The following is a 131,846-nucleotide window of genomic DNA, read 5'->3' as shown; positions in this document are numbered from 1 at the left end:
GGTCAGCGTGAGGGGAGACGTGAACTGAGGGAGGAGGTCAAGGTCAGTGTGCGGGGACAGATGTGAGCTGTGGGGTTCCAACTGCTCTCGACCCAGGCACTTCTGAGGGAGCCCTGATACAGATATTAACTCAACATAAACGATGCTAAAACCCTCCAACTCATCCTAGAACAGCACTGATAGTACAGTGCAGGATTATCCCAGAGCCTCTGGAATCTCCTCCCTGGGTGGGAACCCCCGATCCCCGTCCACAACTGCATCACTTCACCACACATCTCCGTTTCTTCAACGTCAACAAGGGATACACTATCCGCCTCCTGCGGTTGTTTTAATGGTTAAATGAGTTAACCACACGAATCTTACAGAGTTCCCGGTCCACAATAAGGGCCCAATAAATGTATATAATTATTATCACCACACACTGAGTTGACAGAACATTATCGTTTGCTCAATAGATGGATCCTGTAGAAACCAAATTCATAAGCACTCACACAAATCAGCAAATTACATGAAGTTCACGGGCTTTGGAAGATGAACACGGGAGGACCTGGGAAGGTCAGGTGAACGGGGACGAACACAGAGGAGCGCGCGAGGGGCCTGATGTGCCCGAGCCTCACCGGCCCATAGAACGCAGGGTCCAGAGCCAGGGCACCCACCAGGAAAAAGGCCCAGCAGGGCTGCAGCTGTGGGTGAGGACATGAGGTGCCAGGGCTGGCTGTCTGGGGCCTACGAAGCGCCATGAGGAGGGTGTGCAAGCACACACACGCCCTGCCCTCCCAGCCCCAAGACCCAGGCTGCCCCCCACTCCACCCTCACCCCATGTGACAGCACCGCCAGGCTTCTAAGCTAGAAAGGAGGGGTGCAGGTGGGAGGGCTGGAGAGGGATGGACATGGTCTGCAGGTGGGGGTCACACCAGAGTGGGCGTCACCTCCCAGAGCAGGGCAGGGTGTGAGCCATGTATGCTTCACGAAGAAGTCCCAGCTGCAGCATGGGGCAGAGTGCGCTGGGGGCCTGGGATACAGCACTGGGGCAAATGCAGGGGTACTCCAGACAGAGGTCACGAGAGGACGCAGTGAGGGGAGGATCCCAGACCTGGCTGCTCCTCTGTGCCAGAGGAGTGGCGAGAATGTGGTCAGAGCTGAGAACTCAGGCCAGGATGGGTGTGGGCTCGGGACAGGTTAGCTGAGGACACCAGGTGAGGGTTCAAGGACAGGGATGGGCTCTGGACAGGTGAGCTGAGGGCACCAGGTGAGGGTCCAGGGACCTTAAAAAACTAGGTCTGAGGTCAATCTTTTGGAAGCTTTTCTATTTCAGGTTCTCAAGGAGCAAGTCAATTGGCAAATGATTAACACAAAATTCTTATTCACAAGTTTCTGAGAAAAGACTGAGGTTGGACCTTTATCTCATGATATACAAAAATTAACTCAAAATGGATCAAAGACCTAAACATAAGAGATAAAACTACAAAACTCTTAGAAGAAAATATACGGGGAAAGTTTCATGACATTGGATTTGTCAACGATTTCTTAGATATGACACCAAAAGCACAGCCAACAAAGGGAAAAATAGATAAACTGGACTAGATCAAAACTTTAAACTTCTGTGTTTATAGGGAAAAAGCTCTTTGACATGGGTCATGGCAAAGATTTTTTGGATATGACACGAAAAGTACAAGCAACAAAAGCAAAAACAAACAAGTGGGGCTACATCAAACTAAAAGGCTTCTGCACAGCAATGAAAACAATCAGTAAACTGAAAAGGCAAACTACGAATGTGAGAAAATATGTGCAAACCACCTGTCTTGGTTATCTTATCTTACCTAGAGGTTAATATCCAAAATAAATTTAAAAACTTATACAACTCAATAACAAAAAAAAAATCCAATTAAAAAAATGGTTAGAGGACCTGAATTGACATTTTTCCAAAGAAAACATACAGACGGCCAACAGGGACATGAAAAGGTACTCAACATCACTAATCATCAGGGAAATGCAAATCAAAACCACAGTGAGACATCACCTCACACCTGTTAGGATGGCTATTATCAAAAAGACAAGAAATAACATGTTGGTGAGGATAAGGAGAAAAGGGAACCCTTGTGCGCTGTTGGTGGGAATGTAAATTGGTGCAGCCACTATGGAAAATAGTATGGAGATTCCTCAGAAAATTAAAAATAGAACTAACATATGATCCAGCTATCCCACTTCTGGGTATTTATCCAAAGAAAATGAAATCACTAACTGTGAGAGAATCTGCACCCCCATGTTCACTGCAACATGATTTACAGTAGCCAAGACACAGGAACAACCTAAGTGTCCACTGAAGGACGAAAGGATAAAGAAGAGGTGAACGTAGGCATACCTCACTTTCTTGTGCTTCGCAGATACTGCATTTTTTACAAGACCCCCTGCCAGCAAAAGATTATGACTTGCTGAAGGCTCAGATGATGGTTAGCAGTTTTTAGCAATAAAGTATTTTTAAATTAAGGTATGTACATTGTTATTTTAGACACAACGCTATTGCACACTTAACAGGCTACAGAACAGTGTAAACATAACTTTTATATGCACTGGGAAACCAAAAAATTCATGTGACTTGCTTTATTGTGGTATTTCCTTTATTGCAGCAGTATAGAACTGAACTGACAATATCTCTGAGGTACATACACACACACACACACACACACACCCCAGAATATTATTCAGCCACAAACAGAAGGAAATCTTGCCTTTTGTGACAACATGGATGGAGGTTGAGGACACTACGCTAAGTGAAATCAGTCAGACAGAGAAAGACCAGCACTGTATGTTCTCACTTACGTGAGTGAGAACCTACAATCTCAATCTAAAAAGGTCGAACTCATAGAAACAGAGAGCAGAACGGTGGTTTCCAGAGACTGAGGAGTGGGGGACCAGGGGAGACGCTGGTCAAAGGCACAAACTTACAGTTATAAGGTGAATAATTCTGGGATCTAATGTACAACATCATGACCACAGTTCACAATAATGTACTGCATACTTGAAAGTTGTTAAGAGCACATCTTAAATGGTACCACCACCAAAAAAATGGTAAGCCAATAGAGGTGTTAACTAACCTTATTGTGGTAATCGTTTCACAATATATGTGTTTCAAATCATAATATTGTATACCTTAAACTTTATGTTATATGTCAATAATAATAAATAAAGCTGAAAAAATTAAATTTAAAAAAATCCTCTATGTTTCAAAGGACACTATCAACAGAGTAAAAAGGCAATCCACAGAATGGGAGAAAATATTTGCAAATCATATATCAGATAAGGGATTTGGATCCAGAATACATAAAGAATACCTACAACTCAAAAACAAAAAGATAAACAACCCAATTCAAACAATGGGCAAAGGACTTGAATAGACATTTCTCCAAAGAAGATATACAGACGGCCAATAAGCACATGGAAAGATGCTCAACATCACTAATCATTAGAGAGATGCAAATCCAAACTATGAGATACCACCTCACACCCATCAGGATGGCTATTATCCCAGAACAGAAAACCAAGTGCTGGTGAGGACGTGAAGTCGGAGCCCTTGTGCACTGCTGGAGGGAATGTAAAATGGTGCGGCCGCTGTGGAAAACAGTACGGTGGCTCCTCAAAAAATTGAAAATAGAATTACTATATGATCCAGTAATTCCACTGCTGGGTAAGGACCCCAAAGAATTGAAAGCAGGGACTCGAACAGCTATTTGTACACCCATCTTCATAGCAGCCTGATTCACAATAATCAAAACGTGGATGCAACCCAAGTGCCCTCTGTCAGAGGAACGGATAAGCAAAATGTGGTCCATCCACGCAATGGAGTGTTACGCAGCCTTAAACAGGAAGGAGATTCTGACACCTGCTACAACATGAACGGACCTTGAGGACATTTTCCTGAGTAAAATGAGCCAGTCACAAAAGGACAAATTCTGTGTGACTCCACTTACACAAGGTACTTGGAGTCATCAAAATCACAGAGACAGAAAGTAGGTTGGTGGCTGCTTGAGACGGCTGACACAACTGGGGCCACCTGTGGGTGGATGGGCCGTGTCCACAGGACCAGGGTTATGAGGGGTCGAGCGGTGGGCAGCTTTTTGACAGGACTCCCACGTCCTCTCTGCTGGTGCTAACGAAGCCAAGGCCACTGGTTTGTCCACACAAGACCGTGCCAGCCACCCCAGCAGCCAGCTCACATCCTCACAGATGCCAGCAGGAGCCCATGTTCTGCCGATGGGAAGTCGTGTGTGACACCTCGGAGCAGAGCCAGAGAACTCCCACAGACATCCTGAGGCCACAGGAACTGCAGGCCTCTGCCACACGCTTGGACAGAGAATGGTACCCAGAGGGAGATGCAGTGGCATCACAGGGCCCAGGGTTTCACCCTGGCGCCGGAGGAGGCTGTCAGGAGCCCCCACGGCTGCCTCTGACCTCTTGCCAGCGGCGCCCTCCTGTTTCCTTAGAGCCATCGCAGGCCCAGGTCTGCTGGTCCACATGCTGACACCATGTATCACGAGCAGGTCTGCACAGCTGCTTTAGCCAAGCAAACCACGCACACACCGGCCAGAAACGGCACACGCTGAGGGTTAAAATAACCCTGGGAGAGCAGCTCGTCCCGAGACACACCACACCCAGAACAGGGCCCTCCTGACAGAGAAGCTGTGCGCACTGCCACGGGCTCAGGAGAAAACAAAACCCAGACGACCAACAGGGGGCCCGGAGCAATCCTCCATCTCACCCCCCAGACACAGCCCCCATGGCCTCCCTGGGCAAGACACAGGGTCACCGCCGTCCCAGGACCCACGGAGCCTCGAGGTTCTTCCAGAGCCAAGACACACACCCCAAAGGCCTAGCTCACATGGTTGCTCTTTGCCAAAAAACCTGACTCATTAAGTCTGTAAAGGATCACCTGTGAGAAATGGAAACCAAACTGATCTTGGTTTACACCAAAAGAACTCACAAAATTGAATATTGTGTAATTAAACTAATTTGTGGCAGAAAATACAGCCTCATAGGTATATTTTTAAAGAATTCCTTTTGAAAGCAAGGACTACATACAGACAGATAAAGCCTGTCCCACCGTCCCCTGCCCGCAGCATAACAAAGAACTCAGCCCTCCTTCCGTCAGCCCGGCACGGATGGAGGGACTCTCGGTAGGGGGGGCCGGAGCCCCCGAGTGTGCAAAGAAACCAGGACAGGGTGTGTCACGGCACGCATCAGTTTCCTAGGATTTAACATGCAAGAAACTGTCCCCCTGTTGAGGATTAAATCCAAATAATTCATTTTAAGGACCTAAGAGACATACATCTTTTTACCGTTACTCACTGCAACGACCTTCAGTAACAAACTTAACTCCTACGGTTCAGGTTTATAAAACTTCACCATCTGAGCCAGAGCCCAAACTCTAAGCAGAGCTCCAGCATCAGAGTTCTCAAGTTATCACTCAAGGGTCCACATCAAGCTGTTCACGTGATGATGACAACAATGACAGGAGTGCCGCCCACCATGACAACGGAATAGTTCAGAATGCGCGGGATAAACTCCCAAAGTGCTCCCATCCGTATTCTCAGGGAAATGCAACTCTAACATGAAACAAACGCCCGACGGCACGGAAGTCACAGTGTGTGAAGACACTACGCACTACAAAGAGCTGGTGGCCCAGGAAGGTGGGGCGAGTGAAGCCGCCTGCGGGAGCAGAGGCACTGCTGGGTGCAGACGTGGGCACGGCCCGAGCAACACAACCAGGCCGCCCACGTCCGAGCAGGGAACTTAGAAACAAGAAGTCACACAACTTGGTCTCTGTCCTACGGTTAGCGAAAGGTGGAATCAAATGAATACACCTTGAATGAATACAGCAATGAAGGGTGTTTTCTCAAAAGGTCCAATAACGGCACCGTCACCCATGAGCAGTGCATTATGAGTAAATTCTAGCACCGGCAATGAAGCGGCCTCATTCAATGTTCATTTGGCAAACAGCACTTTACTGCATCAGAGAACAAGGCCCAAGAGCTCACGGCCTCCCACGGACACCAGTGCATGGTGATCTGCAGCACTTCCTCTAGGAGGTGAAGACAAAACTCCCTGTGGGAATGAGGACGGGCATGAGGAGCACAACTGGGAGGAGGTGGGAACCAGAACGGGTCAGCAGGAGAGAGAGGACGGATCATAATCAATGCTCTTTCCAGAAGTCTGTTCCTGCCTGAATCACAGGCACCAAGACAGCCTCTCTTTTAGGAGTTGGGTCTACCACTGTATCTGAAATCCCAGAAAAACGTGCCAGCACCAGGGACAGCATCTGGCCCTTTCCAAGATGAAACATCAGTGAACTACAGAGGAAAAAGAGCCCTCATATGCCTTTTAACAACATTTATTACATATCTGAAAGGAAAGAGGAAGGCAAGAGTGCATTGAGGTCAAGAGGAATGAGAACCCATTGATGGCCAGCTTGTGTTTCCATGGTGATGGCCTGTCAATGGTGCTGCTTAATGCTCTCGGTCTTCAGATGCAGTCATCGGTCCCTATCTATGGCCTGTAACAACTGAATGAGCATATCGGGTTCCATCTCAGCCTGTTAATTCATTCAGGCTACAGTGCCATTTGTTGTCACTGAAAATCAAGACATAGAGTCTTCCTATAAACAGGCACTGCTGAGCTTAACACACACTAGGTAACCTCAGTTCGTGCATTTAACACTCACAGATCCATCTAAGGAGAGCTCCCAGGAGCATCAGAGGGACAACAGGTGTCTGCCTGGGGAGGGAGTAAGATGAGGGGAGAAGGAAGAGTGGTTTCCTATGCCACCCAGGGTGGCAACTCCAATCCAGAGCAAAGGACGCAAAAGGAAGCGCCCATCACAGTCGCCACCACTCCTGAGAAGACACGTCAATCATCTTGCCACTCTCGCAAGTTCTGGGCTGCAGGAGAGGAACAAAACCCCACACTAGATGGCTACTTACACTTGAGCAGCCCGGAGAGATGAGAAGAACATAAAGGCCAGAAAAATTAAAACTGAGCTGCCACGTCTCTTTCCTGCCGAGACGGAGGAACAGAGATCAGATGTACTCTCCTAAACAACCAAAAATGGTCAAAATATATGAAGCTTTAGACCAAAAAAAATGGGCAAAACATATGTTTGCAAGACACTGGACATCAGGCAATGAATGACAGTGATCTCAGATAGATGGGAAGGAAGTGAGGTGAGCCCAGAATTGTCCCAGGCTATGCCTTGAGAGAGTTCCCAGGACATGGACCAGGAAGTGGGAACCCAGATCACACCCAGCAGAAACCCTCAGTGAAGAAGATGAGCCAAGTCTGGGAAACAAGGCAGCTAGAGTTTGCAAGATGGAGCACCAGAAAGGAGAGCTGCATGGAGAGAGAACGCTGAAGATCTGCAGAGGGTCCCCTCAAGCATTCATTCTGCTGAGCACACATCAGCATGTGCACGTGAGAAAACCACACAAAACCAGGGAAAGAACCACCCAAAAGGATTAGCACTCACTGTGTTCAGCATTCACAAAGAGCCAGGAGCAGTGCCCTTCTACCAGCCAGACTGGGAAACCTCCAGATCCACAGGGCACTGGCTAGAGCACGCAGCGTGATCTTCCTCAGCAGCGGGGATCACTCAGCCAGACTAGGCACTGCCCTGGTCCCACCTAACTAATCACAAAAGCAAGTTCTAAAAAGATCAAACCATTTCCAAGTAACATAACCACATCCCAGAACAAAGCTCATGGATAATGATAGGAACACAAACATCCAGCACCCAGCAAGGTAAAATTCACACTGTCTAACAGCCAATAAAAAATTACCAGGCATGCAAAGAAACCGAAAAATATAACCCATAATGAGGAGACAAATCAGTCAACCAAAATAACCCAGAACTGACATGAATGTTAGAATTAGCCAACAAAGATGTTAAAAGTTATTATAACTTCATTCTACATGTTCAAAAAGTTCAGTAGAGACATGGAAAATTATGCATATCTTTAAAAGCCGCCCCTCCCCACCCGCCACCTCAAAAAACACTTAAGGATGAAAATTACAATGTCTGAGATGAAAAATATACTGGATGGGATTAACATCAGATTAAACAAAGCAGCAGGAAAGATTACTGAACCTGAGGATACAGGAAGAGAAACTATCCAAAATACAATAGAAAAGAGAATTTTAAAAATTGACAGAGCACCAGTGAGCTGCAAGACAACTTCAAGGGGTATACCATATGTGTGACTGGAGTCCCTGAATTGTGGGAGGGGAGGACAGAAAAACATGTTGAAGAAACAATAGCCAAAATTTCCCCAAATTTTATGAAAACTATAAATCACAAATCTAAGAAGCACAACAGATGCAGAAGAAACACAAAGAAAGCTACGCCAGGGCACATCCTAGTCAAACTTCTCAAAATGACTAAGAAAGAGAAAACTGTAAAAGCAGCAAGAAAAAGAAAAGACACATTACATGCAGAGGAACAAAGATAAGAATTACAGCAGATTTCTCATCAGAAACAATGCAAGATGACAGTGGAGCAACACCGTTAAAGCACTGGGAAAAACCTGTCAACCGAGAATTCTATACCTAGTGAAAATGTCTTTCAAAATGGAGGCAGGTAATAAAGACTTTTTTTACATTTAAAAGCTTAAAGAATTTATCACCAGTGATGCACACTACCAGAAATGCTAAAGGAAGTCCTTCAGACAGAAGACAGATACCAGAAGACAGATGATACCAGATAGAAATATAGACCTACACAAAGCAATGAAGAACACTGGAAATGGTAACTAAATGGATAAATATGTACAATTTTTTCTTATAATTTAAATCTCTTTGATATATAAGTGACTATTTAAACAAAAATAATAACAATGTAGTATGAGGTTTTAGCATATATAAACAAATGTACGACAACAATTACACAAAGGCAGGCAGGGGAAACAGAAGCATGCTATTGTGAGGTTCTTAATAGCTTACATAAAGTGGTATAATATCACTTGAAGGTAGACTAAGATAAGTTAAAGATGAAAAGCAAATGTCCATCGACAGATGAACGGATGAAGAAAATGTGGTACACACACAATGGAATACTACTCAGCCTTTACAGAGAAGGAAATTCTGACAAATGTGACAACATGGATACACCTCGAGGATATTATGCTAAGTGAAATGAGCCAGTCACACAAAGTATAATTGTTGCATAATTCCACTTATTTGAGTAAGGGAGATAGTCAAATTCACAGAATCAAAGAGTGGAATGGTGGTTTCCAGGGGCTGGGAAGGGGGGAAACGGCAAGTTACTAATTAACAGGCATAAAATTTCAGTTAGCAAGATGGATAAGCTCTAGAGACCTGCTATACAACATTGCACCTACAGTCAACAATAATGCATTGTACACTTAAAAATGTGTTACAAGGGTAGAGCTCATGTTAAGGGTTCTTACCAACATAAAATGAAACAAAAAAACAAATTAATAAAATCCTAAAGCAACCACTAAAATAACAAAATGAAGAGTCACAGCTACTAAACCAACAACAGGAGGTAAAACGGAACCAGAAAAACTACTCAATTCATCAAAAAGAAGTCAGAATAACAGGGAAAATGGAACAAAGAACAGAAAGTACAAGCAGAAAACAAGATGATAGATTTTAAACCTAACCTTATCAATAACCACATTAAATATAAATGGTCTAAATAACCCAATTACAAGGCAGAGATTGTCAGCAAGACTCAACTATATATTGCCTGCAAAACACACACTTGAACTACAAACACAAACACCTCGTCAAAAGTAAAAAGATAAACCACACCAGCGCCAACCAAAAGAAAGCTGGAGTGTACAGAACACTAGAGAAATATCAAAGTGTATTTCATAGTAAAGATTACCAGGGATAAAGGTGGTAATTTAATAACAATAAATAAGTCAATTAATCAAAAAGACATAAAAATCCTAAACACTTATGTACTAACAACAGAGTTTTGAAATACAGGAAGGAAAAACTGATAGAGCCGCAGGAGAAACAGACATGCCCGTGATCCACATCAGAGATTTCAATACCCTCTCTCGATGACCGAGAGCACAGATAGACAGAAAATCAGTGAGAACACAGATGTGAGCAATACCCTCAATTAACGTGACCTAATGGACGTGAATAGAACAATCCACCACAGACTCCTCGTTCTGGCAGGTGCAGCTGTAACATTCTCAATACAGACCCTACTTGGGCCACAGAATCATCCCAACACACGATTCCAACACAGGCTTCCAGTCATGCACGTAAACAAACTACATCACACACTTTAAATAACTCACGGGCCAAAGAGAAATGAGAATGTATTTTGAACTGAATGAAAATAAAAATGTAACATATAAAAATTTATGGGATGCTGTTAAAGTAGTACTTAGGGCAAAACGTGGAGCTGTAAATGCTCTAAATACCAGAAAACAACAAAGATCCCAAATCAATGACCTCGAGTCCTACCTCTTAAATTAGGGGGAAAAAAGAATAAATTAAACTCAAAGTAATTAGATAAAAGGAAATAATAAGGAGCAGAACAGAAACCAATATATAGAAAACAGAAAAATAGAGAAAAATCAATGAAACCAAAAGCTGGTTCTTTGAAAAGATCAATAAAATGGATCAACCTCTAGACAGAATGATCAGGGAAAAAAGAAATGATGCAAATTCACTGAAGACGAAATAGTTTATACGAATAACACTGTCTATTAAGAAGTTGAATTTTAATTAAAAATCTTCCCACAAAGATAACTCCAGGTACACGTGGCTTCACTAGTGAATTCTGTCAAATATTTGAAGAAGAAATAATAACAATTCTACACAAACTCCTCTAGAAAATTGAAAAGTAGGGAATAATTTGCAACTTGCTCTATGAGGCGAACATTGCTCTGATACCAAAACCAAACAAAAGCATTAATTACAATGAGACACCAACATCTCTCATGAACATAGACACAAAAACGCTAAACAAAATTTTAGCAAAGAAAATCCAACAGTATATAAAATGTTTAATACATCATGACCAAGCAGGGTTTATCCCAGGAATGCAAGCTTGTTCTAATATTTGTAAATCAATCAACTTAATTCACCATATCATATTAAACTAAAAAAGAAAAACATATGATCATGTCAATAGATGTAGGAAAAGCATTTGACAAAATTCAACATGCATTCCTGATAAAAATCCTCAACAACTGAATAAAGGGGAACTTCTCCCACCTGATAAAAAGCATCCAAAAAGCCAACAGCTAACATCATACTCCGCGTGAAACACTGAAAACTCTCCCCTAGGATCAGGAAGAAGGCAAGGATGCCCGCTCTCCCCACTGCTATTCGACACTCACTGGAGGGTCTCATCATGGCAATTAAGCAAGAAAAAGAAGGAAGAAAAACTACCTCTGTTCCCAAGTGACACGATCATGATCTTACCCATAAAATATCTAAGGAACCCGCCAAAAGCCATTAGAATTAATAAGTGAGTTCGGCAAGACTACAGGTTACAATCAATACACAAAAATACATTGCATTTCTACATACTAGCAATGAACGCTCAGAAACTGAAATTTTAAAAACAATACCATATATGGTACCATCAAAAAGTATGAAATACTTAGGGATAAATCTGATGATGTGCAAGACCCATACACTGAAAACTACAAAACACTGTGAGAGAAATTAAAGACCTAAAAGACTTCCACGTGTTGGGAGTTTCCTTATTATTGGGTGGGAGTCCTCCGACCGTCCCAAGTCCAATGATTTTTCTAGGACTCACACAGCACACAGTCAACTTCACAGCTGTGATTTATAACAGCACAGAGCATAAAGCAAAACCAACAAAGGGAAAGACTCACAGGGTGAAGTCCAGAGGAAACAGGGACGAGCGTCCAGGAGCCCTCTCCCACAGACTCCCGCAGGGTGAGCTAACTCCTCCAACAACGAGTCGTGACTCGTGGCTGCCAGAGGTTCTTTAGTGACTCGGCACCCAGGCTATCTGCTGGGCGCTGCTCATGCAGACACCCTCCACCTGGCACACACCAAACTTCCAGACCTCCAGAAGGAAAGCAGGTACTCAGCATCCCCTGCACCGTGCAAACAGTCCAGGCACAGAGAGCCACTCTTCCCAGCTCTGGGAATGATGGGAAGTCTCCCCAAATCCATGTTCCCAGATATCAGCCTGCAGCCAACTTGGCAAGTGGGCCTTTCCAAGGACAGCAGTCCCAGGCCTGCTGTGTTAACACTTTCTGCACTACCGTGAAGATGTCAATTCTCCCCAAATTAATCTGTAGATTCAAGATCACCCCAATCAAAATCCTAGAATGCTTTTTTGGAAAAATTGACAGATTGATTAGAAATTCATACAGAAATGCAAAGGATCTAAATAAAGCACCAAGTTGGAGGACTGACAACACCTAATTCCAAGACTTATAACCAAGCTGCAGTCACCACGACAGAGTAGCCCTGGCACAGGGCTGGAGAGAGAAACCAACGCATGGGACGCAGTCCAGAAACACAGACGGCTGACTCTAACAAAGATGCAACGGCAGTTTAATGGAGAAAAGGCATCCACATGCAAAAACAATGAAGTTGCATCCATACCTCACATCATGAACAAAAAACTCAAAATGGATCACAGATCTAAATGTAAAACCTAAAACTACAAAACTACCAGGGAGAAAACCTGTGTGACCTTGGGTTAGACACAGATTTCTTAGACGTGACATCAAAAGCACAATCCATAAAAGAACAAACTGATAACCTGGACTTCATAAAAACTAAAAACTTCTGCTTCTCAAAAGATAACATTAAAGAGAATGAACAGGCAAACCACAGACAGGGAGAAAATACTGCAAATCCTATATCTGATAAGGGACCTGCATCCAAAATACAAAAAACTCTCGAAACTCAATAAGAACAATTTTTAAATTGGCAGAAGATCTGGACACTTCACCAATGAAGATATAAGGATGACAAATAAGCACATGAAAAGATGTTCAACATCACTAGTGAAATGCAAATTAAAACTACAATGAGATGCCGCCACATAGCTATTTGAATGGCTAAAAATAAAAAAGGCCCACACGGTGTTGGCGAGGATGCAGAGCAGTGAACACACATGGCTGGGGGACACAGGGCGGCACAGCACGTGGGAAGACAGTTCAGCAGGTTCTTTAAAAGTTAAACACACACTTACCACACGATGCAGCCGGTCCACTCCTAGGTACACACGCAAGAGAAAAGAAAGCAGGTGTTCATAGAAGGACCTGTACCCAGAGGTTATAGCAGCTTTATTCCTAACAGCCAAAAACTGGAAACAACCCAAACGTCCGTCAGTCAGTGAATAAACAGAAAAACTGCAGAACCACCACATCACAGTCTATTCAACAGTAGAAAGGGATGAACTGCTGATACACGCTAGGACATGGACAAATCTCAAAATAATTATGCCGAGCGAAAGACGCCAGTCAACACAGAGCACACACCGAAAGATCCCACTGACATGGGATTCTGGTGAATGCGAATGAAGGGACAGTGGCAGAAAGCAGATTAGTGGTCGCCTTGGGGGGATGACAAAGGGGAGACTTTTGAGGGTGATGGACATGTTCATTGTCTTAACTGGGGTGAAGGTTTCATGGTTGTACATTTGTCAAAACTTACCAAAACTGCACACTTTAAATAAATACGTGTTCACTGTACGCCGATTATACCTCAATAAAGCCGCAGAAAGAGAACCAGGCTGCCTGAAAGGGGAGGGAGCCCAGAGGGGCTGAGGGGCTCCTGGACCACATGACTGGGAGAGCACAGCACTGAGTCCTGGGAGCCACCTCATAGCCGGGCCGCACCCTCAGACCCAAGTTCCCTGAGCCGCCTGCGTCTGGAGTTGATTAAAAACGGTGGCAGCTTCATCTGATGCTTCACTTGAGAGAGGAAGGGAGTTCGCTTGCCAGTCAAGACCAGGGCTCCTCCCCGGTTCCTGGGACCAACCTCTGCATCGTCATGTGTGCTTTCCTCAGACACACGGAGGGACACGCTCCAGTCCACAGGTTGCGTCAAAGACGTACCCTTCAAAGCACTCAGTGCACACGAGCTCACTCTCTCACCCTCTCTGCCAGCGAAACACCTCAAAGTGTAGACAGCTCCATCTAGGCTCCACCTAGTCTAGCTGCTGCTCCTGCTTCATCCACTGAGCCACAGGCGGCCACTCAAGTTCCTCCTCTCCTTCAGTAGGTGTCTGCTGAGCGTCTGGCAGGGGCTCAGCCCACCCTTCAGGTGTCGCTATGCACCTGTTCCAAGTGCAGGATGCGCTAGCTCATCTAATTCCCACCCAGGGGCTGACAGCTCACCCCAGGCCACACAGTCCACTGGGGGAGACAGGCTGCCGGAAGCCCGGCGTGGCACCACCCACACTGCCTCCACAGCCCAGGTGTTTCAAGTTTGAGGCCCTCCTGCCACCACAGGGCTCTCAGATGCCCCCAGTTCCCAGACCACAGGACAGGCAACCATTTCTAGGAGAAGTGACCCTTGTCAGCCCCTCACAGCTCACGTTCTCGTTTCCCCCGCATCCTGGGGCCCCCACCTTTTCTGTGGGGAGATGCAACTCCTCCGTTTCCTGAGTCTTTGGAGCCCAGGAACAGGCAGCTACAGGGGAAAGTGCCACGTCCCAACCACATCCCCCTCTGGTGAGGGGGAGCCCCTCCAGGGATCATGGGCCCCTTTGGAGCAGGAAATGCTGGGGGACACAACACGCCCCTGTTCCCAGGCCCAGCCTCTGTGCTCACGATGGGCCAGGAAGAGCTTGTCTGCAGAGCGCGCCAGCAGGGGTGCAGGAGAAGCCAGGTCTGACACGCGCTCCCATCACCACGGGGTGTGGGCACCCGTGAGGACAGCAGAGACCAGACTCCCTCCCACCTGCCTGGCCTGGCCCAGTGGCGCCATTCTTCCTCTTTCCCAACAGGAAATTCTGAAGGACGGGCCTCCACTGTGACTTCCTTGTCCTGTACCACAGCGCAGGAATGACCGTCCCCACGTAGGAGGGAAGCATCCACTCGCACAACCCACAGGGCACGTGGACCCAGGACCCTACAGGACAACCCACCCGGGGACACGTCTCTGCGGGGGGCACCCTGGCAGCACCGGGCTCAAATGCCAAACACTGTGGGTTCTTCCAGAGACGGACGTTCTTTAACAAGCACAGCACCCGGCACACAATGGCCCAGCAGCCTCCTGCCTGTGAAGGAGGGCTGGATTTTCCAGAGTCCCGATCCCAAACAGAGCTCAGCCCTGCAGGGTCTCGCAGGGTTTCAACCCATCCTCAGACCAAATTCTGAGTCTCAACCATGTCCTTAAATTCTCCGATTAATGTCCCCCCCAGACAGGAGCGTTCACTGTCCCGGGGGCAGTGGTCCCCGCGCTGGTGTCACCTGCTAAGGGGAGGGGGGACCAACCTCCCCCCCATGACAGAGCAACCCACAAAAGGAGGGTTTCCAAACCCACCGTAACCTTACCCAAGAACATGACAAATCTCTTCCCTTGTTCTGCTTCTGAGTGTCATTTAAAAGAAAAGCTCAAGCTGGAAGGAATCATGGCAACACCAGGCACACATCCAAACCACACCAGCGACAGCAGCCCACATGCCACCTGCTCTGCTCTGCGCTGACCCAGCGCTCTGGGCCTCAGCACAGTCCCGCCCAGGAGCTCCGCCACCTCCCAGGCTCCAGGCGCACAGTGGCAAAGAGCACCCCCGGTTCCCATCACAGCCTCGGCCCCTCCGCTGGAAACACAGACTCCAGGGCGCAGACCTGCTCTCCGGGGCTGGGGGCTCCATGCCATCTGAGACTCAGTCGCCAGCACACAGTGTGGTCCAGTGTGGGCACACGTGTCAGTCATGACACCTTGATGGCCAAACGACAGACGCCTCAACTCCACCCTGGGCAGAGAACATGGCGCCTGCCTCACTGTGCTCGAGCACCCGGTTCATCACCATGTGGCTGATCACTGTGCTCAAGCACCCGGTTCATCACCTTGCAGCTCATCACTGTGCTCAAGCACCTGGCTCATCACCATGCAGCTCATCACTGTGCTCGAGCACCCTACTCATCACTGTGCAGCTCATCACTGTGCTGGAGCACCCGGCTCATCACCGTGCGGCTCATCACTGTGCTGGAGCACCCTGCTCATCACCGTGCGGCTCATCACTGTGCTCAAGCACCCTGTTCATCACCATGTGGCTCATCACTGTGCTGGAGCACCCTGCTCATCACCGTGCAGCTCATCACTGTGCTGGAGCTTGTCATGTACAACATCACCAGGGAAATGCAAGTGAAAACCACAATGAAACGCCACCTCACAGCTACCATGATAGCAATAATACTGGGGGCCGGCCCTGTGGCTAAGTGGTTAGTTTGCGCTCTCTGCTTTGGTAGCCTGAAGCTGGCAGGTTTGGATCTTGGGTGCAGACCTACGCACCGCTCACCAAGTCACGCTGAGGTGGCATCCCACACAGAGGAACCAGAAGTACTCACAACTAGGATATACAGCTATGCACTGGGGCTTTGGGGAGAAAAAAAAGAAGATTGGCAACTGATGTTAGCTCAGGGCCAATCTTCCTCACCAAAAAAAAAACCATACCTCAAAAAAAATCACATTCTGTATAAAATAATAAAAATGAAAAATACAAGAAAAAGTTTTTTGATAAGAATGTGGAAACCTCACATACAGCTGGAGGGAAGGTAAAATGGTACAGCCACTGTGGAAAACAGCCTGGCAGCTCCTCAAACGATTAACATGGAGCTACCACAGGGCCCAGCAATTCCACTGCTAGGTATACACCCCAAAGAACTGAAAACATATGTCCAATAAAGATGTGCACACAAATGTTCACAGCAGTGTTATTCACAACAGGCAAAAGGTAGAAGAAACCCAAATGTCCATCAGTGGATGAATGCATAAACAAAATGTGGTCCATCCATCCAATGGAATGTCATTCAGCCTTAAAGAGGAATGAAGTACTGACGCCTGCTACAACATGGATAAAACCTGAACACAGGATGCTCAATGCAAGGAGCCAGTCACACAACAACACACACTCTATTACCCCTCACAGGAAATCTTCAGAAGAGGCAAATCTACAGAGATAGAAAGTAGATTAGCGGTTGCCAGGGGTTATGGTGGGGGGAAATTGGGAGATATGGGGTTACTTTTTGGGGTGATGGAAATGCTCTGTAATTAGACAGAGGTGATGGCTGCACAACACTGTGAATGTACCAGATACTGGATTGTACACTTTAAACTGGTTAAAATGCTAACTTTGTTATGTGAATTTTATCTCAATTTAAAAATTTTAAGGATAAATTTTATGGTATGTGATTTATATCTTAAAAATAATTGTTAACGTATAATAAAAAGTTTTGAATGCATATGATTTGTTTTATATGGAAAGATACAATACAAATATCCACTTTAGTGACTATATTTTCTAATGCTGAAGTTAAAAACAGTTCTTGTAAACTTCAGGGTTAAGGTGGTGGTGTTTGTGTCCTAGACAATTTAAAATGAATTTATCCATCAGCTGCAACTGAAACACTGCCCTGAATTAAATCAAGTGGTGTGGAGAGAAAAGCAGGAAACATCCAAGGGAAAATGACAGCTGAGTGTAATACTGGGTAGTTACAGAAAGCATGAAACGAGATTTACGATGTTTAGTCAGAGAGGTTAGAGGAACACACGAGATGCTTACAAACAGTGCCCACCCCTGACCTGTACCAGAAGGAGCCAAACACTTTTTACACTTCTGGGGGATTCCTATGTCGGAAGGCTTTTCATTAATAATTCTAAAAATGAGCCAAGAAAGAAGAGCTCTGACTTCCTCCTAGAAAAACTGGTATCCCCAGGTGCAGGGAAGGGGGATCCCACTTCTCAAGGAGCCCCTGGGCCCCCAGACCATGCCCCGCCCCAGAGATGAGCGGGAGAGCACGCCTGGGTGCAGAGCAAAGGGAAGACAGTCGGGAGGGAGCCCTGACCAGCCTGGAGGCACCAACAGACATGGTATCTCCTCAGCATCCTCACAACCCACACACCAAGCACAGATGGGACGCACTTCCTCAACACCCAGGGTGAGACTGGAAAACGGCATTGAGCGCTGAATGGATATTTCCAGGACTGGGGGCTGATGGATTTTTGTCTCAGGTGCATCCAGCTCCTCCTGCTCCTGGCTTTGCCCTCAGAGAACTACCGAATACGAGGAGTGCATCCCTCCAGCTGCCTGATACCTAAATGTGGAGAAACCATGGCTCACTGTCTGGAAGTAGCAGTGGCCCTGGACTCTGTGACTCCAGTCCTTGCCACCAGCCCTCACGCTGCCACGTTCAGCCCAATCGCTCCTGGACGAAGACGCAATTTTACCTTCTGGGGAATGTGCATGGAAACCGACACCAGGAGGTTGAGTCCTGGTGAGCAGGAGGACCCAATTCCCTATCGATCGTATTTTCATGCTCCAGATGAGGGCTGAGTCCTGGTGGGCAGGGGGACCCAACTCCCTATCAATCGTGTTTTCATGCTCCAGATGAGGGCTGAGTCCTGGTGGGCAGGGGGATCCAACTCCCTATCGATCGTGTTTTCATGCTCCAGATGAGGGCTGAGTCCTGGTGAGCAGGAGGATCCAGTTCCCTATCGATAGTGTTTTCATGCTCCAGATGAGGGCTGAGTCCTGGTGGGCAGGGGGATCCAACTCCCTATTGATCGTGTTTTCATGCTCCAGATGAGGGCTGAGTCCTGGTGGGCAGGAGGACCCAATTTTCTATCGATCACATTTTTATGCTCCAGATGAGCACAAAAAGCTTGGTCTCTCATGCATCTGGGGGGAATCAGTGTGAAGGGGCAAACTACGAATCCAGTCTATTTCTGCACGACTCCTCTCACTGAGGCACCAGCTCCACTCAGGCCCCCACAAGGTGTCTATCCTTCCTGGGGCGGGGGGGGGATACTCTCAGAGCCCCAGGTCTGAGGGCGCCTGCTGGCCTCCCTCCCTGAGGCAGGAGGGGTTTGATGGAGGGGCCTTCTTGGGACAGACTCTCATCAATGCTCATAAAACACATCAGAGAAGGTGTGACAGCTATTTCCTCTGGAGTCAGTCAGTTCCCCTCCGACCAGGCAGTGGGTCCCCTCAGCTCAGACAGTCATCCTGGTGGTGGAGCACAGCTGGCAGAGCTGACCACCACTGGTTCTGGAGTCAGCGCAGGAGGCTGCCCTGTGGGGGACTGCACCCACCGCGGACAAAACACGAGGCAGAAGGACACCCAGGCTCCTTCTTCCTGCTGCTGACTCCAAACCCGAGAAGCTTCCCCAGGAGCAAACGCTGGTCCCTCCTGCTGACCTCACCTCCCCCACCAGGAAGCCCTCTGTCACTCCGGGCCTTCCCCAGCCACAGCCCCGCAGACCTGGCTGTGGGTGGGTAGGCATCTACACTGACCATCCCTACAAGGACAGGCAGGGTCCCCCAAAACCAGCCCCTGCCTCAGCCACCCATGGTTAACAAGCAGTCTGCAGGCCATGGCTGGCCCCTCACTGGGCGCTGACCATGTGCCAGCATCCGGCACACAGCTCACACCCTGCCTCTCGTCCCCTCATGCCCCATGAGGTCACCCCCATTAACAGAGGGAGAGTGGGGCCCACGAGGTCAGGCAACAGAGCCCCGCACAGCCCATGGTGTCTTCTGAGGTCATCATCACCGACCACCTTCACTCTAACAGGACGGAGAGGCCATACAGCAGGGCTGGCCCTGCCTGACGCCCCTTGGGAAGCCGAGACCCAGGACAGTCCTAGGCCCACAAAGGTTCTTGATAATCCACCAGCTGACTGGGCTGCTGCCACCCCTGGAGACTGTGCATTCCTGCAGCCCCACCCCAACCCCAGCCTCTCCCAGTTGTAGCTGTCGATGTCTCTCCCTGTGACCAGCAGGCAAGTCTGCAGATGCTCACCTCCCCAGAGGGCTCCTTACATCAGCACCTTGAACTCCCCCAACAACCCAAATAAGGGGATACTGAGGCAGAGCCACTCAGCTGGAAGGGATACATAGGATTTGAACCCAGATCCTCGTGCCTTGCTGCCTCTGCAGATCCAGGATGAGAGAACAGGGCTTGGAGGCCAATGGATGGCACCTGCACCAGCTGTGTGACCTTGAGACAGACTGTGACCTTGAGACAAGAGCTCACCATCCCTGAGCCTCAGGGAGGCAGGGCCCACCTGCCCCCAGCAGCCCTGTGCAGGCCACACTGTCAGGTCACTCAGACAACGACGTGAAAACAAGGCTGTGGGAAGGGATGGGGACAGGAGCCACAGACCTGTCCTGGGGTGCATGCGGGGAACATGCACCGACCCCCCCTAAAAGAACAAGGCCCCTCCAGGCGCCCCCAGTGACTGTCCCAGAGTAGCATCCCACCCACAATGAAGCAGCGATGGCATGTAAATCACACGTCCACAGAGTGACCTCAAGAGGACTGACAACCCCGCGCCAACCTCCGTGTAATAACTTCCTCATTCTCTCAAACTGGTCACATTTCAAAGGAAAAGGAGGTTGTTGGGGCCTGAGTGCCCACTGACGGGCCTGGGGGGACGCAGGCGGTGGCTCCAGCGCCTGGCGGGGAGTGGAAGGCCTGGGAAGCAACGGACTGCCGAGGAGCCTTCCTCTGTTACCGGATCCTGGTGTCTCATCACGAGACCTCTGTCAGGGCTGTGGAAGCCAGCTTGCCGCCAACGCCGCCCGTGGGCTGGATGCCCAGCTTGCCAAGGCTCCTCCCACACACGCCTCGGGGCTCAAGGGGCCAGAGGGCCTGGGCCGAGCTGCCGCCCAGCTCAGCCCTGACCGCCTTCGTGGAACAACGCGCCCCAGCTCTGCAGGCCTGTCCCCTAGAACAGCAACTGCAGTCCATGCCGGTAAACCGAGGACCAGCCTCAAGGGGGCAAGAGTGACAGGGACCCCAGCCCGCCCGGAGGTCTGGGAGCAGAAAACCATGTACAAGCAGGAGGTGCTGGCCTGCACGGCCAGTTCCCGGCTGGTGCCTCCCGAGACCCTGCTAAGGACAGAGCAGTGACGTCAACTCTGGGGCTCCAGCTCCCACAGTTTAGGCTCAACTGCAGGCCGCGGAAGCCCGCGAGCACCCCCGTGTGGCCTGCCCCGTCTTTTCAGGCAAAGCCCCTCCTGCTCCTGAAGAAGCAGGGGGATAATGACAAACGGCAGCTGCCCCCTCTACCCGCCACCCGCCGCGGTCCAGGCCCTGGGGACCCTGCTGGCGGAGGACGGGGTGGCCCCCTCCCCAGCGGCAGCTTCACAGGCGCCATGACGATGACCAAAAGCCACTGGAGAAAGTGGTGTGAGCCCCATGGCCCACCACAGGCACGGCCGTGCGGGCTCTCTGCAGACTCCACTTCCAGGGACCACCCTCGGGACGGCCCGTTCTCAGAAGACCCCACATGCCCTGAGAGGCACGGAGAGCACTGAGGGCTCAGGCCTCGTGTCTCTCACGGAAGCTGCCAGTCCTGGACCCTGAGCTCCTGCCCTCTCCCAGGCCCCCCACCCCCCACCTCCAGCTGCCCAGAAACCAGGGAGAGCTGTGAATACTGAGGGGCCGTCTTGCAAAGGCCACTACTCAAGGTGGAGGGTGGGGTGCAGACCAGGGCCCACGGCGACGCAGGGCCCAGCAAGGAGCCCAGTTCCTGGGTGAGCTGGGCTGTCTCGGGATGGGGACCAATCTCTAGGACAGGACACCCTGATGACCATGGCGGCAGCTCCCTCTTAAGCAGGGTCACTCCCCAGGGAGGAGGACGGGTTCCGAAGGCCTTCCGGGGCTGTGGCAGCGACCACGTGCCTCGTGTGGTGGCCGTGACATGCCTGTGATGCACAACGGGGCCAGCAGGGCCCTGTTCCAGGGCGTGAGCCCAGCCTGCCTCCCCAACCCAACGTCTGGTCTGTCAGTCTGGGGATGTGGAGCTGCGTACAAAAAGCTACAGTCCATCCTGGCTACCTGGACCCACTGCCCCGAGGACCACAGAGGCAGGCCGCGGGAGGACCACAGCCCCCAGCGCGGGAGACTCCCAGGCCGGGGAGCCTGCCAGGCGCCGTCCAGCAGCAGCGGACCCGTCCGGGCGGGGACAGGGACATCAGAGCAGCAGCGGGTCCCCACGCGAGGCCTGTTAAACCGGAAACCGTCTCCACGGCAGCAGCCAGGAAGTGTCAGCCGTTAAAACCGACGGAAAACTACGCGTTTCCAACTCCAAGCGCCGACGCGGACGCAGCGGACCCCACGGTTCCTCCGCTCGGCCCGGGAGCAGCTCGTCCGCAGCGGCTGAGCGCCTGGAGGAGGCTGGGGGCACGCGCGCCGAGTGTGGACACACACCTCGCTCCAGGGCTTGACGCGAAGCAAGGACACAGCCTGTTAACCATCACGACAGAGGCCGCACGCGCGAGGGTCGTGCTCTGGGGAAGGCGCCCACGATGAACGGTGCCGCATCCCGGCTTTCTAACCGGCTCCTCGGAGACTTTACCCACGTGGCTCCCTTCCGGCGGGCGCCGCCCTGCACCGCAGCCAAGCGGCCGCCCGGCCGGGGGCGTGTGCCCAGGCCACCTGGGCTTCGGCACCACACCCTGTCGCCCCGGGGGGCGGGGTGGGGGGCCCTGGGAGGGACGCAGCCCCAGAGCAGAGGCCGCGGCCGCAGGGTCTCCCGGCGGACGTGACATCGCCGCATCGAGAGTGGGAATGAGGCGGCAGCAGAGGGGTCTTCCTCCCGTGAGGGCGGCCAGGCGTCGCCTCCGCCCCAGGGGCCCTCACGCCGCCCGTTCCCACGCGGGTCCCAGCGCCCCGCCTGCAGGGCAGAGGCGCCACGCTCCACCAGTTCCCAGGTGCGCGGGGCGGCGCGCACAGCAAGCACAGGAAGCCGGTGCACAGGTCCAGCCCCAGGCCCTGTGGCCAACGAGGCGGACGGGAGGCTCGACGTCGCCCTCGGACCCCTGGGAGAGCAGGGCACAGCAGGGCAGCACGGATGCCCAGGCCGAATGGGGGACACAGCCTGCGGCCCAGGGCACGCCCACCCCACAGAGGGGCCAGGCTCCCGACCGGACGGGGAGCAGACACGCAAGAGGCTCGCCCGTGGAGGCAGGCGACGCACAGGCCCGGCATTGAGGCAGGCTCTGCCGCTTACCACTGCATGGCCTCCGACCTAGTGACTCAACCTCTCTGTGCCTCAGATTCCCTATCTGTAAAAATGGTGTTAATCATGGTACCCTCTGTATAGGCCGCCATGAGAATTAAATTAGCAATTTCACATAAAAGACTTAAAACAGGGCCTGGCACATACGGACACTCAATGTCAGCCATGTTTAAAAACAAAGTCCATGTGGCTGGGGGCCACTTGGCCTCTTTCCCACGCCATGGCTGGACTCCACCCGCTGCAGCTCCATCGATGACAATGATGCTGCACCACTTCTCTGGGTCCCACAGGGCTGGCGGCGTATCTGCAGCATCACCAGTTTCTGGTGAAAAGAACCAAACCCAGGGAGGCCAGCCGGGGACCAAGCCAGGCACCTTCCCGCCATTCCGTCTCAGCTCACTCGGGCTCCACCCAATCCTCCACAGTGAGTTCTCCATCCTCACCTCACAACCTGCAAAAGTGCCCCCACCCCACTAGCAGGATCTAGGCAGCTCCCGGGCCAGGCAGAGGCTGCACCGACACACCTGGGCCACCTCGGGACGGCAGAACGTGAGGAGGCCCCAGGAATGACGGTGCCTCGGCAGGACGCGGGGACCCACCCGCAGGCCAAGCAGACAAGGGTCTATTCAGAGTCAAACAGGAAGCCACACATCCTTGCTGCTGTCATTAAACATGGGAATGCAATGAGTGTCTGCAGAGGAACCAGATCTGGACCCCCTTCAAGGTGCCTCCCCAGAAGCAGGTATTCGTCAAAGCGGAGCTGGGGCAGCACCAGGAACAGCCCCACACCACCCCCTGGTGGGAGGCACTGGGAAGATGAACGCAGCCTGGGGACCGTCAGACCAGCCAGCCGGGGGTCCCCAGAACAACCAGGGTGGAATTGATCCTCAGGAGCCACGGACCAGAGCCCCCAGGATGCAGGAGCCTGAAGACCACGAGACGTCTTAAGACGCAGGGCGATCCGACAGGGTCCTGTCCTGCGTCACTGGAACCTGGCGGGCCGGGGGGCATGGCCAGGACGGAAGGGCTCATCGGTCCAATGGGGACCGTGCAGGGTGCTCGCAGACCTGCCATTGAGCGCCCACTCAGCGACTTATTCTCAAATCGTTCAAGAACAAAACTGTCCTGAGTCCCACCTTAACTTTGTGATGGCTCCAAACTTTTTTAAAATACTTAAAAATCAACTTTCCATGAAGACAAAACAAATGTCCCATTCCTTCAAAAGCCTGCTTCAGACTAAAACGCAGCTGTCATCACTTAGCTTGTTTTGGGCCGCCCCAAGCATGCGGGCTTATTTGTCTGATTCTGCTAAGAGCCCACTGACCGTACTGGGACATGGCCCTGACCTCTGACCCCACATCAAACAAAGAAGGGGGGAAGCCAGCCCCACAGGTGTGGGCGATGTGGGGTCCATTGGAGTAAGCCCAGGGCAGGGGCTCCGTGGGGTCCAGGGGCTAGGGAGGGGCTGGCCTGGAGGAAGCTGTGTCCTGGGAGCCGGCAGACACCAACCAGGGGAGGGGCCGAAGGCCTGCACACACACCCACTGATGATCCTGACCATCTGGCTGCAGAATGAGCACACATGCCCTTCCCAGCCTCCACGGCCGGGGTTCACAGTACCGACCCACCTTCAATCCCAGCCACCCCCACCACCACACTCACCCAAGGCGGGCAGGCACAGCAGCACAAAGCCCACTGCTATGGCCAGAGATGCAGAGACCCAGACAAAGGCCCCCAGGACAGACCAGTGAGAAGGAGCATGAGCCCTCATTCAAAAACGCTGTCAGAGAGCTGAGCCCGTCACATCCCCGTAGCTGCCCCACGCAGAGAGCGAAGCCCGTCATGTCCCCATGAAAGCCCCACTCAGAGAACTGAGCGTATCACGTCCCCGTGGGTGCCCCATGCAGAGAGCTGAGCCCATCACGTCCCTGTGGCTGCCTCACACAGAGAGCTGAGTCCGTCACGTCCCCATGGATGCCCCACTCAGAGAGCTGAGTCCGTCACGTCCCCGTGGCTGCCCCACGCAGAGAGCTGAGCCTGTCACGTCCCCATGGATGCCCCATGCAAAGAGCTGAGCCCGTCATGTCCCCGTGGCTGCCCCATGCAGAGAGCTGAGCCCGTCACGTCCCCATGGCTGCCCCACTCAGCTGAGTCTGTCATGTCCCTGTGGCTGCCCAGGCAGAGGTGAGCTCCAGTCTATGTGTTATGGTCAGTCGGCCAGCCTTTCTGGCTTCCTGGAATTGCAGGAGCCTTTTTCTCTCCCTATCATATCTCAGTACTTTGCTGTTAGTTTCTGCTGAGTGGGGTGCCCCAAAACAGACACCGAGAGAGGCCTGCAGCCGGAGCCCTGTGCTCCCTGCTCTGCCGTCCTGCCCTGCAAGCTGGGTGACTTGAACAACTTCTGTGACCCACGACACAACCACACATGGTTGGACTCAGCAGAAAGTGCACCAGAAAGTCTGGGGCGCAGAGGGACTGAGGCTCAGGTGCAATGGAGCCCCAACCCAGGAGTGCCCCAAAATACAGGAAGCAAAATCTGACAGACGTCCATCATATCCCCATGGCTGCCCGCCCCCGTAGGATGAGGCTCACTCACCCTGCAGCAGGCGGAGGACACCGTTTCTGCCTTGGCTTGCTCCTAGGCTGGAGGCTCCACAGCGGGAGCAGCAAGCCAAGAAGACAGGGGCTGCAACCCCCTCGTGCCTGCACTCAGAGCCGTGGCCTCACCCGAGCGAGGCCACTGCCGCCCTGCTGCCAGCTCCGGAGCAGGGTTCAGAGGGTCTGTCCCGGAAGCAGGGGTGTGAGAACAGAGAGGGCCGAGAGGTTCCCAAAGGGGGAACTTAGCTTGCAACAGAGCATGGCGCCCACAAAGGCAGTGGGAACCTGGTGATGGAGCAGCTAAGAGGAAGCTGGAAGCTCCATGATCCCAACAAGCCCACAGCAGACCCCCTCAGTCCACCCGAGAGACAGCTGAGACGAGCCCTCCTGAAGACACGGCAACTGTCAGACCAGCCAGAGACGCCACTATCAGACCTTAACCAGATCAGACCTTGGAGCAGCACACGCCCAGGGCACTGCCAACACCAACAGAGCAACCAGCCGGCGACTAGCGGAGGCCCACGGGTGAGTATGATACTGCTGGTGGCAGACCCACCATCTTGACGGGGACTGAGGAGAGTCCAAGACAGCTAGACCCACAGCCCTACCGGGGAGGGCAGCCCGGAGACGGTGCTGGTCCAGCCAAGTCACCAGACACAAGCAAGCAGACAGGCCCTCCCACCAGGGTGGGGATCAGTATGCAGGGTTGCTACAATATGTTCACTAAAAAGATCCTGTTTTCAATAAAATATTTGGGAAGATGCAAAGAAACAGGAAAGTGGCCCACACACAGAAGAAAAAAATAAAGAAACAAATTGCTTTTGAAGGGGCACAGCCATTGGACTCAGCAGAAAAGACTTCAAAGAGCTATTATAAACATGCTCAAAAAACTAAAGGAAATGATACATAAAGAATTAAAGGAAGATATAATGACAATATCTCATCAAATAGAAAACACCAAGAAAAAGACAGAACTTATTAAAAAAAAAGAACAGGATGAAAATTCTGGAATTGCAAAGTACAGTTACTGAAATAAAAATTCACTACAAGGTCCAACAATAGATTGGAGCGAGCAGAAGAATCAGTGAACTTGCAGACAGATCAATAAAGACTATGCAATCTGAGGAACAACAAGAAAATAGAATTAAGAAAAATGAACAGAGCCTCAGAGAAATGTGGACAATATTGAGTCACCAACATCTGCACGGTGGTACACTGAAGGAGAGGAGAGAGAGGAAAAGTAGTCAAAGAAATAATGGCTGAAAACTGCCCAAATTCAATGAAAATATTAATCTACACACCAAGAGGCTCAACCAACTCCAAAAAGGATAAACACATAGTGACCACACCCTCACACATCATAGTATAAATGTTAAATGCCAAAGAAAAAGACAGAATCTTGAAGTTGCGAGAGAAAAATTACTAACATATGTGAAATGCTGAAAAGAAAATCAACTGTCAACCAAGATTCCTGCATCCAGCAAAACTTTTTTAAAACAAGGGCAAAATAAAGACATTCCCAGATAAACAAGAACTGGGAGAATTCATTCTTAGCAGTCCCATCTTATGAGAAATACTGACAATAAGTTCTTCATGGTGAACGCTGGGGACATCAGGCAGCAATTCTAATCCACACGAGAAACACAGAGAGTGTAGGTAGAGGTAGTTATGCAGGTAATTGCAAAAGACAAAATAAGTGCATATTTCTTCTCCTTTCCTCTCCCAACTGATTAAAAAATTAAGTTAGTATAAATCTGAAGTCGATTCTGACAAGATACATACTATAAGCTTTAGAGCAATTACTAAGAAAATAATAAAATACATATAGTTAAAAAGATCATTAAAGGAATCAAAATATTATACTAGCAAAGATTCGCTTAATACAAAAGAAAGCAGCAAAGGAGGAACAGCTGGGAAAGAAGATAAGACGACGTACAGAAAACAGGACGCCAGACGACCAACATAAACTGAACACCCTCATTTCATTAAACGTGAGCGAGCTAAAAATCCAATCAAAGGGAGGAATTGCCAGAATGAATTCTTTTTTCTTTTTTGAGGAAGACTGGCCCTGAGCTAACATCCGTGCCCATCGTCCTCTACTTTATATGTGGGACGCCTGCCACAGCATGGCTTGACAAGTGGTGCCACGTCTGCACCCAGGATCCAAACTGGTGAACCCTGGGCCGCCCAAGTGGAATGTGCAAATTTAACTGCTACACTACTAGGCCAGCCCTGGATTTTTTTTTAAAGAATCACTATATGCTGTCTACTGGAGACACACTTTAGATTCAAAAATACAAATAAGGTAGCGGCCAGCCTGGTGGTGCAGTGGTTAAGTTTGCACGCTCCACTTTGGGGGCCTGGGGTTTGGCGGTTCGGATCCTGGGTGCGGACATGGCACCGCTTGGCAAGCCATGCTGTGGCAGGCGTCCACATATAAAGAAGAGGAAGATGGGCATGATGTTAGCTCAGGGCCAGATTTCCTCAGAAAAAAGACGAGGATTGGTGGTGGATGTTAGGTTAGCTCAGGGCTAATCTTCCTAAAAAAAAAATGACAAGGTAAAAGTAAAACAATAGAAAAAGATATACCATAGAAACAGCAACCACAATGGATCTGCAGTAGCTATACTAACGGCAGAAAAAACAGACTTTAAAACAAAGACATGTTACTAGAAATACAGGGAAATTTTATAATGATAAGGCTCAATCTATCAGGAAGATAAAACTATAAAGACACACGTACCTAACAATAGTGCCCAAAACACAGAAAGCAAAGACTGACAGATGTGAAAAGAGAAACAAATAATTCAAAAGTAGTTGGAGATTTCAAAATATACTTTTAGTGATGGATATAACAACTAGACAGAGGAATAAGGAAAGAAAAGACGTGAACACTACGAAACCTAAGGGGCCTGCCTTGGCCTCTGCTCAACAGCAGCAGAGCACCCTCCAGGAGAGACCACCTGCTGGGCCATCACACAAGACACAATTTAAAATGACGGAAATAACAGAAATAATGTTCTCAAAACTACAATGGAATTAAATTAGATATCAGTAACAGAAGGAAATCTGGAGAATTCACAAATATGTGGAAATTAAGCAACACACTCGTAAATAACTAATGAGTCAAAGAAGAAATCTTGAAGGAAATTAGAAAATATTTTAAGAGCGATGGAAACAAAAACACACATACCAAAACTTAGAGGACGCAGCTAAAGCAGTCCTTAGAAGGCAATTATGGCTGTAAATGCCACATTAAAAAAGAAGAGAGGAAAAAATCTCAAATCAGTAACCTAAACTCCCATCTCAAGAAACCAGAAAAAGAGCAAACTAAACCCAAAATAAGCAGAAGGAAAGAAATAATAAATACTACACTAGAGAATAGAAAAAAGATCAATGAAACCAAAAGTTGGTTCTTTGGAAAACATCAGTAAAATTGACAAACCTTTAGCTAGAATGACCAAAAGATAAAGGAGAGAGAGACTCAAATTACTAAAATCAAGAATGAAAGAGGGAATATTACCACCAACCTCACAGAAATGAAAAGGGTTACAAGGGAGCCCTAAGAACAAGCGTATACCAACAAATTAGATAACTCAGATTAAACAGACAAATTCCAGGAAAGAAACTATGAAAACCAATTCAGGAAGAAATAGAAAACCTGCATAGACTCACAGAAGAGACTGAACTAGCAATTTTAAAACTTCCCACAAGGAAGAGCCCAGGCCCGGGTAGCCTCAACGGAGACCACTGAGCGTTTAAAGAGCTGACAGACCTGCAACCAGTAGTAACAAGTCCTCGAGATCTAATGCATAGGACAGTGCGTACAGACAGCAACACTGCATCACAATCACCCAACTCGCTAAGAGACTAAAACTAATTACTCCAACCACTAAAAAGAAATGATCCTCAGGGCTGGCCTGGTGGTGCAGTGATTAAGTTCACGTGCTCCACTTCAGCAGCGCAGGGTTCACAGGTTCAGATCCCAGGCTCAGACTTACACACCACTCATCAAGCCACACTGAGGCAGCATCCCACATACAAAATAGAGGAAGCCTGGCACAGATGATAGCTCAGGGCCAATCTTCCCCAGCAAATAAAGAAAGAAAAAGAAATGATAATTACGTGATATGACAGAGGTGCTCATTATGGCTACAATGGCCATCACATTACAATATACACAAATGTACCAAATTAACATGTTGTACATCTTAAATTTACACAATGTTGTATGTCAAATATATATCAAGTAAGTTTTTTAATTAATAAAGAATTTATACCAATCCTTTACAAACTCTTCAATAAAACAGAGGAGGAGGGAACACATGCCATTCTCAACTTATTTTAAGGTCAGTACTATGCTGATACTAAGACCAAAGTCATCACAAGAAAAAAAAAGACCACTATCTCTTATGAACATGGACACAAAAGTCCTCAGCATAATACTAGCCAACAGAACTCAGCAACTTCTCAAAAGTATTTCACATCGTGATCAAATAGGATTTATCCCAAGAATGCAAGGCTGGTTCAACATACAAAATCAATCAACGTAACAAACTGTGATAATAAAGGACAAAAACCACACAATCGTCTCAACAGATACAGAGAAGCATTTGACAGACGTCAACATCCTTCCACAATAAAAACCCTCAACAGGGTCTGGCCCCGCAGCTCCACTTCAGCAGCCTGGGTTCATGGGTTCCGACCCCAGGTGCAGACCTACTCCACTCACCAGCCATGATGTGGAGGAGTCTCACATACAAAATAGAGGAAAGACAGGCACAGATGTTAGCTCAGGGCCAATCTTCCTCAAGCAAAAAGAGGAAGTGATTCCTCACCAAAAAAGAAAAAAACACTCAACAAAGTCAGAAGAGAAGGACGCTGACTGTCTAATAAAGGGCACCATGTAAAGCCCACGCTGACATGACGCTAAGGGTGAAGACGAAACACATTCTCAGTGAGATCAGGAATGGGACAAGCATGTCCTCTCTCCACTTCTAGCCAAGAAAGAGAAATAAAGGCATCCGACTTGAAAGGAAGAAGTAAAACTCTCTTTATTTGCAGACGACGTCATCTTGCACATAGGAAACCCTCAAGCACCCACTACAGAGCTATCAGAACTAATGAACGAGTCAGCAAGGCTGCAGGATACAAGATCAATATGTGAAAACCAGTTTTATTTCTACAAAGTAGCAACGAACAATCCAAAATGAAATTAAGATGACAATCCCATTTACCATAGCATCAAAAAGAACAAAATACTTTGGGATAAATTCAACAAAAGAATCACAAAACTTACACAGTGATAATTTCTTTCTTCCCTTCTTTCTTTCTGCCCCCCTCTCTCTCTCTCTCATACACACACGCACGTGCACACACACACACGTGCACACGCATGGAGAACGGGCAGCCTTCTAGGAACTACTTCATGCTTGGAAACAGCAGGCTGAGGACTGGTTAGTTTGCTGGAGAGGCGGCCACGCTGGTGAAACGACTCATGCACTGTCGCGAGGAGGCACAGGCAGAAGTGATGTCAGTGGGAACAAAGCTGCAGAGAAGGCAGCGGGACGAGCGTTCTGGGGCGCCTTGTGCAGCGTGTACGTACCCAGATACGACCGCCTGGGGGGGGGCTCTGATCTCTTCATCCTTATTATCTGCAGCTACATTTGAGAGAGAAACAGAGAGGAAGGAGAGAAAAGACAAAAACAGACGGGTTTTAACTCTGGTAAGCAGCTGTGTCTCCCAGCCCTTTGTGCTTTTCTTTTAAAAAACCATTGGAACACAAAGACCACAAGATTTTGTTTTCTGTGCATTAAGAAATCCACTTCTGAACTATTTTTCTCCAAACCCAACTCTCTTCTAAAATAAGTGCTTGAGGCAGGGGGAGGAAATGTGGGGCCAAAAATGAAAAGTTACCCTGTTTCATTCAAATTCTAAGATCCGAGGTGGCACAAAGCCCACCACGCATCTGCTACGCTGAGAGAAAGTCAGACACGCTACTTCTTCCCCAGAAACTCCTCTGCACACAAGCTCGGCTGCCGTGGAGCTGTTCCAGGGTCAGAACTCCCCAGAAGGCTGCCTGATCGAGCTGCTTTCCGAGTGCACTGGACAAAGTGCCCACTGTAAAAGGGGAGCGGGTTCAACTCGGGAGCTGGACCAGCACGTGGCCCAGTGGCAACGCCTCATGACACTGAGTCAGGGAGCATGCTGGGCAGCGGCCCCCTCCATGGCCAGCCAGGAGCACAGACTCAGCAGGTGACAACTCAATTCTGAGGCACCTTGCTCCTGCCGCCAGCAGCCCACCCCCACTGAGACCCCCCAAGTCTGTCCACCCGGGACAGCAGCCGAGGCCCTGAAGGACACAGCCAGAGCACCTCAGGTGGGGCCCGGGATGGAAGGTGGCTAAACAGAACAGTGAGGCTGGAGTGAGTCACTGGGACCAGAAAGCAGAGGTGGGGTCAAAGGTTGTGGGTCGTACGCCCCAGGCAATGCAGACTCTACCTAAAAATGGAAATGATGCAGGTAAACAGCTAAAAGCAAATACCAGACCTTGTTGCCTGGACCTGGGGACAACAGATGCTCACAGATGCTCAGAAAGGAGTCCCAAGGGTTTTACAAACCAATAACATGGCACCACGCAACCTCCTCTCCTCACCCCAGCCTCCTCCCTAGCACCACCCACCTCCTGGATCTTCTGGGTTCTGATGACCCAGAGTTGGCCAGGTTTTCTCAGCTTTTTGCTCCTATTTCTTAGATTTAGACTAATTTCACCATTCACTGGCACCTCCTCTAAAGATCAAGGTCCCAAAACAGGGAGGGACGGAGGGGGAAGTGGGACGAGGAGGAGCAAGGATTCGGAAGACAGGGCTCAGTTTAGCTGCTTGTGCAGATCAGATGCTGTTTCACTTCTCATCTCCAGGCTTGATGATGCACAGCTGACAGACAGAGCTTTGCAGGGGCAGAGCAGGCCAGGACAGAGGCACAGGAGGGCGAGCGTGAGTGGTTGCAGGGTTACTGGGACATAAGCGATGGTGCAGCAGCAAGCAGCAGGTGGGGAGGGGAGCACGTCAGGGTGGGAAGAGTCACAGAGCACACCAGACTCTTCCCCATGCACAACGTCGAGCTGCCTAAGGCTTCCCGGCTGGAAAGCAACATGATCAGATCTAGTTTAGAAAACATCCTTGTGTAGGACGGACTGGAGAAGAGTGAGTCCTGAAGCTAAGAGACATGAGAAATATTTTCAACAATCACATTCCATAAATCTGTACTCAACACAAACTGCAGCCAGGCACAGAGGATCAAAAATGGCCCCTGCAACGTTTCTAGTCCCACACAGTCCGCAGACCCTCACCATGCCATCAGGAGGTGGTTCTACGTTCTCCCCTTGATTGTGAGCGGGCCTATGACCACTCCAGTCCACAGAGGCAACCCTGTGTGATGTCCAAGACTAGATCTTTAAAAAGATACAGCTTCCACGGTTCTCTCCAGCTGCCACGTTGTGAGGAAGCACAGGCCACATGGGGAGGCCACGTGTGGAGGGTCCAGCCGAGAGCCAGACACTTGAGTGAGGGCTGAGTGAGGACTGAGTGAGAGAGACAGACCAAGCAGCTGGCTGACAGGGCTGTCCCTACCAAGCTCTGCCGAACTGTAGATTCGTGAGCAAAAATGTCCTTTCGAGTCACCAAGTTTGGGACTAACTTGTTGAGCAGCCAGAGACCGGAATGAAAGACGATGAGGCAGAAGTCCCAGCGTGAGCTGAGACAGCCGAGCATTGGTTGTTCTGGACGGCCAGAGGCCAGGACGGGGCCAGCAGGGTGGAAGGCTGCTTGGATGACATGAGGCCAGACCATCAGCTGCTTCCCAGGGGCTTTAGGCCCTCGTGACAATGTGAAACCCACTGCGGTGGGCACAGGAAGAACCTGTGCGCTAGAGAGACTGCGGGCTGGAAGAGTGCACAAGGGTGGGGAGGGGTCGATGGTGGCAGGCAGGATGCAGGGTGATGGGGACCAGGAGGAGGTAAGATTGCAGTGATCCAGGCAAAACTCAGAAGAGTCCAGACGATACGGGTAGCCAAGCCTGCATCAGTGTAGGGGCAGTGGGCAGGACAATACAGGATTCCTGTGACCTGATGTCTAAGGACTGATAATCCCCCGAAAAACACAGAATGGTTTGTGGATCAACATTTTACCTTTGTGGGGAGGTCCCCAGCCTTCATTCTCAGAATAGTATGTGACCCTCCCCAATTTATTTATTTATTTATTTTTTTGGTGAGGAAGATTGTTGCTGAACTAACACCTGTGGCAATCTTTCTCTGTTTTGTATGTGGGACACTGCCACAGCATGGCTTGATGAGCAGTGTGCAAGTCCGCACCCAGGATCCAAACTCCCAATCCCCGGGCCACCAAAGCACAGCATGTGAACTTGACCACTATGCCACTAAGCCAGCTCCCCCCAACATTTTTTTTACAGCTTTACTGAGATATAATTACATGCCATAAAAAATTCACTCTTTTAAAGTATACAATTCAATAACTTTCAGTATATTCACAGAGTTGTGCAACCACCACCACTATCTAATTTTAGAACAATTTCATCACCCTATAAAGAAACTCTGTACCCACTGGCAGTCACTCCCCATCCTCCACCCAACTCCCCAGCCAATTCTGTTCTGGAACTCTGTGTGTTGAGATTTGAGGCAAATGTCAAATGAATTCAACCACCTGACTGTGAGCCACAGACAATTTTGCTTCTCAAATAAGATGGAACAGTGAACCGAGCTGTGTATCTGCTGGTGGCACACCCACGGAGGCACCATTCCTAACGACTGTGAAACGGTCATCTGACGGTCAGACCCGTGATCCTCAAGACCCGCTGACAAGAGACCTTCTCGGGAGCCTGGCTCTCAGCCTCGGCCTCGTTATGGAACTGCTGTGAGCAACAGGGAAGGCAGGTGTGCGATGACTCTGCAAGGTCCCATTGTTCTGAGATCCCAGAGCAGCGAGTGGAAGATCAGAGCTGCAATCCAGGGCTCTGTAGGGGTCAGCCTGGAAGGACCAGCGTGCACGCCTGCAGCGGTGCATCTACTGGACGACCTCCGAGCTGCGTCCCCTGAAGAAGCTAAAAGACAAACTCGATCCAGCCAGTGCCCAGCGCCCAGACTGTGATCTCCAGACACCACGTCCAGACGCCAGGGCTGCCGGAGCAATGGCTGACTCCAGGTCTGGGGCAGGAGCCATAGGGCTCCGTGGAGCAGGCCGACTGAAGAGGCTCCCACTGACCAGAGAGGGCCACAAGGAGAACAGCAGCCATCAAGAGAAAGGCGTCAAATATGTTTAAATCCATCACTCATAGCAACGTGAACACAAACGTGGTCACCACCACAAGACACCAGGAAACAATCTGAAGACCGGAGAACAAAGAGAAAGAGGCAGGCGTCGACCTACCCTCCCTTTACAAATCGTATGCTGGATGACTAAGTCACATCTGCAAGGAGCTCGCTCTTCAGAGAAGCACTCCAGCTGACAGGCGAGCAAAGTCTGACACCAACACCCGCAGCCCCCGTGACGCACAGCCACGCACTCAGCGCCCAGCACCACTGACACCCAAGAAGCCACCAGTCAAACACGCGCCTCTAGGAGAACACGATGGTCCTGCCAAAGCAAGAGAACCACTCCTGCTCTGGTCAGGCCTGTGGTCTGGTTTTCTTTGTAAAAACGTTCTTTCACAGGCAAACCAGAGACAGAGGCGGGGTCGACTACCACGGGGCATCAGCAGCAGCCAGGCAGGGTCCCCGCAGGGATCCGCAAAACGCAGCCTGCAGGGAGCCTCAGGAGTCTGTCAAAATGCAGATCTGGTTCCACAGTCCGGATGAGGTCGAGATTCTGCATTTCTAACAGGCTCCAGGACACTGCTGCCGGCCCACCATCCACCGACCACACGTGCAGAGCAAACGAGACCTCGTTTCAACAACAGATGCATTTCAAGGAGGAAAGGGAGTTGGGGGAACCTGCAGATTAAAAGACAAATCAAGAGCAACAACAAAAAGCTGGGAAACAACCACAGTGTGCAGCCCGACTCGAGGAAACAAGCCAGTTGACAGATCCAGAAATGGATGATGGGTGAGACAGCTGGAAATTCACACACAAATTCATATTTGATAAGGGATTATTAATTTTTATGGGTGACAATAGTATTGGAGTTATTTTTAAGTCCTTATCTTGTGGAGATGCATTATAAACTATCTACAAATAGGATGTGTCTGGGGGAGCCGGCCCCATGGCCGAGGGGTTAAGTTCTCGCGCTCGGCTTTGGTGGCCCAGGGTTTTGCCAGTTTGGATCCTGGGCGCAGACAGGGCACCACTCGTCAGGCCATGCTGAGGCGGCGTCCCACATGCCACAACTAGAAGGACTCACAACTAAAATATACAGCTATGTACTGGGGGGATTTGGGGAGAAAAAAAAAAAAACCAATATGTCTGGAATTTGCTTCAAAACCACAGGAAGAGGATGTAAACAGGGTCCAGGCTGGAGGTGGACGCGGTCATACAGTGCTCTCCCTGCTCTTGTGTATGTTTGAAATTCTCCACAAAAGGTTAAAGGTAAAAAGGAAAAGCACAGCACACACAAGACAGACCAGGCTCACTCCGAATGCACAGCTACACGGTGGGCACACACTAGCTGCTTCAGCCAGCTTGTCCCTGGAACACACAGCCGCGGTGGGGAGAGGCATCGTTGGTCCTGGGGATGTGACCCCACCTGGGCCCAGGCCGCCCTGGGAGGCTGGGTCCCCAGGACACCTCGAGCAGGGGTGGACCCCACACCCAGCCCTACCCGCTAGAGCAGGGGCAGGGAGAAAACTGCCAGTGGAACAGACGTAAAAAGCTTGATCCTAATTTTGAAAAGGATCCCCATTTTGTGACAGACTGACTGTAAAAGAAACAAAGAAAAACTGGGAAAGTGTGCCCAAAGGTTCAAAGTGGTCACCTCCGGGTGGTGGGACGGAAAGCATTTTATTTTCCTTGTCTTCCTCTGTCTTCCCAAATGTCTACAAGGAGCACAAATTGTTCTTTGTAACAAATTACATATTTAATTTTTTAAGTAACCTATTTTTTCTCCTTAATACTATTCATGTTTCTTTAATCTTAACTTTCAAGTTGAAGTTAATTCAAAATTAAAAACCGCCAAAAAAGTTAGCTGGAAAACATTTAAGCTTTTCTTTTTCAGGCTGTCCATCCTATGGGCACACACAAACATGGCTATTCAGAGGTTTCTTCGTTCCTCACTTCAGTGTGAGGCTGAGCCTGCGGGCCCTGTGACTCCACTCCAGAGCCTTTCGGCCTGAGCGGCTGGGTTTTCATGCCCCCACACTTCTGGCAGGTGAGCGGAAACAAACCCACCTGCTGCACTAAAAGCCTCCCGTAGGCGTACGCTGGACCTGCGCGTCCCACACGCAGCAGACACAGAAACAGGTGAATCTGACCTGGATTCAAGCATCTAAAGTGCTGACAATAAGACTCTCAAGAACCTCACGCACGTTCAGGGTGCCCCACAAGCGGAGTTTAAAAGTGGACTCTGTCTGGGGCCCAGCAGGCAGCCCAGGTCGTGAGGCTTGGCCCGCATCCTCCCCGAGAGCCGACTGAGAGGGGTATACGGCCGGGCGGCTCCACCTGCAGGCCCAGCACCACCTGGGAGCAGCCGAGGCCGCTCAGCCCCTGCTCACATGGACGCCTGCAAACTCCAGCCCTGACGGCACAGCCCGCAGAGCTTCCACAACCTCAGGGAAGAGGCCGTGTTCACTGCCCAAACGAGTTCCCACAGCATGGGCTCATCATCTCCCAGCCCGGGAGGCCAGGAGCCTCACACAGTGTCACAGGCTAAACTCAGGACACGGTCCTTCTGGAGGGTCCAGGCAAGAACTCAGTTCCCGCTCTTTCAATGTGTTGGCAGAATGCAGGTCCTCGTGGCTGGAGGACCGTGGTCCCGTGTCCTTACCGCTGCAAGATGAGGCCATCCCAGCTCCAGGGGCCCGAGCCCACGAGCCTCTGGCTCATGGCCCTGCACCTCCTTCAGAGCCAGCACGTCCACCTCTGACCGCTTGTCCTCCTCCTCCACTCGCAGGGCACGTGATGCCCTCAGGCCACCCAGGCTCCCCACTCTCAGCCCAGCTGGAAGCACCCCTGCACAGCCCTGTGCCAGGCGAGACGACATCAAAGTTCCCAGGCGTGGACCTGTGTGGGGCCGTTATCTGCTCACCAGAGAGGATTGCCTGTTAAAGTTCACAGTCCAGCCCCATCCCTGGAAACCAGGATTCACCGTTTTAACTCACCCCCAGTTAACCCAAAGAGAAATGCTCCTTTCGGGAGAATTTACACAGAACTCTAGAAGTCAAGAGAGAACAGGAGACCTCCAGCACCCCGCTCCCTTTCTTATCAAGAGCTTTCCCGGCAAGAGGCCTCGAGAGGAGGCACAGCTCCCGGCTCCACAGTCCCCCAGAGCCCCCGCCCTCAGCATGTGGCAGACCGCAGCAGGGAGCGCGTAGACGCGCTGCTGAAGGTGTTCTGTATTCATGAGGTCACGTAAAAGGCAAACTCTCAGTCTGCTCCGTGGGCTGGAGGCTCACACGCCGGCTGAATCTGCATCCTACATCACCAGAGCCCACACTGCTTCAAACCAGGTCACGAAACCCGGTCTCAGGTTCCAGAGCCCGAGTACAGGAGACTGAGCAACCCGGGGCACCGAGCATCCCCTCCAGGCCTTTCCTCCCTCCCGGGTGAGGACGAGGGCGCTGATAACCCTCCACTGCCCCTTCTGCGGTCGGCTACAAGACCCTGTGAGGGTCAGAGGGGCACAGGTCACAGAGCGAAGAGCAGAAGGCTTGTTTTCTAAGAGAAAGTGAAGAGCCAGGCTCCTCACCTCCAATGGCAGCAGGCGAGAGAAGCCTGCTTTCCAGGCAGGACCAGAAGTGAGTCCCAGGCCCCAGCAGGGAGGGCCGAGAACAGAGCCGGGAGGAGGAGGGAATACGGGGGAGAAAGCACAGAAACACACGGCTCATCTCTGCGGCGTGACAGGCACTATCTGGCCCAGGCTGCTCCCCAGGGCTGGAGGCCGACCTACTGGCTACAAGACTGAAGTCAGCACACGTGACCTCACTGAAAAGACAGATGCCACGCGAGGTGCCGGGACCACTCGAGCAGGGAGAAGAGCATCAGGAAAACGCACAGGGCAGGACCGCATGGCCGCAGGAATCCCGAAACTAGACAGCCCCTGGAGAAACGCCGCTCTGGGCCACCACTGAGACTGGACACACAGTTGGCAGGAAGTGAGAGAGCTGCCCAGATCTGTCACTGGAGGGAAACCAGCAGACAGACATCCGCTCCTGCACGCGAGAGGCCCGCCAGCCGCATGTTCACACAGAGCCCAGCTCGGAAGGAGCTTTTTCAGAGGAAAAGGCAAAACCAGGAAGAAGTCTTTTCTATTTTCTGAGCCACCAAAAATCCATGGGGTGTGCATGTGGCCCCACACGCCCCCTGAGTGACGATCCGCCCGGACCCACAGAGGCAGCCCTCTGGCTGTGGGCTTACAAGGGACGTGAGAACAACCCCAGGCAGCTCAGGTGCAGCTGGACGTAAACAAAGGGTGTGTTTCACGGACGAGCCAGGCACGAAGTCAGAGAGGAAACTCGCTCACAGGCGCTGTCCTCCTCTGACCGGATCCAGCCGGAAGAGAGACCACCAGAAATGCCCCAACTGTCCCAGTTCAGATCCATGTGTCAGGATGGTCACAGCAAAGATTGAAACGTTAAGATCAGTTAATGACTCGCTCAAATTCCAGTGACGAAACTGTCATCTTGAATTGTTTCACATCATAAACTGTCTGATTAGAGTCACTTAAGATAGTGAAAACACTCACACCAGTTACAGCAACAGCGCCGGTGGGTGAAAGAGAAGTGGCTCAGACAACGACGCACGAGAGCGACTTCTGTTTCGCCCGTGAGCGCAGGCAAGTTTTGCTTGCTGATTTGGGGGCTTCGTTCCCAAAGCGGCTGATCACCAACCTGCAAAGAACCGGCGCTTCACGCCAAGCTCGCCGGCCACGCGGACCTCGGTGCACAGCTTCAGCATCAGCAGCATGGTCAGGATCATGACCACGCTCTGCCAGAGGAGGGGCGACTCGAAACGCCTTCCGAACCTGCAGGTCAAGAAACCACGCGTCAGAGGAGCCGGTGCAGGGGGCGCCCGCCATCCCCCACAGCCGCACCCCAGCGGCCCGGGAGGCCTCTCACACATGGCGGCCCCAGCACTGGATGCTCAGACCTCCAGACTCCATGGGAGGAGGGAGCTGGGGGGGAACGACAGGGCCCCACAACACCCCTCAGCAGGGGAGACCCCATGGAGTCACACGTGGGGCTTCCCCAAATGTCGCACACGCCTCCCCAGGGACCAGGGGGCGTGAGTGTGTCCCCTGGTCCCCAGAGACGGCCAGTGTCCCAGTTCCACAGAGGCCTCAGCCGCCACCAGCAAGAAGCCCACAGCTTCTGGACCACCTGCTTCCCCAGTAAGACTCATCCAGGGTCCAGAGACCAAAGGGAGCTCTGCACGAAGGAGCAGCTGCCCTGCCTCCTGCCTCGGGGGCCTCTGCCCAGAGCACCCCAGGGCGTGAGCAGAGCAGTGGGGCCAGGATGCCAAACTCCACCCAGATCCCACTAGAGAGGAGCAGAAGCGGCCAAGGGCACAGCCCCCATGCCAACCTAAGGCCCTGATGCCCAACCCAGGCCTCCCTGACCCAGACCTTGCTGACCCCTGACCCAGGCCTCACTGACCCCTGACCCAGGCCTCTCTGACCCCCGACCCAGACCTCACTGACTCCTGACCCAGGCCTCATACCCACTCTCTTCTCCAAGTCCTCCACCCCATCTGGCTCACCTAGCCACAAGCCCCCAGGCCTTCCTGCTGACTCTTTTCCAGTGTGTTGACTGTCTCACCAACTTGGCCACAAGCTCCTGGAGGCCAGAAACACAGTCCAATGACAGGCAGCAGCTGGGCCCATTGGAAGACCCCGAACCCCAGGGGCTGAGAACAGCACACCCTTCACACACTCGCTGGGGTCTCAACCGTGGCCACCAGCATCACTGGAGCTATGACACCCATGCAGGCCCAGAGTGAGCCTGCAGAACCACAGTCTCCGAGGTGAGGCCTGGGCGTGGCACCTCCGAAGCCCTGGCCCCAGATCTAGCCTGCTGTTCTGGAGCAGGACTCCTGCTGGGACCTGCCTGCAGGGCGGCCTGAGGGGGTTTCCAAAACTTGGCTGGCAGTAATGATGAAAAAGTCAGGAAGTCCTGGGTCAGTTTGATTTCCCAGCTTCTCCTGAAACACAGAGACCCAGAGACAATGGCAGCCTCCCCACTGGGCCTGAGCCCACACCTGGCCCCTCCGAGGACAGAGGGTCACTGAGCTGGCGACTGAAGCCTGAACCACATACTTGGCAGGTGCCCCAAGGAGACCCCGTCCCAGTGCCCGCCAACCCAGCTGCTGTGAGAAGGAACTACACTAAATCACTTGAGAAACCAAAATAAAAACAGCATTTCACAAAACTCGGGCCGAGGCTTGTTGTGAAGGACAAGATTCGATGCAGCCTGGCCTCCGGCCCAAAGAGCAAGTCTTTGAAAGGTGTGCCTACACACTAAGAAAACCTCACCCATACAGTAAGGAAAAAATGGCATCCGCGATGTAGAGAAACAAGCCCCCGCATTCACTCCAGGGCCAGAGGCCAACCTCCCCAAGCCCCTGTCTGTGCACGCAGGGCACCACCAGAGTGGCTCCGATCAACCTGAGTGCCACTAAGGAGAGCTGGGCACATCCGCTGGACAGCAGCAACCGCCCTCTGCTGGGATGTGCCCTGACCATGAGAACCACCCAGGTAGGCTGACCCAGCAGGTGAGAAGGTGCTGCACAGAGGCAGCTGCGTCCAGGTGAGGCTCCCACAGCAGGTCGGGCCGCCTGGAAAAGCCAGATATTCCCTGGGGGGGCAGGGAGCTAAGATGGAATCTTTAGAGGGCGGCCACACAGTTCCAGGACTGGGGTCACAGAGGCCAAGGCCCACCCCATGTCCTCCGAGCAAAGGACAGAGCAGGCCTGAGTCTCAGACACTCAGGGAGCTGGCAGGAAGGCAGAGAAGAGAAGGGCCCATGAGACCTGGGCCCAAGGAGTGTGGAGGGACCAGGGCAGAGACAGCAGACAGTTCCGTGACCACTGCACTCCTCCTGCATCCCCAGGAAGCGTCACCTGGGCTCACCTGGGACGCAGATGCTTCATCCGAGCCCCTCCAGTGATGCCTCAGGAAGCACAAGGCAGAGGAGCCCAAATGCTGAGTGGTCAGAACAACAAAGGGTTGGCGAGCCAGGCCCGGGGAAGAGAAGTTGCTGCGGGGAAGGGGCGGCAGGCCCCGGGGCTTCCAGGCCAGAGGCACTGGCCGGCCCTGCTGCCACACTGCCCCCGAGTCCCTGCTCCCGTGACCCACCGCCTGCGAGCCTCATCTCTTCTGTAAAGTGTGGCTATAACCCCTAAGGCTGTTTGAGGACATTTCTAGTCATTTCTAGGAACTGGTCCCACTGTCTACCCTGTGGGCCCTGGGGATCGACTGATCCATATGCGAAGATCAGAGGAGGGGGGAGGGAAGGTTCTGGGTCAGGCTGAGGAGACCAGAGATGCTTCTCGCCAGCAGGCTGGCGTCTCAGTGAAGTGCATTACAGTAGGGAGTCTTGACCCCAAGCTCATGTCCGGTTATAAGGCTGAAGATGTGCAGTTTGGGCCATCACGTGAGGAAGGCCACTACCATTTTTTAAATGTTCAATGGAAACGAGTGACTGGAAAAACTGGGGGAAAAGAATCAAGGTTGGAGCTTCCCCTTATACCACAGACAAAAAGTCAAATCTAGATGAACTTGATATTTACAGTAAGAAATAAGACATTAAAGTGAGAGAGAATGGAGTGAATATTAACTGATTTTAGAGTGAAAGGCTGAGCAAGACACAAAATGTCAAAAAGCACAGCTTTTCACAAAAGATACAAAGGGATAAAATAACAACAAAGTTCAACATCATTAGCAATTTTTAAAGGCTAATTAAAATAGAAAGATACTATTTTTTACTTATTGAATTGGTTACACTTTTTCTTCCTTTGATGCTAAAAGTCTGCACTGGCAGTGGTGTCATGAGAGCACCTTTTCCTCTTCTGCCCTGAGAATATGGGCTGGCACAGCCTCTTCTAAGGGAAAACGATGGGACAGCCACCAGCAAGTGTGGGGCCTGCTGCTCAGAGAAGCCAGTCTGCAGGTTCTCTCTTGGTTGCAGGATACATGTGTCTTGCCCCCAGGGAGATACACACTGCAGAGGATGTGCAATCTTCGACCAAGTCTAAGCAAAAGTTTCTACAAGGAACACCTTCTCCTGGTCTTGAAAGTAACAGAGAAAAGCTCAGGGGAAGAGAAGTTATTATCTTCTCTGTGCTGCACTGACTGCTATCATCCTTAGTAGCAGACTGTTACTAGGTCTCTGATACAGCATTACCACATCACTGCTACAATGTTGGTATATCTCAGATACAGTGTTACTCCATCTCTGACACAGTGTTACCACATTCCTCTTAGTGACTACATCTCTGATACTGTATTTCTATCCCACAAGGATGGCACTTGAGCACCATCTCCATGAAAGCATGATGCTCTGGGTCAGAAGGCCCTACAGCACTGTTCACACACCCTGGCCCCCTCCATTCCCTTCTCTACAAAATCACAAGCCTGCAAATATTAGCTACAAGGCATCACTTAGCTCTCCTCCTGGCTTCTGACAACACAAAGGCCAAATGCTGTACATCAGCATTTTATGGAATATGATCTGCTCAATGCTAGTTTTGCAAAAGGATGATAGTGATTGTAAGAAATAAGGTCATTAGAATTCCCTTGGTTTCAGAAACCCTGAGTTTACAAGTTCGGCTGGCCCCTCCTGTGGGACCACAGAGCTGCTCACATGCCTCGCACCACAAATCTCCAAGGGGGATTCCCAGACAGACCGGGGCTCTGAGGACTGTGTCTGGTCAGCTTTGGGAGAGACACTCTTCAGTTCTTCTGATGCCACCACTATTCTAGTATAGACCCAGCTCCTGGCTCGCCTGGAGCCTGCCACAGCCGCTGACCCACGCTCTCCCCCCCCCCCCCCCCCCCACCCATCCCCCATATATGTGTGTATGATACATTCCATACACTGCTTCTGCTGAAACGCAGACCCTGCAGTGTCTGGCCCAGTGTCTGGCATATGGGAAACCCAAAAGCCTATTAAATCAAATGGGCTGCTAACCCATGAAGCCTGGAGGGGGACCCAGGAGTGGGGACTTAAGAGGCTCCAGGGAGGGGAATAAAAGGGAGCATCTGCACCACCCTCAGAAAGTGAGACCCTGGGACTAGGAGGCAGAGAGGTGCAAATCAGTCACACGTCAGGCAGGCCCAGCCTGCCTGCTGGCCTCACCAGGTGAACTGCAAGGGCTGCCACATGTGAAATGCAGGAAAGGGCACCCCCAGGCCAGGGAGGCCCTCAAGCAGCCTTCCCTTCATCCCACACATTTGCAGTTTCCAGAATGCTGGGTGAAGGCAGTCCTGTGTTCTGCACAAGGCAGTGTAGAAGCCCTGAAGTGGCCCAGGACGGCTCAGGAGGCTGACTCTACAGAAAGGCCAATGGCTATGCAGAACCAGGCTCACCAGTGGACCGAGCTCAGCATCCCAGAAAAGGTCGCCCCATGCTGCATCAGGAAAGAGCTTGAGACTCTCTCCAGGGCTCAGGCCCCGCAGGAAGGAGAGAGCCTCTGATCCAATGCCGGTCACACCCAAAGGCACTGACGGGACGGCACTCAAGAAAGTGGGGTAATTTCTGACTTCTCCAAACCAGACACTCAGAGGCAGATTAGACATTCTATGTTCTTTTTGCAATTTTGAATGGTGAGCATACTGGGGGGGAAATCTCTAAGTGGAACTTTTTCACCCATAAGGTGACCCAACCCCAGGCAGCTCTCCTCCAGTTTGGAGAAAACATTTTCCACGGCCTGGAGGAAATGCTGCTTCCCAACCTCACAGGGTGAGCCTGGGCCGGCCTGGGAGCACCCTGAGCACCTTCCCCCCGCCCCCCACACACCCAGTGTGCTCAGGGTTAACTACAGGTCAGACACAATTCTAGTGTGGGACCTACTTCTGTTCAACCTTAAACTTAATTAAGGCGTTTTTAGAAAAGGGAAGCCACTCATCACACTGCTGCAAATGATCTCTGCCCTTAGCCAAAGGGAAGGGAGGAGTCTTCAAACTGCAGTTTTTCAACATGTGCTAAACAAAAATAGCACCCGCTGACCCCTCCCTCGGAAGTAGCCTGGCCCAGACACACTCTCCAGAGGGGCAGCTGACTCACCAGCTCACCTTTTAAAAACCCCAGACAGGGGCAAGACTCAGCACAGGAAGTGAAGGGAGAGGCTTGCTGGACAGAGAAGTCTGTGCTCAGGAAACTCACATCTTGACAGCGATGGTGATGACAGAGGGGACATCCAACGGCACACGTAAGACATGCGACTTTATTTAAAGCAACTCATACCTCAGTCAGGTTGACTTAAAAACCAGTTTGCCAAAAAGCATGATTACTGAAACAGTGACCAAAATGTCAGATGAAGAGCACAGAAGCGGGGCTCTGGACCCGGCTGCTGGAGCCCGCGCCCACTCCACCCCCCCCCCCCCCCCAGGCCTTCCTCCAGAGCAACTTCCTCACTTTCTGTGCAGACAGAGGGGCCTGGAACCGTCCAGAAGCAAGGAAGGTTCCAATGCTTTTGGCCTGAGAAGGATGCCATGAGACCTCTTTTCATTTCCTCTGAAAACTCACCCTCCCAATTAAGTCTGGCTTTAGCAACTGTTGACGTTAACTTCGAGTTCCTATCACAACGCCAATAAAGATAAGAGGAAACTGGGCTGGAAGGAGCAAGAAAAAATAGTCTCAATTATCATCCAGAAAGTTGACTTCCTATTTAAAAGAAACAAAACCACACACACAACAGAGAAGGTGGAAGGCCCTTCGGAGGACAGCCAGAGCTCGCCTCCCTGTCAGGCTGAGGCCCCTTCTCGTGGGGCTTCACCCGGTAGGTCCTTCCCAACCCTCATCACTTTCAGTTACTCTGACACTCAGTCAGTCCGTTTGCTCTCCCCTCCCCCTTGCAAATTCGCCGAGGGCAGTGAACGAGTGACCGGTGAGTGCTAGGACCTAGGACCGAGTGCTAGGGCGGCGCCGGGAGAAGGCCCTGGGGAAGCATCCGATCCGGGGAAGTGTGAGCGAAGTGAGATGAAGACGCCGACCTCAGATTATATGTGAGTCTCCACTCCAATCCTACCATTTTCCCTGGGTAATAATCTCATCTGTTTCACCAACTTCTCGGGAAGTACAGACACTTTCACCTCCCGGCCCCACGCAGAAACCCCAAAAGGAGAAAGCCATCTCTCCAGAAGCACCCACACAGTAAGAAAGCTCCCAACTTACCAAAAGAGAATCCGTAAAATATTGGCCACCAGGAGCACCAGACACACGTAGGCAGAGAAACCCTCGGCGTTCTGAGTCCTCCGGATGTCCCTGTACTGCGGGATATACGGCACCACCCCTCCGAAGACCATGGCCCCAGCGGCCCCCCAGGACACCAGCTGGTGCAGCGGGACCAGAAGCCAATCCAAGCCTTCTGCTTCCATCCCGAACACCTGCGTCGCCTGCCGGCGGGCTGACGTCCGCTTGGCCCGAGGCCCCTCCGCTCTCACGGGATCCTGGAACGCGCGGGGACCGTCATCCCCGCACAGCCGCCGCCACCCCGTTCAATCCTGCACCATCGGAGCCTGGCGAGGGAGGAGAGCGGGTAAGAACTCGGGACACGGGCCTCGCGGCAGAGCGAGGGCCGCGCTCCGCAGGGACAGCCCAGAGGCCGAGGCCGCGCCCCGGGCGCAGCGCGGGCTCCACGGCTGGGGCACGAGGCCCTCCCCGGGCTCGGGCGGCTCAGGGAGCCCTCGGCGCGCGCACCGGCATGCGCGGGGGGAACGGAGGCGCGGGTCGCAGAGGGGCCGCGGGGCGCCGGCCCAGGGCTGAGGGCGCGGGGGGCGGACGCCGGCCCGGGGGGGCACAGTCCGGGGAGGGGCGGCTCGGTCCTGGGGCGGAGGGGTGGGGAGCGCACGGCCCTGGGGGGAGGGTGGGGGACACGGCCCTGGGGGGCCTTGGAGGGTGGGGAGCACTCTGTCCCCAGGACCCCCACCCCGCGCACGTACGCGCACCGACGCGCCGCCCTGGCCCTCACCCGCCGCGCCGCGCCCGCGCCCGCGCCCGCTCTGTCCTGCGTCCGTCTGTCGGTCCGCGCGCCGGAGCCCCGCCTCGGGGCGACGCCACAATGCCGGGGCCCCGCCCACAGGGCGGCGGGGCGGGCGCCGCTCGGTCCTAGAGCGCGCCGGTAGGTCCTGGAAGGATGGGGCGTACCCGGGACCCGGGCGGGAGACGGGGATCGCGGGAGGGGTGCTTGGCCCGCCCTGCGCGGGTTAGGAAATTCCTTTAGGGCCAGGTGCCCACGTGGAGCCGTCTCCACCTGTCCCCGGGCGAGGGGCGATGTAGAGGAGAGCCACACCGAGAGCTGAGGACAGGGTCTTGTCGCCGCCCCACGATCCGCGCAGGCCTGGGGACGCCCCCTCGCGGGGAGGTGGGAGAGTCCTGGTGGGGACCTCACCCCTCGTGGGGACGGGGAAGGGGCCGGGGGAGGGGCCGGGTGGGGACGTCACCCCTCGTGGGGACGGGCGAGGGCCCGGGTAGGGGGACATCACCCTCGTGAGGACAAGGGAGGGTCGGAGGGTGGGGCGTCACCCCTTGTGGGGACGGGGGAGGGGGGTGGAGAGGAGAGTCAGAGCCCATGGGGTCGTCAGGTGGTTCCAGGGGTCCCTCCACGCATTCGTTCCCTGAACGAGTGGGGCTCCCCATCCTGACCCAGGGGCAGACCTGAGGAGCAGGATTCACAAGTTTGCATAGTGTCTGGGGGAGTTTAACCTAGTGGGGGGCTCCTCTGGAGAAACAGAAAAGCACCCCGGCAGCCCGCAGCCCCTGAAGGCCCACGGTGTCTTCTCCACAGCGGCCGCCAGGACTTCGCCCTCGTGACACACAGGCATTAGGTGCATCGTTGCTGAAAGAAGTGCTGGTCACTCACTCTGTGACTTGCTAAGTGTTTCTCGGCTTTTCTCAACCGCACAGTCATGTGAGGTGAACCAAGAGAGTGCCCACTTGCAGATAAGAAATTAGGAATTCCTGAGTTTGTCGCCTGACAAATGGGAGCCCCCAGGGGCTCAGGGAGGGTGCTCAGGACATAGATGCTAATGGGCGGGAAATGCCTGGAGCCCAGGGCCCAGGTGCGGCAGGGGCAGCCAGGACCCTGTGAGAAGCCAGCCAGTCCTGCATGCCCAGGACCCTGTGCCGGTGGGCTCAGGGCAGAGAAGGCCCCGGGTTCTGCCTGCAGAGGAGCTCCCCTCAGGGCAGACTGAAGCAGCCCAAAAGGGAAGGCCTGGAGAATGAGAGGCGGCCGCAGGGGTGCACGCCTGGCTGGCCAGCCTCTGCCTCAGGGAGTCGCCTTCCCCTTCCCGAAGATCTGGCTCCCTGCTTCCTACCTGGTAGGTTTTGTGGGACACTTCAAGAACACTTACAGCATCACTAAAAGCAACTCCCAAACAAGCCTGGCATGGTAAGGAGAGCCACTAATACAACACAGGGTCTTCTGAGGCTGGCGTCAGGTGTTTCTGAGTCACCCCTGTTCACAGTATCCACGACAGAGAGCACAGCACCAGGAATGTATAGGGAAATGAACACAGGCACAGAAAAGGAAGCGTGGCTGGGCGGGGAGGGGAAAGTCGGTGTTCCTTCTTACCTACATCCTCCCTTGAGCTCTAAAGCCTCTAGAACGTTCCATTCTGTCTATTCTGGAGGTTGGAGTAAGGCTACAGGCTGCCCTTCTGACTCTCACTGGAGCATCTGGGGTCACAGCTGCTGGTCCTGTTTGTCCTGACATAGGTGGGCGAATTGGTGGCCGGCCCATAGCCACGTGCTGTTCTGGATCCATCAGGGTGTGCCAGGTGGAGCACCTGCACCAGGGAGCACCTTCAGAGCCCAGCTAAGTGGATACAATCTTGCATTCATGGTCCAGGACTCCGCCCCACAGAGGTCTCCCATAAGGTGAGCTGATGACTGGAGAAGTGGCCTGTAATCCTTTTGAACACCACCTGTTGGGAACCATCAGACAGTCAAGCAGAAGGGAAGACAGCTCATCTCAGATGCTGCACATGTCACATGGCTTTCACATTCCCACACCAAAGAAGCCAACCAGCTGTGCTAGGCTGAAAAACGATCCCCAAAGATACATCCCAATCCCCAAAATCTGTGAATGTTACCTGATATGAAAAGAAAAAGATGCGATTAAGTTCAGGATCTTGAGATGATTCTGATTATCCAAGTGGGCCTAAATGCCATCACATGTATGTTCATAAGAGGGAGACACGCAAAAGAGACGGCCATGTGAAGATGGAGCAGAGGGGTTTGAAGATGTGGCCTTGAACAGTGGAGTGATGCCACCACAGCTGAGGAATGCTGGCAGCCACCAGAGGCTGGATGAGGCACGGAACAGAGACCCCCCCAGGAGCCTCTGGAAGGAGCACAGCCCTGACAGCACCTCGATTTCAGCCCAGAAAAACTGACTTCAGACATCTGGCCTCCAGAACTGTGAGAGAATATATTTCCAAAGTTTTATGCCACTCAGTTTGTGGTAATTTGTTATGGCAGCCACTGGAAACTAAAATAGAACCCAAAATGAGTGACCAACAAGATTATCAGAACTATGACAGGCAGAGAGGAAGCAGAGCCTTGTTCCCACATTTCTTCTGGGAACTGAACTTTCCAGAAAGTGTGAACCACACCCACGACTGAACAGCAGAGTGTGTGTTAGTTTTTAAATATCGTCAGAGAAATATATGCAATTCTTAAAACTTGTTGGATGGTGACAGTCTCGTAACCGTGGGCCCTCCAGGACCAGTTCAGCTGACCTCATCTCTTGTCAACAGAGTGATTAAGGATTGCCTTTCAGAAAACCTGCAAAGTCCTATAGTGAGGGCACACACAAAAGAAGAAATTGTGACCTGAACTGACCTTGCATCCAAAGATCTTCCTCCGAATGGAACCCAAGGACCAGACAGGACCGGAACTTAAGACTCAGATTCTCATCAGAAGTGAGGGTCCCTCATTCGGAAGATCTAGCATTAAAATTCCTTCCCCACCTCATCAAAGATGTTTAGAACCCTGTAGACGCAAATAATCCATAACCAACCTACAAATAAAAATTGGGGTGAGATTATTCTGAGCCAAATGTGAGGACCATATAGCCCAGGGGAGTGCTCCCCAAGGAAGGATGAGCACCAAAGAAGTGGGGTATACAGAGTGATTATATACCCTCAAAGAGGATGTTGCACCTAGGATTGAAAGGTCCCTTTTACAATAGTCGCGAGACTGCTCTGTCGGCACAGCAAATGATGGAAATGGCAGGTAGGTCTGCTGTCTCGGTGGACACAGCAGGGTGGTAGGTCTGTTGTCTCGAGCTGGGTGGTCACAGGTGAGCACAGCAATCAGTTCCTAGCCTAGAGAGAGATGCTTATCCTTAAGGAAATGCCAATGTGGGGGGAAGTTGCACCTTTATCTTAAGGCCATTTGCTTGTCCTTGGGACATAGCAAATGCTTAAACCAGATGTAGAATACATGCTCAGTGGCCATGTCAGGCCCTTTTGGAAAAACAAGGTCAGGCTGAATTAGGTTTACACCAAATGGCTTCCTCATGTACTCCAATATATCCTATAGTTTGCCATTTCTATTTGTCAACCTCATCATAAATGTTTAGAACTCTATCATAAATGTTTAGAACCCCGTCATAAATGTTTAAAACCTCACCATAAATGTTTGAAGCCACCCATCAAAGCCTGTTCTGCCAGCATTTCCTCATGCCAGCCTGTTCTCCCGAACCTCTTAAATTTCACCCCAAATGCTGAATCAGGGAGACAGAAGTGAGGGCACACCCCCCGCCGTCCCCCTGCAGATGGATCTCAAAGAATAAAAGCTGATCTCTACCCCAAAGGCTGAGGCCATAATTAATCGGCTTGTTTATGCTCATCAGGCAGAGAACCCCGAATTTGTGCAGAAACAGTATCATGCACCAAAAATAAATAGATAGTGCCTGTGAAAACTGGTGGAATCCGAAGAAGGTCTGTGTCCAGCTCATGCATTGCACCAATGTCCATTTCTGGTGTTGATAACGCCTCTGGTTATGTAAAATGTGACTGGGGAGGCTGATGAAGGACACAGGAAGTGTGTGCAAAACAAGATACTCTGAAAAAGAGGCTGGCTTAAGGATAAAATTGCAATTTGAAGAAACTAAACGAATGCTAGTGGAAAATGCGCTTATAAGTTGAGGACAAGAGGAAAGCTAGAGGGTTATGGAACCATTAGAGGTTTTCAAGGAATTATTTTATAAAACATTCAGAGAGAAAAATAGCCCATTATGAAACTAAAGTGAGTAAAGATAAGATGAAGTCTGAATTTGGTCAAAAAAAGAAAACCCCAGAAGGAGCAGAGTCAAGACGTATGCAATGCTCAGAGCTCAGAGAGCTGACCAGGTTGCATGAGAAGTCTCCGAAGACCTAGAAAAAGGTTTTGCTTACTTTAAAGAAATGAAATGGAAGTTCTGTGTCATTGGCTTGTCCAGCTGAAGGGCTGGTGGGTCATCATCAGGGAGCGTGGTAGGTAAGAGAAGGCACAGGAGGCTGTCCCGTGATCGAAACTCTTTTAGTAACTGGAATAGAGACCATTTCAAATCCAAACCGAGTCACCAGACGTCAGCTACATGTGAGATGAAAAACACAGTGAAGAAGTTGGAGCATGACTCTCATTCACCGTTCACTGTCTTTGGTTAAAAGCCCACTGGAAAATGAATGCAAGATCTTTAGCAAAAAAAAAAAAAAAAGGTAGAGATTTGTAACAAAATCTATTAGCAAAGATATATGACTCTGCAAAGGGGACTGATTCAGGAAGAGTAAGAGAGAACAGAAGGAGCCGCAGGGTCAGCAACAAAGGAAATGAGAACTTAAGAGGAGAGAATTCAAGAAAAGGAGGAAGAATTGCCGAAGCCAGTGGTCTGGATAAATTCCAGATTGCTATTCATGAAAAGAAAGCTTCTGACAGCTGGGGTCACTGTTGGTCATTCAGCAAAACGAGCTCTTGCTGGAGAGAAGATCAGGCTGTGCACTCCAGGTGTAAATTAACACAGGCGGACCAGGGGCAGCAGGCTCACTGCCAGTTGGGGGTACACACAGACACACACAAGCACACAGACGTACACGCACATGCACACACATACACAGATGCACACAGACACACACGCACATGCACACACAGAGGCACAGACACACGCACATGCATACACAGATGCACATGCACACACAGACACAGACACTTGCACAGACACATGCACACAGGACACACAATAGTGCACATGCACATGCACACAGATGCACATGCACACACAGACACACAGGTGTGCACGCAGGGCTCCTTTTCTCCAGAGGTGCGCCTCTTTTTTTTTTTTAATTGAGGCAAAATTCATATAACACAAAATTAGCCAGTTAAAGTGAATGACTCAGTGGCATTTAGCACATTCAGTGTTTGCAAGCACCACTTCCACCTAGTTCCAGGACATTTGCATCCCCCCAGAATAAAACCTCAGGCCATTAGGCAGTTTCTCCCCAATCCCCTCCCTCTACCCCGTGGAAACCACCGCTCTGCTGTTTCCATGGATTTACCTGTTCTGGGTGTTCCATGTAAATGGAATCACCCACGTATGACCTTTTGTGTCTGGCTGCTCTGTTAGCATCTGTTAGCACTGGAACCTTAGGAAGCAGGGGCGCAGGGCATTCTTGCTGGCCCAGCAGCAGCTCAGCACTCAGGCCCACCCCAATCCCCCTTCCCACCACCTTCCTGGGGGGCCACCCTTTAAGCAATAATTAATGCTCCAGAATTGCTTCAGGTAACTTAAGTTCTCTGCTTTTCTTCTCATTTCTTCAAGCTAAGTTCATATGCTCCGGTTTGGTGGCCAGGGGTTTGCAGGTTCAGATCCCATCATGGACCTACACACAGCTCATCAAGCCACGCTGTGGCGGCATCCCACATACAAAATAGAGGAGGATGGGCATGGATGTCAGCTCAGGGCTGCAGGGGAGGAAGAGAAATCCTCCAACCTCTAGGTCCTTCTGACCAGGCTACAAAATGAATTCACATGAGACAGAATAACAGGAGAAAACCAAACAAAGCTTTATGACATGTATGCATGGGAGAGACCCAAGAACCTGGGTAACTCGCCAAAATGGCCGAGCTGCCAGCTGGAACACAATCTTCACCTAAAGACAAAGGAGGATGTTGGGGGTAGCTATTTGGGACTTCAAGGACGTGGAAGGCAATTCACACGGAGATGGAAATGTAAATGGGTCAACTACGAACAATGTGACCTGAGAGACATTTTACATTGCACTACAGTTAACTTATGTATTAGCTCCTTCCCAGAGCAGGCCTTCCATCTTAAATTCTTTTAGGCAGTTGAGGGGGAGGTCAAAATTTCTTTCAGGGTCTTTTGTTCTTAAAAATAATCAAGCCAAAGAGACACATTTTGGGATGGCCAATTCTGATCCCCTACAGGGCCAATCTTCCTCACCAAGAAAAGAAGTATTTTAAACCTTATCATTGTGACCTGAGCAGTAGCAAAAAGTAGCACAATTATTATATTTGAAAAACCATATGATAAAAGGAGAATAAATTATACATATAAATATATAATTATATGTTATATAAAAATAAATTATACAATAAAGTGTACATTAACTTACTACAAAGTCACCCAGAGGCTTTCTTCTTCATTCTTGCATGTTTCTTTCCCCTCCCTCCTCCCTCCCCCTCCTTTCTCCCTTATACCCACCTTGCTGGAAGCTTTCCTACGGTCCCCATGCTGTCACTGGAACAAGCACCCCCAGCCACCCCAGAGAGCTGAACACTTTTTTCCTCAGTTCCCTAAAGCACAAACAACTCTTTCCTTGACATCCCTGTTAAGATCCTGACTTGATAAATTGTTCACCTGGAAAAGAAGCAACTTTATGTCTCCTCAGATTTGGCGTCTCCTTCCCATGGCAATTGTGGGACACAGACACACCCTGAAGGCTCCAAGGCAGGTTCCTGTGATGACAGGAAGGGGGCTGGGGGTCACGAGCTCCCCCATGGCCACTCCAGAGTCCCTGCCTCCAGAGGCATCAGCGAGGCCCTATTTTCCTAAGCATTGCATTAGAGATGGGTGGAAAGACAGAGCTGACTTTATTTCTGCTCTGCACAGAATGCTGCTTTTTACTGTCTGTTCTTCTTGGGGTGGCTTGTGGGGCAGTTGGTGGAGTGGCGGGAATACCGCATCCCCATGCAGCCACCTGACACTGCCCCGTGCGGAGTGAAAACCAGAAATGAGGCTGGTCAGAGCGGAGGTGGGAACTGTCATCAGGGCCGTTTGGAGGCATGTACTAAAGCTTTTCAAGAAGTTTATGCCCTTGGTGGGGGATTCTGGGAGCACCAGGAGTCTCCCCACCTGGATGACAAGTGCAGGGGCAGAGTCTGTCCGATGGAACTATTTTGGAATCTGGGGCCTGCTGAAGGCTTGTCACTTCCAGGGGAAGGCTTGGATGGTAAATTCTAGTTAATTTTTGCTCTTAGCACAGTAGCAGGTACTTGTCCCCACCCCAAACCCCTGGCAGGCAGCTGTGCACGTGTTCCTGAAGCAGCCTGCACAAAGCGGGTGGGAGCCAAGGTGGGCAAAAAGGGTTCTGTGCCCTCAACACTGAGAGTCTGTGCTCTGACTGCTGCTTGCTGCTTCGGACCACAGAGGTGCAGACACAGAGGCGGGTGGCCACTGCGGCTGCACCTCTCCCAGTGTAGCAAGACCCCCGCCTTCTGCTCAAGTGACTTCCAGGAGAGTTAAAGGGTGTGTGTCCTTTCCCCTCTTCATTTTTCTCTTTTTCCCCTTTTTGGAGCCAGACATTAAAGACTAGAACATTCAAAAACAACTGCATACATGGAGAAAATTAGAAAGTAACTGTGCATGCCCAAGAAAAGGCTCAGGAAAAAACCTAAGAAGACACTGAGTTTACACCTCAGGCTGATCCTTGGCACAGATAGAGCCGCCAACAATCAAAAAAACAATAAACAAAAACCAGATGAAAAACCAGCAAACCCTGAGGAAGGGGTAAGTTTGACTTCTGGAGTTACCACATTATTATATCAAACGTCCAGTGTCAACAAAAAGTTACATGCCATAAAAAGAAACAGAAAAGCATAGTCCATTCAAAGAAAAAATACAAATCAACAGAAACTATCCCTGAAAAAGGCCTGATGGCAGATCTACGAGAAAAAGACTTTAGAACAACATGTGGAAGATGCTCAGAGACCTAAGGGAAGACACAAGAAAGTCAAGAAAACAATTTTTGAGCAAAATGGAAATATAAATAAAGAGATGGAAAACCTAAAAAGAAACCAAAGAGAAGTTCTGGAGCTGAAAAGTATAATAACTGAACTGAAGAATTCACTAGAGAAATTCAAAGGCAGATCTGAGCAGGCTGAAGAGAGGATATTTCCAAAATCTATCTTGTTTTGAATTCTAAACAACTCGCAGTAGCACGTGGGTCTGGATCCAGACTTGAGAAAATGAAGGCGGCCCTTCCTGCCTGTGGGGTCTGACAGCCCCCTTTCCTGCCTTCCCGTCTTCCTTCCTCCAAGCTGGGACCACTTGGTCACACAGTGAAACCTCGGGGGGCTTTGAAACCGCTCACAGGGCTCACAGACGTGACAGTGCTGAGCCGGGGCCACGCCCAGTGGCTCTAAGGCAGTCATGTTTGACAGCCACCGTCTGAAAATCCACACCCAATACAGGAAGTCCTCCTGACTCAGGATAGTTGCTTCCAGGAACGATCACTTACTATAAATAGGGCCAGAATTACATAGTAAATTATTAGTGGATTATAAAATAGTTGATAAGGTTGCATTAAGAAATGGATGCTAACATCATGAAAGTAATGCAACTATTTTAGAATAAATAAAAAGAAGCAAAAAATTCTATACTCAAATCTATCTGCCCAAGTCTATGCCCCAAAGGAACCCTTCTTTTTGTACAGTTTTTAAATGAGACTGGAAACATACCCAAAAGTAGAGATTGTAGCACAGAGAATCCACGAATCAAGGCCCAGCATCAGCGACTGTACAAGACTCTGAATGAAGATAAAATAAACACTGAGCACACAGTCTAATTAGCAGCATTCACCCCTTTCTGTGGGAACAGTGCCGTTCACGTGGGGTCCGGTGCTCCCACTGGCATTTACGCTTCACTGAATAGAACGTCCTCTCACGTTTGGTCGTGCTATGACATTCTCATCTATCAAAATCCAAATGCTAGTCTTCGAATTTAGTTAAAGTTTGGTTTTGTGTTTAGCTCTGCTCTTGTGGTCTGTGTCTTTGATTCCGTAAATATGTATTTCTTGCTCAGACTCTGCCTTCTTTTCCGGCCTATCCTCGCACCAGAAAACACCATCTCGTTTCTGCACGGCATCCTTTAATATCCTCATACTGTAGATTTCCAAAGTCAGTTGCATTAGAGGATTTTTCCCCCTAAACCTAGTTCCTGAAATTTGATATTTTTAACAAAATGTGTTTGTGTTGAGTGACTCTCACTTCCATATTAATGAGTTTGTCTCCCGTGGATGCAGGACTATGAATCTGATTCCTGACTAGGCAGCAGGGGTGGGAAGGCACCAGGTGCTGGGAGTAGAGAGACGACCCTGTTTCTCCAGTAGATTCTGGGTTCTTGGACTATTAGAGTTTCTGAGTAGGTTCCCATTGGACCAGAGAGATTACAGTTGAGAAGATAAAACATACATGAAAAAGTACCAAGGGGAGAGAAGAGAATCACAGGTGTCCTAGATCCTGGAACTCTTAGCCTAGGGTTGAAGCTGGGGAGATGGGTTTTTAAAAAAGTTATTGTGCTAAAATATACATGAGGTCAAATTTACCATTTTAATCATTTTTAAGTGTAAGTTTCGTGGCATTAAGCATATTCACATTGTTGTGCAGCCATCCTCACCATTCATCTCCAGAACTCATTCATCTTCCTAAACTGAACCTCTGCACCCATTAGACACCAAGTCCTCATTTCTCCCTCCCCAGCCCCTGACCCCCACCAAGGGGATGCTGGCTCCTCTAGGGCCCTCATATAAGCAGCATCACACAATACTGTTCCCTTTTGTGACTGGCTCATTTCACTCAGCATAGTGTCCTCCAGCTTCCTTCACGTTGTAGAAGGTGTCAGAATTTCTTTCCCTTTTAAGGCTGAATAATATTCTGTTGTATATATTACCACATTTTATTTATCCATTCATCCATCGATGGACACTTTTGGCTATTGTGAATAATGCTGCTATGAACATGGGTGTGCATATCTGTTCAAGTCCTTGTTTTCACTTCTTTTGGGTATATACCCAGAAGTGGAGTTGCTAATTCACATGGTAATTCTCTGTTTAATTTTTTGAGGAATTGCTGTACCATCCTCCACAGTGGCTGTACCATTCTACTTTCCCACCAGCAATACGCAGAGTTACAATTTCTCCACATCCTCGCCAGCACTTTTTGTTCCTGTTTTTTTGATGATAGCCGTCCTCCTGGCTGTGAGGTGGTACCTCATTGTGGTTTGATTTGCATTTCCCTGATGAGAATGATGTTGAGCATCTCATCATGTGCTTGTTGGCCATCTGTGTATCTTCTTTGGAGAGATGTTTATTCAAGGCCCTTTGCCCTTTCCGATCAGGTTGATTGTTTTTTGTCAAGTTTTAAGAGTTCTCTCTATATTCTGGATATCAATCCATATCAGACATACGATTTGCAAATATTTTCTCCCATTCTGTAGGTTGCCTTTTTGTTCTGTTGATAGTGTCCTTTGATGCACAAAAGTTTTTAATTTTGATGAAGTACAACTTACCTATTTTTTTCTTTTGTTGCCTGTGTCTTTGGTAGCATATCCCAGAAGTCAGTGCTAAATCCATCGTCATGAAATTTTCTATGCTTTCTCCTAAGAGTTTTATGGTTTTAGTCTTCCATTAAGTCTTGGATGCATTTTGAGTTAATTGTTGTAAATGGTGTGAGGTACGGGCCCAGCTTCTTTTTTTTGCACGTGGATATCCACTTTGGGGAAGACGTACTTATATGCCAAAGAAAACAAGTCACGCTTTACAAGCACCCACTCAGGGCCGCGTGCGTCGGTGACATCACCCGCTGGAGCCCCGACTCCTGGACTCGCACAGACAGGTCTGGATCTGCGGGCTCTGCCCCGCTCTGACCCCAAAGAATCCTGTTACCTTCACATGTAACACAGCACAGGGGAGGTGACTGGCAGAGCAGAGACAGGTGGGCAGCGGGTTCTGATCCCTTCCCTTCTCAGCTGGTTCACGGGACAGGCTGGAACAGGGGAGGCGTGGGGCTCCCTCAGCGATGCCCCCTGCTCCTGGTCCTGTCCTGTGGTCTCAAACAACTTAGCGAAGCCTGAGGCCCCATGTGTAAAATGGGTCACAATATTTGCCTCGCACAGGTCATTGTGCTGATGAACAAGCGAAGAGAAAAGGTAAGCACTAGTCCCTCTTCCAGCAATCGCATGTGGGTGTCTCCTTCCTGTGAAACTTCTCCTATTTCCCCAGGGAAACTGAGCACCTTTGTCTGTCTCCCAGTTGTGTCCTGTTGACACCCCCAGAGGACCTGGGAACTTTATAGGGCTTGGGGATCCCCCACGAGGCTGAGCTTTCCTTTCTTTCTGGGAGTCTCACCATCATTAAGCCCACTTCCGCCCTAGTGCAACGCTGTCGAGCATGATGGATGTGCATGAGTATTGCTTCACATGCTTGTGGAAATGCAGCTTCCTAGGCTCGGGAAGGGACCCAGGTGACTCAGTTGCTGCTTTGTTTTAACCACCTGGACCTTGACCACCCCACCTCTGGTGACTTTTGCTTCTATTCCAGGCTGACCACCTGATTCCACGGCCACATCAAGGACTTTGCCACCACCCCCCAACAGCTCCACTCCTGGAATCTTCCTTTCAAACATCTCGAGCGTGGCACCACGACCTCCTACACTGCTGGTTCTCCCTTGGTGACTGCATGGGTCCCCACCTCACACCATCTCTGCTTTCCCTCTGTTCCCAGCTCAGTGAGGGGACCTGTCCTGAGCCCCCTCCTTTCTTAGGAAGCCCGCCAGGCCTCAGACTGATGGCAGTTCTGAGGTTCTGCCTCCTGAAGAGTGATCCTGGGCTGTCTCTGCCAGACCCACCTGGGGAGACCACTCTCTGGGCCGGGGCCTGGGTCTCAGTTTGCACAGACAGCTCTCACTTCCCCAGAGGCCCATGTGCACATCAGATGCTAATCGCCGTGGTCAGGTTGTTCTGGAAGCTTGAACTGAAAGGCCACCTAAGGCTGGGCTGGAGGCCTCCGCAGAGGCCCCTTTAGAAAGAGAGAAGCACAGGCAGGTAAGAGGCCATCGGCCTTGGAGTAATGACGGCCCCTCCATCTTCTACATGTCCAGTTCCAGGCTCCCGTGGGCCAGGCCAAGCTCCCTGCCTGTCATGTCCTGTCTGTGATAAAAACAAGAAAGGCATAGCCCAGGTAGGGCAGTGTGTACACTGACATGAGCCTGCACCAGGGCTGGGCTGTTAACATCCAGAGGCCTCTACCAAGTCCAGCGACCTGGGACACTTGCGAGCTCTGTCATGTCCAACCCAAGTGGGCCTCTGCTGGCACAGGATGTCCAGTGTCCAGAGCTATGCGGCCCTGCCCTGCGTGAAGGGGTGAGACCCCAGCCCACAAGGCCCCCACCCCTGAACTCAGCAGGTGGAGGTGGGTCCTGCCAGGAGATGATGCAGGGCTGGCCCTGGGGGGAAACTGAGGCGCCGTGTTGAAGGAAGGGCGGAGGCTCCAGAGCTGACTGGCTTCATGCCTGTGGGATGTGGGGCACAGTGCCCAGCACCTCCCACCACCAGAGACTGGAACATTCTCCAAACCTGGCGGAGCTTCAGCCAGGTGGCTCTTTGAGATGACCCTTTGAATAACTCCCCCTGCTTTTTCCTTAAATTAGCTTGAGTGAGTTCTGGTCCCTGAAACCCATGTGTGTTTCTGCCGGAAACACCACCAGCTGTGACTCACAGCCCCTCTTGCTGAGCAGGCTTTCTCTGCGTCCTCAGCAGCCACCTCCCTGGGCACAGCCCCATCCGCCCCAGGCTGCCTCTGGCCAGCCGGTGTCCTCTGTGGGCCCCAGCCTGCTGGGGAGAGGATACAGTGACCACCCACCAGTGAGGCCTCCTGCCCACTCCCTCCCCCCACCCCCGCACCAGGCAGACGGCCTCCCCACCTCCTTCAAAGAGAAACCAGAAGCCGTCTGACGGGATTCCTCTCAAAGGAGGAGCCGAACCCCAACGCTGAGCCAGTGGCCCTCCCTGCCCAGCCCCTCTTTCCCTAAGTAGTCCAGACCCAATGTCCCCTCCCACACGCCCCACCCCGGAGTTCACACAGCTCTCCCTTCCATCGCAGCCCCTCTCGGAGGAAAAAAGAGACAGATGCTAAACAGACATGACAAGTGGCAAAATGGCCACAGTTTCAAAAAGTTATTTTAACAGCTTTATTGAGATATAATTCACACTCCATAAAATCCACCATTTAAAGTGTACAAGTCAATGATTTTTAGTATATTCACAGGGTTGTGTAACCATCACCACAATCTAATTTTAGAACATTTTTGTCCCCCTGAAAGAAAGCCCTGAACTATTGAGTTTCTATCCCCTTTGCCTCCTCCCACAACACTCAGCAACTCCCAATCTACTTCTGTTCCCAGGGATTCGCCAATTCTGGGAATTTCATACACATGGAGCTCTACAATATACGGCCTTGTGACTGCCTTCTCTCACTGAGCATGACGGCCCCAAGGCTCATCCCGTCGCGGCAGCTGTCAGTGTCACTCCTCTTGCGGCTGAGTAATATTCCACGGAATGGATGGACCACCTTGTGTGTGTCCATCGTCTGTTGATGGACATTTGGGTTGTTTCCACCTCTTGGCTACTGTTAACAGCATTGCTGTGAAAATGCATGTACACGTCTTTTGTGGATATGTGGTGTCATTTCTCTTGGGTGTATACCTAGAGGTAGAATCAAGGGTATATGGTAAATTTATGTTTAATTTTGTGTGTGTGTGTGAGGAAGATAGGCCCTGAGCCAACATCTGTTGCCAATCTTCCTCTTTTTCTTGAGGACGATTCTTGCTGAGCTAACATACATCTGTGCTCATCTTCCTCTAATTTATGTGGGATGCCTCCACAGCAGGTCTTGATGAGTGGTGCTAGGTCTGCGCCCGGGATGGAACCCATGAACCCTGGGCCACCGAAGTGGAGTGCGTGAACTTAACCACTATGCCACCTGACTGGCCCCTATGTTTAATTTTTTTGCAGAACTGCCAGACTGTTTTCCACAGGCTGCCCCAGTTTTCACTCCCACAAGCAGTGCATGCAGCCTCCCACTGCCACATCCTTGCCAACACTGGTTATTGTCTGTCTTTGATTCTGGCTGTGCAGTGGGTGTGAAGCCGGATCTCATTGTGCTTTGATTCGAATTCTCTGGGTGACTAACGAGGTGGGGTGTCCGGCATGTGGCCACGCTTCATGAAAACACTCAGCAACCTGGGTGTCCACATGCTGTTGCTCCACGAGGCCCCAGGGCCATCGGGGTGGCCGGGACAGACACAGACCTGCCCCAGGGAGCTTCAAGTCCAGAGGGGTGCAGAGACGTGCACAAAACAGGTACTTGCCACAACAGGTCCTGGGGGATCCCCCACAAGGTGACCCACGAGCCACAGTCCCGAAAGGCCCCAGGGCACTTGGCAGGAGGGAAGGGCTGTGACCTTCCTCCAGGTCTCCAATAAAATCAGAATCCAGATGAGACTGTTGGCGGTGCCGGAACTCGTCCCAGAACATAACCATTCTTTTTTTGTTGTTGCTAATTTTAATAATATAGTTTACTTAAGCCAATATATCCATATTACCATTTCAACATGTAATCAATATTTTTAAATTAATGAGGTGTTTTACATTCTTGTTTTCGTACTGTCTTTAAAATCTGGTATGTATGTTTTTTATTGAGTTCATCTAGTTTACATCATTGTGAAACTTCAGATATACATCATTTCTTGTCGTCACTGTATAGGTGCTCCCCTTCACTCTCTGTGCCCTCCCCGCAGAACACAACCGTTCTTCATTTTAAAGTTGACCGTAGAAACAGCAGAGATTCGGAGAGAGGACAAAGTCTCCAATGGAGGATTACAGGACTAGGAGCCAGGTGTGTATCTGGGCTGTGTGTGGGCAGCAGCCGGACCACCCACCATGCCCCATTAGAGAGATGACAACACTGTATAAAGACCAGTGGGGCATAAGACAGGAAGGGGCACGGTGGGTGCAGGGGCTGGGGAGGGGGTGGGGGTAGCTGTTTAACGGGGGCAGAGCTTCAGTTTGGGAAGTTCTGTGTGCGGGTGGATAGTGTGATGGCTGCACCACAATGTGTGTGTGCCTAACCCCGCTGAGCCGCACACTTAACAGATGGTTAAGATGGCAAATTCTACATTGTCTATGTTTTACCATAATAATAATGACAATAATCATAGTAAAGAGGTTGTGCTCGCTCTCTGGCTGGGTTTTTCATCTCTGACGCAACGAAAACAAAGCAAACAGGTGTGGGGCAGGGCAACCTGCGAAAGCCAAGGGGCCGCCTCGTCCCCGCGGAGGAGCCCAGCTCCCGCCCCAGGGACAATGACCATCGGACGCAGCGGCCACCCCCACCTGGCGCCGCCCAGCGTCCCCTCCCCGGACCTGCCGGCAGCGTTTCACGCGTCTCTGAGGGACTCACCTCCGGGCGCCTGAGTCGCCGGCCTGCCCGGCGCCGGGTCAGGGGCGCAGGGGCTTCGGAAGCCCCTCTGCAGCCCGAGCTCCGCCGGGGCCATCGCTGCCGGGCCAGCCGGCGAGGCGGCGCCGACCCCGCAGAGCCCCCGGCCCGCCCGGCGCGCGGGGCACATGGACGCGCGCGCACCCGAAGCCCCCCACGTGGACGCGCTGCGGGACGCGGTGAGTGGGAGCCCGCGCCCCTCCGGCCGCTCCCGGATCCTGCGTCCTCCCAGGGTCCGGGGCCCGGGGACGTGGGTCGGGACCAGGGGCTGGGCCGCCCCCGCCGAGGGGACAGAGGACACCCCCAACCTCTCCCTGCCCCGCGCTGGGCGAGGCCGCAGCGAACCCGTCCCGCTTCCCGTTCCCAGAGGGTTCCAGGGCCCAAACGGGACGACAGGAGGTCGGGGAGCAACGCTTAAAGGCGGCTCAGTTTGTCGGGTTGAACGGAATCTGTTGGATGAATCCCCGGCAGCGAAGGGAGGCAGCGGAGACCCGGGCCCCGCGTCCCAGAGGAGGGGGCTCGGACCGACCCTCCACGCGGCGGCGAGGCCGGCTGCCGGGGGCGGGAGCTCAGTCCGCAGACTCTGCGCCGGGACACGCGCGGCGGTATTTCCACGCGGCGGTGAACAATTTCTGCAGTCCCGATCCCAGCTAATAAAACCCAAAAGCGCAGGGGAGGCGAAGCCCACCTTGGGGTGCTCTGCGTGACTGTTTTAGCTCGACTTAAGAATTCCCAGAGGGACCCAAGATTTTCTGTTGTATCTTCTAGACATCGACAGTTTCAGTGCTTCCATTTGGGTGCAGGATCCTTTGAGTTAGTTTTTGCGTATGGTACGAGGTAAGGGTTGGGGCTGCAGGTTTCTTTAGTCATACCTTTGGCAACCTCATTGTTCCAGCACTATTTGTTGAGATTTTCCTTACCCTTTGAATGGAAAGGCCTGGGCATCTCGTCACAGCGCTGAACGTGTGCTGCGTCCAGAGGAAACATCATGTTCAGTTGTCTTACGGTTCACTTTTTCAGGCAGAAAATCTATTTCAGGACCTTCAAGAACATTTCCAAGCTCTGATTGCAACACTAAACCTCAGAAATATCCTTTCCTATCTTATAATAGTATAAGGCTTTGGATTGTTAAATTACCGTGGAATATCTTTCTGTCGTCTGCGATGAGTGGATAATTGTTGACCTGGGATTTCTGGTGTTTGCATTGTGCCTTTACTGGCACCTGATGTATTCATTACCACTCACGGGTGGTTACTTCCTGCTTGACCAGCAATGCAGGGTGTTCTGTATGGCAAGGATAAAACACGACGACACGATGTACAGTACTACCCAATGGGGCTTTCCCATCCGGCCCCACAGGAATCTGGATAGTCCGCTCAGTAACATTCATCCTCCACCAAGCACTCAGAAACCTGCGCGTCACACGCAAGGTCTCCAACACCGGACACCAGGTGCGGCTCTCCCGGCCTTTGTTTGGTTGGTAACTTCAGCAGCTTGTCTGTTAAGACAAGAATTCAAACAGACTTAGAATAGAAGGTGTTTCCAGGCTGAGCAAATCCAGCGAAGGGTCACATCTGCCTGAACACGTGCCCAACCTGAGCTGGCTTTACAGAACTAAATTCACTCCTTAAAAATTGTGTGCAAAGTATTTGCATATGGAACCATTTACTTGCAACTTTTGATTCTGTGGATGGGTTCCCACAGGGAAAAAAAGTTTCTTACACATGATAAAATTAAACTGCAAGAAAGACGGTTTTAAACAGAGTTAATTTCCATTTATTTACATACTCATCAGAGTTTGGTGAAAACATAAACATACCAGACAACCTCATATCCTTGAATCCATGTCCCCACAGGGGAGCCAGGTTTTCAGAACCGAGCTCAGTTTTAACCTTTCAACGTTAAAGACACACTACACAAACCTCAGGAAAGTGGTTAACGTGCACTGAGGACACTGCCGTCTTTGATCCCCTCATTTTGCAAGTTGCACTGCCAGGGTGTTTTTATCAGAACTGTGACGAGCAGGTGCAATTGGAAGCAGGGTCTTTGCGGGCTTTCTGGCTAGGTGCCCTGCCCCACGTGCAATTCTCCTTAACATTGTACTGGAAGAAATGGGAAGTCGCCTTGAGGACTTACAGAAGAACGTAAACGACTTAATGGTGCCAGCTGGGATTGAAGATTCTATTCAAGGACAAATGGTAAGGCCATTATTAGGAAACTGAATATGTCCACCTTTTGCATATCTTTTGATTGCTTTCATCTTGAAAAATACAATCCTATATCGTCCACTATGGGAATTACTGCCTCTGTACCACATGAAAAACCTTCAGAAATAAGACATTTACAAATGCTCTTTTCTAAATAGACCAACTGAAGCAGTCTTTCATAATTCCTTAAAAAGTGCACATTTTAAATGAAAAACTCTGTAATTTAAAAATTGGATTTTATTAAACCACTTTTCACCCCCACCTCTCAAAATAGTCTTCAGTCAAAACACAAGTCACGATGAAGTAAGAGCTTGGGGATTATAGCCAGTAGTTCCTGCTGAGACAATCTATTCGTGTCACCACTTACAGAAGACACAGCATTAAGCCCTCAAGTTGCTCCACGAGTGGTTCTGAGGACCCCACCTGGCCTCTCACAGTGCAAACCTTTCTTTTCCAGTGGAATTTTGCACTTAATCTTGAAGATGCAAATCAACGCTTAGCTTCAAGTCACAGGCTGGATTTCTGTCCACGTGACATATGAAGATATACAACTTTATTAAGATGCTCATGTGTATTTTACTGACATAATATTCTGATTTATGAGCATATTTTAACTGAACAATTAGATGCCTCTGTTTCCTTCTTTTTCCATTTCTCTGACAACTGTTATCCTGGGTCAGCTGGCAAATTATCCATACTTATCTGCTAAATCAGAGCTAGTTCACCTAACAGTGGTAACCTACGTCCCGCTAGCCATGGGCTGCAAAGCACTGAGGCAGGCAATCTAAAACTCTGTCCAGAGGGTGGGAAACACAGTTTCACCTCGTGAGGTTGCATCCCAGGTTCCCCCTGCCTGGAAGCCTCAGTCCTCCCTGGGCCCTGCAGGTGCACTAGATGGGGTCCTCCATCCTGAGGGCTGATCTGGTGACAAGCCAGTGCCTGAGGGCAGGGCCACTCGGCAGTTCCTCCCATCCCCAGAGTGTGGCACACTGCCAGGTGGGATGGGGTCCGGTAACTTAGTCCCTTCCCATCACCCAGACTCCAGCTGGCTCTTTTAAATTTGGTCAAACCCCACTAAATATTAGGCATCAAGTTAAATGGTTAAGCAGGTGTGAAAACTTCACTTTTTGACACACATACAGCCATTATTTAAAGCAGCATGAGAGAAGGTCAGATAAAGTTAGTTTAAAAGCTGTTGATGATTTTTAAGTTAAAAGACCTGAATAAATCCAGATAAATCTCTGTGCTAGGTCAGGGGTTCTTAACATGGGGCTCGTGTTGTAGGTTTCAGGGGATCCTGCAACCCCCCCTAAACTTGTGTCCCTGTTGTGGGGAGGGGTGAATGGGAGGAAAGTCCATGACCCCAAAATGCTAGAGCGCTGTTCTCAGTTCTGATGGATCTGGCACTTTGTCAGTCCCATAAACTTCGACACCTGTAACGCTTTCCTGCATCTGCTCAAGGGGCACACGCATTGAAGGAGTTGGCTTGAAACAGGGCCAGGATGCTGATACAGGAGGAGTCGGCTCCCTGGACGACGTTCTCGAAGGCTCATCACAGGGCCAGGACGCTGATACAGGAGGGGTCTGTTTGAAGGCACTTGCTGTTCGCTCACCTTGACTTGTTAATCCACGTTGACTCCATCTGACTAAAATGAAAATCATTTATGTGTTTTTACAAACTGAATTTTTCCTACACAAAATGTTTTAGCAATTACAGGAAATTAAGGCACTTTTATTGAAAGCTTTGGATTCCAGTTTATTTCCCTGTACATTAATTGGTATATAAATCAACCACTATCTCTTTCAAATTTTTTTCTTATAGACCTGAAGACAGTAGACCAGAAAATGTGATAGCTTTTTGAGTAAAACTCTACATGAGTTCTTATTTTTAGTATTTAATTTAAAAATTCACTTTAGTAAAATAAAAGATTAAAAGAACAAAGGCAATACAATCAGAATGTAATTTGGAAGGTGACTAACCACTTACCAAAGATGGTTATAAAATGGCAGAATGTTTGTAAATCACAGAAGAAAAGCATGCACTATATTAGGGAAAATTAATTTTTCCTGAATTAATTTCTATATAGATCTTTTGAATAAAATCATAAGCAGTTTTCTGATAGAAGTTGCTTTTTAAATAATCGAATTCCAACTCAACATTTCCAGTCACACTGTCTGTAAAGACTAATTTTAATCTGTCCAGTCCAAACAGATTCTGACAGCGATGTTCTCCAAACTAAATCAAACCAAAGGAAAACCAAGAAAACGGGTGATCCAGGGCTCCGGGTTTACTTCCTCAGTCACCCCCACACTCCACCCAGAGAGGGTATTGAGAGAAGCACAGCAAGCACACTCAGGCTTAGACAGAGACCCTTCCAAAGAATGTCCAACTCACCTCCTCCGAGCCAAAGTTACCCTCTCCCCAAATCTCCTTGCAGCTCCTCCCAGCTGGGGCGAGAAAGATCTTATCAGAACTAGAATTCAATCCTGTTATTCCTCCTTCCCAAGGCAAAGCCTCCCATGGCTGCCCACCGCCTGCCGGGCTCCCTCTGCAGCCCACCCACCCAACCACACTATCTCCTCAGACCTCAGACGGACCCAGCGCCCTCCCAGTGCCAAGGCCTCTGGATCCCCCCACCCAACCCTTGTTAGCTCCTTCTCTAGCTCAGCTTGAATTTCCTCACTTTCCTTGAGCCCATTTGGGTCAGATCTACTTCCTGGGTGACCTCATGGCGCTCCACCTGTTGGCTATGATAGTTGAACTTTCCTTTTAAGTGATGGTGTGATTGTCTTCTTCACAAGGCAGAACCAGATTGACCTTGCCCAACATTGTGTGCCCAATGCTGGCACCATCCCTTGGACCCAGGAGCTACTTAAACATTTTTTAAAATTAATGAATGAATCTCAAGAGTTCCAAAATACTTTGCAATCTTTTATACGATGCTTTTTGTCCATGGAAATGTGTGAGAGCTTGACTACTTTACTCAACAAGAAAACTGAAGGCTGGCAGGAGGACTTGGATTGAGCAGCGACTGGGGTAACAGGTGTGACAGACACAGAGACAGCACGGATCTCATTCGGACGCTGGAGGTGCTCGTTGTATAGCTTTTGATGATCAATGTAAAAATGTCACAAAAGAATGCTAGGATCAGATGCATTTCAAAAGCCACTAATAAAAATGATGTAGGCAAAGCATTCAAAATGGCTCCCACATAAGGCAAGTCCTCCCAACGGTCTCCATTCCGATTTTCAAGATCTCAATCTTTCCCAGTTAGCACCTGAACTTTCAGATAAGAAACCTGGTGAGGCCATGAATGCATCCTGCATTTTAAGGGAGCAACCTGAGAAACCAAACTTTGGGTGTGGCTGTGGAAACATCAGTGATGAGGGTTTTTGGGGGGGTTGTAGATGATAGATGCTTTGACTCTGCCCTGAGCTCCTCTCTCTTCCGTGTACCAGCTTAGCAGTCAGAAAAAGGCTACCCCACGGAGCCCACAAAACAGTCTACTGCAAACACACAAGGGTGCTGCTTGCCTTAAGATCTCAGATCCTTCTTTTGGATGTCCTAAAACTGCACGTAGATGGTATCACACCAGAGCACCCTTCAGCACCTCGCTCGTCTGTTCAGTAGTTTGAGATTCACCTACATTGACGTGTGTGACTCTAGTCCAGTCACTAACTGCTGTCTCATGGTCCTTTGAATTATCTATTTTCCATGTGGCTAATATTATCTCCAAATAATGCTGCAATAAGTTTCTCTAGGGCACTTGATTACTTACGATATTCCTGAATATATTCTGTACCTCCCAGGCTTGTTGGTTCTGTGTCAGCTGCCATGAACTAATTCTTAGAACTTTGCCTAAAAGCCATCCTGGGAACGATGGGAGACAGAAATCGCTCAATACTTAAGAGAACCAGGGATGTCAGCATACTATCTCCACCAGTTAATTTCAACTTGATTAAAACAACATGTTACAGCAATGAGACAAGGTCTGGGAGATCTGGGTTTTGAATTCATGTCCTCTGCAACCAGTGGTAACTTTGAGCAATTTAAACTTTAGTTCCCTCTCCAAACATCTACCTGGCAGGTGGTTGGAAAGATTTGAGAAAATGGAGTGTAAATCACTTAGTTCAGGGCAAGGCAGATAGCAAGTATATAATAATAAGATACAAACTTGGAATGAAGAAATCATATCATTACAAATTCAACTACATTGTAGTCACAAAGCACCAGCGAAGAGATAATTATTAAAATGTGAGTGAACAACTTATTACAACTTATAAATACACCAAATTTACAATAGAGTAAATTTACAAATGTGGAGTGTAATTTTTTTTTGCTTATTTCTTTTAATAGCTAATAAAACTTTATCAATAAGATATATAATTCACATGCCAATACAATTCAATGGTTTTTGATATGTTCACAGATAAGTATAAAGATCACCCCAATCAATTTTAGAAGATTTTCATCACTCAAGAAGAAACCTTGTACCAATAGCTATCACCACCTATTCCCCCTTCTCCGTCTTAAGCAACTATTAATCAACTTCCTCTCTATGGATTTGCCAATTCTCGGCATTTAATGTAAATGGAATCACAGATGAGGTAGTGACTGGCTCCTTTCACTTACCCTAATGTTTTCGAGGTTCATCCATGTTGTAGCCTACATCAGTTACTTCATTGCTTATGACTGGATAATATTCCATCGTACGGATGGACCACATATTGTTTATTCACTCAGCTGATGGACATTTGTTTCCCCATTTTGGCTGTTACGAATAATGCTGCCATAAATGTTCATGTCCGTTTCTATGTGGACATGCATGTTCACTTCTCTTGGGTGTACACCTAGGAGTGAGATTGCTAGGTCAGATGGTAATTTTGTGTTTTACTTTTTGGGGAAATGCCAAACTGTTTTCCAAAGTGGCTGCTACATTTTACCTTCCTACTAGCAGTGTGTTAAGAGTTCCAGTTTCTCCCTCTTTGCTAACACGAGCAATAATCTGACCTTTTGAATCTATTCACACCCATCCTAGTGGGCGTGAAAGTGGCATCTCCTGATTTGACCTGCATTTCCTTGGTGACTCATGACGGGGAGCATCTCTTCATGGGCTTGTTGGCTATTTGTTTTATCTTGGAGAAATGTCATAATACTGATGTCTATTATATGCCGGGTGCTTGGGGTCACATTTTTTCACTACAGTGTTATACTCCCTATTTTGTAACTGGGAAAATTAAGTCTGGAGAGATTGAACTGCACGTTTGCATTTGCACTTTAAATTCATGCACCCTCCTCTGTGTTTGGGCTTTATTCTTTGGTAAGCACCCACAGTTCAACAACAGTCGAGTCAATGTGACCCCGTGGCAGGCCCACCAGCACTAGTCCAAGTGGTCTGCAGGCATCGCATCAGACAGCAGACGTTATCATGCCTCCACACCACAGAAAACGCAGCTCCAGGAGGCCGCTTATCAAGGTCCTCAGTAAGCAGCAGAGGCTGCTGTGAAACCAGACAGGGGCTGCAGAGTTGGTCCCCACCCCCTGTGCTGCCTCCACGCTCCACACGAGCACTTTCTGTTTAGTATGCACTGGGAAGCGCCCTCCCATGTGCTGCTGGGACAGGAGATTCGGAAGAGAAACCTGAGACTGTGGATTCAGACTACGGATCCACACAGATCAAGGAGTCGTGGTTTCTACAGACTCCACAGAAAAAGACAATCTGAGTACATTAGATTACGACCTTTGGGAGAATAACAACAGCTCTTACTATTCACATTTAAAAGGAAGGCTCCAAAAATCATTATTTTACTGCATGGTTTGAATAACCAGAAGAATAAAAAAATACTTTTTCCTTTAAGTATGTATTCTTTCTGAACTCAAAGCTTTGGATTCTGTTGTGGGTTGAATTGTGCCCCCTGAAAACTCCTATATTGGGAGCCAACTGCCCAGGACCTCCAAATGTGATCCTACTTGGAGACAGGGCTGTTGCAGATTAATCAGTTAAGACGAGGTCATGCTGGAGTAGAGCCATCCTTATCCAATGACCGGTGTCCTCACAAACAGGGAAGTTTGGACGCAGAAGCACACATACGGAGAAGGTGTGTGAAGAAGGCCGGGTCAGGGTAGCAGACAGATCCTCCTGACTCCTGGCCTCCACCCAGTCTGTGGGCCCTCGTATAGCAGCCCCAGGAAACTCAGAGATACCACTGCCAAGTGCGCAAGACACCGCAGCCCAGAGGACATGCACCGCAACTTCACTTCAATGGTAAAGATGAAAATTAAGTTTTGACGACCAAACTCAGTGATCTATACATCAAGTTTCTCAAGAAATAACCGACTATGACTGCTCACCACCATGTATTTTATTTATCTCAGCTAGATATTTACAGATATTTGCTAACACAGAAAGGCGATGGCTGGGCAGAGGGAAAGCTGAGGCCGTGCTGCCCTCACAGCAAAGACGCTCCAGCAACTTGAGCTTCGCGTACTTTCCCCAAACGCTTCCTTTGTCAAAGGCTTTAGGTCATTTAATGTATTTCCACGTGAAAACGACCCTGTGACATTTACATACAGCAGTGGGACTGGGACGGGAGCTCAGTATCTGTACTTGGTGGAATAGTCCTTGGGAGACACAACCAGCCCACGACCTTTCCGGGCGCCTCGGTACACGGTCTCGATGATGTCAATCATCTCCTGCTTGTCCTCCATGGCCCAGTTGATCTTGTTGTTGTTGCCAGTGCCCAGGTCAATCATGATGTGCTTGTTCCTGCCAAGAGCAAAGGTGTCAACGCTCTCAAAAATCCTTCTAAAAAAGAACTCCATGAAAAACACCTTATGTTCCCCACTGTTACAATCCTTTTAAAACAGCACTGAAGACAAGGACACACACAATCAACCGGACACACCATGACTGGGGAGAAGACCGGAAACAGCCTTATTAAACAAAACACCACAATACAATGCCCACAGCTTTCTGTATGTTCGGTACTTCCTTAGGACCAATATCCTACAGAGCAATTGAAGGGTCAAAGGGCACAGTTTTAGTCACTTGGAAAGCCAAGTTGTTTTCCAGAGGGTTGTACTAATTTACCTGAAAAAAGCAGTGTCTGAGTTTTCACAGTGCTCTTGTGAGCACTTAGTGTAAATTTTTTTATGAGGAAGATTAGCTCTGAGATAACTGCTACCATTCCTCCTCTTTTTGTTGAGGAAGACTGGCCCTGAGCCAACATCCGTGCCCATCTTCCTCTACTTTATACGTGGGATGCCTGCCACAGCATGGCTTGCCAAGTGGTGCCATGTCCACACCTGGGATCCGAACTGGTGAACCCCAGGCCGCTGAAGCAGAACATGCGCACTTAACCGCTGTGCCACCTGGCCGGCCCTACTAAGTGTGAAATGAATATGATATTCTGCATTTCTATGATTAGGGAAGTAGATGGTTCTTTATAAATTCATCTTTCAAGAGGCTACTTTTTTAAATGAATTTATATGTGCACTTTATAAAATAAAAATATTAACCCTCTTGTACCTGCTGCACTTATTTTTCCTGTTTTGTTGCACATCGATTTTTATTAGTGTTTAACTTTTCACTTCTACAAGAGTGTACATTTGACTTCAATCCACTATTCCACAGAAAGCCCTTCATCCCAAAATCTCCAGTTTGGCCTCCTTTCAACCAGAGTGAGCTTCCAAAAGGCAAATTTCATGTTACTCTTCTGCTGCAAACATTCTCTTCAAGGATAACATTCCAAGTCCTCACACTGGCCCAGGAATCCGGGGATCTGGAGGCTGCCTCGCTCTCTCCCTCACCTTCTACCCCTCCCCCGCCCCACCTCTAGTCAGTCATTCACCTTCTTGCGGGTCCTGAAACATGATATGCTGTTGTGCATCTATGTCCTCGTCCACGTGTCTGCCCCTGGTGGAATGCACATGGCTCGTTCTGAACTTACCCCGGCCATCCTTTAAGCACTCCTGCCACCCTATTTGATTCAGTATTTCTGCCTCTACATACCTGTCCTCTTGCATGTCCCCTTCCCCTTTGCTAATTTACTGCGATAGCAGGAACCCTGTCTTCCTGGACTTAATGTCCCAGCACTAGACCACAAAACCTGGCAGGACTCAACAGATATACTTGGTGAATAAATTAACTAAGGCACTGATAGAAAAGACCTCGATTGCTTGAACAGCTGTGGACTTTACAAACACGGCTGGTGAGGGCTTGGAAGGAAGTGGGGAGTGCAGGAAGGGATCTCTGCCACACAGCGCCAGAACATCATGACAACATGCCCTGAGTGGAAGCAGAGGCGGTAACTGACGAACTTGGATGTGCAGCTGAAGAAACACCAGGCAGAGTCCTGATGGTGCTGCCTGGTTTCTTGCTGCCACTCACAGTGAAACAAAGAGAGACAAACTGGTGTAAGAACTGTCACAAAAAAAGAATTCTCAGCCTCTCCAGGTGGCAAAAGATGCTGAAATCAGAAATGGCTGCTGGAGGCCTGCCACAGAGAAAAGGAAGGGCCATGGGACCTTCTGCTGAAACTGAGGACAGATCTAACGGTTAGGAGACTCAGTCATAAGAGAGGAAAGATGTGCCTCACAGATCCTCCCCAGGAAGCTGCGGTCAGGCACAGGGCATCCCCAGCGCCCAGGAGAGAAGCACTGCCAGCTTGGGCTGAGAGGGCAGAGAACGCAGTAAAAGGAGCTGATGGGAGCCCAAGTGCTTCTGGCAGGAAGTAGGATGAAATACGACCTAGGTGCAGGTATTGTAGAGGCTGAGCAAAATGGTGGGGTGAGCTGACCCAGGACTCTCTCCCCTCCAAAATACAACCAAAGAAATGGAAAAACTGAATTCTCAACCAGTGACCCCTAATGCCGAGACTGTCAGAGACCTACAGGTAAGAAGACAGAAAACGGAGAGGCTGGAGCCGCCCTCAGAGGAGCTGGAGCGGGGTAGGAGAGAACTTGCTCCCTCCCCGAGAGACTGGGATCGCTGCGCGGGTGCGGGAAGGAGCGGGGGAGGGGCCGCGCGACTGGGGGATCATCCAGGACTCCCGCCACTGGTGCAGTGGAAACCCGCTGACGGGGGAAAGCTTCCGTGCGCGGGGACCCCATAAACCCAGGGCCCCGGGAGACCAGAGAACAGAACTGATCCAAATCCAGATCGGTGTGCCAGAGAAACCACCTCTCCCCTCGGGCAAACCGCGCTGGGCGCCGCCATCTTGCCCGAAGGCGGAGAGCTCAGAACGCCCGGCTCTCGACCCCCATCTAGTGGCGACAGGCTGTAACTGCAACCGAATTCTACCACCATGTGAAAAAACCGCTCCTCTACCATCCAGCAATTTATAAAAGCCCCAGACCAGAAGGAAAACAATAAAAACACAGAATTAAGTCCTGAGGACTTGGAAATAGGTAAACTAAGTGAAAATGAGTTCAGAGCAGCTGTAATAAAAAAAACCTCAATGAGGTAGAGAGAAAGAGAAACAAGCCAACGAGTTCTGGAGTTACTTCACAAAAGAGATTGAAATTATAAAGAAGAATCAAACAGAATTACTAGAGATGAAAAACACAATGGATCAGATAAAACAGAATACGGATTCCCTGAATGCCTGTGTAGACACCACAGAGGAGCAAATTAGCATAATCAAAGACAGACAGGCTGAACGGCTCCAGACAGAGGAAGAAAGAGAACTAAGAATTAAAAAGAATGAGAAAAATATCAGAGAGATAGCAGATTTAAGGAGGAGAAAGAATTTAATGATCACAGGAATTCCCAAGAATGTGGAAAAGGAAAATGGAGCAGAAAGTGTGCTTAATGAAATTACAGAAGAGAACTTCCCAAATCTACGGATTGAGGGAGAAATGTGTGTGGAGGAAGCTTTCAGATCTCCTAGATTTGTCAATGTACAAAGACCTACGGCAAGGCATACAGTAGTAAAAATGGCAAAAATGAAAGACAAAGAAAGAATACTCAGGGCAGCAAGACAAAAGAAAATAACCTACAAAGGAACTCCTACCAGACTTTCAGCGGATTTCTCTACAGAAACCTTACAAGCTAGGAGAGAATGGAGTGAGATATTCAAAACGTTAAAAGATAAAAATCTTCAGCCAAGAATACTCTATCCAGCAAGAATATCCTTCAGATATGAGGTAGAAATTAAATCTTTTCCAGACAAACAAAAGTTAAGGGAATTTGTAACCAAAAGTCCTCCACTATAAGAAATCCTCAAGGAGGCTCTCATACCTGAAAAAAGAAAAAAGGGAGAAAGAGGTCACAAACCACAGACTAGGGAGACAGATAGATAGAACCAGAATAGGACAGCAAATGTTCAACTATAGCATTAGGATAAAGGTAAGTAAACTACCAAAGCAAAGACAATCTTATCACTCTAACTACAAACTCATAACACGAGTTGGAATAAGAAATGAAAATAATAATTTAGGAGGGGAAGAGCAAAGGGACTAAATCAGTCTAAGCCAAGTAAGTAAGAGACGACCAGAGAATAGACTATATTATACACGAGATTCTAAATACAAACTTCAGGGTAGCCACTAAACTAAAAAACAGAACAGAGCCACAAAACATAAATAAGGAAAAAATCTAAGAAACCCAGCATAAGAAATTGCAGTAGTCAATGGGTAGGCTAAAACACACAGGACGAGAAACAAAGGTAATGCAGGAAAACCACATAACGAGTGACAGATTGACAGCATTAAGTCCACATGCATCAATAATCACCCTCAATGTAAACGGATTGAACTCTCCAATAAAAAGACACAGAGTGGAAAAATGGATTAAAGAACAAGATCTAACAATTTGTTGCCTCCAGGAAACAGACCTCAGGCCCAAGGACAAACACAGGCTCTGAGTGAAGGGGTGGAGGACAATACTTCAAGCTGATAGCAAGCAAAAGAAAGCAGGTGTTGCAATTGTTATATCAGACAAAACAGATTTCAAAATAAGTCAGGTAAAGAACGACACAGAGGGACAATATATAATTATCAAAGGGACACTTCATCAAGAAGAAATAACGCTTATAAATATCTATGCACCCAACACAGGAGCACCAAAGTTCATAAAGCAACTATTAACAGACCTAAAGGAAGATGTTAAAAACAACACAATAATAGTAGGGGACCTCAACACCCCACTCACATCAATGGACAGATCATGTAGACAGAAAATTAACGAGGAAATAATGGAGCTAAATGAAAAACTAAAACAATTGGACTTAACAGACATATATAGATCACTTCATCCTAAAAGAGCAGAATACGCATTCTTCTCAAGTGCACATGGAACATTCTCAAGGATAGACCATATGTTGGGAAACAAGGCAAGCCTCTACAAATTTTAAAAAATTGAAATAATAACAAGCATCTTCTCCAATCATAATGCTATAAGGCTAGAAATTAATTACAAGAAAAAAGCTGAGAAAGGCACAAAGATGTGGAGACTAAACAATACGCTACTGAACAAGCAATGGATCATTGAAGAAATTAAAGAAGAAATCAAAAAATACCTGGAAACAAATGAAAATGATAACATGCCATACCAACTCATATGGGATGCAGCAAAAGCTGTATTAAGAGGAAAATTCATCACAATACAGGCACATCTTAACAAACAAGAAAAATCCCAAATCAGCAATTTTAAACTACACCTAACTGAATTAGAGAAAGAAGAACAAACAAAGCCCAAAGTCAGCAGAAGGAGAGAAATAATAAAAAGCAGAGCAGAAATAAATGCTATTGAAACAAAAAAGGCAGTAGAAAGGATCAATGAAACGAAGAACTGGTTCTTTGAGAAGATAAATAAAATTGACAAACCCCTAGCCAGACTTACAAAGAAAAAAAGGGAGAAAGATCAAATAAACAAAATCAGAAATGAAAGAGGAGAAATAACAACAGACTCTGCAGAAATACAACGGATTATAAGAGAATACTACAAAAAACTATATGCCAGCAAAATGGATAACCTAGAGGAAATGGGTAAATTCTTGGACTCCTACAATCTCCCAAAGCTCACTCAAGAAGAAGCAGACAATTTGAACAGACCAATCACAAGGAAAGAGATTGAAACAGCAATCAAACACATCCCAAAGAACAAAACCCCAGGACCAGATGGCTTTCCTGGGGAATTCTACCAAACTTTCAGAGAGGATTTAATACCTATCTTTTTCAAGCTATTCCAAAAAATTAGGGAGGATGGAACACTTCCTAACACATTCTATGAGACCAACAACACGCTGATACCAAAGCCTGACAAGGACACCACGAAAAAAGAGAACTACAGGCCAATATCGCTGATGAACATAGATGCAAAAATTCTAAACAAAATTTTGGCAACTCAAATTCAGCAATTCATCAAAAGGATCATACATCATGATCAGGTGGGGTTCATACCAGGGACACAGGGATGGTTCAACATCTGCAAGTCAATCGATGTGTTACACCACATCAACAAACTGAGGAATAAAAACCACATGATCATCTCAATAGATGCAGAGAAAGCATTTGACAAGATCCAACAGCCATTTATGATAAAAACTCTGAACAAAATGGGCATAGAAGGGAACTACCTCCACATAATAAAGGCCATATATGACAAACCCACAGCCAACATCATTCTCAATGGGCAAAAACTGAGCGCCATCCCCCTGAAAACAGGAACAAGACAAGGATGCCCTCTATCACCACTCTTATTTAACATAGTACTGGAGGTCCTGGCCAGAGCAATCAGGCAAGAAAAAGGAATAAAAGGAATCCAAATAGGGAGGGAAGAAGTGAAACTCTTGCTGTTTGCAGATGACATGATCTTATATAGAAAACCCCAAAGAATCCATTGGAAAACTCTTAGAAATAATCAACAACTACAGCAAAGTTGCAGGGCATAAAATCAATTTGCATAAATCAGTAGTATTTCTATATTCTAATAACAAGCTAATAGAAAAAGAACTCAAGAACACAATACCATTCACAATCGCAACAAAAAGAATAAAATACCTTGGGGTAAATTTAACTAAGGAAGTGAAGGACCTATATAATGAAAATTACAAGGCCTTTCTGAGAGAATTGGATGATGACATAAGGAGATGGAAAGACATTCCATGTACATGGATTGGAAGAATAAACATAGTTAAAATGTCCATTCTACCTAAAGCAATCTACAGATTCAACGCTATCCCAATCAGAATCCCAATGACATTCTTTACAGAATTAGAACAAAGAATCCTAAAATTCATATGGGGCATCAAAAGACCCCGAATTGCTAAAGCAATCCTGAGAAAAAAGAACAAAACGGGAGGCATCACAATCCCTGACTTCAAAACATACTACAAAGCTACAGTAATCAAAACAGCATGGTACTGGTACAAAAACAGGTGCACGTATCAATGGAACAGAATTGAAAGCCCAGAAATAAAACCACACATCTATGGACAGCTTATCTTTGACAAAGGAGCTGAGGGCATACAATGGAGGAAAGAAAGTCTTTTCAACAAATGGTGCTGGGAAAACTGGAAAGCCACATGTAAAATAATGAAAATTGACCATTCTTTTTCACCATTCACCAAAATAAACTCAAAATGGATCAAAGACCTAAAGGTGAGACCTGAAACCATAAGACTTCTAGAAGAAAACGTAGGCAGTACACTCTTTGACATCAGTATTAAAAGGATCTTTTCGGATACCATGTGTTCTCAGAGAAGAGAAACAATAGAAAGAATAAACAAATGGGACTTCATCAGACTAAAGAGCTTCTTCAAGGCAAATGAAAACAGGAGTGAAACAAAAAAACAACCCACTAACTGGGAAAAAATATTTGCAAGTCATATATTGACATATATATCTGACAAAGGCTTAATATCCATAATACATAAAGAACTCTCACAACTTAACAACAAAAATCAAACAACCCGATCAAAAAATGGACTGGAGACATGAACAGACATTTCTCCAAAGAAGATATACGGATGGCCAATAGGCACATGAAAAGATGTTCATCATCGCTGATCATCAGGGAAATGCAAATCAAAACTACACTAAGATATCACCTTACACCCATTAGAATGGCAAAAATATCTAAAACTAATAGTAGTAAATGTTGGAGAGGTTGTGGAGAAAAAGGAACCCTCATACACTGCTGGTGGGAATGCAAACTGGTGCAGCCACTATGGAAAACAGTATGGAGAGTCCTCAAAAAATTAAAAATAGAACTACCATACGACCCAGCTATTCCACTACTGGATATCTATCCAAAGAGCTTGAAGTCAGCAATTCCAAAAGTCCTATGCACCCCACTGTTCATTGCAGCATTATTTACAATAGCCAAGACATGGAAGCAACCTAAGTGCCCATCGACAGATGAATGGATAAAGAAGATGTGGTATATATATATACAATGGAATACTACTCAGCTGTAAAACAGAACAAAATCATTCCATTTGCAATAACATGGATGGAACTTGAGGGAATTATGTTAAGTGAAATAAGCCAGTTAGAGAAGGATAATCTCTGTATGACTCCACTCATATGAGGAATTTAAAAATGTGGACAAAGAGAACAGATTAGTGGCTACCAGGGGAAAGGTGGGATGGGGGGTGGGCACAAAGGGTGAAGCGGTACACCTACAACACGACTGACAAACATTAATGTACAACTGAAATTTCACAAGATTGTAAACTATCATTAACTCAATTTAAAAAAAAAACACAAAAAAACGACCTAGGTGCAAACACCTTTCATGAACAAGGCAGGAACACAAGGGTGGAGCCCTCCTAGAGGTGGAGCATCAGGCCAGGAGGGTGAACCTACCTGCATCAGAGCCCCCATCCCCCTCACAGACCAGGGACCTGTTTCGGATGCCTGTCCCACACTGCATGCTGGGAGAGGTGGGGCTGCAGGTAAGGAGTGGTGTCCAGGAGCTGTGCTTAATGGCTTGTCCTAAGAGGCCTCACTCAAGCAAGTTTGCATATGGGAGGGATGGGAATCTTTGGGAGCCAGAAGGCAGACCATGGGAGGCAAAATCCTAAAATAACCCCATGATTTCCTGCCCTAATCTGTGGGACTGGGCTATGATGAGACATCATGCCTACAACCGGTTACATTATACTGCAGAAGAAACTTTGCAGATGTCCCTAATGTCACCGCCCCACTGCTTTTAAGATAAGGAGACAATCCCAGATTATTTGGGTGAGTCTCATCCAACGACAGGAGCCCTCTAGAAGCAGCACAGGAAGTTGGAGAGATCGTGTGCAAAGGACTCAACTCGCTGTTTCGGGCTTTGAAGATGGAAGGGCCTCTGGGAGCAGAAAGGGCCCAGCAGACAGCCAGCACAGAAATAGCCCTCAGACCCACAGCCACAAGGAACAGGATTCAGCCAACAATCCTTGAGTATGCCAAGTGGGTTCTTCCCTGACCAGCTGCCCAGACAGGAGCCAGCTGGCGACTCTGGCCTCCTGGGACCCTGAGAGAGCCCACTGGCCTTGCCTGGACTCTGACCCACAGGACCTCCAGCTCATAAATGGCGCTGTTTTCAGCCACTGAGTTTGTGCTACCTTGTTACCCAGAATATAAAGCTGGGACACACCCTACACAACCCACCCAGACCTTCCTCACCAACCGAGGAGCTCAGCTTCTGGAGTACGGCCTAACGCTGACACTGCTCTTTACCAACTTCTGTGGTAATGACAAACAGTAAGAAATTTTGACAAGTAAAAATAAGGTCAAATGGTGATTTCTTTCCAAATTAAGTCTCCACAACAGGATTTTTTTTTTACTCATGATGTCACTTAACTTTACTACATAAATACCATCAAACATGTTTGCTGTCTGCACCAGACACTTGTGTCCCTAACCAGCAGCCATTCCCACATTTTCCTCTGATGCAAAGCCTAAAAGTCATGGATACAAATTACTCTGAGGCAATTAGGGAAATTCTATTCCTCATGTCAATAATTGATTGACTAGGGTCCACAACAGAATTCTTTAGCTGATAAAATAATCTTGTATCTATAAGAAAGGTCATTAAGTACAGGTTTTCCTCTTGGGTATCACAGAAGGACACTAAATAAAGTCACTGATGTATTAAAATGGGAGTTATTTTAAAAGACATTTTTATCAACAGATTTATTTAAAAGTACCTTCAATGTCAATAAGAATGTCTTCCACTTAATTACACTTCACCCAGGTTTCTGGACAAAGTTGTTTCAAAGGGTAATTTGTTACTGAGTAAATGCTAGAACTGGAAGTGTTACTTAGAAAATTATTTAAAAGCCCACTTTGATTGCCTGGAGGCACAAACTGTGCTGTGATAGGGCTGCAGAACCCACTCCCTCCTAAACAGAAGAATCTGAAGACAGCTCGATCACATCAAACTCCAGACCAACAACATTCAATTCCAGTAACAACTTGAAGACAAGAGAACGTACCTGAAGAAAAACATGACAGTGCACGGATCGTATAGCTCATACATTTTGTTGAAGTCAGGAACTTCTGTAATATCCACAAGATAAATAACTGCAAAATTTTTAACCTAAAAGTAAAGGAGATTAAAAAAAAAGCCACCTAAAATAACAAACCAATTTTTTATTTGTAAAAACACATTAAAAAACAAAAACAAGAATATGTGTGTAACACAACAGTTTTCAGACTAACTCTCCAATATTTTTCCCAGTAGAGCTAACACACAGGAAAACAATTCAACACTATCAAGATCCTGAATTTGCCATTTACACCTCACTTGACCATTTTTCAGAAGAGCAAGTTATGAGAACCCTGCAGAAAATGTCTACAGAGATATTCATGCTGATCCACTAATAATCTATATCAACTTTCCCAAATTTGTACTTTTTCCAAATTCTTAATTACATGCATTAAACAATGGCTGTAAAACATGTCTTTAGAAATCAGCCACACATTTGTTTCCCCCACTGATTTAGGTCTGAACACTTGCAAATACTAACAGACTAGTACCCCAAACAATATTGTATACAATGAATTTTCTTTAATTGTTTTAATTACAAGTTTATCAGAGAAGATTTAGAAAACTATAAATAAAATCACCTCCAATTCCAACACCCAGAGTTAACTGCTGAGAATATATTTTTAGTACATTCTTTCTGATTTTTTTGGTGTATATATATATATATATACATATGTGTGTATATATATAAATCTGTTTATACTGTTATGTATATATATATATGTTGTGTGTGTGTGTGTATATATATATATATAAATCTGTTTATACTGTTATGTGCCGCATAACAACGTTTCAGTCAATGACGGACTGCATACACGATGGTGGTCCCATAAGATCAGTACTGGAGCCTGGGTGGGCTGCAGCCTCACCACCTGGGCTTGTGTAAGTGCACTCAATGATGTTCGAACAACGACAAAGTCACTTCTCAGAATGTATCCATGCCATTAAGCGATGCCTGACTCTACTGTGTTAACAAAATGTGGTCATATAGTGATCATACAACAATATTTTGTATCCTGCTTTAATTATGAACATTCTCTTCAATTATATGCTTCCCCAAAACACAGTTTTTATGGCAACATAATAGCTCATCAAATGGTTATGCCATGATTTCACGACTCTTCTCTTATTTTCTGATTTTTCATGATTAATTCAGATTTTTCATTAATATCAATTCTTCACCTGCGAACACTCTCACCCTTAATCTGTGTACATACTTCATTATTTCCTAAGGATAAATTCCTAAAACAGAATCTTGGAACAAAGGTCACGTCATTTTACAGGCTCCTTACAAATACTGTCTCCACGCCTTCTAGAAAGCTTATACCAATTTATATGTTATGAGTTGAATTGTGTCCCCCTCCAGAAAAAGACACATTGAAGTCCTAACCCCCAGGACTCAGGATGGGGCCCTATTCGGAAATAGAGTCCTTGCAGATGTAGTTTGTTAAGGGCAGATGACATCACACTGGAGTTGGGTGGGAATCCAATCTGAACAGTGTCCTGCAGGAAATGGCCCCGTGAGGGCCAACAGAGCAGGAGAAGCCACATGAGTGGAGGACTGGAGCGACACATCTTTAGGCCACAGAGCGAGCCCCACAGATTGCCGGCAGCAGCAGAGGCTGGAGGCAGCAAGGAAGTTCTCCCTGCAGGCCTCAGAGGGGCGCGGCCCACGATGCCTCGCCCTCGGACACAGCTCCAGACTGTGCGAGAACGCATTCCTGTCTTTTAATCCCCCTAGTCTGTGGTGCTTTGTTACCACAGCCCCAGAAAACTCATCCAAGATGAACATTTCTTCATATAAACTCAGTCTGAAAACCCGACTGTAATTTACAGATGACATAACATGGTACTGGGATTTGCTTTAAATACTACAGCATCAAAAATGCTTGAGGGGTGAGATGGCACAAGACTGACAGAAACTGGTAACTATCGAAACTGAGCGACAGGTAGAGAGGAGTTCACCATACTCTCCTGTCTACTGTTGAGAATATTAAAGAATACTTAATACGGAGATTTAAACCACCACCACCACAAAAAGGAAGGAAGGAAAGAAGTGTGCATTTAAGGTGGACTTCTCTTGCCCCACAGCTTTGGACAGGAGGAAACCTTAATCAAAGCCTCGCGCTCGGCTGTGTGTGAGGGCTCTGAGACCACCCCACGCCCCACTGTCTCCAGGCCATTTTTAAAAAGTCTTAATGCAGCGTCTGTGCATGTCCATGTCATGGGAACTCCTCCTGGTCTGATCTCGTGCCTGTGAACACACTTCTGAAACTCTGGTTTCCTGCGGTGCCCACTGTGAAAACGTGTTGGTCAGGTCAACAGAACCAGCTTTACTTTCATGGTAAACTCATACCACTGCATTCTGGTTTTGTCTAAAAGCAAAACAAAAACTGCACCACAGACGTTAAGACCATATGTGGTCACAGCCAGCAGGAAAGCAGGTCATACTTTGACTCATTTTTGTCCCTTCAATTCCTTGCTCAGTGGCAAATGTACAAAATAAATACCAATAATGATTATTATATTAAATAACTTATGGAATCACCATGAGAATATTCAGTTTTTCTAAAAGTCAAATGGACAGAGCTGTTAAGTTTGAACTATAGAAAAAAGTAGAATCAAGTTTTTATCATCTTTTTTCGTGTATGCGAAAAATAACCACTGAAGTTTAACAATCCCGAGACAACTGAATAAATGAAACCTGCTTGAAGATACAGACATCTATCTCCTTGTGCCTTCTGGTGTGTCTCCTTGTGCTGTGTCTGGCCCACAGCAGCTAACTTCTCATCTGAAGCTAATAGAGCAAAGGGCCAGGTCAGACTCGCTGACTGCAGGACGTGAACATGCTCCTCTTTCATGGACTGTCTCATGAACATTTGAGAATCCATCTATGCAAGGCACTTCTCACCCATTCCTCCTAATTCTTGCAACACCCCTAACAGAGACACTATTAATATTCTGCGTGTGATGCAAGGAAGGCTCAGAATGTGAAGTGACTCCAAGCCACAAGGGGATGCAAACAGCCAAGCTGAAGATCATCAACTCTGGCTCCTAAGCCCAATCTCTGGATGAGGTTTCCTACTGAAGTCAAGAAGGAACCAGCCCACCCAGAGCAGACAGGAGGCTGAGGGACGGTGGGGAGTTCATCAGGCTAAGAGCTGCAGCCTGATGTGTAAGACACAGACACAGGAGAGAACATGCCCAGTGCAGAGAGAGCACGTGGAACGGGGCCCAGAGCGGGGAGAAAGGGAGCCTGCAATGCAGGCAGGGACCCTGTGGGCTCAAGGAGCCTGGGTCAGTTATTTACCCGTAAGTAAGGAGGGCTGAAGAGCTATGGTACATACCGACTTGAGCAAACTAAGCAGCATCTAGAGACAAGTTCCTACAGGTGTGACCAGCAAGGCACTGGGCCAGACACCACTGCCATCCACACCCAACAGGGACCAAGCCAAGGCTCGGATGGCTGGGAGGCCCACTGTAGAGCCGAGGGCAGGAAAGGGATAGCCACAGAGGCACCCCGGGAAAGGCATCCTCAGAAAAGGAGATGAGGGATCCCTCCAGGGAGGGAGCTGGGTCGAGCACCAGAGAGGTCAAGTCCGGTGAGGCCTGAGAGGTGTCTGTGACTCTGGCCACTGGAAGGTCATCAGCAACAGCGCGAGACAGCACAGGGCTGAAGCCACATGGAGCTCTGACCAACAGAAGGCACTGACTACAGACACCTCTTGCAAGCAGCTTGGCTACGGAGAGAGGGAAGCAGCTGCGCAGCTCAGGTGTTGAGGCAGGAGAGGAAACGACGTCTCTCCCAGCCACCCCACTTCCCCCTTTTCCTGGTGAAAGAGGACGAGGCGTCTTCGGAAAGGAGAAAAGTCAGGTGAAGGAACTCGAGCTGAGCACCACATGTTCAAACAGCCTCTGCGGAAAGTACTTCATGGTCACTGCAGCCACTCAGACGATGGGGCCCTGGGTAAAAGCAGCCACCTGCCCCTCTGCACAACTGTCGCCTGGAAAAAGTCACCCTGCCGGTTTTTGGGTTCTGCCCTCATATAAATTTCACAAAGAAGAGACACTTTGTTTCATTACGTATAAAAGACATTATAATTTCAAATGATAGATATTAACATTATAGCACAACCCAAAACACACACACACACCTGCCTCCTGAACCATAAACTCCAGTCCAATGAAAGCCCAAGATGCCTTTCAGACTCAAGAGGATTATTCAGCTGAGTGGTGCTGGCTCCTAGAACCTCCAATCTCCCAGGCTAAAGCAGAAGTTGACATGAGAAACCACATCCTCCTAAAAGGAACTAAAATACATCTCACCTACTTCATACAAGGATATTCAACTATGCCAACTCAATCATGTCATCTGATTTTCACACTATAAATGCTGGTTTTTATAGTGAGACTTTAAAAGAAGGGCCTATTTCTCTTTACCTTCAGTGCTAAGTAAGAAACTGCAGCTTGTTCAGAAGTAAAATAACTAAGCGGCAGCACAGACTTCCGCCCTCCGCCTCTACGTAGAACTGCACCACGGCTCTGCAGACAGACGAAGCTGCACAAGGCCTGGAAGCACATCTGTGTCTTCACTGAGGTGTCAGGTGTCCTCAGAGCAGAGAGCACCAAACACACAGATACTAGTAAATATTCATTGAGCGAATGAACGTTAACAATACACTTAAATTTCAAAACTCGAGAGACATATTCTTGTCACTAAACGTGGTTTTGGACAGTACGGGCTGAATCTCATAATCCTGGGTTCTAATCCGTCTCCTTCAGAGGCAGTGACAGGAGGGTCTCAACTGCTGCAGCTGTAACTCTGGCAGGAAGGGGGCGCCCACTGCCTCCAACATCATTCACCCGTCTGCGCGGTGTGCCAGTGGGGCCCAATACAGCACGGCTCAGCCTTCCTCTACTCTGAGCCCTCCCGCCTTCTCCTCTGGAAAAGCTCCTGTCGGTCAGTTTCTCCTAACATGGGCTGCATGGATTCTGTCGTGATGCCTTCCACGTGGTCTCAAGTTTTACTCCTGAACATTTCACATCCATTAATGAATCTGCAGTTAACTAAAATCTCTATTTTTCATATAAAACCGAAATAAGCTAGCTGTCTACTCTCTTCCCTCCATTTTAAAAACCTTCATTTTGAAGATATAAAAATGGAACGGAAAAACCACTGCTTTTATCCAGCCCTGCATTTTTTAAACAAGTTATATAATTCAAACAATGTACCTCAGTCAAATAAGTCAACAGAACACGAGCATTTAAAGTGAAAAGTAAACGTCTCCCCTCACCAGATGTATGTGCTCGCTCGTGAGGAGAGCACAGACATTCTCTCTCCCCCACCAACATCACAACAAATGTGTCCCCATGTTATTAAATAATGCTCCGACACAACAATTTTCAACGGCCAAACGATACTCTATTAGGTGGAATAGGACATTCCCAGTTTAAAACCCCAGTTTCTCCACTTCTAAGGTTGGACAAATTACGTGGTGGCCTCAGGGAGCTGTCACAAGGACCACAGAAGGGCAGCTCCCGCCTGGCACTGTGCCTGACCCAAGTCCTCGAGAACCAGAGGGGAGGACAGTCACCACCAGGCTCTCCTATCACTGGACACTGTGGTTGTTTCCAATTTTGCTGTAAATCACAAGAAAGGTCTCATGCAGTGTAAAACACTGCCTATCAAAGAGGCATGAGGTACGACCACACTTAAGGCTTTCCACACAATGCCAAGCTGCTTCCCAAAAGACGCTGTCAGCTTTACTGCTCCCCAAACACTGCATGGACTTCCACCACACCCCAACAATTCCATACCTTTTTATCTCCAATATATCTAAAAACAACAGTGCACTGTTCTGTTTTGTTTTTTAAAGACCGGCACCTGAGCTAACAACTGTTGCCAATCTTTTTTTTTTTCCTGCTTTTTTTCCTCCCCAAATCCCCCCAGTACACGGTTGTATATTTTAGTTGTGGGTCCTTCTAGCTGTGGCATGTGGGACGCCACCTCAGCGTGGCCTGATGAGTGGTGCCATGTCTGCGCCCAGGATCCGAACCGGCGAAACTCTGGGCCGCCACAGCAGAGCGCACGAATTTAACCACTTGGCCACAGGGCCAGCCCCGACAGTGTGCTGTTTTAACATGCGTTTCTTAGAAGTGTACTTAACCACTGGAATTTCCTCTTTTTTCAAGTTCTTCTTCCATTTACCCACAGGAGTCTTATCTTTCTAAATGGCACTTTAAACTTATTTGCATAAGTCTACTATTTCTAAAATAATATTTTGCCTGTGTTTGCAGTAATCAACTGGTTGTTGATTACTATTGTTTTAAACGAAGAACCATGTGTACAAACTTCATTTCTCTTATCAAGTTGTTTTTATTACACATATCTTTTTGTTCACCTACCACAGTAAACACCCACCCAACCCTGCTGCCTCATGTTTTATAGGCACACTTTCTTTTTCTTCAGTAAGCTGGTGATTCAGCTGCTGAGCAGTCCTCCTGCACGCCACTAAATCCATCTCCAAGTTAAAGTACCTCCTGCAAATCACTGAGACTGAAGGCCGGGATGCCCACTGCCATTCTACCCTTTTGTGTAGAGCTCCTCCACCAGCTAAGAATCCACCTAAAATTCCAGAAAAAAATGTTCTGGACCGTCAGTTGGCACAATGTAGTTTTGAAGTGTCAATTTTCACATTTTTGGGTAATTCATTTCAAAGCCACCAAAAAACTGCCTGATAACTGTATTTTCTAAAACTACTATTTTCCCTGATCAGCTCTACTCAAAATAACTCTTGCAAATTCTGTGATGAGAGAGAGAAGGATAATAATAGTGGCTAATGACTACTGCACATACCACTTGCTGTTCAGTATGTGGACAAGAAATGTTCCAGAAGCGTTTTATATTAACAATCCTCACAACCACTCCATGAGTCAGGCACTGTTACCTCTGTCTACAGGTGAGTAAAACGAGGCACAGAGACAAGTTATTGAAGATCACAGGCCATGAGTGGCAGACTCTAGCTCGGTCTGTATCCCTAACCTGTGCTCATACTGCCACTCACAGCTTGCAGCTAGCTACAAGGCTGTTATATCCAGAGACACAAATTCACGGTGAATGCAAAAAAATACACGTGTCTGTTGGTTCCTATGAGATTCCTCATTTGACCAAGCATCAAGTTCCACTGGCTCAACTTACTTTACATGATACTTAAACATAATCCCCTAAAATCATTTCTAAAAAGTTCCATAAATATATTTGCCTTATACACAATTTTATTAGAACATACAATCGTGAGGCAATATCACTGAGTTTTTCATATTTTAAACTCTATTTGTACAGGCTTACACAATTAAATGTCCCATTTATTCTTACCTATCATGGGATTTAGATAAGAGCAGCTGTGACAAACTGTGTTCCTACAAAATGGGAAGATGGCTCAAGCTACTTGAAATAGTCTCTCTTTGAAGCTGTGCATAAAATCAGCTGCTAAACAGGAAACTTTGTTCTTACCACTCTACCAAACTCCAGACATCTGTAAAATCTTTAAACATATCTCTGTGTTTTCAATACAGCTCAAAACTAAGCCAGCATGAGGTGGGGATGGCACTGTCCAAGCATCAAGTCAACACACCACATTCCAGGAGCAATAGTATAACCAAGTCCAGCCTCAACAGTGGAAATTTTACTCACTTTAAAACAGCGGGAATATCCAAACAGGGCTCGTAACAAGATGAGGAAGATCCCCCATTATCTGCCATTTCTGCAGAGGGAGATTTTTAAATAGAGAGTTAAATTGCTCTTTATACTAAAACCTTAAATTTTAAAAATTCCTGTTGAGCTTCCCCAGAATTATAAATTCATATTTTCCCCTTATACTAAGAAGAAAATAAAATATCAATAGTCTTAAAATGCATTTCAAGTTTGCATTTTGATAACTATAATACAGCATTAAAACTTTATTAAGAGAGAAATCCAAATTTTTGGACAAAGAAAAAAGAGTAACTTAAAAAATACTCAAAGTGAGCCCAATTAAACTGTTCTTATCAACAGGTTCAATACCAAAGAGCACTGAAGACTGGTCTATACATAAAAGGATCAGAAAAGGACTCTGTTTTTGTAAAAGTTCCTAAAAACTTACGGTAATACACAAACTCTGTCTCCTAGCTAAGAGCATCGTGCTGAGTTTTGCTCAGACATGAAGAGCCAAATGACCCTCACATCTCTAGCATCCTAGCCGTGCGCTGAGGCCAGCAGGATCTGGACATGACTTGGTGTTTACGCCGCCACCTGCAAGGCAGAATCCAGAACACACACCCAAGTTATTTCAAAGTCAACACAGCAACAATTTGCTTCTCGGAAAAGTGCTCTTAGTCGCTTCTCCACTGAATTCAGTGGCACCTGCCCTTGACCACCACACCTAAGCAATGCACACACGAGTCCCTGACACCAGCTCACCCATGACCTCCGACCCCACTGGGAGGACCCCACTGTGAGAGAACTGCTGCTCCCTGGAGCTCCCCAGGCACCTGTGCAAGCTCCTCAAGGTGAGGTGTCCAAAAGGAAGAGGAAGGGAAGTGGCTCTGACCTCGACCTCTGTGCAGGGGCCTCCAAAAGTCACGTGAGAATCCCCAGGGGTGCTTCTTAAAAACACCATTTCTGGACCTCAGCCCAAATGTAGAGAATCAGAATCTGAGATGCCCTTGAGAAGCATTCCAAGTGACACTTACGGCAAATGACATATAAGGACAGTCCCTAATGCTTGCAATGCCACCACCCCTGTCTCACTCCGCCTCTCCTACCAAACAAGAGACAGTAAAAATTAGCCATGCTTGCCCTCTCCTAAATACAAAATACATCCTTACATCCGTTACTGTTTACTCCAAGGAGTTAACCCAGCCTGTATCAGCATCTCCTATTCCTGTAAAGGAAACATGGCTTCAATGTTTCCATTAGTTTTACTCTTCATTAAAATGAATAACCGCTCAAATTATCAATGGAATATTCATAAGTTACATATTTTACTAACACTCTAATATATTTGCCTTTTGCCCTATTGCTACAACTGCAAAACCTCAAATCGAAGTCACCATGAGGAAGTTAATTACAGAAAAGAATTAAGCCCCCAGTCATATAAGAGTGCCCTGCAGCTGCACTTTCACTGGGAGCAAACAAATGTCACAGACAACCCAGTGTGCTAATATCAAAAACTAGGATAAACCAGCTCTCACCAGCTCTAACTAGCTCTAACCAAGTACAACTCTGTGTCCTTCTGATGCTTCCTACACCTGAATCACTCTAAGCTACAAACCAAGTGACTTAGAAAGAGCACGGTGGGGTAAAGGAAAAAAACACCAAAATAAAAAGGACAGAATATACTTTGCCATCAACATAAACGTTGTTTTATAAATAAAACAAATGAACGTAGTACCAAAAAAAGGACAATTCTTTTAAACTAACGTTAGAAAGTAAGGCATCGACAAAGAAATTAAACACGCCCAAACGACCCGGCTGACAACGGAGAGTAGCGGGGCTGCGTTACCTTCTCGGCGATGCTGTAGAGAACCTCGTCCATCTTCATACAGGTGGGGTCCCAGTCGTGTCCGAACCGAATGACGACCACTCGGTCCTCCTCCGAGAGGATGGCCTGATCCACCTGCCAGCCGTTGTGCAAGTGCGGGAGCATGTACGACATCCTGAGCGCGACGGCACCTGCGAGGGAGGACTTGCACGTCGCAGCCCTGGCGCCGTCACGGACACCTCGCCGGGGGCTCGCCCGCCACAGGGGCGGCCCCACGCCCCACGCCCGCCCGCGGGCCCAGCTCGGCGCCACCCCACAGGAACCCACGGCCGGCCCGCAGCCCCGCCCTCTCAGCCGCGGCCCACGGGCCCGCACCCCGGCCCTCTGACCCCCCCCCCCCCCCCCCAGCTCCCCGCCCGCACGCACGCACCTCACCAGCACACCGGTCTCCGGAACGGCGGTCCTGCCGGCGTGGGTGTGCGTGTGTGCGCATGCGTGCGCGCCGACGTTACGTGCGCGCGCGCGCATCCGCAGTCGGAACGTGCACTCTGCCCGCCCCGCCACGGGCAGCTGGTCTCCGGGTGGGCTGCGGGGCACCGTGGGAGGGTGACACAGCGGTCGGGAGGGCCGGGCTCTACCGGGCCTGCTGTCTCGTCAGTCAGGGCGGCAGAGAGACCGAGCTGCCCGCGGCGCCACCGTGACCCCGGGATGTGGACAGAGAGGATCACCGTGACCCCAGGCGGGGGCTTGACCCGAGGACCACTGTGACCCCGGGGGACTGGACCCGAGAAGACACCGTGACCACGAGGGGTTGGGGGCGGTGGACCGAGGACCACGTGTTGGGGGGGGGGGCTGGACCGAGAGGAAGGGCTTGTCCCGTGCACTCCCAGAGTCCCTAAAATTAATCACTTTGGCAGTCATGCTTTCCAGATATAAACACAGTTGCTTTCCTTGTCAAAAGCAGTTTTTAACAGAAGAGTACTCCAAGCTAAGGCATTAGACTCAAATGCCCCCAAATAATTTGCTGAAACTAGTATTTTTAAACATTTTCATCGTGGTCCCATTTAACCATAGAGTTCAGTGGTACTAAGTGCATTCTCATCATTGTGCAACCATCACTGCTACCCTCTCCAGATACCTCTTTTTGTTAAAAAGCTTTGTTGAGATATCATTTACATGCTATAAGATTCACCCATTTAAGGTAGTTTTTCACAGAGTTGTGGAATCAACACTACACTCTAACTTTAGAAAATTTTCATCACCCCCAAAAATCCTGTACACATTAGCAGTTATTCCCATTTCCCTCTCACCCCTTCAGCCTCTGGCAACGCCTAATCTATTTTCTGTCCCTGTAGATTTGCCTATTCTAGACGTTTCATATAAATGGAAACATAATATGTAGTCTTTTACAGCTGATTTTTATTTAACGTAATGTTCTCAAGGTTCATGCATATTGTAGCAGGCATCAGTATTTAGTTCCTCTTTATTGCTGATTAATAGTCCGCTGTATGGATATACTGCATTTTATTTATCCACCAGTTGACATTTGGACTGTTTCCACTTTTTGGCTATTAGGAATAATGCTGCTATGAACACTTGTGTACAAGTTTCTGTATGGATTTAAGTTTTCATTTCTCTTGGTATATATGAGTGGAATGGCTGGATCATATGGTAACTGTGTTTAACATTTTGAGGAATTGCCAAACTGCTTTCAAAAGTGTCTGGACCATTTTATATTCCCAATAGCAATATATGAGGGGTTTGATTTCTCTACATCTTTGCCTATATTTGTTATTTGTGTATCTTTTATTATGGCATCCGGGTAGGTGTGAAGTGATGTCTTATTGAGCTTTTGACTTGCATTTCCCTAATGGTTAGTGATATACAGCATCTTTTTCATGTACTTATTGGGCATTTGGAGAAATACCTGTTCATATCCTTTTCCCATTTAAAAAAGCGGATTAGTTATCTTTTTATTATTGGGTTATAAGAGTTCTTTATATATTCTAAATAGAAATTCCTCATCGGATACATGATTTGAAAATATTTCCTCCCATTCTGTGGATTGACTTTTCACTTTTTATTGGTAGCATTTGCAGCACAAAAAGTCTTAAATTTGATCAAGTCCAATTTATCTATTTTCCCTTTTGTTGCTTATGCTTTTGGTGTCATATCTAAGAAACTATTGCCTAACTCAAGGTCATGAATACTTACTCCTGTTTGAATAGTTTTATAATTTTAACTCTTACATTTAGGTCTGTGATCATTTTGAGTTAATTTTTTTTTTTTTAAAGATTGGCACCTGAGCTAACAACTGTTGCCAATCTTTTTTTTTTTTTTTCTGCTTTATCTCCCCAAACCCCTCCCTGCCGTACATAGTTGTATATCTTAGTTGCAGGTCCTAGTTGTGGTATGTGGGATGCCGCCTCAGCATGGCCTGATGAGTGGTGCCATGTCCATGCCCAGGATCCGAACTGGCAAAATCCTGGGCCGCTGAAGCGGAGCGCACAAACTTAACCACTCGGCCATGGGGCTGGCCCCAGAGTTAATTTTTGTATATGGTGTTAGGTAGGTGTCTAAGTTCATTCTTTTGCATGTGGATATCCAGTGGTCCCAGCATCATTTGTTGGAAAGGTGATTCCTTCCCCATCAAATTGCCTTGGCACTCTTGTAGAAAGTCAGTTGACTTTAAACTCTGTATTCCTGTAGTCTCAATTCTAGCCCACTGGTCTGCATGTCCAGCCTTATGTCAGTACCACACTATCTCGATTAGTGTACCTTTGTGGTAAGTCTTAAAATCAGGAAGCGTGAGTCTTCTTTGTTCCTTTTCAAAATTGGTTTGGCTATTCTGGGTCCCTTGCATTTCCACATGAACTTTAGGGTTAGCTTGTCAATTTCTGCAAAAAGGCAGCTGGGATTTTTATAGGGATTGTGTTGAACTGTAGACCGACTTAGAGGCACTGCCATCTTAACAATATGAAGTCTTCCAGTCCATGGATATGGGATGTCTCTCCATTTATTTCGATTTTCTTTACTTTCTAGGACTTTAACATTTCCCAGTGTTCACATCTTGCCTTTTTTTTGCTGAGGAAGATTTGCCCTAACATCTGTCGCCAATCTGCCTCTTTTTTTTGCACGTGGGACACCTCCACAGGCTGGTTGGTGAGTGGAGTAGGTCCACACCTGGGATCCGAACCCAGGAACCCAGGCTGCTGAAGCCCAGCACACGGAACTTTAACCAGTCAGCCATGGGGCTGGGCCCTTGCAGGGTTTTTTTGTTAAATTTATTCCTAAGTATTTTATTCCTTCTGATGCTATTTAAATGGGATTATTTTAAATATATTCAGATTATTCATAACTAGTGTATAGAAATACAATTGATTTTTGTATACTGATTTTGCATTCGTCAAACTTGCTGAACTCTTTACTACTTGGAATAGTAATAATTAGGGGGCCGGCCCTGTGGTCAAGTGGTTGGGTTTGTGTGCTCTGCTTCAGTGGCCACCGGTTTGGAACCTGGCTGTGGACCTGCACCCTACTCATCAGGCCATGCTGTGGCAGCATCCCACATAGAGAACTAGAATGACCTACAACTGGGATATACAACTATGTACTGGGACTTTGGGGAGAAAAAAAAGAGCAAGTCTGGCAACAGATGTTAGCTCAGGGCCAATCCTCCTCACCAAGAAAAGAAAAAGAAAAAAAAATAGTAATAATTAGTGGATTTAGTGGATTCCTTAGGATTTTCTATATACAAGATCATGTCATGTGGAAATAGAGACAGTTTTACTTCTTACTTTCCAATCTGGATGTTTTTTGTTTTTTGTTGCCTGACTGCTCTGACTAAAAAAACATCCAGTACCGTAATGCTCCTTTATCCTCAGGGGATATGTTCCAAGACCCCCAGTAGGTGCCTGAAACCACGGACAGTATCGAACCCTATACATACTGTGGTCTTTCCTGTACATACATACTTAAAATAAAGTTTAATTTATAAACTAGGCACAGTAAGAGATTAACAACTAATAAAACAATTATAACAAGACATTGTAATAAAGTTACTGTAGAGCTTAGCAACCTCAGCATATGATTTTTTATCTTTCATTAAGTCAAGAACTTTCACCTTTTCACTTAAAGGAAGCACTTCATGGCTTCATTTTGGCATATCGGAATTTCCAGCACCACTGCTCTTGCACTTTGGGGCCATCATTAAGAAAAATAAGGGTGACTTCAATATAAGCACTGCAATATTCCACAGGTGATCTGATAACCGGAGGGCTACTAAGTGACTCATGAGTAGTGTAGACAGCATGGATCCGATAGACAAAGGGATGATTCACATCCCAGACAGGATGGAACAGGATGGTGCAAGATTTTATCATGCTACTCAGAATGGCGTGCAATTTAAAACTTATAAGTTGTTTATTTCTGGAATTTTCCATGTAACATTTTTTGACTGTGCTTGACCACAGGTAATTACAACTGCAGAAGGCAAAACCGTGGATAAAGGGGAAGTACTGTACAATGTTGAATGGAAGTAGCAAGAGCAGACATCTTGTCTTCTTCCTGATCTTAGGGGAAAGCACTCAGACTTTGACTGTTAAGTATAATGTTTGCTGTGAGCTTTTCACAAATGCCCTCTATGAGGTTGAGGAAATTTTCTTCTGTTCCTAGTTTATCATGAAACGGTGTTGGGTTTTGTCAAATGCTTTTTCTACTTCTATGGAGATGATCATGTGGGTTTTTTTTCTATTCCCTTAATATGGTGTGCTACATTGGTTTTTGTATGATAAACCAACCTTGCATTCCTAGGATAAACGCTACCTGGTGTTGGAAATTTTTTAAATATGCTGGATTTGGTGTGCTAGTATTTTATTGAAGATTATATATTATTCATAGGAGATATTGTTCTGCAGTTTTCTTGTGGTATCTTTGTCTGATTTGGGTAATAATGGCCTCATAAAATGAACTGAAAAGCTGCCAAAATAGCCAAAGAAAACTGATTATTTGGCCAAGCTCCTCATCCCTCCTTCCATTCCCTCAAAAAGTATCTGATCATCCAGAAAAAGGATGGACTAATTCATCTCTGGGTGAATCAAACTGCTTGAATTACATTTTTTCTTTAGAAACGGAATTCTTCATTTAAAAATATGACTAAACATCAGCATTAAATAACACAGTCTAGAAGTCTCAAGTAAGAGCAAGCCAGATGTTTGGTGGGAGGTGTCCCTGTGTGGCCTGACTGGGAGAAGACACACATGTCCACACAGAGTGCCCATTCCTTCAGAGCAATGTGCTTGAGTTAAGTGAAGGAAGAAAGCAACTTGTCTAAACTAACTGTTACTAATGAAAAACAGAGAGCCTTATAACTCTTCCTGAGGAATCTGCATTTTTAACAGAAGAAATGTTTTAAGTCAAATGTAAGACAATGTTAAAGTGAGACTTTCCTTTCTTCAACTTCAGCAGAGACTCCAAGTTGAAAATAAATTATTTAAAATGCCTACATGTTCCAAAGAAAGAAGACAGACCAGCTTTCTCCAGATTTTGCAGAGAAAAGAATAGTTTACGCTCTCTGTCTACCACTCTTGAGGATATCAAAAGGAGGTGAGAAAATACTTTGGGGAAAAATTGTGATATCCTTTCTTTGGAGGAAGTTGTAGAGTGATACATACTCCCATTCTCATTCTCATTCTCTTCCCTTTGGGGAAGAAAGGGGGTGCTTCCATACCACCTCAAGCCAAGCAAAGGAGTTCCAAAAGAACCCCTCACTTTGGGTGGGGTATGGTCAGGAGGGAAAGACCCTGTCACCCACAACTGTATGTTGCTTAGCTGTAGAAATCCCTATGTCCAGACCTGCTAAAGGGACCAGAGTTGAGTTCTTGGGAGAAACCCTCAAATGTACAGAGTATGTTCATTCTGGAAGTGGCCAATGCTCAACCTTACTTACACTAAGAGAAATGCAAATATCCAACTGTAGAAAATGGATAAGCTGAGGCGCACTTATTAACACTATATAGCTGTTGAGACGAATGCCTATGCCTCCATGTATAAACAGGGATGAGCCTCACATTCTGGAAAGCTTAGAAAAACGCAGGTCATCAAAGACTATACAAGGTCTAACTCCATTGACATAACATTCAAAAATATGCCAAACCAAACAATATTTAGGCAAATTTTCTTCTATGTATCTCATAAAATTCAAGATAGGGCTTACCTTTGGAGCAGCAGGCAGTGGCACAGGGAACTTCAAAAGTAATGGTAATGTTATATTTCTTAAGCGTGGTGGTGTATAACAGGAGCTCATTTTATTGCTATTTTTGTAACTTACATGTTACAAATATTCTTTCGTGTGCAATTAATAAAAAACTTAAAGCCAGTTTTATCAAATTCTTATTTTTTCAATATATTGACTTCCAACTGAACACAGCAGGGAATCTGGTGATCTGTCGATTCTTCTTGCTGGACTGAATTCAGTAGAGCCCTCTGGGGAGGTAGCTGGACAGTAATAAAACTTCCAATCATCTTTTGTGACTACTGGGGATACTCTCTGTTAGCAAAGCAACACTTGCTCAAGAGGTTTTCTATGATCTTGAGATAGAAGTGGTAAAGCTCTATGTCCTCTTCCAGACACTTTCCAGACAGTTGTTTTGGGACGCTCTCCTCCCGTTGTTTGCATTTCTTTCATTCTTCACTCAACAGATACATACCGAGCACGTGTATGTGCCGGACGGATATCAAGTGCTGGAGATGGGGCAATAAACGAGACCAAGTCCCTGCCCCACGGCGTATGGTCTAGCACAAGGCCTGACATTCCTCAGAAAATCGCGCACGACGTGGACTCTTGACGAAGCCCTAGGGACTGCGGGGGAGTTCAGGGGACACACACAGTCCGAGGAACTCAGGAAAGGCTTCCCTGAGGCGTGATACCTGCGTGGGGCCCCGCAGGATGAATGAGAACGGGGGAGGGCTGGGGGCACCTGGCGGAAAGGCGCAGCTGCAAGGACGGGAGCGCACGGGGTCTGCAGGGCAGGCCAGGTAAGGGCTCCGAGGCTACGCTCCGGATTGTGGGCTCTGCAGGACGAGCAGGGCTGCTGCCAGGGGCGGGAAGCGCGGGCCGGCAGGGCGGGCGGTGTAGTGCTGTCGCCCAGGCTGCCACGTGCGGGGGACGGACCGCGGAAGCAGTGGAGCAGCGCCAGGAGGCCGCGGCGCGGGCGAGGAGGGACCCCGGGGAACACTGCGCTCAAGAGGGACTTCACGTGGCCGGCGACCTGTCCTTCCTAGTACCCCTGGGCCTATTAGAAACAGTCATTCCCAAGATAAGTGTTCATGTTTAACTTAGAAGGAAGTACAGGCAGCAACAGGACAGCTGACAAGCGCCTGCGCTCGTGACTCTGACCGACAACTATGGAGACGAGACGGCGAGCGACCCGCGGAGGCTCAGCAAGGCCGGGCAGCGCCGAGCCCGCCGGCCGCTCTCCGAGGAGGAAGGCGGCCCCGAGGGGCTGGGGGCCGGCTCCGCCCCAGGCCCCGCCCACCACCGCCACGGGGGGGCGGGGCCAAGCCACACCCACGACGGTCTCCAGGCCCCGCCCACCGCCGCCCCGGACCCCCCAAGCCACCCCCCCGACGGTCCCCCAGCCCCGCCCACCGCCGCCCCGGGCCCTCCAAGCCACACCCCCGACGGTCTCCACAGCTCCGCCCACCGCCGCCCCGGGCCCTCCAAGCCACACCCTCGACGGTCTCCACGGCCCCGCCCACCGCCGCCCCGGGCCCTCCAAGCCACACCCTCGACGGTCTCCACAGCTCCGCCCACCGCCGCCCCGGACCCTCCAAGCCACACCCTCGACGGTCTCCACGGCCCCGCCTACCGCCGCCCCGGTACAGACCCGCAATCTTCCCCGCCGCACAGGCCTCACACACCGACGACCCCACTGCGGCCCAGGGGCTTCCTGAATGTTCCGAAGTGGGGTGCACCTCTGACTGCCTCACCGCCCTGTGTCGCCGCCACCACCGCAACCAACCTCTTCCAGGCCGCCACACGCAAGCGCACTCCCGCCGCGACTTCCGCTGTCTGCGTCGGCCACCAAGGCGCTAACGTGGGGGGCGTGAGCGGGTCCATGTGGCACGGGAGAGGGCGTGGCCTAGTCGGGGGCGGGGTGAGGGTGTGGGCGTGGCCGGCGGAGTCAGGCGCAGGCTCGGCGGGTGAGAGGTTGCTGTGCTTTTTGGCCCTGGCGTTTGCTGCCAGGGCTGTGCCCGAGAGGTCGCGGTCTACTACAGCGTCCCTTAAATCTGGGGTCCTTTTAAAAGGTCAGTGTACCCCTATGATGTCGCGGCGTGGGCCGGAGACTGGGCGGTGTGTGATGTGGCTGTGACTCGGACCTCACCTGGGACAGGTGGGCCGCATTAGAATCCCGGGACCCACGCGGACCCACATTGGACGATCCTAAAAGATTTAACAAGGCCAACTCAACGTCGGTGTTTATACGTGCCTCGTGCGAGAAGGGCTTAAGGCGGCTCCAGGGACTCTGCCCGAACCTACGCGTCAATTTGGACAGGTATTTGTTTTCCTAAGCTCTAGGCAATAGCAGATTAAGCTTTAAATGGGTAAGATCCAAGCTCCCACATCAGATTTTAGTTCATAGTTTACTTTCTTACAGGAATCCGTTTTTTGTCTTTCTTTTCTTTGATTTTAGCAAGCTGCGACCGTCCATTTCTTAGGTGAGCAGCACCTGGTTTTGCTGAGACACATTGTAATAGTACTGATTTTAAATTATGCTGGATTTGTTGATTCCTGGTGACTGGGGAAACCTCACATAAAAGGTGCCAACAGACCTTTGGACTCTGTCAGCCCTTTGGCATTTCTTAATCTTTGAGGTCCCCTTATCCAGTCATGTGCTGATTAGATAATTTTCTGTCAAATCCAGAAGGTCATGCTAAGGATGATAAGGCAGAGGGGCTAACCATGGCATCACCTACCCCTCATTATGGAGAATTCTTTTTTCCAGCCTGTTTTCTGAGCCTCTTGTGCAGAATCTGGGCGGGGGGTCTATGTGGAGGACAGAGAACAAACAACTTTGATTTTATACTCATGGAGGGCAGAGAACTACTGGTAGGTGAGACAGGACTTATGAAAGGTTTGGAGAAAGAGGAGGACAGATTTGGCAGAAGGGAAGATAAAAGCCAGCTGGTGCTGGTTTGAGGCAACTCTTGGCACGTTGGGGAAGTGAGGATGATTTTGGGGGATGTTGAACTCACCTGTCAAATATTAAGAGAGGAAGAGCATGATGAAAGAGGATTTTAAGAAATTTTACTTTGTTTTATGAATCCAGTCTCCTTCTTTGGTGTAGTTTCTTCATTTTTTTTTTTAGAGACTTGGGTAAATATCTAAATTGTTCAGATTTAAACATTAGTAACTCCCATTCCTTGAAAGCTTAGAGTTGGTTCTCCGAGCTCTGCATGTTATCTCACTGCATGTTATCAGGGCCACCGTGCAAGGCTGTCTGTTACCCTCATTTTGGGTTGGATGAAAGTGAGTTTCAGAGAGAAGCACAGCCAAGCAGAGCAGTGGGCCTGAACCCACAGCCCAGCTTCCTCGTCCGCACTTTCTCCTGCTCTGTTCTCATACGTCTGTACTGCCCTCACTCCATCTTTGTTGTTTTTCTTTCTGTCTCAAAAACTAAAACATGTTTTTAGTGGTTGCATTTGGTTTTTATGTTTCTCGGGGTTTTTTTTTGTTTTTTATTTTTAAAGATTGGCGCCTGAGCTAAAATCTGTTGTCAATCTTTTTTTTTCCTTCTTCTTCTCCCCAAAGTCCCCCAGTACGTAGTTGAATATTCTAGTTGTAGGTCCTTCTAGCTTTACTATGTGGGGTGCTGCCTCAGCATGGCTTGATGAGTGGTGCTAGGTCTGTGCCCAGGATCTGAACTGATGAAACTCTGGGCTGCTGAAGTGGAGTGTGCGAACTTAACCACTCAGGCATGGGCCTGGCCGCTTGTTTTTGCTTTTTAAATTAAAAATATATTCTTTACTCCGACCCCCTCCCTCTTCTGCCAATTGAACTAGTTCTCTGTATAGTCATGCACCGCATAACGACTTTTTGGTCAGTGACGGGCTATATGTTCGACGGTGGTCCCATGAGATTAGTACCATATAACTGTCAGGGAGGAGAAATTTTCTTCTACCTTTTTAAAGTTCTGGCTGGTCTAAGAAGTTGACATGAGGCAGATTAACAGGGGAAAATCAAACAAAAAGTTAATAACATGTGTACCTCCTATATACATGGGAGAGACCCATAACTTAGCAAGATGGCAGAAACCATCACCCTGTACCATCTTCAGCGAAAGATAAAAGATGATGTTGAGGTGGAGAGTCAGTTATGGGAGCTGACCAGGGAAAGCACAGTAAACAAGGGTAGGATTGTTATGCAGATTTTAGTCCTTGCCTTATCCATTGATGACGAGAGTTTCTAGAGATTTAGAGCCATCCCCCTCTTACTGGTACAAGGAGGGAGACACGCTTACACGTGGAGGTTTCCCTTACAAATGCACATGTCTCTTACAAAAGGGTAACTTCTACTTGGTTTTCAGAGCTTCTCCCATCTCTACTGTTTCTTAAAAAAATAACCAGCCTAAACCAATTTTTATGCCAAAGGGACATATTTTGGGGTGGCAATTTCTGCTTCCCCACATAGCCTAGGTGTGTAGTAGGCCACACCATCTAGGTTTGTGCAAGTGCAGTAGTGTTCACATGGCAACACAATTGCCTAATGACACAGTTCTCAGAACCCCTCCATTAAGTGTGTCTGTTGTAAGGCGACATGTGCCTGGAATTGTGTAACCCGTGCTCCTCCCGGCTCCATCCTTCTCTGTACCCAGGCTCTAGCACAGCAGTCACAAGGGAGCACCGGTTGCTTCAGGACCAGTGAACCTGCGTGCCTCCCTCTGCACCTTTCTCTCCTGAGTACTATATGAACATCATCTTACTTTTCTTTGAAAGAAGCTGTTGGAAGTTCATTCTACTTTATTTTTCTTTCTGGGTCTCAATTTTATAGGGACTTTACAAGAAGAAAATCTTGAATTTAGAGCCTTGGGTTTGTTGAAGGCAATTTCAACAAAAGTAAGATTCTTTTCTCTCTCTTTTTTAAAATTAATTATTTCAAAATGAGGTTATGATAGTTTACAACATTGTGATATTTCAGTTGTACATTATTATTGGTCAGTCACCATATAGGTGCGCCCCTTCACCCTTTATGCCCACCCCCCACCTCCCTTCCTCCTGGTAACCACTAAATAGTTCTCTTTTTCCATGCATTTGTTTATCTTCCACATATGAGTGAAATCAGATGGTGTTGTCTTATTCTGTCTGACTTATTTTGCTTAACATAATATCCTCAAGGTCCATCCTTGTTGTTGCAAATGGGACGATTTTCTCTTTTTTATGGCTGAGTAGTATTCCATTTATATATATGCCAACTCTTCTTTATCTGATGATCAGTCCATGGGCACTTGGGCAGCTTCCATGTCTTGGCTATTGTGAATAGTGCTGCTATGAACATAGGGATGCATAGCTCTCTTTGTATTGTTGATTTCAAGTTCTCTGGATAGTTATCTAGTAGTGGGATAGCTGGGTCATAGGGTATTTCTATTTTTAGTTTTTTGAGAAAGCTCCATACTGTTTTCCATAGTGGCTGCACCAGTTTGCATTCCCACCAGCAGTGTAGGAGGGTTCCCTTTTCTCCACACCCTCCTCAACATTTGTTATTTTTTGTCTTGGTTATTATAACCATTCTATCTTTTCTCTTTTAAATTAAGCAATCATTTTGCAAGAAGAAAATAACTAATTTTTAATGTTTTACCAGTTCAAATTGAATAACATAAGGAAAATGCACATGGCATTTGGAAAATGTATGTGTCTGAGCTATCATTCTGTTAGCCAAAAACAAAGTGTAAAATTTTTGATTTTTCCAAATTTCTTTTGACTTGGACAAAATGCAGTTGCCTAATAATACGCTAGTTGGTCGAGTGTTCCTTCATTGTCGGAATGTTCCCAGCCTCTCCGTCATGTTAATACTGTCCCTTTAGGACACCTCCCTGAGGCATGTCCACTTAGCCCTGTCCCTGCAGAAATTAGGGGAAGAGAAAGAAATGTGATCTTAGGGTGCAACTGGAAATCACTCCTTGCTGTTGGTACCCCAGTTTCCCCAGGAACTCAGGAAGGCTGGGAGACCTTTGACCAGCCACAGAGCTATGCCTGAACCCAAGCCCACCCCCTGAGCACAGGGCTCAGCACCAGCAGCAAAGAGTGCTTCTGCTCCTTCTCAGGAAGCTGTTGCTGGGGGTCTGGCTCCCTGTCTCGAGCTGCTTTGCTGGACTCCTGGCCTGTGACTGCAGATGGTGAAGTTTGGTGTTTGTGAAGAGAGACAGACAGAGAAAGGAGTAAGCTCAAATCCGCCCAGCGCTCCCATCGCTGTTACTGCATCTCTCCTGACTGGGAATCTTGCTCCCTTGTAACATTTGGAGTAGCCACGAGTCACCTGGAGAATCTCCAGTCTTTTCCATATACAACCACTGACAATAATGAGGGGATGGGCATGTACCATTGCTCCATAACCGGGGATGTCAATGATAGAGCTGTCAGGAATTGAGCCTCCTCTCTGTGGACATAAACTAAGTCTTCTTATCTTGATAAAGCTCTTTTTTTTAAAAATTGCTTTTTCTCCCCAAATCCCCCCAGTACATAGTTGTATATTTTAGTCTAGTTGTTTCATGTGGGATGCCGCCTCAGCATGGCCTAAGGAGCAGTGCCATGTCCACACCCAGGATCTGAACCTAGGAAACCCTGGGCCATCAAAGCAGAGCCCGTGAACTTAACCGCTCAGCCATGGGGCCGATCCCCATTGAAAAAAATCTTTTACTCAAAGTCCAAAAAGTAAATGGAAGGATTTTTTACACGAGTTACACCCTGTGCTTTGAATAAATTTTAAACATTTTTTGCTAAGTTCATGACCCAAAGATAAAATGCATTCATTGGCCTCAACTCCTGAAAAACAACAGGAGTGTTTTTCTTTTGATATATTTCTTTTTGGAGGAAAGCTATAAAATGTTAAAAATACCTTATTTTTAATTAGGAACAAGGAACATAAAACTTTATTTAATTCATTTGACAGATAATAACAAATATCTTTTACTTTCACAATAAAAAATGGTCAGTTTTATTCATTATTTATTGCTGCATATGTAGCAAATTACCCTAAATTTTGGTGGCTGGGGAAAATAAACATCTATTATCTCCCAGGTCTTAGGGTCAGGAACCCAAGAGCGGCTTACCCAGGTGATTCTGGCTTAGGCTCTCACAAAACTGTCATCAAGGTGTGGGCCAGGGCGCTGTCTCGAGGCTCACTGGGTGTCGGCTCCCTGACTCCCTCACCTGGGCCTCTGCATGGCGCCGCCTCCAGCGTGACCCCTGGCTTCCTCCAGGAAAGAGGGGGAGAGCGCGAGCAAGAGCAGTGACGTCCTGTTGCTTCTGCCGTGTTTCGGGTCACTAGAAGCGCACTCCAGGGTTGAGGTCACCCAAAGGTGAGATTACTGGGAGGGGGTCATTGGAGACCAGCTCACAGGCTGCCAGTCACAGGCTGCCAGCACAGCTGAAGGGCGGAAGTGAAGCCCCAGGTTAGAGAGAGGGGAAAGCGGGTGTGATGGAGACATTGGTACCTTCAGGCTCTGGGTCTGTTGCTTTTCAGGTTTTATAGGAATTTGTCCAGGAAATAAAATGAATTACAGTCCTGTTGTAGTTCAGAAAACCTGAAGAGTAGCAGAAGCGCATCTGAGTTGGGCTCTTAGGGGCGCTCTTCAGAAACCACGTTTGTCTTTCTGCAGGCCATGGGAAATCAGGACCTACCTGGAGTTCTGGTGTCTGGGTTTGAAGGACCATGTTGTATATGTGAGGATCATGTTGGAGATCTAAAGAAACACTTTAATCTCATTACCATGCAAGAATTTTTAGAAAATAAAACACAGTTTGGTCCAAAGATCCAAGCTGTCTATATCTGGGGTGGAAAGCCAGCTGTTGACCTGGAGCTCCTGCAGAGCCTGCCCTCCTTGAAGATCATTGCCAGTTCAGGAGCAGGCCTGGATCACCTGGACCAGAAGCTCATTGCCAGCTTTGGTGTGAAGGTGGCCAACACACCACACGCTGTTTCCAGCCCCACGGCAGACCTGGGGATGGCCTTGCTGCTGGCGGCAGCTCGGAGACTAGTGGAAGGTAAGTGGCCATTGGAGACGCTGGTTTTCCAAAGAGTCAGGTGACAGATATTTAATAACACACGTGATAAAATCATCTCATCTTCAAACCACAGGTCTTTTTCTGGCCCTGATTTCTTCCCACCGAGTCAAGGACTTTGTAGTACTTGGGACCTGGAGCCACTCTTGGTCATTTGCCACCTATTTCATGCCCAAGCCTGGTGCCCAGGCACATGTGGTCCCACAGTCTGTCTGATGGCAGCCCTGTTCTCCCCCACCAGATTCCGCCCATCATGGAACAGGCAGTAATCGTGTGCTGTGAAGTGACTTCAGCACCACTATAGACATGCCCTTGGGGTCATTCTTTGGCCGGTCAGCATACTACCCTGGGGTGTAGGCCTACAAGTGGGTAGGTGGATTCCCACCTCTCTACACACAGGACGTCTCTGGGCACACCCCCAGAAAAGGCAGTGTTGCAGTTCCAGACTCGGCCCCCACTCCTGATGGAGTTTTGTTGTGGAGGGGCTTGAGGAAAGAGAAGCAAGAAACAGGTTCTGTCTGTGTCTGCATGCTGGTTCACACGCATACACACTTACGTGACACACGCATATATATGTACAGATGGTCACATTTCATACACAGATGGTCACGCATGCACACACCAAAACCAACAAATTTTAACCAGAAATCCTTTCTTAATGTGAAAGGATTTGCTGTTTTAAAGCATTCTACCAGGAGGCTGGTTTAGTTATGAGGAGACTGCCATTTGTTCTTGTCATTCACCCGTTTCAGAAACGTTGGCTTGCTGTCAGATAGCAATGCGTGAGTGCCCACGGTCCCCGCAGGCATCCTCTCCCCTCATCTCTTTGTCAGAAGGTCCTAGTCAGGCTTGTGGGGTTTCTGTGTATGGTGCCATCCCTGCTGCCCACTTTGTACCTTGTATGTTCTAGGTTACCGGTTGGCTATTTCACCAGATACAGAGAACTTTCCTACGAACTTTATGGGTCAAGAAGTGACGGGGGCCACTCTAGGAATCATTGGCATGGGCAACATTGGCTATAAGATTGCTCAGAGAGCCAAAGCATTTGAAATGAAGATTCTGTATCACAATCGGAAATGCAGGTAAAATTCAGAAAATGGACTTGAAATTAACTAAGCAGAACTTATACCATCACTGCCTTAAATAAGGTTTGGGTATGTTATCCCTCCATTTTTCAGAAGACTCCCCTACTCTTTCTCTCCAAAAAGTAGGGTTGATGGTCAAGAAAGACATGGTAGTATTTTTATTGTTACCTAGAAATGTGAATATGACTTTTTTTCAAAACTTCACCAGAAAGAAAAGAGATTTTTAACTCACGATTGTGTTTTTATTTCTAAAGTGATTTTTTTGATCTTGGGATGTGCTGTCCACACCCAATGGTTTCTTAAGTACTGAGGTATACGCTCATGGAGTCAGTCATTCAGTCTGAAACCCACCTCCTTTCATATGCAATTTCTCTGTCCACCTCTAGCAGCATTCAGCCTGACACCCAGTCCTGTTGATTCTGTGTCTAAAACAACCCTCAAAGCTGCCTGTTCGTTCTGTCTTCATCAATGCCACCAGGCTCCAGCCACATCCTTTCTCACCTGAAATACACGTCCTCCTAAGGGGCTGCTCATGTCCACTCTTGAACTTTGTTCACAACCATTTAGCGGCTTTGCATTGCACATGGAGTAGATTCTGGCTGATGAGAGATTCCTGGAGGCATGGTGAGCTGGAAAGGTTTTAGATCAAAGCTGTTCCCCTTTCTCAGTCCCTGTGTGTGCACGGTGGACAGCGGAGAGACTTAGGTAGGTGTCACGACTTTCAGTGCGAAGAGAGGGCAAATGCAGAGGCCAGGGCTCTTCCAGGACAAGGTATGCAGTGTGGGCATGGTGCTCAGGAGGGAGCTGGTGTGCTGGTCGTTCCATTCATCTTTCTTCCAGGCCACCCCCGGGGGAGACACGTATTAGGAAAGAACTTGTATAATTTTGTATCCCGTATTTGTGTGGCAGTGGTGGCTACCAGATAGGCTGTGACCTCCTGGAGCTTGGAATTTCAGTTGAATAATCGGCTGTCTGGGGTGGCTGGAGCAGGCGTTGAGATTAGACCAAAACCAAAACAAAGTCCTGCCTGCTCAGCCCCTTGGGTCCTTGCTTTCTATTCAGGAGATGGCACTCCTAGGCACTCTCCTGGCTTGTCTTTTTTCTGGAAACTTTGATGTGCTTACCCACACTCAGCAATGCTCTGACGCCGCTAAAAGCTTGTTTGACACACGATCCGGCTTGCACCAGGTTCTGGCAGTTCTAAGATGAGTGAGAGGAAGCTCCTGGCCTCAAGGAGCTTCCAATCTGTCTGGAAATCCTGCAGACACTGAGGTCTCGCCTCAGAGAACCCGGAGGCACCCACGGGGTTTCCATGGGTGAGTCCTGGCCTCCTGGGCCCAGGGGAGGACAGACCGACTCCCTGACTCCCCTGAGAAATTCCTTCCTGTGGCAACCTGATGAATTTCTGACTAGAGAACGTGATTTTTCTTCCTTGTTCCCTTCATAGGAAATTGGAAGAGGAGAAAGCTGTTGGGGCCACTTACTGTGAAAGGCTGGATGACCTGCTTCAGCAATCAGACTTTGTCATGTTGGCCGTGAGCCTGACGCCCCAGACTCAGAGGTTGATCGGGAGGAGGGAGCTAAGACTGATGAAGCCCACGGCGATTCTCGTCAACATTGGCAGAGGTACCTGCTCCACTGTCTGTGTGTGGGATGGTGTGGCTGGAAAGTCATGTGGGAGAAACCCCTCTGGCTGCTCTCTCGGCATGTCTAGTCAACTTTTTTCCTGAATGGCTGCGTGGTCTGAAACATCCACTCAGCCTGGTGGGGTGGTGAGTTAATGAGATTTTACTTTCTGTTTAGAAATATTTCTGATTTTTGTCTTCATATCATTTTGAACCTCAAATTAGTAACAAAAAGAATGAGAATGCTACAATATTGAGGTTTTCAAATCCAACTTTGGGCCCCTCCTTGGGGTAGGGGCATCACAGTTTAATCTTCTAGGTGTAATTAAGCAAGATTTGTGGGGATGAGTTTTCTGAGCCTTCACTTTAAAAAATACCTTAGTGTTAGTTTGGTTATTTGACGTTACGTGGTGCTTTGTGTACAGAGGTAGTGGTGGGTTGCTGTGGGCTTTATAAGAGAGAGAGTCCCTCTGGACACTGCGAGTGACAGCACACGTGAGGATCTGTGCTGCCAAACTTCCAGATGGCTCACCTTTGCGGGGTTGGGGGCCAGAGGACAGGTGAGGCCCGGCACTACCAACAGCCACACGTGTCTCTTGTCTGTAAAACAAGGAAAACAGTGCTTGCCATGAAACCTCACAGGGCCGAGTAATGCCTGAGCGTCCTCTGAAAGTTCAGACCCTCCAGATGAGCAGGAAGGACAGTGCACTATGTGCTCTCACTAATATCAGAGGCTAGTGGACGTGGCGAAGATTCTGGAAAAACAAACACCCCAGGAAGGACCTGGGACGAGGCTTCTCCAACAGTGGCACAGACAAGCCACGGGTGCTCTGTGTCCTGGCTGGCAGGGTGGTCACTCACAGCCAGTCAGCAGAAAGAAGACACCCTCATTGCTGGGCTCCTTGCCAGCCTCTGCTAGAAGGAAAGGGTTTCTCTCAGCTTCTGCTGCTCAAATGTGGCCTGCTATTTTGTATTTGAAATGGCCGTTATGGATCATGTCTGTGATTGTTCAGTTTTTAATGTGCATATAAAACTGGGGGGGGGGCTCAGCTTGAACCCTACAGTGGTTTTGGGAGATGGTGTGAAGTGAGACCGGCCCAGGCTCAGGCAGACCTGGGCTCAGATCCCAGGTTGTCAGCATGCTAGCCGCTGTGTGACCTTGGGTGAGTTTATAACCTAGGAGCCTGTTTCCTCATCTGTGAAATGAATATTGGCTTTGCTGGTCACTGGGGGACTCAGTGAGACAGCATCTGTGAGGCTTAGTGCACTGCCTGGCACACGGAAGGCTCACAACGTCTAACAATGAATCGGCAGAACGGAGTTCACTGCTGTTTGTCAGACTTCTGACAAAATCAGGATGTGTTTGGAATCGTAGCTAATGTGACCAAAGTGTCTTTCCCGTGTGCTGCCTAACTGATGGCTGCAGAGCAACTGTCTCATCAACTCAGGTCTGTTGGTCGATCAAGATGCACTGATGGAAGCTCTTGAGACTGGGGTTATTAAAGCAGCAGCGCTGGACGTGACGTACCCAGAGCCCCTGCCCAGGTAATGAAGCCGGACGGAACCGCAGTTCTCTCGATGCGGGAGGGGCGGGGCAGTCCGCAGACACCCGCCGCGTTTGGCGTCTGCGGCCGCGGTGAGTCTCAGAGCTGCTGGGCCTTGGCCGTGGCGGGCTGAGCAGGCCTCTGGTGACCTGTCCAGTTTGGCAGACGATCGGGCCTCTGCTTCAGCACCTCCACGAACAGAGCTTGGGGCGCTCGGGCGGCAGACCCGTGGACGGAGACTGCACCAGGCAGGCTTCCTCACGTCGAGCCGGAATAGTGCCCCCTGACCCGTTGGCCCTGTTTGCCCTCTGGAGCATCAGGGGGTAACTTCAATCGTTCTTCTGTTTTACAAACTTTCATGTGTTTTAAGACAACCACTACGTTTTCAAATTAGTCTTTTTTTGAGGCTAAATAGCTCCATATCCTTCAAGTGTAGCCTAAATGATGGCATTTCCAGACAACTTGTCATATTACTGTCTTCCAGCACTTTAGTTTTTAAGGTCCTTTGAAAATGTGCTCTTAAGAATTGAACACAATATCACGCTGTGGCTTGACCACCGTAGGAAATTACACAAAGGTCATGTTCGTGGCACATGTTTCCTGGAAGCCTCCTTGCACCCTTAGCTCAGTGAGTTTTTAGTCCACTAAAATTGAAATTGTTATTCCCTTAATTATTTTTTTAGTACACGTGGAATTCTACATTTATTTCTATTTAATTTCATTTGCTTGTGTGTTTTGACCCAATGTTCCAGCCTGTTAGGACTGCAGCCTAGATTGTCATTTATTTTGCATCTTGATGCTGTTGTTCAATAAACTAGCTATTTCTAGCTTTGGCTCCTCTAGCTTTGATTTCTACCCGGTAAGCAAATTACTGTCAGCTAAATGTTTGACGTTACAATCAGATTTAATATGTAAAATCATCAAGATTGACCATAGAACTTACAGACATTTCTGAGAAAAACAATTTACTTAGAACAGTGTCTCAAAATGTAGTCTGGAGACCCTTTCAGAGGGTCTGTGAAGTCATTACTATTTTCATAATAATGTAAGATGTTATTTACCTTTCCACTCATGTTTTCTCACAAGTGTACAGTGGAGTTTTCCGGAGACTAATGACATGTGATTATGTCATCACTGTGACAGCTAATGAAATGTGTGCTTCTGTATTATGAATTTTTTTTCAGTTTTAATTTCTAATAGAGTAAATGTTGATAGATAAAACCCACATAAACAAATGATCTTTGCAGTTCTTAATTTTTAAGAGTGTAAAGAAGTCCTGAGACTAAATGTTTGAGAACCACTAATCCAGATCAAAAAATAATTTCAATACAAATTAAGCATGAACATTTTAGTTGTCAACTTACTTGGAAACCTAGAAGTCACGTGATCATCCCTGTTGCCTATTCTGCAAAAATGAACTTTTTATTAGACTCACTAACAAGTCAAGGGGCAAATACCAGGGTTGTATCCCAAAGTTTCCTTTATCCCAATAGGTGGTGCACTCCCACTGTCCCATGTGAAGTCATTTTTGTGGCCAAGAGATTTAGCACTTATTTTATGAATAACTTAATCTTTAGATATTCATATTAACTTGTAACCTGTATATTATCTTTCTCAGATGTGTTTGAGTTTTCATCTTGATTTTTGGGGGAGACATTTTGTTGTCTCTTACTGTGAAAAAAATTGAAAAAGTAGGAAATTTGGGATTATTTAGTCATACTACATAAGCATTCTTTGCTTTATAAAAAGATTTACTACAAGATTATTTTTAAAAGAAAAAATTCATTTGCCAATAGTGCCAGGAGTCCCCAAGATCACCTTCATGCTTAATGATTTGCTAGAAAGACTCACAGAACTCAGAAAAGCTTTTATAATCACAGTTATAGTTTATTACAGTGAAAGGATACAGATTAAAATCAGCAAAGGCAAAAAGTGCTTAGGGTAGAGTCCAGGAGAAAGCAGGCACAAGTTTCCAGTTGTCCTCTCCCAGTGGATTGTATGGATAGTATTTACTGCTTCCAGCAATGATGTGTGACAACATATCTGAGGTATTTCTAACCACCTAAGCCTTGGTGTCAAGGGGACAGTTACATAGGCATGGAGGGCCCACAAGTCTGACATTAGCTATTTAGTTTCCAGCCCCTCCAGAGGTTAAACTGATACGGAGTAGCCCAGGTCCCCAGGCTAACAAAAACAGGCATTCACCACAAATCACATTGTTAGCATAAACTGTCTTTGCCCAGACCTCAAGTATAAGAAGACACTCTTATCAGGATATCTCAAGGCCTCAGAGGTTATCTGCCAGAGGCCAGTCAAGGGCCAGTTCTGTCTCTGGAATGTCAGGGTTTGAGCACTCCAAGCCTGCCTGCTGAGTTAATCCTTTACTACACAGGCCACCCCTTGGCCCTTGGCCTGTGCTATCTGACAGCAAAACATATTTATTGGAGCATCCACATTTATTACAGTATCTATGTGACAGATACAGTAGTAGTATTGGTATGACTATGCCTGACATTTGGAGGAGCCACTGTGGGGCAGGGATAAATTTAAAGAAACAACTAATCCATCCTATAAAGCCATTACAAAAGTTTTTGTATTTTTGTACTAGTTTGATTACTTGTTTCTCCCTTGATCTACCACTGTTTGTACCTTGTTATGACCTTGTGCAGCACTATTTAGTATATAAATTAGCTGATATTTTGCTAAATCCAGTTTTTCCTCAGGCCAGTCATTTCTCACTGGTATTACCCCCTGAGGAAGCTTTAACTCCATCTCCCAATACAATTGATCATCAGTACCAGTATTATCATATGACTTATTTACATGAGGCAGCTAAATCTTACCAACAATGTCAGTGTTACACCATAGCACAATATGGTCCCCGTACAATTCAGTTTCATTACATGACAAATCAATAACAATTACAGAGATATTTGCTATGTCTTCTCAACAGATTGGCTCTTGCCTATACACCAGTTATTATGGACAGGTATTGTTGGCCATGACTCAGTTATTTCTGGGTTCCAAGTCAGTTGGAAGGAAGCCAGTCACCCTGTCTCAGGTCATAGCCTCATACTGAGACTGGTCTCAGATATGTGCTATTATATAGTAGGGCCCACCTCCTTCCTATGAGGAGGACATGAGTGTTTTTCAGAATAGTTCCTAACCCTGCTAACTGTGTTACAGGGTGTGCCTTACTTCCATCAGTCCTAGGGGTTGGGGCAGTCATAGTGCATTGATAGAAGTTACAAGTACCCCCAGAGAACTTCCATAGGTTTGGGGGTCCATAAGTTTCCCAAAAGCATGCCCCTTGAGCCTGAGGAAGGAGGGTCATTGCACATGACTACTTTGGCCTCTGTCTGTATTAAAATAGTCAAGAGGCCCTGTTGGGTCAGGTTACAGCCCTTTCCCAATGCAGCATTTTAGTGTTATCCATCATTATGGTTGAGTCTACCTGACCCACTTCACTAAAACCTCATTTTCTTTCAGGCTGACTCCCATCATTTGCCTTCTTCCTGGAAGAGAACTCCTTCTAATCTGCTAATTCTAGTTAATGAATCTTTCCTCTCTGAATGTCACTCCCCATTAAAGGCACACTAAGGGGCCAGCCCTGTGGCCAAGTGGTTAAGTTTGTGAGCTGCTTTGGCGGCCTGGGGTTTCGCCAGTTCGAATCCTGGGCACGGACACGGCACCGCTCATCAAGCCATGCTGAGGTGGCATCCCACATGCCACAACTAGAAGGACCCACAACTAAAAATACACCACTATCTACTGGGGGGGCTTTTGGAGAAAAAGGAAAAATAAAAAAAATGAAAAAAAAAAAAAAGACATGCTCAGCTTGTCCCATGATGCCTAGACCAGCACCTATTTACCCTAAAGCCTTTTTGTGTCTTGTGGGTCAGTGTTGTTCAATCCACCATGCACGTTGTACCATTGTGTAGTTATGGCCTTGGTGGTTAGAACACGTGTTTTGCACCCAAAAATGTTGGGTCCCCCATACTAGGGTTAGATGAGTGTGATCATACCTAGGTGTAATTTAGAGTATACCATAAGGCCTTCCATAGCCTTGTCCAACTCAAGGTGGGGATATGAAACAAGAATATGAAGTTAAAGAGACCAAACAAAGGGCTGGCCTGTGGCCGAGTGGCTAAGTTTGTGCACTCCACTTTGGCGGCCTGAGGTTTTGCTGGTTTGGGTCCTGGGCACAGACATGGCACTGCTCATCAGGCCATGCTGAGGCAACATCCTACATAGCACAACCAAAAGGACCCACAACTAAAATATACAACTATGTACTGGGGGGCTTTGGGGAGAAGAAGGTAAAGTAAAAAATTAAAAAAAAAAACAAACCAAACAACTCTGAATAGCTTTCCTCGATTAATCTGTATTTCAGAGATCATCCTTTGTTGAAGTTAAAGAACATCATTCTGACACCTCACATTGGAAGTGCAACTCATCAAGCCAGAAGACAGACAATGGAAAATATGGTTGAAAGTATCCTGGCTTCTCTCAATGGCCTTCCCATTCCAAATGAAGTGCTACTTAAGTGATTTATGTGGACTGAGAATTCAGCGGGATAAAAATATGGCAGATTAAATGTGAAAAAAAAATCTTATTTTATGTACTTTATGTTGGAGTCCATTATATAGATTGGTTTAATATTATTTTGGCTGAAAAACTTTAGTAATAATAGTTACCATTTGTTGAGAGCTTGGTCAGTGCTTTACTTCCATTCTCATTTCATCCCCAAGGCATCTCCATGAGGGAAGTTCTGTTGTTATCATTCATAATGAAACCGAGAACAGAGGATTACTTGTCTAAAGTCCCACAGCCTGCAAATATTTGAATTTGGATTAAAACCCTGGGCTAGGTCTGGATTTCCCAGTGGGCTATGTTGCTTTCCATCCTGTTGAGGTCTGCTAGTGTTACCAAACCCACACACAGGTTCCATTTATTGACTACATAGTAGGGCCAATAAAGAAAAAAAAAAACCCTGAAACACCAGGCTGTGGCAAGGAAAGAGGTTTACTATTATTGAAAGGCAGCCAGATGAGGAGATGGGAGTTAGAACTCAGATCCACCTCCTCCAAGGAAAAAAGGTAGGGATTTTTATCTGGGGTTTTAGGTAGGGGAGGGAGAGCTTGTGCTGGGGTTTTAGGTAGGGGATGGGGCGATGTGGCCTTGCCAGTTGGCACCTTTCCACCAACCTGTGTTTGGCCTTGAAGGTTGAATTTATTTTTCCTTGACTGTCTGGACTTTTCCGGTTGGTTTTTATCTTCAGCCTGCATTTGACATTGTGAGGCTGAATCTTGATGTCTGGACCTTGACTTCCTGTTAAAGACGGATCCCTCATATACGAAGGAGGGATAGAAGACCTGGTTAAACGGTTGATTATGCTAAAGATGCACAGCCGCAGTTAGCAAAGCTTACCTCAAAGGTCTTCACTCTAGGGGAAGTTTTTTTAATCTCTTCATGCTCGGCTAGCTACACTAGCTTTTTGGATTACATAGCCTCCCTGATACTCTAATCACTGTTCATTTGTTTCTTTCAGTCATTTAAAAAATGATTATCGAGCACCTTCTACGTGCCAAGTCTAATTCCCACAAGCGCTGGGACTATGTGGGAAACAAAGTCCCCGCTGTCAGGGGCTTGCTTACTAGTGGGGAGCAGACCAAATAGTGCTGGTCTCTGTGAGAGCCGGTGACGAGTGTGTAGGGGGAACAGGTGGGGAGAGTGCCTGGCGCCAGGGTCCACTGCAGGGATGGCGATGATACGGGGTTTGGATGAGTACGCCTCCCTTCTGGAGTGGTTTTGGATGTGTGGTCCTTCTCCAGAACGCTGGTGAGGAGGTGTTACAGTAAGAAAAGGTTCTAGCATGAGCAAACGAATCCGCAGTGTGACCAGGAGACCCCTGAGTCCTTCGTAGTTGTGTAGACAGCAGGGGCTTTGCTCCAGGCACCTCCCCCCCCATTTCACTGAACCACTCAGCGAAGAGCTGTCGTCTGCCTGCTTTCTTCATTTGCTACTTTGTGGGAGGGGAGTTGCAAGGCACGCCTCTTAGCTTCCTGCGTATAAACTGTATCCCTTGTTCTGCATTCACAGCAACACCAGCAAGTCTCACCACCCTTGCGGCTCAGCCGCCTCTGGTGGAGCCCTGCCCGGGCGGGTGAGCGGCGTGGCGTGGTCCGGCCGGCCCCGCCCACAGGCGCCCGCCCCGCCCCTGCGCCGTCCAGCCCCGCGCCCCGCCCACAGGCGCCCGCCCCGCCCACAGTTTTTCCGCGTGGCACCGCCCCGCACGCACGTCTCACGTCGCCCCGCGTCCCCTGCGTCGCACCGCCCCGCACGTCGCCCCGGCCCTTGCTCGGCAGCCATGTGGGCGGCGGCCCCGGGGCTGTGGGTGCTGTACGCGGGGCGTTGGGCGCTGCTCGGCGGTCGCCAAGCGGGGCTCCTTCGCGGCGGCGCCCGAGGCCTGCACGGCTCTCCGGTTCCCTGCGGCAAGAACCTCCTCAAGAAGTTTGCCTCGAAGACTAAGTGAGGACCCGGTGGGGGAGCGGCCCGCCGCCGCAGGGCCGGTGTCGGCGGGGCGGGGGTCCACGCGGCGGGGCGGGGCTCTCACGGGGGCGGGGCTCTCACGGGGGGCGGGGGGCGGGGGGCGGGGGGCTGGCGTGGTGGCGGGGCCCCGCGGGGAGCCCCTCCTCTCACTGCTGGTTGTTGAGGTCTTTCTGCCCGATGTCTGCCGTTGTCTACGCAGTCGAGGTAGTACAGTTTTACGTCTTCTAAAAACTAACAGTGCATCCTGAACGTGTGAAGCGATGTGTACATTTATCTTGTTTCCTGTTACCCGAAGCATTTTCCAGGAGAATAGTTTCATCAAATGAAGAGAAAGAAGAAAAATATATGAGAATTTTCTTTCGGCATTAATGCTTTCTACGTGGGCTTACTTTGAGGAATAAAGAAAGCTTGTCAGGATAATTTCTTTTAGCGGTCAGAGACAATTATGTTGATTTCCATACCACTTTCAAAAACGTACTTATTTTTGTTTCAATATATTTTTCTTTTTGTTTCAATAGACTTTTTTCAATATGTTTTTGTTTCAATAGGCTTTTTAAAAACAGTTTTAGATTTACAGAAAAATAGGCAAATAGAGTACAGAGTTCCCATAGAACCACACTCAGTTTCTGCCATATTGACACCTTACCTTAGTGTAGCACGTTTGTTACAATGAATGAACCAATATTGATTCATTCTTGCTGATTGAAATCCGTGCCTTATTCACATTTCCTTAGTTTTTACCTGATGTCCTTTTTCTGTCCCAGGATTCTCTGCAGGCACCACATTCCACTTAGTGGTCACCTTGTTAGGCTCCTGTTGACTGTGGCAGTTTGTGGAACTGTCTCTGTTTTTGATGACCTTGACAGTGTTGAAGAGCACTGGGTGGATATTTTATAGGATTCCTCTCTGTTGGGATTTGTGTGATATTTTTCTCATGATAATACTGGAGTTAAGGGTTTTTGGGAGGAAGACCACAGAGGTAAAGTGCCAATTGCATCGCATCATTTCTAGGGCACTTGCTATCAACATGGTTTATCACTGTTGCTGTTGGCCTGGATGGCTGCTGAGGTCGTGTCTGTCAGGTTTATCCACATAAAGCTGCAGCCCCTCCCCTTTCATACTGTCGTCTTTGTGGGGAGTCACCACGTGCAGCCTGCACCTCAGGAGGGGGGAGTTATGCTCGTGAATTATTGGAGTCATGCATGGGAGATGTGTGTCTTCGCCTCCATTTTTTAATCAACTCATGTCAGTATGACTCGTGAGTTATAATCCAGTCCTGGTTTATTTTGCTCAGATTGCTCCAGCTTTGAACACTGGGAACTGCTTTAGTTGGCTTCTGTATCCCTTTGACATACCATGTTATTGTGTGATTTTGTGGTAATTTTAAATTGTTTTGACCACCTTCTTACATTCTGCCACTACAAGATGCCCCAGCCCTAGAATCAGCTATTTCTTCAAGGAGTTCTGGTTCCTTTTATTGGAGAGTGGCTTCAGAAACCACGATCTGAGAGCTGGGCATGTTCGTTGCTACTGGAGTGTCTGTCTTTTTGGGCCTTCCAGCTGACAAAGCGAAACGTCATGTGTTTATATTAACCCCTGTATATACGCTTATTGAATAACATCTCTATGTCACCGTCTGTACCTATATTAAGTGAAGCTTGAATTTATGCTGATCCCCAATCTGATCCACTACCACACAGATCGTTCTAGCTTCTTTTCCTTGTACGTCTGTGACCTCCTGGTAACAGTGAGAAGCCTGGCCCTCCGTCCTCTACCCACTTAGTTGTTCAGTCCTGGTGTACGTGTGTGGCAGTAAGTCGCTAACCCACACCCGCGGGGAAACTCCTGTATCAAGTAGGAGACAGTGCTCCTGTGCAAATTGGTGGGTATATTTTTTAGATTGTCTCTATCTTTGGGACTGGAAGTAGACTTTAAGTAACAATTATGAGGCTGAATTAAACCATGCCTGTCTCTTCCTCACTGCTCATGTTGTTGTCAACTAGATATCTAAGTCTTTAGATCTCCAGTAACATCATTTCTATGTCCAAGTTTAGCCCCTTAGAAACACTTGTGGTATCCTAACCTCAAGTTAGCTTATGTAATTTTTCTTCAATTCACCATCAATATCCAACATAGTTCTTATTTTCTTCCCATAGAAAAAAGTTTTGGTATGAAGGTCCTTCCTTGAGCTCTCACTTGGTAAGTATAAAGTAGCAGCGATGAGCCACTTATGATTCAGATCGGCGTGAGATTTGAAAACCGGCAAAGGCAGTCCTTCTGTTTCCCTCTTGGAGGGGACAGTGTCTGTATGGGTGGGACTAGATGCATTGGTAACATGGTATTTTGACCTTTTAAAAAAACTAAAGTTTTCCAGAATGTCATATATGTTATCAAATTCCAATGTGGTAATGTCCATTTAGTTTTTAGTGTATGTACAACATATGCATATATATAGATATACTTTAAAAGTTTATATAACAGGGGCCGGCTCCGTGGCTGAGTGGTTAAGTTCCTGTGCTCCGCTTCAGCAGCCTAGGGTGTTGCCGGTTTGAATCCTGGGCGTGGACATGGCACTGCTTGGCAGGCCATGCTGAGGTGGCATCCCACATGCCACAATTAGAAGGACCCACAACTAAAAATACACAACTATGTACCAGGGACTTTGGGAGAAAAAGGAAAAATAAAATCTTCAAAAAAATTTTAAAAAGTTTATATAGAAAAAAATACACCGTGTACTAAAAATCACTGAGCTTTCCGTTTTTAGAAGGAGAATTTGATGGTATGTGGATTATATTTCACTAAAATTTTTTGGAAAAAAAATATATACTGGCAGTGCTTTTTTTTTTTCTGCTTTTTCTCCCCAAATCCCCCCAGTACATAGTTATATATTTTAGTTGTGGGTCCTTCTAGTTGTAGCGTGTGGGATGCTGCCTCACCGTGCCTGATGAGGGTGCCATGTCCGCACCCAGAATCCAAACCAGTGAAACCCTGGGCTGCCGCAGTGGCGTGCGCAGACTTAACCACTCGGCCACGGGGCCAGCCCCATACTGGCAGTACTTTTAATCTTGGAAGGATGTTGGGTAAAATCTAGGAGGATCCAGGTCTATAAAATAAACTGTATCTTAATAAAAGCTAAGGCGGCTGAGAGTAACGTTTGTTTCTTGCTTGTCAGGGTGTTCAGAACCTTCCCAGCCCCCTTTTTTGTTAGTACAACTTTAATGTACAGTCGCAATATTGACTTTTGTGTCTGTTCTTCTCAACGGAGACTTACAAGCCATCCCAGTTGGAATTCCTAACGAAAAGTACCTCGAAGAAGACCAAGAAGGAAGACCACGTACGCCTGAGGGCCCTGAATGGCCTGCTCTACAAAGCGCTGACCGACCTGCTCTGCACCCCTGAAGTGAGCCAGGAGGTTTACGACCTGAACCTGGAGCTCTCCAAGGTAGACTGAGGGCCAGAAGGAGCAGAAACGGGGCTGAGCGCGGTGGGCCCGCACTTCCTCCACATGCCACAGTCTTTCCTCACCGTTAGCAGAAGGCACCACGTCACTAACAAGGTCTTCATTCGGGTTGCAGAAGTCATGCTAAGTGTGGCCGTTTAAGTAGAAAAGGCAGACGGAGGGCACACACGTGGTGTGAAAGCAGGCGTTTTGCTGCACACGGGAGGGGCCTTTGACCAGACGGTGCTGAGTGCTCTGTCAGATGCCCAGACACCAGGAAGTGGCGAAATAGGGAGCACTGGAAGATCTGAGGGAAAGATGAGAAGTGGATACGTCTGCCCTCATCTTGGTGTAAAGATAAAGGGGGTGACTTCCTGCTGTCTGTCTGCTCGGAGTGGATTTAGCCAAAGGGAAGTCATGAGAATAAGTGGCAGTTCAGGCATTGTCGATGAGCACTGTAGGGTTGGGGAAGAGGAGGTGTTGGGTTCCAAGCCCCGCTCCCTCAGCTGCGAGTGCGGTGGGAGGCACTGGCCCCGGCAGTGCGCTGGAGCGCCAGCTTTGGGGCAGTAGGGGTGCCTGAGGGTGCAGACTGCTGATGAGTGAGCTCTTATCTCCTGAATGTTGTCTGTCTAAGGAAAACCCACGTGAGCTGAAAGTGATGTGGGCTCGGGGGGTGGGACGCAGGTCTCTCTGACTTCAGACTTCTCAGCCTGCCGCGTGTACTGGAAGACCACACTCTCTGCCGAGCAGAACGCGCATACCGAGGCCACCCTGCGGAGAAGCGCCGCGCACGTGAGGTGATGACACTCTGCTTCCTGAGTGCAGTGGCTGTGCTTACACCTTGACTTTCCCTCCTGTTTCATTAAGTAGTTTTGGTTTTAGGGAAAATTTTGGAAGCATTTTCTTGAACTTCAGAGTATAATTCATATGTTCATGTAAGCCATAATTAGGTCAGCAGTTCTCAGAGTTGGTCCTAGGGACCCCTGCGATCCTTTAATGGGGTTCATGAGGTTAGAGCTGTCTCCACAATAAGATCTTACTTCCCTTCCGCACTGGTGCCATTTGCACTGAAGCCACAGTGGGTAAAATTGCTGGCCAGATGTGCCGGTGGTCGTTGTGGCTTCATGCCACACGCTCACAGTAACAAGCAGTGCTCGTTTGGTGGATAAGCAAAAGCTACTGATTATTTATTAAGCCTTGACGCTTGGGTGCACGTCTTTCCAGTGTTCGTGTGGTGGGAGGCGTACATGAAACACTGCTGTGGGCTGGCGCAGGAGGGTCGTCTTGGGGAGGACACTGCAGCTGCAGTCATGAGCCGCAATGGACACTGTTTCACTTGACAGAAAAGTGAATCAACACTGGTTACTCAGATTTAGGTGTTGGACAGATATTTTCTCCAAAATGAGCAAAGTGAACCTGTGGCTTCAGAGAAAACAACTGACCATATTTGTTGTCAGTAATAAAATTCAAGCTTTCCAGTGAAAATCAGAATTTTAGAAATTTCTGTCCACCACTGTGAGTTTGACAGCTTTCCGACACTTAGACTCTTGGTGAGATTGGTGGTGATAGTAACAAGTGCAATGTTGTGTAGTAAAATGTGTCAGCATTCTGAAAATCTGTACAACTTGGTGAACCAGTATTTTTGAAATGAGCAGTGCGTGAGGTTCCGCAGTCGCACACAGGGAAGGCCAGGGTGCAAGGCAGACCAGTGGGCCTGAGTGTGAGCGAGTGGGGGTGTTCCTTGATTTGGTTTCAGATTCCACATCGCAATAACCTCTAATAAACTGCCATTTCTTGACATTTTGTGTAGTATCAAAGAAGATCCACACTTTCCTGAAGAGCTGTTCATATGCTCTTTTTTCCAGTTACAGATATGTGCGTGTCTGGATTTTCCTCACATTTCAACTAAAACAACGTATCAGAACAGGGTATGCAGAGGCAGAGATGGGAATTCAGCTGTCTTCCATTGAGCTGGGCATTAGAGAAATTTGCAACCATGTAAACAGTACTGCTCTTCTCAATTTTTTGGAAAATATAGTTATTTTTCATTGAAAATGTCTGGGAACATTTAGTGCACTTATTATTTTAGATGAATAAATATTTTTAAAATTCTCAGTTTTAATTTCTAGTATTGTAAATATTGATAGATATAATCCACATAAACAGAAGCTTTTTGGTGTCCTTAGTAATTTTTAAGAGTATAAAGTGGTTCTGAGACCAAAAATTTTGAAATCACTAAGCTGGGTGATAATAAAAAAGTTACTCAGTTTTCTCCTCAGTCTTAAAAATTGCAGAAACCTAGCTAACCAGCACTAACCTGCTTCCCTCTCCTTTCTCTCTGTTCTTCTTGCCTCTCCTCTTTGCATCATACTTCGTTTTTAGAAGGGGATAGGTGCTGAGAAGTCAGAGTCATATGCAGAACTAGTATTTTCACATACCTTCCAGTTCAGCTCCTCTGCATCATGATCGCTGACGTCCATCACTGTAATCCCTAATAGTCTCTAAAGTTGTTTATCAGAGAATGGTCAGTTGTTTCATTTTTCACATTTTACAGAAACAAGAAAAAGAGAGATTTCCAAGTGTTGAGATAACAGTATTGTTTTATGATTAATTTTTAGATAATCAGAAAATTCAGTTGAATGCAATGTCCCGTATCCCACCTCTTCTGATCACGCAAGGTTCAGTGTCAAGGTTTTTCCATAACTACGTACCAATATCTATGTCACTCTGAGCAGATATGCAGTGTGTCACAGCAGTGTTTTCACTGGGTACTTGTCGCACCTAGATTGACCTTATATCTGCTTGTGTTGTGTGACTGAATGCTACAAGGATCATTTCTGCATCTGATACCCAGGTGGTTGAGGGCTGTGGCGTCGTTGCGGGTGAATGTCCGTTGGAGGGAGGAATGAAACATTGACAGGTTGTTAGTGCCCAAACATGGAGCCCAAAGCTGCTCTGAGGCCTAGGAGAGCGTCTCAGTTCAGATCAGATTGTTTCCAAGGATCTCACAAGCTGCATTTAGAGGATTAAAAACAATTGCAGTGATGATGCATTTTTATCCCTTTTGTAATGTGCAATTTGGCTAAGGAAGACTCCTCTGGGCTGATGTTTTCAATCTCATTTCTTCTTCTTCGTGAGATTACCATATAGTTTTGTTTCTGGCATTGTCACACCTTTCCACCAAATGTCACCTACAGCCACGCAAATCTGTGTTGTCTCTGTCTCCAGGCATCTTTTGATGTCCCAGCAGACCCTGAGGAACGTGCCGCCGATCGTATTTGTTCAGGACAAAGAAAATGCAGCGCTAGCCGAGGTAAGGCTTTTAAATAATTAACTTTTTTACAACGTAAACTTTTGTATGAGTAGGATTTTAAGTTTACTTTCTAAATATTCAAAAGATAATGTGTACAGTTTGAAAAAGTAACAGTTGGAAGGGTACAAGTGAAAAGTGCATCTCCTGTACCCGTCCCACCGATTCCCAGAGGTGAACACTGCATCTGGCTTTAATTTTTCATTGCCTGTCACTCTAACTAGTAAACCATATCTCCACTTCTCAATTTATAAACATGCGGCATTCAGAGCTACCCTCCTGTGCTGCTCCTCACAGCTCCCTAGATTTCAGCCTGTCAGTGGTTACTGTGTATCATCAAGGCTTATAAGGTTTGCATTCTGTCCTGTAACTGTAATTGGTTTCCTTCCTTTAGATATAGGTTAATTATAAAGGTTAAAACCTGTAAATATATATATATGTTTTATCTGTGTGGCGGTTACCTGATGGTTATTAAGGTATGTTCTGCCTTTAAAAAGTTTACCCCAAAAACCCCAATGAGTAGCATTTACAATATTATAATTAGGTAGCTGTTATTCCCTGTAGGCCTAGGTCGTATTTAGATCTACAGAGGAAAAAAAGTCTAGTTGGATGTTTCTGTCTTTTGTTTTTCATCATATGAGCAGTACTGAAAACATTATCCAAATAGCAATCTTGGCAGGTGTGGCTTTCCCAGTAGTAGAGGGCACAAAAGGGTGAGGCCCCCGTCTGCTGTGAAGAGTTCGGTGGAATTCAGGGTACGGTGTACCACAGAGGCACTTGGCGGGGAGTTCGCCCTGCGTGCTTGGTGAGCTGGTAGGAGGACATCCCATCTCCTGGTGGTTGGACCCTCTGCACTCACGATGCCATGACTTGGCCCTCCCTCTGGGGAGGTAGGTGTAACCTACAGAGCCAGGTGGGTTCCTTTCCAGAAGCCGTCAGTGGGGGGGGGGGGATGCAGGAGATGCTCAAGCACTTCTGGGGCAGATCCTTTGTCCAGAGACTGTGCTGTTGGGTTTCATACTGGAGGCAGCCTTAAGCCTGTCCAGTGGTCTCACCATGTCCCACGTGTGCCCAGAGGTGAAAAGGGCCATGTGCTGATGGTGGGCCCCATATGTGCTCAGAGCTCAGCTGTTGACCAGAGGCAAAGGGAAGGTCGGGCCTCCATCTCTCGTCCTGAAGTTTTTGTCTCACTGAATTTAGAAGCAAGTGAAGGCTGGACCAGAGTGGGGGTCTTTGACTTGGGCGGATGATTATTTGAGGGCATGGTCGTTACTTGCTTGCCCTTGTATAAGTCAGTGCAGTATTTTTCAAATACTTAGGTACTTTTTTTTCTTTTTGGTGAGGAAGATTGGCCCTGAGCTAACATCTGTTGCCAGTCTTCTTTTTTTTCCCTCTCCGAAGCCCCAGTACATAATTATATATTCTAGTTGTAAGTCCTTCTAGTTCTTGTAAGTGGGATGCTACCACAGCATGGCTTAAAGAGTGGTGCTAGGTCCACACCCAGGGTCTGAACTGGTGAACCCCCGGCTGCCAAAGTGGAGTGTGCAAACTTAACCATTCAGCCACAGGGCTGGCCCCTATGTGTGTGATTTTTATTGCTGTGCCATTGTGATCATGCTTTATGTTGCCTCAGCCCTGGTTTTGGATCCAGGCTCTCCTGGGCTTGCACTGACCTCAGTGCGCGTGGCCTTGGGATGGCCCTGGAGGCTGTCAGGACAGGCTGGTCCAGGTGGGAGCTACCTGCGGTGTCCGGGGAGCGGGGCCTGCTGTGGGTTAATGCCTTTGTGCATGCCCTGCTGGGGAGCAGTTCTTATTCCCAGCATAGGCCTCTCAGCCTCCATGGAGCTGGATTTGAAGGCCAGACCCCAATGGGTGCCTTTCACACTGCCATGCTGGAAGGGCTTTTTTCCCCCGAACACGCAAATTCTGTGGCAAAGTTGAAGCATTTTACAAAACTACATGAAAAATCAGTAAATGTTAATTCAACTAATATTTAACTGTTTCTTCATAAATTTGACTAATACTGACAAGTTTTCAATGTAGTCTTAAAAAAGCCACAGTTCATTATCAGAGAAAACCTAACTGTCAAATGCGGGTGTTTGAGAGCACAAGCCACGTGGGAGGAGCGGTGCGAGGGCAGCGGGGGGCTGCGTGGGCCGCATGGGGCATGGCACCCATGTCCAGTGGTGCCAGCTCCCTGCGCAGTGCTGGACGGGGTGTGCTAATTACCCTCTCTTTCCAGGTGGATCGGTTGCTGGCTGTTGCTGATTTTGGGCCCCCAGATGAAAAAGATGAGTTTATGCAGAATGGTTTCAGGTAATGCGGGGGGAAGTAGGTTTTCCATCCTCCTGGGCAATACTCGTGTGGAGTTGCTGGTTCCCATGGCACTGCACAGTTCTGCACTCTGTGGACTGTCTGCAGGCCAGGCCCTGCCTGTGTCCCTGGGGCCCAGCCTGGTGTCGGCACGTGGCAGCCCAGCAAGCTACCAGCGCCTCAGTGCAGCTGTGGGGAGGGCCTCTGGGCGCCAGGGCCTGCGGCCTCTGCTGTCCTGGCAGCACCTTGTCAAGTGAGGACAGGTGTATCTCCCTCATCCTTTCCATTCACTCGCACATTTTTATTGAGGGCCTACTGCATGCCAGGCCCTGTTCCCGCACTTAGGATTCATCCCTGAACAGAATAGACAGCAGGGTCTTGGGAGCCTGCGTTCTTCTGGGGTGCCAAGAGGAAGCAATAAATGTCTTTGAGCAGGAAATTCAATGTCAGGACGGCGAGGGTCCGTGGGTGGGGGCAGCGCTGCTGTTTAAAATCTGACGGCCAGCGCAGGCCTCTGTCTGAGAAAGTGATGTGGGGTTTGGAGGGGTGTGTGGAGGGTCCTGTTCCAGGCGCACGACCAGCTAGGTAGGTTCTCAGCCTGTGCTCCTTAAACTGGCTCCATCACCGTCACATGGGCCCTCTCCAGAGCTCCAGGGCTGCAGTAACAGCCCGCCTGGTGAGGGATGCTGTTCTTTGGGGACGCCAAGCTAGAGCAGAGGCCCCAAGCAGCAGAGTCCACGGGTCCCGATCAGCAAGGAGGGGGGGAGCCCGATCCGTGGGCCTGGAGACTTTCCAGAGCAGGGTATTAGAGGGTTTAAAGGCGCGACAGGGCCAGATTTGGGCTTTGAAGGGCTTGCTCTGTTTTGCTCCCAGAATGGACTCTTGTCTTCTCTCTTCCTTTGGTTCAAGTGGCCTGAGTGATAGATCTGGAGACCCCACCCATAATTCTGCTTAGCTCTCTAAGAGCACTGGCCATGTTTAAATGGAAAAAAATTAAAAATCAGAACTGTGCCACTCAGGCCCCAGGAATGCTGGCTGAGTGGTTTGGGACTGGGGGGTGCCTGGCCATGCCCCACGTCCTCCTGCTCTCCAGTTTCCCCCAGACATCTGTTAGGATGGTTCACCAGAAGGGGGTGTGGGACGTGGGAAGCGCTGCCCAGGAGCCCACGCTGTTGTCCTGGGTGCTCCTTTGCTTGGTGTGAAGAGTTCTCTTCTCCCCAGCAGGGAACCCAAGGCCCTGAACGCCCTATCACCGTGCAACACCCCGGGCCCTGCCGTGCATTCAGGTGTGTTTGGGATCAACCATGAGGCACTCAACAAGCAGATCATGGAGTATAAGAGGAGGAAAGAGAGAGGGCGTGAGAGGCTGAGCCCCGAGCAGGAGGCTGAGCTGACAAAGCAGACAAAAAAGAGGAAGAAGAGCAAGCGCCGCGTGGACGAGGACCTCTCCCCCAAGGACTGCCTGTGGGGGGTGGTTAGTGAAGACGACCTGGCCTACAGTGCAGCCTGTCTGGAGGAGCACAGCACGGGACACGGGCGGGAGCTCCCAGAAGCAGAGCGGGAGCCACAGGTGGAGAGCGATGGCGACAGAAAGGGCCGAGGTGGCTGTTAGAGACCTAGGGCATGGACTGGGGCTCCACTTGCTGACCCACCCGTGTCTGCACGTGATGCAGCTCTGCCTGAGGGAGGCCCTCGTGTGCAGAGCACCTTGAGGCACGCACGTGCCCCTCTGAGCCCCCCACGTGGCTGTGAGGAGAGGATGGCCTGCAGGGAGCAGAGAGAAATCGTTCCCATTGACGGCAGTACAGTTCATCCTCATTATTTGTGGATTCCATAATTGCAGATTTTCCTGCTGACTAGAATTTCCTTGTAACCATGTGGCACCTTCTCGTCACTCTCTGACGTGCAGAAAGGTGAAAATTTGAGTCATTGATGCACAGGGTCCTGGTTAAGTTCCAACAAGGCAACCCTTTGCCGCCTTGTTTCATATGTAAACAACTGTCCTTTTCACGATCTGTTTAGTGTCACGTTTTTCACATTTTTGTGCCTTTTGATGATGATTTCACTGTTTAAAAATGGCCCCAAGCCAACCCCGTGGCCCTAGTGGTTAAGCTTAGCGTGCTCTGCTTTGGCAGCCTGGGTTCAGTTATTAGGCACAGACCTACACCACTTGTCCGCAGCCACACTTTGGTGGCATCCCACATACAAAATAGAGGAAGACTGGCACAGATGTTAGCTCTGGGGCAATCTTTCTCAGCAAAAAAAGGAAAGAAAAAAAGGCCCCCAAGCATGGTGCTTCAGTGCTGTCTAGTTTTCCTAAGTGCAAAACGGCTGTGACATGCCTTTCAGAGAAAACATGTGTTAGAGAGATGTTGAAATAAACCGTTACTTAAGTGTGATGTAGAGAAACATTCTCTTGGACTGGGGGCATCTCCTTTTCCCAAGCATCATCCACCTTGAAATAACAAAAAATGGCATTAACAAAGTTTAGATAATCAGAGAACGGTGCTCTATTAAGATAAGCAAGGAAGCTTGCAAATGGCTTTTCAGAGAGTGAATTTCCATTTTTATAAATTCTTCCAGGAAGGAGAGCATTGCCATTTCCTCTGCAACAGCGGCAAGCCCCCGGTGCCACTTTCTCCGTAGGTGTCTGGGACCGGGCGCGGTGCCTGGCAGGAACGTGGTGCCGAGACGCTCTGTCTTTGCCAGCACAGCACAGCTGTCCCTGTTGCAGGGGCAGCATCACAGGACACGGGCAGAGCACTGCGACGCTGCAGGCGTGTTGTCGTTTGGTGGCGTTTGTGCCATCCTGCCTGCCCCAGGAGGGCATGCGCACCCTGGTGTGTGGTGCTCTTCCTTGCGAGCACAGTGGCTTATTCAGTTACCTCCCTCCTGAGCAAAGAAGAAACGTCCAGAGGGAGGATGGATGTGTTTAAGTGTCTGCGGGATTTGCTCTAATCAGGCATGTAAGGTGGCGGGCTTGGAGACAGCTGCCTCTAAACAAGAGTTCATTGCCTGCGGTTCCCGCGAGCAGGGGGCCTCCATGCCACGCTGGGCCTCACAGGGAAGCACCAGGCTTGGTCGGGAGGTAGAGGGAGTGGGGAGCACAGGGGGTGGCTTCTGCAGGAAGGGATGGGCACGGCAGAGAGGCAAGTTTGGGCAGGCCTAGGTTTGGATGGTCTGAGTAATTTCAGCAGGTCCTGGGCCATCAGGGTGGTCTCTAGTTGTCCAGTACCTCGCCCTGGGGGGATTGGGGCAGGGGACATGGTGGCCTGGGAGTGTAAACCGGGTGAAAGAAGTGATCGGGGACCTGGGTCTGGATTGGCTGGTACCATGAGAGGTGTGCTTACAGTGGAGCCATCTGCTGTCTCCAGGAGTTAGTGTCCTCAGTGGGGGCATCTCTCCCTACCTGGCAAGGCCCCAGGATGTCAAAAGATCGTAAATACAGAAAATAAAAACATGGTTAATAATGATGCCACAGCACTGAGCAGCGTGCTCTACTGACCACTGTTTCCAGGTCTGACTGCAGGAAGTGCTGAGGGCGAGTGTGGCAGGGCCCCTGGGTGGTGATGCCGGGGCACAGCAAAATGTCGGTGTGCCCATCAGTCTTCCATGTGTCACAGGAGTGGGGATTGCGGGACAGGCTGGTCCAAGAGGCTGGCTTGCTCCTGTCTTTCCATTTGTGACCCAGGGCTAAACTCTGTATAAAGTTAACAAATGGCAGGAACAAAGATTTTTTCAGACCCAGAAAATTTTGTTTATATTCCAAACTGTTACAGGAAGGTTTTAAGACAATTTGTAAAGTTAGACAAAACACCATGTAATAGTTTGAGAGTGAAAATAAGGGGCCAGGGACTGGACAGAGTTTGTATTTGGGCCAAGAGTAGAAGGAGCAAAGTAAGTCTCCGCAACAGGAGAAGAGGGTGCTGCTGCTGCTGGGGTCGAGCTTGCGAAGGGTGGGAGTCGATGCCATGGATCCGTCTCCGTTTCCTGCCGAGTGCCTCAGGGCAGGTGGTGAAGGATGTACGGCACGTGGACTCAGGCAGAGAGCTCGTATCGTGTCCACATTAGCACCTGGGGTGCAGCACTCTGCACGTTTTTAAGAACTAATTTTGTCTTTAATATGAAAAGAAACAAAACCAAACACAGGACTTCCCAAATACAAAGACTCCTTCCTGGTCCACTTTGGTTTCCTTAAAGGGATTTGAAACTTGAGTCACTTACAGCATATTCAGAGGACCTCCAGGCTGTGAACATGTGGAGATGGGGGCTGGTGTGTCTCTTCCTCTGGCTGTTCCTGGAACCCTTTTACAGTGAATGGGTAATCTGCATGTGGAGCTTCAGATAGTGACCCAAAGTCCCACCACCTGCATTTACTGAAGACAGCAAGACCAAAGGACTGACCATGGGAATCTTAGGACTGTCTGAGCAGCCAAAGAACCCAACTGAAAGTAACCAAGTATTGAGCAACTGAAAACACATGAGAGAGAAAAACCGACAGGCTCCCGGGGAGTACTGCCTACAAAAGATGGTGTTTTTTGGTCTTTGAAACGTCATGTTCTTCAAAAGGACTTTCCTGCCTGGAGTCTTCCATCTGATGTCTTGGCCTTCCAGGTCCTCTCAGTGAAGTTCAGAGCATCTCAAAGTTTCTTAAGGAATCTTCTCTATCCAAAAGTTTGTGATACGTGTAATCACGTGTATTTATTATACATGGAATAAAAAGAGTAAGTACTTTCATCATAAGAAAAACATATTGAAAACATCACCGTCAAATCTGTGACCTGTTCAAGCTCAGGTGAAATGAAAGCTCTAGTTGCTGTATCTGATTTCACAGGATCTGTGGGGCCTGTGTCACCCCACCCCTTACCTTGTATTCAACACCAGCCTGTTGAGAAGCATGGAGACCTGCTTCTGAAAATCCCCTTCCAGAATTTGCTCGGTACTTAATTGAAGGTTGTCAAAATTATGTAAAATCCAACACTGGAAAGAATAATGCATCATATATGACAAAATAGAACTCAAAATTACCTTTTAACAGGTGGAGATGAAGAACCGAAATCAATGAGATGAAATTTGACGGGGATACACATAAATTCCTGTATTTGGGGTTTAAAGTATTAATTATTAAACTATAGGGTTGTGGCTCCAGTGAAAAAGGTTCTGGTGGTTTCACTGTGTGTGTTCTGACCTGAGCCCATGCAGGTGCGGCTGCTGATGGCAGCTGAGGTGCAGTGATGGGCTGGCCGTCCCAGCAACGTGCACTCAGCAGCATACGCCTGGCATCTGACAGTCCATGGCACCATGGTTAAACAGGACTTTGACAGGAGGAAACTGTGCCCCTGGAAATGGTCTGCTAAGATACGCAGGGGAGGAGGAGTCAGGGCCTTGCAAAGCGGCAAGGTCATTCCATGGTAGAGCCAAGGCCAGGATGGCAGGAGATGCCAAGAATGAAGCTGCCCCTGGAAGCCATCAGCCCTCGGCCGGAGACACCTACGAGTCCGCGGCAGCTTTGAATCTGCGTTTGGCCTTGAGATGTTCCTTCTGTTAGAGTCAAAGTTTCCTTGCTAAGTACCATTTGACTTTCATGTCTCCCCCTCCTTCCCATTCCAGAGGTGAGCCCCAGCTCCTTACTTGTCACCTGCCTCCAGGCTCACTTGCTCCAGGACCCCTCGGGACACATGTGGATGACATCATTCGAGCCACAGCCCCTTGAATAGAGTCCATACTCATGCACAGCCTCTTGGGGTGCACTTGCTTCTCTTCCTACAACAACTTCATCTTGGCACATGCTCTTCCTGCTGCTTCCTGCCTCACCCTGGGTGCCCCTTCCTCTAGGGAGCCTTCACTGAACCCCCAGATCTTGGTGGCAGGCTCCCCCTAATACCTGTAATCCAGACCTTACCACACTGGATGGAATCAATTTCTCGGCTGCAGCTCCCTGAGGAGAGAGACTACCGTCCTTGAAGTTTCCCAAGCCAGAGTAAGGTACGTGTTGATTGACTAATGGAATATTCAAGTTTACTGTGAGATCAAGTACAGACGTTCTTGCTGGCTCAGAGGGAGGGGAACATGAGCAGCAAGTGCAGGAGTGGCTGCAAAGCTCCTTCTCACCCCATGCCTGAGGACAGCAGAGGCGAGGCAGGAATGTGGAGACAGCAAGAAGTCGACTAAAAAAGAGTCATCTGTCATTGGGATCATTGGAGAAATGGGGGCTTGAGGATGAATGAGATACACAGAGAAAGGAGGCAAGAAGCAGGTTTTGTGGATACAGGGAGGACAGGGGTGCTGGATCATCAGATCCCAAACTGAGCAGGACAGGGGTGCTGGGTCATCCAGATTCCTACCTGACCAATGAGGCACATGAGCACTGGATCATCAGATCCAACCTCAGCAGTGAGGACAGGAGCACTGGATCATCAGATCTGACCAGAACAGTGAGGACAGGAGCGCTAGATCATCAGATCCGACTGGAGCAGTGAGGACAGGAGTGCTGGATCATCAGATCTGAGCTGAGCAG

The 131,846-nt window shown here is 48.2% G+C and overlaps 4 protein-coding genes and 2 long non-coding RNA genes across 14 annotated transcripts in view; 4 read left to right on the top strand and 2 right to left on the bottom strand.

Moving 5' to 3' along the window:
* SLC66A2 (solute carrier family 66 member 2) overlaps positions 1–47,470 on the bottom strand; it is a 71,155-nt gene extending 23,685 nt beyond the window's left edge. Inside the window, 5 exon segments of the mRNA XM_046671926.1 lie at positions 31,429–31,450; positions 31,452–31,483; positions 39,877–40,010; positions 46,378–46,721; positions 47,174–47,470. Of these exon segments, the coding sequence (XP_046527882.1) occupies positions 31,429–31,450; positions 31,452–31,483; positions 39,877–40,010; positions 46,378–46,580 (391 nt within the window). The 5' untranslated portion in view covers positions 46,581–46,721; positions 47,174–47,470.
* Positions 47,471–57,738: 10,268 nt separating this feature from the next.
* LOC124244906 (uncharacterized) lies at positions 57,739–64,063 on the top strand. 6 transcript variants are annotated; one of them, XR_006890145.1, is made up of 6 exons: positions 57,739–58,630; positions 59,022–59,524; positions 60,883–60,995; positions 61,493–62,375; positions 63,744–63,812; positions 63,996–64,063. It is a non-coding gene; the product is annotated as an uncharacterized LOC124244906 (long non-coding RNA). The 6 variants fall into 6 exon arrangements; XR_006890144.1 differs by having other exon boundaries at positions 57,739–59,524; positions 61,493–61,840; positions 62,278–62,375; XR_006890141.1 differs by having other exon boundaries at positions 57,739–59,524; positions 61,493–61,840; positions 62,244–62,375.
* Positions 64,064–65,078: 1,015 nt separating this feature from the next.
* Positions 65,079–67,304, top strand: LOC124244905 (uncharacterized). Its single transcript, XR_006890139.1, has 2 exons — positions 65,079–65,173; positions 66,644–67,304. It is a non-coding gene; the product is annotated as an uncharacterized LOC124244905 (long non-coding RNA).
* Positions 67,305–71,527: 4,223 nt separating this feature from the next.
* TXNL4A (thioredoxin like 4A) lies at positions 71,528–99,223 on the bottom strand. Of its 2 annotated transcripts, none has more exons than XM_046671929.1 (4): positions 99,206–99,223; positions 91,206–91,375; positions 81,611–81,714; positions 71,528–71,949 (listed from the first exon to the last, which is right to left on the bottom strand). In XM_046671929.1, exons 2-4 carry the CDS (start codon positions 91,356–91,358, stop codon positions 71,778–71,780), a joined length of 429 nt encoding a protein of 142 aa, XP_046527885.1. In that variant the 5' UTR covers positions 91,359–91,375; positions 99,206–99,223; the 3' UTR covers positions 71,528–71,777. The 2 variants fall into 2 exon arrangements, with proteins under 2 accessions (XP_046527885.1, XP_046527884.1); XM_046671928.1 differs by lacking the exon at positions 99,206–99,223 and adding an exon at positions 91,615–91,740.
* A 145-nt stretch (positions 99,224–99,368) lies between these two features.
* LOC124244393 (probable 2-ketogluconate reductase) lies at positions 99,369–114,422 on the top strand. 2 transcript variants are annotated; one of them, XM_046670880.1, is made up of 6 exons: positions 99,369–99,739; positions 105,059–105,443; positions 106,372–106,543; positions 107,994–108,172; positions 109,620–109,716; positions 114,109–114,422. In XM_046670880.1, exons 2-6 carry the CDS (start codon positions 105,062–105,064, stop codon positions 114,263–114,265), a joined length of 987 nt encoding a protein of 328 aa, XP_046526836.1. In that variant the 5' UTR covers positions 99,369–99,739; positions 105,059–105,061; the 3' UTR covers positions 114,266–114,422. The 2 variants fall into 2 exon arrangements, with proteins under 2 accessions (XP_046526836.1, XP_046526837.1); XM_046670881.1 differs by having other exon boundaries at positions 99,370–99,491.
* Positions 114,423–116,050: 1,628 nt separating this feature from the next.
* Positions 116,051–127,728, top strand: RBFA (ribosome binding factor A). 2 transcript variants are annotated; one of them, XM_046671416.1, is made up of 7 exons: positions 116,051–116,246; positions 118,424–118,466; positions 119,533–119,709; positions 120,391–120,503; positions 122,935–123,019; positions 125,259–125,332; positions 126,554–127,728. In XM_046671416.1, the coding sequence occupies exons 1-7, from the start codon at positions 116,086–116,088 to the stop codon at positions 126,939–126,941; spliced, it is 1,041 nt and encodes a 346-aa protein (XP_046527372.1). In that variant the 5' UTR covers positions 116,051–116,085; the 3' UTR covers positions 126,942–127,728. The 2 variants fall into 2 exon arrangements, with proteins under 2 accessions (XP_046527372.1, XP_046527371.1); XM_046671415.1 differs by having other exon boundaries at positions 126,551–127,728.
* The last annotated feature ends 4,118 nt before the right edge of the window (positions 127,729–131,846 follow it).

Source organism: Equus quagga, chromosome 9 (assembly GCF_021613505.1).
Source record: "Equus quagga isolate Etosha38 chromosome 9, UCLA_HA_Equagga_1.0, whole genome shotgun sequence".
In the NCBI taxonomy this organism is placed as follows: domain Eukaryota; kingdom Metazoa; phylum Chordata; class Mammalia; order Perissodactyla; family Equidae; genus Equus; species Equus quagga.
Note: the sequence above shows the minus strand (reverse complement) of the source record. Positions and strands in the feature narration are given on the sequence as shown.

What these genes read in the sequence shown, in the direction of transcription:
- TXNL4A (XM_046671929.1), bottom strand. Translation starts at nt 91,358, where the DNA reads ATGTCGTACATGCTCCCGCACTTGCACAACGGCTGGCAGGTGGATCAG. An exon ending in TCTACAGCATCGCCGAGAAG is followed by an intron (nt 81,715 to 91,205) that starts GTAACGCAGCCC and finishes CTTTACTTTTAG; the next exon opens with GTTAAAAATTTTGCAGTTAT. An exon ending in ACTGTCATGTTTTTCTTCAG is followed by an intron (nt 71,950 to 81,610) that starts GTACGTTCTCTT and finishes TGCTCTTGGCAG; the next exon opens with GAACAAGCACATCATGATTG.
- LOC124244393 (XM_046670880.1), top strand. Translation starts at nt 105,062, where the DNA reads ATGGGAAATCAGGACCTACCTGGAGTTCTGGTGTCTGGGTTTGAAGGA. An exon ending in TATCACAATCGGAAATGCAG is followed by an intron (nt 106,544 to 107,993) that starts GTAAAATTCAGA and finishes TTCCCTTCATAG; the next exon opens with GAAATTGGAAGAGGAGAAAG. An exon ending in TCTCGTCAACATTGGCAGAG is followed by an intron (nt 108,173 to 109,619) that starts GTACCTGCTCCA and finishes TCATCAACTCAG; the next exon opens with GTCTGTTGGTCGATCAAGAT.
- RBFA (XM_046671415.1), top strand. Translation starts at nt 116,086, where the DNA reads ATGTGGGCGGCGGCCCCGGGGCTGTGGGTGCTGTACGCGGGGCGTTGG. An exon ending in CTTCCTTGAGCTCTCACTTG is followed by an intron (nt 118,467 to 119,532) that starts GTAAGTATAAAG and finishes TTCTCAACGGAG; the next exon opens with ACTTACAAGCCATCCCAGTT. An exon ending in AAAATGCAGCGCTAGCCGAG is followed by an intron (nt 123,020 to 125,258) that starts GTAAGGCTTTTA and finishes CTCTCTTTCCAG; the next exon opens with GTGGATCGGTTGCTGGCTGT.